The sequence below is a fragment of the Oncorhynchus keta genome, chromosome 24 (genome assembly GCF_023373465.1).
Source record: "Oncorhynchus keta strain PuntledgeMale-10-30-2019 chromosome 24, Oket_V2, whole genome shotgun sequence".
Lineage (NCBI taxonomy): Eukaryota > Metazoa > Chordata > Actinopteri > Salmoniformes > Salmonidae > Oncorhynchus > Oncorhynchus keta.
In genome coordinates, this window is record NC_068444.1 from 35,250,167 (window position 1) to 35,372,062 (window position 121,896).

General features: G+C 42.9%; 4 protein-coding genes and 1 long non-coding RNA gene across 15 annotated transcripts; 2 read left to right on the forward strand and 3 right to left on the reverse strand.

Moving 5' to 3' along the window:
* The first annotated feature begins 39,033 nt into the window (after window positions 1–39,033).
* On the forward strand, window positions 39,034–75,393 carry LOC118357439 (neurotrypsin-like). Its single transcript, XM_052478197.1, has 14 exons — window positions 39,034–39,333; window positions 52,969–53,011; window positions 64,190–64,432; window positions 67,703–67,841; window positions 67,972–68,150; window positions 68,254–68,401; window positions 68,628–68,806; window positions 68,980–69,121; window positions 69,353–69,576; window positions 69,678–69,819; window positions 71,572–71,859; window positions 71,962–72,084; window positions 72,297–72,568; window positions 72,748–75,393. Exons 1-14 carry the CDS (start codon window positions 39,196–39,198, stop codon window positions 73,368–73,370), a joined length of 2,883 nt encoding a protein of 960 aa, XP_052334157.1. The 5' UTR covers window positions 39,034–39,195; the 3' UTR covers window positions 73,371–75,393.
* On the reverse strand, window positions 54,340–57,005 carry LOC118357437 (E3 ubiquitin-protein ligase TRIM21-like). Its single transcript, XM_035734528.2, has 2 exons — window positions 56,849–57,005; window positions 54,340–56,235 (listed from the first exon to the last, which is right to left on the reverse strand). Exon 2 carries the CDS (start codon window positions 56,231–56,233, stop codon window positions 54,581–54,583), a length of 1,653 nt encoding a protein of 550 aa, XP_035590421.1. The 5' UTR covers window positions 56,234–56,235; window positions 56,849–57,005; the 3' UTR covers window positions 54,340–54,580.
* Window positions 57,137–59,536, forward strand: LOC127911451 (uncharacterized). Of its 2 annotated transcripts, none has more exons than XR_008078580.1 (5): window positions 57,137–57,342; window positions 58,153–58,530; window positions 58,693–58,800; window positions 59,233–59,394; window positions 59,449–59,536. It is a non-coding gene; the product is annotated as an uncharacterized LOC127911451 (long non-coding RNA). The 2 variants fall into 2 exon arrangements; XR_008078581.1 differs by lacking the exons at window positions 57,137–57,342; window positions 58,153–58,530; window positions 58,693–58,800 and adding exons at window positions 57,349–57,558; window positions 57,613–57,882; window positions 57,937–58,044.
* LOC118357438 (E3 ubiquitin-protein ligase TRIM39-like) lies at window positions 59,670–61,878 on the reverse strand. Its single transcript, XM_035734529.2, has 2 exons — window positions 61,732–61,878; window positions 59,670–61,548 (listed from the first exon to the last, which is right to left on the reverse strand). The coding sequence occupies exon 2, from the start codon at window positions 61,544–61,546 to the stop codon at window positions 59,906–59,908; it is 1,641 nt and encodes a 546-aa protein (XP_035590422.1). The 5' UTR covers window positions 61,547–61,548; window positions 61,732–61,878; the 3' UTR covers window positions 59,670–59,905.
* A 6,412-nt stretch (window positions 75,394–81,805) lies between the features above and the next one.
* Window positions 81,806–121,170, reverse strand: LOC118357440 (calcium/calmodulin-dependent protein kinase type II subunit gamma-like). Of its 10 annotated transcripts, XM_052478199.1 has the most exons (23): window positions 120,930–121,170; window positions 116,970–117,064; window positions 113,383–113,442; window positions 105,790–105,844; window positions 105,636–105,701; window positions 104,766–104,838; window positions 98,796–98,898; window positions 98,130–98,213; window positions 97,518–97,612; window positions 96,991–97,113; window positions 96,232–96,315; window positions 93,723–93,765; window positions 91,846–91,905; window positions 89,457–89,497; window positions 89,179–89,262; window positions 88,772–88,810; window positions 88,644–88,683; window positions 88,312–88,395; window positions 86,510–86,659; window positions 86,119–86,194; window positions 85,932–86,026; window positions 84,093–84,329; window positions 81,806–84,010 (listed from the first exon to the last, which is right to left on the reverse strand). In XM_052478199.1, exons 1-22 carry the CDS (start codon window positions 120,995–120,997, stop codon window positions 84,097–84,099), a joined length of 1,851 nt encoding a protein of 616 aa, XP_052334159.1. In that variant the 5' UTR covers window positions 120,998–121,170; the 3' UTR covers window positions 81,806–84,010; window positions 84,093–84,096. The 10 variants fall into 10 exon arrangements, with proteins under 10 accessions (XP_052334159.1, XP_052334160.1, XP_035590426.1 ...); XM_052478200.1 differs by lacking the exon at window positions 89,179–89,262; XM_035734533.2 differs by lacking the exon at window positions 91,846–91,905 and having other exon boundaries at window positions 120,930–121,169.
* Between the last annotated feature and the right edge of the window lie 726 nt (window positions 121,171–121,896).

The following is a 121,896-nucleotide window of genomic DNA, read 5'->3' on the forward strand; positions in this document are numbered from 1 at the left end:
AGTGAAAGTCAGTGAGCTCTTCAGTAACGCCATTCTATGGTCAATGTTTGTCTATGGAGATTGCATGGCTGTATGCCCGATTTTATACACCTGTTAGCAAAGGGTGTGGCTGAAATAGCCGAAGCCACTAATTTGTAAGGGTGTCCACTTACTTTTGTATATATAGTGTAGGGGTTTCCATAATCTAAATAGCCTACTGGTAAAAAAGTAGTCACAACGTGCAGGCGTGCTGCTTTCTCTCCATGGTTCAGCTGCAGTCTCTTCCAACCAGTGCTCTCAACATATACACACCCCCTCCGGCCCTTCCCATCAATCACTCACTCACTAACAGCCTGCACACTGCCTGATAGCAGCAGGTCACAGTGAAATATATCTTTTTTGAGAGAAATGCCATTGTGGCCACAGTGCAATTTAGAAGTAGCCCCGATATCATTTTTCAAAGTAGCCCAAGTTGCAGAAAACCACGGGCATGGCAATCCTGAACGAAGAGATATTAGTCATCCTTCTTTGGGATTGTGTTGGCGAATTGCATTCAATTTAAAGTGCATACACCGCCACCTACTGTACTGGAGTGTGAGCCCAACCTTGCTATCTCAAGTGTTTCTCTGCCGCTGCCACCACAACCTCTGTTTTCTGGGACTTTCCATCCATTTCTGCAGTACAATTGACAACCATAGCTATGAATGCCTAGAAAGCCACCTTACTGAAAGCACATATTCTTCCCAACACACTTGATTAGTCTCTACCTACTCACAGGAATCCTCTCAGGATCCCTCACCCTGTACCCATCTTCCTCTACCACTCTCTCAGAGGTGGAAAAAGTACCAAATTGTAATACTTGTGCAAAAGTAAAGATACCTCAATAGAAAATTACTCAAGTAAAAGTCACCCAGTGTCGTGATGTTGTATTGATCCATGTGACGACTGCCGTTCATCGAATGATTAACTGTTTATAATTACTTGATTCAAATAATTAGGCAATTATTAACTCAGCAACCTGGGCACCATGGGAAAGTTTGGTTTTATTGAGTTTCTATTTCCCAAATTAACATCGCATAATCCGGGAATCTGCACAAACCCGAGTCCCACTAAATAAGTCTGTACCACACCAATTGAGTTGATTATTTATTTACGAACAAGCTAAAATGCTCATATAAAAGATACACAAACACACATTCTAGGCTATTGATTAGAACTTAGTACAATGAAACAGGTCCCTAGTGGGCCAACACAATATGACACGTGTTAAACAAAATGGGGATTTAAAAAGAGAGAGAGAGAGAGAGAGAGAGAGAGAGAGAGAGAGAGAGAGAGAGAGAGAGAGAGTGCACAAGAGAATAGCACACTTGGGCACATTTGTAAACTATGCTAAGTTTAACCCTAACCTTGCCCCGAACTGCCACTCTTATGGGTCAGAATATAATGATGTAATTACGTGTCGAAGGTCTCCGATGGGGTATCTCCTTGTGGACCGAGTTCCGACTTCTCCTCCGATGGCAATACTTCTGTTGTTACCGGGTGTAACTCTCTGATAGTCCACACAATGTCGGCGTCCTTTCTCTTAGCGGTCTGTTTCCTCGCCCTTGTTCTGAAAGGGGGTCTTCTGAGTACGGTCAGCTGTGTAGCTCCAGTGTAGGAATGAAAGCAGTGGAGACATACAATTCCTTGGAGAGTGGTAACCGGGTGGTCCTGCTTGAATTCACCCTCTTAGACACAGCTACTCATTTGTAGCATAGATTAAGACATTCCTTTGTCTTCTTCAACCTCATGTTGCATTTTGAGGTTTACAACTAATCGGACGTTGACTGCAGCTGGTGGCCACCTAGTCTGATATGTTAATTCTTAACTCACGTGTTTTATACCCTCGGGTCAGAAATGGGCGTTTCCGCCTTTAGGGCAAGTTCTCTGGGCATAACTAGTTACGAGGCTAGGTCTGGATTTACATATTGTGAAAACTCTTCAAGTTACAATGTTTTTGTTAAAACGTTATCATTTAACTTTTAATAACATAACAAAAACGGCATTCATTTTCATATTTCATCTATTGTCATTACTACCATTTTGGCTGATGAAACATATTGTCCCACAGTCCATTTTAATGCATGTTACTGTTCTGAGGTAGATTCTCCATAGGCCCATCATACATTCCCTTCCTCCACAGTGAGAGGACAAAGGGATTTTGTCTGCTGCCTTAAGATTTACAATGGGTGTGAGGTGTCATAAAAAAAACACCTCCATACCTCTGGATCTCTCCCCTTCTGGCAGGTATGAGAGATGTCTCTTGTAGGAATGTGGTCCACTGTAACCTGACCCGAACAGGCCAGTCATGACACCAGTAAAGTACTGCTTGAGTATAAGCCTCAAAGTATTTGGTTTTAAATATACTTATGAGCCTGCTTGGTGTTAACATCCACTTCCTCATTCCTCTCTACTCCCACATGAGCTGGTATGCAGAGGAACATCACAAATACCCCCCCATCTGTCTCATCCTACACAAGCACTGCGAAACTGCATACAATACATCCTGTCTGCTCCGAGACACAAATTAATTTAAGCTCATCAGCGCTGCACAGGAGTCAGGGCAGATGACTACCCTGTCTAGCCACACCTCCTCCACCCACTCTGCAGCCCAGAGTATGGCCATCAACTCCATTGTGCAAACATAAATGATCCGTTGCTCTTTTTGTCACTGCCAGCTTCGACTCAGGAACACTAAAAGCTGCACCTGTCCTCCCAGTTTTACGGTCCTTAGATCCATCTGTGAATATATTCCAGAAATCTTAGTATTGTGTTCTTAAATGGTCACTTAAAACTGAACCTACTCCTTCCTCAACAGCTCTTATCCTCTCAAGCAACTCCAGATATATCACTGGCTGAGGGAGCAACCAAGGTGGAATAGTGTTGTGGTTTGTTTCCTTGTTCCTTGTCAATCATTGGCTCATTGATGAAATTAGCAGTATGACAATATCTTTAATGAAATCATTCAAAAACCTTTATTAATGTAATTGCAGACAGAAGTTGACAACAGAAATATAACGCATGTTTCCGAGTAAGTTCTGCATCAAAGAAAAGGTCCCAAGTGTTTTTTATTAAACCCCAAGTCCAGCCCTAGTGATGTCACTGCCTACATCATTATATTTTACTCATGATACCAAAACCATGTCTACTCAACACTAAAACTCTTGTTTATATCGCTATCAAAAAGCTTAGCAGTAAATGTCCAAGTTGATTTATAGTGGAATTTCTGACTAATCTCTTATCTCTTACACTCCCCTGCAGAGTTCTGTCTTCACAGTCACACATTTCTCAGAGGGGTCTCTTTATAAGAGCAAAGAGACTAGAAAACAACTGTGGAACAATACTAATCCTCTATAATTAATATATATTGTATATCTGTATATCTGTAGTATAGGACCCTATAAATGTAAGGAGGGCGGGGTCTTATAAACCCTCCCCTCTATTAATACAACATAAGCATAATCAATTATTATAATACATCAAACATTACAGACAGCCCCTATCATGACCCCTAGTTGAACACCTTTCAATAGCAGGAAAAACCATAGAGGGGCTAAACTCCCTCCAAAACAACCCCATCTCTCTCACCATGCCATTGCCTATCCACCCAAAACTACTCTGTTAATATTCTCCACCCATGTCATTCGAGTGTCAAAACAAAACCCCCAGTAACCTAAACCCCTCCCACCCTCTCCAGATTCCTTCCGTACAGTATATTTACTCCCCAACCTTCCTTCTAGAAGAAAAAAAAACATTTCTCAACTGAAAACTTAAAGCCCCACTTGAGGGACCACTGCTCAACTTTACTGATCGCTTCTTGAACTCTCCTGACTGTACGGGTAATATTTCTCCCTCTCTTTCACAGTGCCTCGTCATCTGTAAACAATGACCTCCCAATATCAGGTGATCACCTGGGAGAATACACTGTCAATCATAATGGAGAACAACAAAGGACTAATAACACTTTCCTGTGGGGTACCATTATCTACCTACCTCATAGCTTTCAGACATAGCGCTCCACACCCTCACTTGTATTGATCACCCAAAAAGAAAATCCTTTATCCAGTTAAAAACCCTTCCTCCAACCCCCAATGATATCCAGCCTTCCTTCCACATCATAGGCCTTCTATACATCAAAGACGGCTACCACCACCTCCTTATTTGCCTGTGCCCTCACCCCCCCCGTTACCATAGCCGTACCCAGAACCTTCCTCATGTCTACTACCAGTCTTGTGTTCTCCCCCATTCTGCTCCCTATGATGGGGTAGGTTCCTTGTTCCTTGTTCCTTGTTCCTTGTTCCTTGTTCCTTGTCAATCATTTGCTTATTGGTGAAATCAGCAATCAGACAAGTAAATCAATCAAAAGTCTTTATTAATGCAATTGCAGACGGAAGTTGACAACGGGAACATAGTACACATGTTTCCAAGTAAATTCTGCAAAATAGGAAAGGGTCCAAGTTGCTTTAATATGCTTGCAGTCAACCCCGAGTGATGCAACTGCCTACGTCAACACCTTCTACTCATGACCCCAAGGTGACCCCCCCCCCCATCACCTACATTACGCCAAACCTGCATCCCAACCTGCCTGGAATACCTGCTCTTCCTAGGTGCCCTGCTTGTTTCTGCTTGAACTACCTTCACTGCTTCTGCATACAATATTTTACACTCCCTCACCTGCTGCACTTCCCCCTGTCTTTTCATCACAGCACAACACCCATATGCCACACTATGGGCTCCACATTCCCCATGTGCATGTTTTCCCCCCTAGTTCACACAACTCCTTTTGCCTTTACACAGTGCCACCACACGCCAAAAACTTGGTTGGTTTCGGGAACATAAATGGTTTCGGGAACATAAACTCGCACATAGTAACTCAAAAACTCAATCCTAACATTTTTTCTGGTAGTACCAGATCCTCAATGTTTAGTAGCACTGTCAGGCTATCTGGAGGCGCTTTGCCTCAATAAGAGAGCCTCCTTTCAGGTGGTTCTTTATTTCTTTCATGTTAACAATTTCTCCTGTAATAACTCCCTTCACCCATTGCCGTCCAGCTTGATCCGGCATGCTACTATCCACCACACGTTTACATACCTGCTTGAGTTTGAGCACCTTTAGCAGACACGACCACTCCTACTTTACCCACCAAAACCCTAGTCAACGCGATCATACTCACAGCCATGACTCCACCCTCGTCCTTAAATTTCACCAACACCTTATACTCCACTTCTCTCAGTACAACACTGCGAATCCGAACCTCCCTCATCACTCCTCTCCTCCGACAAGACCTGCAAAGTCTCCTCAGGCTTCCTCCACTTCTTAACTTCTACTCTACCTCCACCTTTTTCCACTCCACCACTACACTCCATGCCGTCCTCCTCAACTCCTAACCCCCCTACCTTTTCATCCATCTCTGCTCCAGTCACAGCCCAGTGTTGCTCAACCACCTCCACTGGATTTCACACTCCAAAACAAAAACCAGGCAGCCTTGTGCATGATTACTCTCATTCGTCTTGCCTGCGCAGTGGGTTCACCTGAACCAATTATTGAATGAGAGACAGAAAGTACATTAGCTAGCTGGCAAAAATGTTACAAATATGCTTTGTTGTTGTTGTTGTTGTTGTTGTTGTTCTTCTTCTTCTTCTTCTTCTTCTTCTTGATGGGGTTGGTGGATCCCATCCAACTTAAAGGTGCATACACTGTCACCTACTGCACTAAAGTGTGAGGCCAGTCACAACCTACCTACACAATATTGTCTTCATTATTCATGTTCCTAAAAGAAGAAAACATGTGCACCACCAACTAACCCTACACCTATATACCACTATTTCATGATAATATAAATCACCACCCCATTAACTCTTCTGTAGTAAAATCTCATACACACAGGTACTTCTCTGCAGTTGCCACCTACAATCAATAAAAACCCACTACCCCATTCCACTACTTTGACCCAATCTGCTCCTGCCCATGCCACCAGCCTGGGAGGACGGGACACCACCCCTCAACACACCCTGTAACTCTTCTTAATAAGTCAAATCTAGTATACCCAAATACTTCTCTGCAGTTGCCACCACAACATCTATTTTCTGTGATTTACTTTCCATTCCTGCGGTTCAATTGATAACCATTGCTCTGAACACTAAGAAGCCAACCTTACTGTAGCATAACTCACTCGTTACCCTATCCCTCTGTACTGGCACAAATCTGCTACTTACTGGGATCCTCTCAACATAAGCACCCCAACAATTGACACACACAACTTTATCCACCAAAACTACACAATCCTCTGTGCCATGCCCTCCTTCAGACTTCCCACATCTGGGAATCTCCCTCCTACACACTGCTGCGTCATTACCATAAACATTGTACCTGAAACACCGTAATGGGTTCGGGACAAAAGCTCTCAAGGTATAACTGACACATCCTAACTTGTCTTTATCTGGTAAAAACTCTGTATCAAAACTTAGCAGTACAGTACTGTTTTACCACACTCTCCACCGGGTCTGTGTGTGTGTGTGTGTGTGTGTGTGTGTGTCTGTGTCGGTTGTTAAAAATAAGAGATTTGGAGCTTTACTGATCAGTTACCATACCAACTGTCTTAGCCGTGGCGATTGGCTCATTTCAATGGGACGGTTTGGGGATGGGGAGCGGGGGGGGGTCATGGGTAGACCTGTGATACACACCCTAACCTCGTAAAAACTTCAGATGTGTGTGTGTGTGTTAATGTGTTCTGTGCTCACTCAGCTTGTGTGTTAAGTGAAGTTAATCTTCAAAGCTCCTCCTATTATTGCCCAGTGACTATATCCATCAGAATATGACAGAAGCCGACTCGTGGCCTGATTCCACCCGCCTAACTCTAATTATTCAGGCTAATTCTAAATTATATTTCTAATGTATTCTACACATGTGATTAACCCTGGTCACATCCTTCCCTGTCTAACAGTATGAGTGTTATTGTTCTGTTGTAGGTTCTCAAATCAATAATAGGAACTGGAGATAGCTCTCTCAACCAGTCAGATATGTAGTAAAGCCCTTGTGTTGCCATGACAACCGGGTGTTGGTAAAATCAGTACTGCACCATGTGGCTCTTGTAAAGCAGGCAAAGGTGAATTACAAGACAGGTATGTAACAACAGGAACATAAAGACATGGACAGGTTCTCTCTGTGTGTGTGTGTGTGTAGGGTTGGGGAATAACAAATTAGCCTACATGTACAGTACCAGTCAAAAGTTTGGACACACCTACACATTCAAGGATTTTTCTTTATTTTTACTATTTTCTACACTGTAGAATAATAGTGAAGGCATCAAAACTATGAAATAACACACATGGAATCATGCAGTAACAAAATAAGTTTTAAACAAATGAAAATATGTTTTATATTTGAGACTCTTCAAAGTAGCCACCCTTAACCTTGATGACAGCTTTGCACACTCTTAGCATTCTCTCAACCAGCTTCACCTGGAATGCTTTTCCAACTGTCTTGAAGGAGTTCCCACATATGCAGAGCACTTGTTGGCTTGATTTTCCTTCGCTCTGCGGTCCAACTCCTCCCGAACCATCTCAATTGGGTTGAGGTCGGGTGATTGTGAAGGCCAGGTCATCTAATGCAGCACTCCATCCCTCCTTTTCTTGGTCAAATAGCCCTTACACAGTCTGTAGGTGTGTTTCGGGTCATTCTCCTGTTGAAAAACAAATGATAGTGCCACAATGCAAACCAGATGGCATGGCGTATCGCTGCAGAATGCTTTGGTAGCCATGCTGGTCAAGTGTTCCTTGAATTATAGATCAATCACAGACAGTGTCACCAGCAAACCCCCCCCACAACACCTCCTCCATGCTTCATGGTGGGAACCACACATCCACCTCCTCTGCATCTCACAAAGACACAACGTTGGAACCAAAAATCTAATATTTGGACAGATTTCCACCAGCCTAATGTCCATTGCTTGTTTCTTCTTGGCCCAAGCAAGTCTCTTCTTCTTATTGGTGTCCGTTACTAGTGGTTTCCTTGCAGCAATTCGACCATGAAGGCCTGATTCACACAGTCTCCTCTGAACAGTTGATGTTGAGATGTGTCTTTTACTTGAACTCTGTGAATAATTTATTTGCGCTGCAATCTGAGGTGCAGTTAACTCTAAGTAATATGTCCTCTGCAGGTAACTATGGGTCTTCCTTTCTTGTGGCGGACTTCATGAGAGCCAGTTTCATCATAGCGCTTGATGGTTTTTGCAACTGCACTTAAAGAAACTTTCAAAGTTCTTGACATTTTCCGGATTGACTGAAACATTTCAGAACAAATACTAGTCGAATAAGACATGGGAGAGATGACGAATTTTGGCAAATAGATTTATTCATAGACTAATACACTTGAAACAAATAGCCAAACCAAAAATCTGCAGACATTACTAGGCTAAACTGACAACAGAGTGAAGAGCAGAAATCTCAACTAGTAAGCAAGTCGCAGCAATGGAGAATTGAGTGTGTCAAACCGCCATAAAAAATCAAATGAAACGCAGCCTGATGTGATCATTGACAGCTGCCTTGAAGGACACAAATAAAAAATGCTTTCTGCAACTTAGATTAGTGACATTTAGGCTAAACTGACAACAGAGTGAAGAGCAGAAATCTCAACTATTCTGGCAGGGGGTAGATTTTTGGCACAACCCCCGGAACAAAAAGTGAGAGCAAGAAGGGGTGACCTGCAGAGCTCTGAGGTACCATGGGAAAATAAAATCACTTTATAATGAAGCATTGCATATCATCGCATTTGCGTAGTGGAATAGAGCAGTAGCCTAGAGTAGAGGCACGTACAGACGTTGCACACATGGGGAACATTTTTAGTAGCCTAGGATCCCGGAAAAAAAATGTGTCCTTTTATCAAAGCAGCACAAATGAGTGACATTGACAAACAGAATCTGAGATCAATGAAAACGATCATCAATAGCCTAGGGCTAGGTGTGTAGAGACACCCATATTATAGGCTACAATATGAGGAGGAAATTACAGTCCTAAAAATGCCTGCCAGTTTCACTGACTCACCACCCAATGATGCACAGCTAACTCATGCATTCGCGCCAAAGGCCCATCTCTCTCATTTATCTTATTTTGGTAGCCTACAGCATAAGGATTAGTCTTCTATTTTCAGCAGGAGCCATTTGCTTTCCAACCTGTGTTTTCCCGTGATTGTAGGCTATTTGAAATATTGCAAATGGCCTTTTTTGTCTGCATGCAGTTCACTGACCGATTTGTCACAAGTTTCCGCCTGTAAGTTATGTCTTGTTATTGGGCTACAGTCAATCCACACCTAGGAACATTTTTAAAAGAAGCTATTGATCCTTTGTGGCTAAATTATAGGCCTTTGTACGGTGTAGTAGGCTATTCTGAATGATTTAATTTCTTTCAGAAGAGACAGCAGTAATCTAGTTCTATAACTTTGACACATTTATCAGGGGTACTGCAGCTCCTCCAGAATACGTTGCCCGGCTATGATTCTATAGGCCTAAGAAAATTAATTATGAAGTTCAACACTGGAGAGATGAGAGTTGCAGGCTCATGTCTATCAGAGCAAAGAGAGGGGGAGCGATCATATAAAGTGAATCTCATTCTAGTTCTGCGAGAGATACAGTTGAACATCTCACACAGCTACGACGACGTGTTGGTCTCAAACATAGGGTTTGTTGTGCAAACCATAAGACCAGGCACAAATTAAGAGAAGAATTAAGAAAGACTCAACTCAAATGAACTCTGATCGCTTTTATTCGTATTTTGACAATACAAAAAGTGAAGAAAAAAAATTCATGCATGAGAGGTACCGGATCCGGCCAATCAAGTTCCGGAAATAAAACAGTCATAAAAGGAGAGGAACAGGATCTGGCTCAAATTAAACACTTTTGATAGGGCCTATCTACATTGGTACGAATCCCACTGCTGCTCTCACATTTAGCTATTTGCACCTTAGGCATTGTGGTTGTTGTGGATGGCTGTTCACAAGCGTATAGCCTATTTGTATTTTAACACAATAATGGTTGAATTCAAGAAGTTTAAGCTGCCTATCAATCATTGTTTTTGCGAACAGTGGACTGCCAGTAAAAAACAGCGCAGTTACAAGTTTGAGGGAGTTCCTACCTTCTAAACTCCTCCATGGTATTGTGCTCCATACTGTCAAAATCAAGTTTATTGCTCAATCTAATTCGCACTGGGGGAAAAAAATCCTTAGGCCTAAAGGACTCGCACACTGTTTATAGACTGTAGTTGCTACATCCATTTTTGGACTGATAAATGAATGATATACCTATATACCCATTGATTCTTGAAGAATATAACTTATAAATGCTTAGTTCAACTGCTCAACTTCGTTCACCCCATGGTAACTGAACATTTAAGCTTGTTTGTCCTCCAATGTTTGTAAACATCGTAAATGTAAACAAATACTGTATAGCCTCAAAACATGGTTATTAAAACAACAATTTTGATATCATTTGATATCCTTGCATCCATGGCTCTGTCTATTAATCTGACAGTGGTTACATTTCTCCGGGCCCTGGAGGTGTCTTCTGTAGACAAAAACAACAAAACACATTTTGCTTCAAAATTCATGAGGAGTCCTATGCCCTGAAGTCTGTGGATGAAACAAAATCGGTAAAAAACACGAGTAGTTTTACTAATCTCTCTCTCTAAAAAAAGTTTCCATACTTTAATTAAAGGGGAGATCAAGCTGATCCTAACTGTTATAGGCCTATTTCTATTTTGCCCTGTTTATCAAAAGTGTTGGATCAACTGACTGGCTTTGTCACGGGCCTGACCTTAGTTCCTTTTTTTAAGTCTCTGTTTTAGTTTGGTCAGGGCGTGAGTTGGGGTGGGCATTCTATGTTTTGTAGTCTAGGTTTTTCTATTTCTGTGTTTGGCCTGGTATGGTTACCAATCAGAGGCAGCTGTCGATCGTTGTCTCTGATTGAGAATCATACTTAGGCAGCCTGTTTTTCCACTATGATTTGTGGGTAGTTGTTTTCTGTCTCTGTATCCTTACTAGACAGAACTGTTTCAGTCTCGGTCATTCGCGTTTGTTGTTTTTGTCAAACACTGCTCAGTTTCTTTATTAAATGTACCATGGACGCTTACCACGCTGCGTTTTGGTCCGATCTTTCATACTCCTCGTCAGAAGAGGAGGAGAACCGTTACAGGCTTTCTTCATGTCTATAGTATTCTCTCTGGTATGGAATCTGGTTTCGGCTCAGGTTATGGATGTGTCACGGCAACCTGAAAGGTCCTAAATGATGTCACCATTGCCCTTGATTCTAAGCAATGTTGTGCTGCTATTTTTATTGACTTGGCCAAAGCTTTTGATATGGTAAATCATTCCATTCTTGTGGACCGGCTAAGGAGTATTGGTGTCTCTGAGGGGTCTTTGGCCTGGTTTTCTATCTACCTCTTTCAAAGAGTGCAGTGTATAAAGTCAGAATCTGTCTCAGCCACTGCCTGTCACCAAAGGAGTACCCCAAGGCTCAATCCTAGGCCAAACTCTCTTCTCAATTTACATCAACAACATAGCTCAGGCAATAGGAAGTTCTCTCATCCATTTATATGCAGATTATACAGTCTTGTACTTAGCTGGCCTCTCCCCAGATGTTTTGTTAAACGCTCTACAACAAAGCTTTCTTAGTGTCCAACAAGCGTTCTCTGCCCTCAATCTTGTTTTGAACACCCCAAAAACAAAGGTCATGTGGTTTGGTGAGAAGAATACCCCTCTCCCCACCGGTGTGATTAATACCTCTGAGGGTTTAGAGCTTGAGGTAGTCACCTCATACAAGTACTTGGGAGTATGGCTAGATGGTACACTGTCCTTCTCTCAACACATATCAAAGCTGCAGGCTAAAGTTAAATCTAGACTTTCTTTCACACCTCTTTCACCCCAGCTGCCAAACTAACCCTGATTCAGATGACCATCCTACCCATGCTAGATTTACATTTACATTTAAGTCATTTAGTGGCAGATGCTCTTTATCCAGAGTCATCATGACTTACAAATTCAAGGTGCATACACCTTATGACATCCAGTGGAACAGCCACTTTACAATAGTGCATCTAAATCTTTTAGGTGGGGGAATGTGAGAACGGCATTCACCACCATAGTACCCTTACCCTAGACCCCTAGGTACTTCTGGACTTGAAGCCCCCAGGTGGTGGGGTTTCCCAGGTGATCCTCAACACAGGGGAAGGTGGTGATTGACTCCTGCTGCCACGCACGCCTCCAACTCAATCATCAAGTTTGCGGACGACACAACAGTGGTAGGCTTGATTACCAACAACGGAGACGGCCTACAGGGAGGAGGTGAGGGCCCTCGGAGTGTGGTGTCAGGAAAATAACCTCACACTCAACGTCAACAAAACTAAGGAGATGATTGTGGACTTTAGGAAACAGCAGAGAACACCCCCTATCCACATCGATGGAACAGTAGTGGAGAGGGTAGCTAGTTTTAAGTTCCTCGGCATACACATCACAGACAAACTGAATTGGTCCACTCACACTGACAGCGTCGTGAAGAAGGCGCAGCAGCGCCTATTCAACCTCAGGAGGCTGAAGAAATTCGGCTTGTCACCAAAAGCACTCACAAACTTCTACAGATGCACAATCGAGAGCATCCTGGCGGGCTGTATCACCGCCTGGTACGGCAACTGCTCCGCCCTCAACCGTAAGGCTCTCCAGAGGGTAGTGAGGACTGCATCGCATCACCGGGGGCAAACTACCTGCCCTCCAGGACACCTACACCACCCGTTGTTACAGGAAGGCCATAAAGATCATCAAGGACATCAACCACCCGAACCACTGCCTGTTCACCCCGCTATCATCCAGAAGGCGAGGTGTACATGCATCAAAGCTGGGACCGAGAGACTGAAAAACAGCTTCTATCTCAAGGCCATCAGACTGTTAAACAGCCACCACTAACAGTGAGTGGCTGCTGCCAACACACTGTCATTGACACTGACCCAACTCCAGCCATTTTAATAATGGGAATTGATGGGAATTATGTAAATATATCACTAGCCACTTTAAACAATGCTACCTTATATAATGTTACTTACCCTACATTATTCATCTCATATGCATATGTATATACTGTACTCTACATCATCGACTGCATCCTTATGTAACACATGTATCACTAGCCACTTTAACTATGCCACTTTGTTTACTTTGTCTACATACTCATCTCATATGTATATACTGTACTCGATACCATCTACTGTATGCTGCTCTGTACCATCACTCATTCATATATCCTTATGTACATGTTCCTTATCCCCTTACACTGTGTATAAGACAGTAGTTTTGGAATTGTTAGTTAGATTACTTGTTGGTTATCACTGCATTGTCGGAACTAGAAGCACAAGCATTTCGCTACACTCGCATTTAACATCTGCTAACCATGTGTATGTGACAAATAAAATTTAATTTGATTTGATTTGATTCGGCCATCAGATTTACCACCAATGCTCCTTATAGGACACATCACTGCACTCTGTACTCCTATGTACACTGGTCATCTCTGTATACCTGTTGCAATACCCACTGGTTGATGCTTATTTATAAAACCCTCTTCAGCCTCACTATCTGAGATACCTACTGCAGCCCTCATCCTCCACATGCAACACTCATTCTGTCAGTCCCATTCTGTTAAAGGTCCCCAAAGCACACACTTCCCTGGGTCACTCGACTTTTCAGTTTGCTGCAGCTAGTGACTGGAACGAGTTGTCATGTTGTGTTGCTACTGTATCATGCTGTGTTGTCATGTGTTGCTGCCATGCAATGTTGTCTTAGGTCTCTCTTTATGTCGTGTTGGGGTGTGTCTCTTGTCGTGATGTGTGCTTTGTCCTATATTTTAATTGTATTTTTAATCCCAGCCACCATCCCCGCAGGAGGCCTTTTACATTTTGGTGTGCCGTCATTGTAACTAAGAATTTGTACTTAATTAACTGACTTGCCTAGTTAAATAAAGTTTCAATAAAATACAAATAAATATATAACCAAAACACAGGAGGCTGGTGGCACCTTAACTGGGGAGAACGGGCTCGTGGTAATGGCTGGAGCGGAATAGGTGGAATGGTATCAAATACATCAAACAGATGGTTTCCATTTGTTTGATGCCATTCCATTCGCACCGTTCCAGTAATTATTATGAGCCGTCCTCCCCTCAGCAGCCTCTACTGACAAAAAGGATTATATTGCTTGTTATCACTTGCTTCATGTGTGGAATCAATGATGTATATAAACCCTAGATGACTTTCAGGGGCGCTGTATTAAAGCCACCACGCAGCCATTTTGGTACTTCTACTCCATTGTAAAAAAAGATTTTGGAAGCTATAAAAATGCATTTATTAATGTCTACATTACTTTTTGCCAAGTACATTCTATTACAGACGCCTTATTAATGCATACTTTTGTGTTTTGTGAACTAAATATATACACTACCGTTCAAAAGTTTGGGGTCACTTAGAAATGTCCTTGTTTTTTAAAGAAAAGCACAATTTTTGTCCATTAAAATAACATCAAATTGATCAGAAATGTGTAGTGTAGACATTGGTAATGTTGTAAATAACTATTGTAGCTGGAAACAGCATATTTTTTTATGGAATATCTACATAGGTGTACAGAGGCCCATTATCAGCAACCATCACTCCTGTGTCCCAATGGCATGCTGTGTTAGCTAATCTAAAGTTATAATTTTAAAAGGAAAGAAAACCCTTTTGCAATTATGTTAGCACAGCTGAAAACTGTTGTCCTGATTAAAAAAGCAATACAACTGGCCTTCTTTAGACTAGTTGAGTATCTGGAGCATCAGCATTTGGTGGTTCGATAACAGGCTCAAAATGGCCAGAAACAAAGAACTTTCTTCTATTCTTGTTCTGAGAAATGAAGGCTATTCCATGCGAGAAATTGCCAAGAAACTGAAGATCTCGTACAACGCAAACTGACTCTAAGCAGAATAGAAAGAGGAGTGGGATTCCCCGGTGCACAACTGAGCAAGAGGACAAGTACATTAGTGTCTAGTTTGAGAAACAGATGCCACACAAGTCTTCAACTGGCAGCTTCATTAATAGTTCCCGCAAAAAAACAGTCTCAACGTCAACAGTGAAGAGGCGACTCTAGGATGCTGGCCTTCTAGGTAGAGTTGCAAAGAAAAAGCCAAATCTCAGACTGGCCAATAAAAATAAATGATTAAGATGGGCAAAAGAAAACAGACACTGGACAGAGGAACTCTGCTAAGAAGGCCAGCCTCCCGGAGTCCTCAACTGGCAGCTTCCTTAAATAGTACCCGCAAAACACCAGTCTCAACGTCAACAGCAAAGAGGCGACTCCGGGATGAGTACTAATGCTAACACTGCACCACTAAACACTTTAATAACGTTTACATATTTTGCAATACTCATCTCATATATATATATATATATATACTGCATCCTATTCTATTCTACTGTATCCTATGCCGCTCTGACATTGCTCATCTACAGTTGAAGTCTGAAGTTTACATACACCTTAGCCAAATACATTTAAACTCAGTTTTTCACAATTCCTAACATTTAATCCTAGTAAAAATTCCCTGTTTTAGGTCAGTTAGGATCACCACTTTATTTTAAGAATGTGAAAAGTCAGAATAATAGTAGAGAGAATGATTTATTTAACATTTGATTTATATCATCACATTCCCAGTGGGTCAGAAATGTACATACACTCAATTAGTATTTGGTAGCATTGCCTTGAAATTGTTTAACTTGGGTCAAACGAGCTGGTGTAACTGAATCAGGTTTCTAGGCCTCCTTGCTTGCACACTCTTTTTCCGTTCTGCCCACACATTTTCTATAGGATTGAGGTCAGGGCTTTGTTGTCCTTAAACCATTTTGTCACAACTTTGGAAGTATGCTTGGGGTCATTGTCCATTTGGAAGACCCATTTGTAACCAAGCTTTAACTTCCTGACTGATGTCTTCCTGACTGATGTCTTGAGATTATTATATCCACATAATTTTTCTTTCTCATGCTGCCATCTATTTTGTGATGTGCACTAGTCCCTCCTGCAGCAAAGCACCCCCACAACATGATGCTGCCACCCCCGTGCTTCATGGTTGGGATGGTGTTCTTCGGCTTGCAAGTCTCCTCCAAACTTAAAGATTGTCATTATGGCCAAACAGTTCTATTTTTGTTTCATCAGATCAGAGGACATTTTTCCAAAAAGGATGATCTTTGTCCCCATGTGCAGTTGCAAACTGTAGTCTGGCTTCTTTATGGCGGTTTAGGAGCAGTGGCTTCTTCCTTGCTGTGCAATATAGGTGTCGGTATAGGACTTGTTTTTTGTGGATATAAATACTTTTGTAACTGTTTCCTCCAGCATCTTCATAAGGTCCTTTGCTGTTGTTCTGGGATTGATTTGCACTTTTCACACCAAAGTATGTTCATCTCTAGGAGACAGAACACATCTCCTTCCTGAGTGGTATGACGGCCGCGTGGTTCCATGGTGTTTATACTTGCATGCTATTGTTTGTGCAGATGAACGTGGCACCTTCAGGCTTTTAGAAATTGCTCCCAAGGATAAACCAGACTTGTGGAGGTCTACAATTTTTTTCTGAGTTCTTGGCTGATTTCTTTTTTTGATTTTCCCATGATGTCAAGCAAAGAGGCACTGAGTTGGAAGGTAGGCCTTGAAATACATCCACAGGTACACCTCAAATTGACTCAAATGATGTCAATTAGCCTAACAGAAGCTTCTAAAGCCATGACATCATTTTATGGAATATTCCAAGCTGTTTAAAGGCACAGTCAACTTAGTGTATGTAAACTTCTAACCCACTGGAATTGTGATACAGTGAATTATAAGTGAAATAATTGTTGGAAAAATGACTTGTGTCATGCACAAAGTAGATGTCCTAACCGACTTGCCAAAACTATAGTTTGTCAACAAGAAATTTGTGGAGTGGTTGAAAAACGAGTTTTAATGACTCCAACCTAAGTGTATGTAAACTTCGGACATCAATTGTATGTTTCCATGAACTTGATCAGTGATTTTTTTCAGACGTTTAGAACATTTGCATAGAAATTATATGTGACATGCAACAATTCCATTGAACTGTCTTGTGTTTATAAAAACAGCTTGACTTTGTCACACCTTAAAAATATATATTTTTTGCAAAAACCTAGAATTTTGAGTAACATTGATGTATTTGAAGTGTTTCCATTATCCTATTAGTCAAATTGTGCATTAATAAAGTGGTGAAACCCTGCCCACCTATCTTTCACGTCTCAGGTAGGCTGTAAAAGCCAGCATGGAAAGAAAGCAAGAATTGACTAATAGCTTATTTGTCATATTCTAATAATTCTCATGTGCCTACTTGTACTCACGTTGACCTAGATCTGAAGCAGTTGGATGAAGAAACTTAAATTCTGAAGCAATTTAGGCATTCTTGAGAGTCTTTGTATTGAAAATAAACATTATTTTATAGTTAAATAAATATATTTTTCAAGCAGTACCCATTTAGAATTAAATGTGGAGTGGAGCTTTATAGTTACGTGAAAATATCACTTGACCCACATTTTTTTTAATTTCACCTTTATTTAACCAGGCATGCCAGTTGAGAGCAAGTTCTCATTTACAACTGCGACCTGGCCAAGATAAAGCAAAGCAGTGTGACAAAAACAACAACACAGAGTTACACATAAACAAACGTACAGTCAATAACACAATAGAAAAATCTATGTACAGTGTGTGCAAATGTAGAAAAGTAAGGCAATAAATAGGCCATAGAGGAGCAATAATTACAATTTAGCATTAACACTGGAGTGATAGATGGGCAGATGATGATGTGCAAGTAGAGATACTGGAGTGCAAAAGAGCAACAAAAAAAGTAACAATATGGGGATGAGGTAGTTGGGTGTGCTATTTACAGATTGACTGTGTACAGGTACAGTGATCGGTGAGCTGCTCTGACAGAAGTTAGAGAGGGAGATATAAGACTCCAGCTTCAGTGATTTAAAAAAAAATAGTTCCAGCCCTTAGCAGCAAGAGAACTGGAAGGACAGGTGGCCAAAGCAGGTGTTGACTTTGGGGATGACCAGTGAGATATACCTGCTGGTGGAGTGCATGCTACGGGTGGGTGTTACTATGGTGACCAGTGAGCTGAGATAAGGCTGGGCTTTACCTAGCAAAGACTTGTAGATGACCTGGAGCCAGTGGGTTTGGCGACGAATATATCGTGAGAACCAGCCAACGAGAGCATACAGGTCGCAGTGGTGGGTAGTATATGGGGTTTTGGTGACAAAACAGATGGCACTGTGATAGACTACATCCAGTTTTCTGAGTAGAGTGTTGGAGGCTATTTTGTAAATGACATCGCCGAAGTCAAGGATCGGTAGAATAGTCCATTTTACGAGGGTATATTTAGCAGATGAGTGAAGGAGGCTTTGTTGCGAAACAGGAAGCCAATTCTAGATTTAATTTTGGATTGGAAATTATTAATGTGAGTCTGGAAGGAGAGTTTACAGTCTAATCAGACACCTAGGTGTTTGTAGTTGTCCACATATTCTAAGTCAGAACCGTCCAGAGTAGTGATGCTAGTCGGGCGGGTGGGTGCGGGCAGCAATCGGTTGAAGAGCATGCATTTAGTTTTACTAGCGTTTAAAAGCAGTTGGAGGCCACGGAAGTTGTGTTGTATGATATTGAAGCTTGTTTGGAGGTTTGTTAACACAGTGTCCAAAGCAGGGCCAGATGTGTACAGAATGGTGTCATCTGCGAAGAGGTGGATCAGAGAATCACCAGCAGCAAGAGCGACATCATTGATATATGCAGAGAAAAGAGTCGGCCCAAGAATTGAACCCTGTGGCGGCGAGGCAAGACTATTGAGTCTGTCGCTAAGAATGCGGTGATTGACAGAGTCGAAAGCCTTGGCCAGGTCATGAAGACAGCTGCACAGTACTGTCTTTTATCGATGGCGATTATTATATCGTTTAGGACCTTGAGCGTGGCTGAGGTGCACACATGACCAGCTCGGAAACCAGATTGCATAGTGGAGACGATACGGTGCAATTCGAAATGGTCGGTGATCTGTTTGTTAACTTTTAGAAAGATTTTAGAAAAGCAGGGCAGGATGGATATTGGTCTATAACAGTTTGGGTCTAGAGTGTCTACCCCTTTGAAGAGGGGGATGACCGCGGCAGCTTTCCAATCTTTGGGGATATTGCCATTAGGAAGAGGCATGTGTAGCCGGGTGATAATAGTGTCCAATGAGTAGCACTAGATGAGTCAGGGAGCCAATTCCGTAGTCGCTGCTAAGCTTGGTGAGCTGGAGACACGGCGATTCAGACAGCTAACATCCGGCGACATGGTAACAGGAAGAGTCTGTTGAGACCACCTCGGACGATAACGTCGGCAGATCAGTCGTGATGGATCCGCGGGGCTCCGTCAGAAGTACAGGGTACAGGCCAATTGGCAAAAGAGGTAATGTAGCCCAAGAATCCGATGATGGATCTCTTTAACTAGCCGGGAGATGGGCCTAGCTCAAGGCTTGCGCAGGGCTAACTGGTGCTTGCTTCGGGACAGAGACGTTATCAAGGAGTAGTGTTGGGGTTTGTTCCTTGTTCTGTGTCAATCATTGACTCATTGATGAAATTAGCATTCAGACAATATCTTTAATTAAATCAATCAAAAACCTTTATTAATGCAATTGCAGACAGAAGTTGACAACAGGAACATAGCACGCATGTTTCCGAGTATGTTCTGCAAAATAGTAAAAGGTCCAAGATATTTTATTAAGCCCGAAGTCCAGCCTTAGTGATGTCACTGCATACGTCATTACCTTCTACTCATGAGACCAAGCCCATGCCTACACAGCTAAACAAACAATAGTTTCAGTGTTATCTAAAGGCTCAGCAGTGAATGTCCACTCCCTAAGTTGATTTATGGTGGAATGTCTGACTAGTCTCTTATCTTTTTCACTCCCCTGCAGCGTTCTTTCTCAGTCACACATCTCTCAGACTGTTTATGAGGCAGAGACTAGAAAATACTGTGGATCAATATTAAACCTTATGATGAATATATATATATATATTGTTAATCTGTAGTCTTGGGCCCTATAAATGTAATTGTCCTGCTGTGTAGGCATGTTTTACTATGAATACAACATAAACATAATCAATTATTATAATACATAAAACATTTGGTACAGCCCCTATCATGACCCCAAGGTGAACCCGACAGTAGCCACTCGGATAGCAGCTAGCTAGCTGCGATAATCCGGTGTAAAGGTTCAGAGCTTGCGGAGATGTGGTAAAGAAAAAGCAGTCCGATATGCTCTGGGTTGATATCGCGCTGTGTAGACTGGCAGGAATTTACCGAGTTGAGGCTGGCTGATGTCCGAGTTAATGGTGAGGACCGCTAGCAGTGGAAAACTGACTACTAGCTAGTAGCTAGTTAGCTGGCTAGAGCCTCTGAAGGGGGTTCCGGTTCTAAAGTATAAAATAGCAGATCCGTACCACATTGGGTGAGGTGGGTTGAAGGAGAGCATATTCAGTCCGTAGATGGAAAGTGAGATTAAGCTAGAATAAAATATATATAAAATATATACGAAGAAAACAATATATACATGGGACAGGACAGGATGGGACAAGACAAAGACACAAGTCTGACTGCTACGCCATCTTGGAACAATTTTTCACATAGGCATACCTTCAAAATTATTTGGCTATCCTAATTTATTTTTTAAAACACTGTTTCCATCATCAATTTTTCACATAGGCATACCTTCAAAATTATTCAGCTATCCTAATAAAAAAATGTAAACTCTGTTTCCATCATCATCATCAATAAATAAAGTTTGACAAAAGACAAATCCACCCCGTAGAACGGATAAAAAAAAGTATTCTATCTCTAGAAAATTTCTCCTACACGGCTGTTTCCATTACACATGTCGCAATTATCTTTTTTTGCAACATTGCTTTTGACAGACGAAACCAGGGTCAATGAAAACCTGCCTGACTTCAAAGTTACAGTCAGGGATGGGCAAGAAACTACAAATTATAAAATACAATTACAAAATAGCATTAAGATCAATATGTCAATATAAAAGAAGTAACTATCTGGCCCAAACAGTAACAATATTCTCAAAGTAACGGTTACCGAAATGTTTTACCGTGATATGTTGTTGTTTATCTACCTTAGTTGAATGCACTGACTGTAAGTCACTCTGGATAAGAGTGTCTGCTAAATGACCAGAATGTACTGTAAATGTATATGTGAAAATGAACATACCAAAATTAACTGCATAGCACACTGGGTATTATTACTGACCGTATTTCAGGGCAGAGCTCATTGGAATAATACTCAGCATGCTTTGCAATTGTTCATTTTTACATTGAACAAAAATATAAATGCAACATGCAACAATTTCAAAGATTTTACTGAGTTACAGTTCATATGAGGAAATAAGTCAATTTAAAATAATTTATTAGGCCCTAATCTATGGACTTCACATGACTGGGCAGGGGTGCATGACTGGGCAGGGGCTTTTGAGAGCATAAACCCACCCACTTGAATGCCAAGCCAAACCAATCAGAATGAGTTTTTCCCCACAACATGGTTTAGGACCTGATCTATGGCTTTCACATTATTAGTATTTTATTGTTCCCAGCACAAGGTGCACCTGTGTAATGATTATGCTGTTTAATCAGCTTCTTAATATGCCACACCTGTCAGGTGGATGGATTATCTTGGCAAAGGAGAAAAGGATCAACACTTTAAATGTTGCATTTGTATTTTTGTTAAGTATATTATACTTTTAGATACAGAGAACAGACTACTGGAATGTGTGTTAGAATAATACTATTGCATCCATGTTTGGTATCTGATATGCACCTTGTTCTCTGGTGATAACTTTGATTCCATCTATATGGATGTGTGATATGTCTTCAGAAAGTATTCATACCCCTTGACCCATTCCACATTTTGTTGTGTTACAGCCTGAATTCAAAATGGATTAAATATATTTGATTCACCCATCTACACACAATACACAATAATGACAGATTGAAAACATGTTTTTCTAAATTTTAGCAAATGTATTGAAAATTAAATACAGAAATATCTAATTTACATAAGTATTCAAACCCCTGAGTCAATACGTATTCAAATAAGTCTCTAAGAGCTTTGCACACCTGTATTGTACAATATTTGCACATTATTATTATTATTTTAAATTCTTCAAGCTCTGTCAAGTTAGATGTTGATCATTGCCAGAATGCCATTTTCAAGTCTTTTCAAGCCACAGATTCTGAAGTAGATTTCAGTCAAAGCTGTAACTAGGCCACTCAGGAACAGTCAATGTTGTCTTGGTAAGCAACTCCAGTGTATATTTAGTGATTTAGGTTACTGTCCCGTTGAAAGGTGAATTTGTCTCCCAGTGTATGTTGGAAAGCAGACTGAACCAAGTTTTCTAGGATTTTGCCTGTGCTTAGCTCTTTTCCATTTCTTATTATCCCCCCAAAAACCTCCCTAGTCGCTGCCAATGACAAGCATACTCATAACATGATGCAGCCACCACCATACTTGAAAATATGAAGTGTGGTACTCAGTGATGTGTCAATGCTTTGTATTCAGGACATAAAGTTTGTTTTCAGGACATAAAGTCATTTTTTTGCCACGATTCTTGTAGTTTTATTTTAGTGCATTATTGCAAACAGCATGCATGTTTTGGAATATTTTTATTCTGTACAAGCTTCCTTCTATTCACTCTATCATTTAGGTTAGTATTGTGGAGTAACTACAATGTTGAAAATCTAACCTCAATTTTTTCCTATCACCGCCATTAAGCTCCTGAACTGTTTCAAAGTTACCATTACCATGGGGAAATCCCTGAGCAGTTTCCTTCTTCTCCGGCAACTGAGTTAGGAAGGACGCCTGTATGTGGGGTACATGGATGAGGTAGTCATTCAAAGATCACTCTGTTATTGCAAACAAAGTGAGTCCATGCAATTTATGTGATTTATTATGCACATTTTTTCTCTTGAACTAATTTAGGCTTGCCATAACAAAGGGGTTGAATACTGATTCAAGAAATTTGAAATTATTGCATGTTGTGTTTATATTATTGTTCAGTATATATATCTACTGTAGTTTATCAAAGTTGGTATATTTATGACATATTGGCCTTACCCAGGCCTCCTTTTAAGCACTCCATAATGTTTAATCTGTAGGTGTTACAAATGAAATATTGCTCATATAATATTTGCTTTGTAGGTCTGTAATTTGTGTACTATTTTGGTTTCAATAAAACATACCTTACATTAATTGATGAATATCTAAACATATAAAAATGAATATCGAAAATATATATTTTTTGATTTGGCTTATTTTTCCATATGTATTTTTTGGACATACACTGCATTTAGAAAATATTTAGACACTTTGACTTTTTCCATATTTTGTTAGGTTATAGCCTTATTCTATAGTGGATTAAATATTTTTTTCCCCTCATCAATCTACACACAATACCCCATAATGACAAAGTGAAAACAGGTATTTAGAAATGTCTGCAAAAACCAGAAATACCTTATTTACATAAGTATTCAGACTCTTTGCTATGAGACCCGAAATTGTAACTCAGGTGCATCCTGTTTCCTTTGATCATCCTTGAGACGTTTCTACAACTTGATTGGAGTCCACCAGTGGTAAATTCAATTGATTGGACATGATTTGGAAAGGCAAACACCTGTCTACTGTCGTGGCCAAAAGTTTTGAGAATGACACAAATATTAATTTTCACAAAGTCTGCTGCTTCAGTGTCTTTAGATAGTTTTGTCAGATGTTACTATGGAGTACTGAAGTATAATTACAAACATGTCATAAGTGTCAAAGGCTTTTATTGACAATTACATGAAGTTGATGCAGAGTCAATATTTGCAGTGTTGACCCTTCTTTTTCAGGACTTCTGCAATCGGCTCTGACATGCTGTCAATTAACTTCTGGGCCACATCCTGACTGATAGTAGCCCATTCTTGCATAATCAATGCTTGGGGTTTGTCAGAACTTGTGGGTTTTTGTTTGTCCACCCGCCTCTTGAGGATTGACCACAAGGCCCCGATCCCACAGCTGAATCAACTTTAGGAGACGGTCCTGGCGCTAGCTGGACTTTCTTGGGCGCCCTGAAGTTTTCTTCACAACAATTGAACCGATCTCCTTGAAGTTCTTGATGATCCAATAAATTGTTGATTTAGGTGCAATATCTTTGCCTGTGAAGCCCTTTTTGTGCAAAGAAATGATGACGGCATGTGTTTCCTTGCAGGTAACCATTGATGACAGAGGAAGAACAATGATTCCAAGCACCACCCTCCTTTTGAAGCTTCCAGTCTGTTATTCGAACTCAATCAGCATGACAGAGTGATCTCCAGCCTTGTCCTCGTCAACACTCACACCTTTGTTAATGAGAGAATCACTGACATGATGTCAGCTGGTCCTTTTGTGGCAGGGCTGAAATGCAGTGGAAATGTTTTGGGGGGGATTCAGTTCATTTGCATGGCAAAGAGAGACTTTGCAATTCATCTGATCACTCTTCATAACATTCTGGAGTATATGCAAATTGCCATCATACAAACTGAGGCACCAGACTTTGTGAAAATGTATATTTGTGTCATTCTCAAAACTTTTCGTCATGACTGTATATAAGGTCCCACAGTTGACAGTGTATGTCAGAGCAAAAATCAAGCCATGAGGTTGAAGGAATTGTCCATAGAGCGTTGAGACATGATTGTGTTGAGGCAGAGCTCTGGGGAAGGGTACCAAAACATTTCTACAGCATTGAAGGTCCCCAAGAAAACAGTGGCTTCCATCATTCCTAAATGGAAGAAGTTTGGAATGGGCAGACCTGGCTGCCCGGCCAAACTGAGCAATCCGGGGAGTAGGACCTTGGTCAGGGAGGTGACCAAGAACCCGATGGTCACTCTGACAGGGCGCTAGAGTTCCTCTGTGGAGATGGAAGAACCTTCCAAAAGGACAACCATCTCTGCAGAACTCCACCAATCAGGCCTTTACGGTAGAGTGGCCAGACAGAAGCCACTCCTCAGTACAAGGCACATGACAGAGTTTTCCAAAAGGCACCTAAAGACTCTCAGTCCATGAGAAACAAGATTCTCTGGTCGGATGAAGCCAAGATTGAACTCTTTGCCCTGAAGTGTCACATCTGGAGGAAACCTGGCACCATCCTTACAGTGAAGCATGGTGGTGGCAGTATCATGCTGTGGGGATGTTTTTCAACAGCAGGGACTGGCAGACTAGCCAACATCAAGGGAAAGATGAACGGAACAAAGTACAGAGAGATCCTTGCTGAAAATCTGCACCAGAGTGCTCAGGACCTCAGATTGGGCTGAAGGTTCTCCTTCAAACAGGACAGCGCAGCCAAGACAACGCAGAAGTGGCTTTGGGACAAGTCTCTGAATGTCCTTGAGTGGCCCAGCCAGAGCCCAGACTTGAACCCAATTGAAAATCTCTGGAGAGACCTGAAAATAGCTGTGCAGCGATGCTCCCCATCCAGCCTGATAGAGCTTGAGAGGATCTGCAGAAAATAATGGGAGAAGCTCCCTAAATACAGGTGTCCCAAGATTGTAGCATCATACCCAAGAATATGCGAGGCTGTAATCTCTGCCAAAGGTGCTTCATTCAACGAAGTACTGAGTAAAAGTTCTGAATACTTATGTAAATGTGATTTTTCAGAATTTTCTTTTCAAAATCGTGTTTTTGCTTTGATGTTATGTGGTATTGTGTATATATTGATGATGATTTTTTTAATCCATTTGAAAATTTGGCTGTAATGTAACAAAATGTGGAAAAAGTCAAGGGATCTGAATACTTTCAAATATACTCTTCAAATATAGCCATATCAAAGTTTCAGAGTGGCATCTTTGTTAGTTTTAGAGTTCTGCCTGTGTCAGGAAAGTGGGGATATTATAGGATGGCAGGCAGCAGCCAGTAATGGGCTGTGTGTGCGTACATGCGTGCCAGTAATGGGTTGTTAAAAATAAGAGATTTGGAGCTTTACCGATCCGTTACCATACCAACTGCTTTATCCGTGGGGATTGTTTCATTTCGATGGTTTGGGGAAGGGGAGTGTGAGCAGGGGAAGGAGGGAGGGGGGATTGGAGCCAGAGCCTCTGGGTAGAACTGTGACACACACCCTATGTGTGTGTGTGTGTGTGTGTGTGTGTGTGTGTGTGTGTGTGTGTGTGTGTGTGTGTGTGTGTGTGTGTGTGTGTGTGTGTGTGTGTGTGTGTGTGTGTGTGTGTGTGTGTGTGTGTGTGTGTGTGTGTGTGTGTGTGTGTGTTAAGTGAAGCTAATCTTCAAAGCTCTTCCTTTTATTACCCGGTAACTATATCCACCAGAATATGAAATAAGCCTACTCGTGGCCTGATTTTACCCACCTAACTTTAATTCTACAGTCTAATTCTAAAATATAAATAAAATGACATATTCTACACAGGTGATTAACCCTGGTCACATCCTTCCCTGTCTAACACTATGAGTGTTATCGTTCGGTTTTATAATCTCAAATTAACAATAGGAACTGGCGATAGATCCGTCAACCACTCAGACATGAAGTAAAGCCTGTGTTGCCGTGACAACCGGGCATTTGTTAAATCAGCACTGCAACTTGTGGCTATTGTGCAGCAGGTACAGTTGAAGTCGGAAGTTGACATTCACCCAAGCCAATTACATTTAAAATCAGTTTTCACAATTGGTCAGGGAGGTGTCCAAGAACCCAAAGGTCACTCTGATACAGCTCCAGAGTTCCTCTGTGGAGATTTGAGAACATTCCAGAAGAACAACCATCTTTGCAGCACTCCACCAATCAGGCCTTCAGGTGTTTGGAAATTGCTCTCAAGGATGAACCAGACTTGTGGAGGTCTACAATTGTTTTCTGAGGTTTTGGCTGATTTCTTTTGATTTTCCCATGATTTCCCAAGAGGCACTGAGTTTGAAGGTAGGCCTTGAAATACATCCACATGTACACCTCCAATTGACTCAAATGATGTCATGCCTATCAGAAGCTTCTAAAGCCATGACATAATTTTCTGGAATTTTCCACATTGTTTAAAGGCTCAGTCAACTTAATGTATGTAAACTTCGGACCCACTGGAATTGTGATACATTGAATTATAAGTGAAATAATCTGTCTGTAAACATTTGTTGTAAAAATGACTTGTGTCATGCACAAAGTAGATGTCCTAACCGACTTGCCAAAACTATAGTTCGTTAATAACAAGAAATTTGTGGAGTGGTTGAAAAACAAGTTTTAATGACTCCAACCTAAGTGTATGTAAACTTCCGACTTCAATTGTATGTAAAAAGAGACAAAGAGACAACGACAGGTTGTGTGTGTGTGTGTTAGTGTGTGGTGTCCCTCTTTTGATGAGTAGCACCAATATTAGACAGGGTACATACTATAGGAACAAGGACATAGGTACACTATAAAAAGAAAATCCTGTAATTGTCACTGTATAATCAACAGTAAAATACTGTATCAACTGAATACAGTAGATTACCGTAAAATACATTGCATTGTGGGAATTTTAAACAGCCATGAAATATTTTATTAATTTTATGTAAAACATAGTAGCAGTTCACTTACTATATTTGTGAATATTCAAAATAGAATGCCACACAAAAGGCACACGGGCAACAAAATCAAAGCACATCCTTTGTAGCAAGATTGATTTTTTTTATTTTGTTGCCCGTGTGCCTGCTACACAAATGTAAATAGCATACATGTTTCAAATTATTATTATAAATTAAACATTTTAACTGGTGCCTGTTTTGCTTTGTTTGTGGCCATGCTGTTTTATATTATAGAAAAAAAATACAATCAGAAAGGCACATCATACAAATAAATGCTTTTCCATTTCTAAACGTAACCACGTACACACGTAATAGGAGCTACATGTAAAACGCCCCTTGTGGACATTAGGTAAATTGCAACATCACTTAGCCTGAATTTAAACAACTCTCCCCGTTCCCTCCCCCACCCCATACAATAGTTTACAGTACCAGTAATTACAGTAATGGCATTGGTACCAGGAAACTCTTTTGTTTAAGGTAGCTTAGTGGCAGCCAATTACCTGTAAGTGAGTGTAAAACAATGGTAATCATGATAATATTTCCCAGCATTCACTCCTTGAGGTTGATTTTTAATATCTGTTATTTTGCATGTACATGGATTAATCTTATGCTACACAAATGTAAATAGCATACATGTTTCAAAACTAATCAAAGCAATTAGACAACATATGGTGGTTTCAGTTGAAATGGCTTAGTCACCTCACAATGTTTCCAACCCTGACAGTCATGTTGAGTGCAGGTCGCAGCTGAATAAAAACATTGAAATGTGAGATATCATAACTCTTTCTGGATTCCAATAGGAACCACACAACACGTTGCAAGCCATCATAATGTGACTTTCAGGTAGGGTTGCAAAATTCTGGTAACTTTACCAAAATTCCAAAGTTTTCCAGAAATCCTGGTTTGAAGTTTATGGAAACAGAAGCAGGCTAAAAGATCTGTTTTTGTTTTATTTTTATGTGTGAGTTTTGGGAAAGTCAACTGAATTTTGCAACCGTACTTGCAGGCCTGGGGCCTCGTTTATAACTGTTGAGTACATTTCACACTAAATATCTGCATGCGCCATTTCTGACAAGACAGTGCATGTTCAAAACTTGGCACAGGCCATACATACGCCTGTTCCAGTTTTAAATCAGACCCATCTTGAAACTGTGCATGCATGAACGAGCAAAATAGCCTGGTTTAAATAATAGCCTAGCTAATAGGCCAAATTAAATGAGAGATCCGCATGGTAATTTGTTGTAGGCTAAAGTTTCTTTGGGAAAATGAAACCATCATGGCCAGAAAAGGTGGTGAGGATTTTTTTTAGTCAAATATCTATAAATATAACATTATACCTGTGGTGTAAAGTGCTTAAATAAAAAAATACTTGAAAGTACTACTTAAGCAGTTTTTTGGGGTATCTGTACCTTTACTTTACTATTTATATTTTTGACAACTTTTATTACATTCCTAAAGAAAATTATTTACTTTTTACTCCGTAGATTTTCCCTGACACCCAAAAGTGCTCGTCACAATTTTGAATGCTTAGCAGATGGAAGACAGGAAAACGGTCCAATTTACACATCAAGATAATATCCCTGGTCATCCCTACTGCCTCTGATCTGGCGGACTCACTAAACACAAATGCTTCGTCTGCTAAATGGCATATATTATTATTATTATTATTATTGCTTCGTTTGTTAATTAGGTTTGAGTAATTGGAGCGTGCTCCTGGCTATACGTAAAAAATTAAAAATAAATGAAATGGTGCCGTCTGGTTTCCTTTATATGGTGAATCTGAAAAGATGTATACTTTTACTTATCATACTTAAGTGCATTTTAGCAATTGCATTTACTTTTGATACTTAAGTATATTTAAAACCAAATACTTTTACTGAAGTAGTATTTTACTGTGTGACTTTCACTTAAGTCATTTTAAGATGTCTTTCTAAGGTATCTTTCCTTTTACCCAAGTTTGACAACTGGGTACTTTGTCCACAACTGCCTTATACTGGCTTGTCAGGTGATGTGTGATTCCTATTAGAATCCAGCCATTGTGGGGATGTCTAACTTTCTGATATTTTTATCACCTGTAACCTGTTTTCAAAATGTCAGGTTAGAAAGAATAAGTTAAACCATGTAAATTGGACCAACCCTTTCACTAGTGGGTGCAAGAAGTCCAAGTAATATACTGTCTTGTTATTTGTACTTGATTAGCATAAGATGAATTCATCAATCAATGTATTTGATTAGCATAGGATTCATTAATCAATCAATCAATGTACATGCAAAAACATAGATGTTGAATCAAACATTTTTTTTTTAAATCGACCTACAATAGAGCAAGCTGGAAAATATGATAATGACGGGTGTGGTTTTGTTTCAAAGTGATGCCTGTGAGTTTCAGGCCCTATATTAGGGTCAAACTAGGCCTTGGAAATAAGGCCTTACAGAAATATGTGTGGTATTGTGTTCAAATATTTTTTATGACATTCATTATCTCTTGTGGCAAGGTCGACAAGACAAATATGGATGACTGCAACAATGACAGAACTAATAAATACAGTCATGGGTAGTAACTCTGCAATTTACTCTAAAGGCAAGGCACCCTGGGAAATATTTGAATAAGGCATTACACTAAGCAGTGTGTTAATTTAACACAGTTCCGGTGTACACAGTATATGAGTCCACAGACTCCACACTTTCAGTGTTGTTTTAAAACTCTGTGTTATACAATTACTTTTCCTTCAATTTATACTCATCTGAAGGTGTGACTTTTTCAAACCAAAACTGACCAATCAGACCATTCCCAGTTACAGTAACATCAAAGTTGCCCAATCTCCACACAGGTCACAGCATCCAGAGGTTTGTATGGGGGTTGAGACCAACGCAGGTGAGGCAGAACTCCTATGGACAATAACACCTCTTGCATACGGTTGTTAGAGCTCACTTTGAACACATTCAAATGACCACAGAGATATATTAAACATAATACATCTGTATAGATGGCATCAAAGTTATCTTCAGATAACAAGGTTCAGATAGATACCAAGCATGGATGCAAGAGTATTACTCTAACACACATTCCAGTAGTCAATTTTCTGGATTAGTGGGAAATGACGAATCAGATGAGGGAGTGTGATGAGGCGTATGCCGACCGGTTTGCAGAGGCAGACGAGAGACCTGCAATTCTTTAATCTAGTGATCCATTAATGATGTGGTTATTTAGTAGCTATAATAAAACTAGGACCGCCACAATAATTCATTGAGTTAATGGCATTAGTTAATCGTGATTTTAGAATTTGTTCAAATTTGCCATTTAAAAAGCAATGCATTGAGACATAGGCATACTATGTTTTGATTGTAAGGGAAGAAAAGCCCTAAATAATCTGTATCAGAATGTTTTTAATGGCATTTTCATCGAAAAACATCGTAAAAAACAACACGCACACAGACACACACACAAGCACACGCACACGCACACGCACACACACACGCACACGCACACACACACACACACACACACACACACACACACACACACACACACACACACACACACACACACACACACACACACACACACACCAGTACGGTTAAAGCTTCAGGCATTCTAAATGAGTGTTCTCCCAGTTTCTGTAAAAAAAAGAGCTGTCTCTATGGATACAAAGAACAAAGAGCTTTTAAACCTGTCCAACAATGTTATGAATTTCACAGACGTCAAAACAACAGATCAGCCAGGTTTGATTTTATGCAAAATGTATGACAGCAATTAGATCTAACCTACATTATGCTACTTATCCATGAACTAGTCACAAGCCGCTACTACTACAATATTGGAATCATTTGCCTAAATCTTTTGACCTGAGAACTACAACAAAAACAGTAGCTAATTTGCAATGGATGTCCTGTTCAGATTCAAATAATTGTGGGAAGTTGAATCATGAGGCATTCAGCCATGGCTTTGTAAACATTATTTTGGTTACTATGCAGTGCATTTTCTGTCCCCAGGAAATATCAGTTCTTATTTAGTGTACAATTTGAATTCCAAAAGGATTTAAATATAAAAGGTCAGGTGTCCTTTACCTTAAAAACACAAAATAAATATGAACAAATTAAATTAGAAAAAAGTAATCAAAATGTTAAAATGTGCTTAGAGAAGTTAAAATCGAGTTCAGGTGTTCACCATTATGCTAGCTCAATCTTGCTCACTCACAGAGCTAATTTAGGCTCAAAATGTCCACATTGTTAGATTCTACCCTGTTAGGATTATGCACCTTGGAAATGTGCCCAAAACATTTACCAATATGTCGGTTGAAAGAAGCTGGTTGAGAGAATGCCAAGAGTGTGCCAAGTTGTCATCAAGGCAAAGGGTGGCTACATTGAAGAATATAAAATATAAAATATATTTTGATTTGTTGAAAACTTTTTAGGTTACTACCTGATTCCATGTGTGTTATTTCATAGTTTTGATGTCTTCACTATTATTATACAATGTAGAAGATAGTAAAAATAAAGAAAAACCCTTGAATGAGTTGGTGTGTCCAAACTTTTGACTGGTACTGTATATACTGTATATATACTTTTTTTTCCCCAAAAGTTTTGAGGTCCAAATGGTAGCTCACTAGTCCTAACTACACGCTAACCAGCTATGCAATACATATAGCTAGTTAGATACAAACAAGTGTTTGTGACTTACCAGGGATGAAGTGCTTTGAACACACAAAAATGTATCGCGTAACCAGAGCCCAAAGCTTTCCATCATCATCGCAGCGTAATAGCCTGAAATTATGTTCGCTTAACCTGATCCTTGGGCAGTTGATAAAACTTAATTTGGTGGTCTTTTTTCCTACTATTGTTTAAACAAAATGGTACTCAACAGCTTTTCAGCATCTTAAAAGCAGGGTAGGTTAGCTAGTTGAAGAAAGTCTATTGGAATCGGCTCTTGATGTACATTCCCTAAGACAGTCTATCTGCTCATGCAAACATTTTTACGCGTTAAATGAAAGTGTTTTTAGGTATGATGTAGTTTGTTGATAAGACGACATGGAAGTATGTAGTACTCGGTATAAACAGTCATACGAAAATGACTCACCTTTTAGCCAGGTAAATTTCTATGGCAAATAATCCATCAAAACTAACCTGCTCAGGGGCAGGCTAACTCCACTTACCCTGAATGTAATGGATGAGCCACTAGTTCAGGACCAATGAAATCAGATTCCCTCCCTCTTGCAAAGGTTGAGTTATCATCCCCTTCATTTGAGGAGACGATTGATTAAATGTTTTATTAATCTAATGTTTTTTGTGTGTTCAAAAATAGTAATGTTAAAATATATCACATTATACATTTAGTAATGACAATGCATCTTAAACTTCACACACAGTAACACTTTTGGATGAGTTAATACAATTATTTAGTTGATGGGAGTGGGGGAAAAAGCACAGCAAAGTCAACATTAACCATTTGTATTTTTATTGTCTGAAGAAATTGCTGTTACAATGTGTTCCTGTTGCCATCTGATGCACATTCAAATGGCATAAAAAAAATCAACACTGCAAAGCGCTCACTGTCCTCTGCCGTGCCCTGATTCTATTACTGCTGATGATACAGTATCTGGAAATGTGCATGTACAACCTGGCCCGTCTACTATTGCTAGTCCCAATTCTGACTTGTGCTCTCGTAACAACCTGGGTTTTCTGCCCATTAACACTAGAAGCTTATTACCTAAAATGTATCAATTGAAAGTGTGGGTTCACAGCTCTAATCCAGATGTGTTGGTCATTACTGAGACATGATTAAGAAAGAGTGTTCTGAACACTGATGTTAACCTTTCTGGTTATAACCTTTTTCGGCAAGACCGATCTTCCAAAGGTGGTGGAGTGGCAATCTTTACGAGGGAACTCCTTCAGTGCAGTTGTCTACACCAATTCTGTCCCCCCAAAATTTTATTAGCTGGTTTTAAGCATTAAGCTTTCAAATAGCTCTGTGTTGACAGATGCATCGTCCACCATCAGCACTGGCCTGTACCCTACCTGCCCTATGTTCTCTCCTGGCCCCTTACACTAAGTCTGAATTTTACTGCTAGGTGACCTAAACTGGGACTCCCTAAATTTCTCTCAGATTATTACCAATCCAAGGTATGACTCGAAATACCCAGAAAAGGCTACTCTCTTTGATGTTATCCTCACAAATAATCCTGACAGGTATCAGTCTGATGTTTTGTGCAATGACCTTAGTGATCACTGTTTTACGGCCTGTGTTCGTAATGGCTGCTCAATTAAACGACCTGTCCTAATTTGTCATAGACACTTGCAGAAAAACGAATGAGCAAGCCTTCCTTCATGACCTGGCCTCTGTAAATTGGTATAGACTCAGCTTGATCCCCTCTGTCGAAGACGCTTGGCTTTTAAAAATATTTTCAGTGGTATTGTTAATAAGCACTCCCCCATAAAGAAAATGACATTTAAAAACAGCCCTTGGTTCGACCGTGATTTGTCAGAGTTACTCCACCTCAAGAACTAACTCACCAATAGATTGATGTTTCAGCAGTGTCTCAATGAAGAGTTTGGCATTCGAATAGCCATGTGTGACATGCACACGTGGTTACAAGCCTGCTAGAGTTAGCGGCAGGCAGACGAGCAATATCTATCAGGGCTCCGGGCAGCCGAGCGGAAATGGAGGAAAACTCGCCTCCCTGCGGACCTGGCATCCTTTCACTCCCTCCTCTCTACATTTTCCTCCTCTGTCTCTGCTGCTAAAGCCACTTTCTACCATTCTAAATTCCAAGCATCTGCCTCTAACCCTAGGAAGCTCTTTGCCACCTTCTCCTCCCTCCTGAATCCTCCCCCCTCCTCCCTCTCTGCAGATGACTTCGTCAACCATTTTGAAAAGAAGGTCGACGACATCCGATCCTCGTTTGCTAAGTCAAACGACACCGCTGGTTCTGCTCACACTGCCCTACCCTATGCTCTGACCTCTTTCTCCCCTCTCTCTCCAGATGAAATCTCGCGTCTTGTGACGGCCGGCCGCCCAACAACCTGCCCGCTTGACCCTATCCCCTCCTCTCTTCTCCAGACCATTTCCGGAGACCTTCTCCCTTACCTCACCTCGCTCATCAACTCATCCCTGACCGCTGGCTACGTCCCTTCCGTCTTCAAGAGAGCGAGAGTTGCACCCCTCCTGAAAAAACCTACACTCGATCCCTCCGATGTCAACAACTACAGACCAGTATCCCTTCTCTCTTTTCTCTCCAAAACTCTTGAGCGTGCCGTCCTTGGCCAGCTCTACCGCTATCTCTCTCAGAATGACCTTCTTGATCCAAATCAGTCAGGTTTCAAGACTAGTCATTCAACTGAGACTGCTCTTCTCTGTATCACGGAGGCGCTCCGCACTGCTAAAGCTAACTCTCTCTCCTCTGCTCTCATCCTTCTAGACCTATCGGCTGCCTTCGATACTGTGAACCATCAGATCCTCCTCTCCACCCTCTCCGAGTTGAGCATCTCCGGCGCGGCCCACGCTTGGATTGCGTCCTACCTGACAGGTCGCTCCTACCAGGTGGCGTGGCGAGAATCTGTCTCCTCACCACGCGCTCTCACCACTGGTGTCCCCCAGGGCTCTGTTCTAGGCCCTCTCTTATTCTCGCTATACACCAAGTCACTTGGCTCTGTCATAACCTCACATGGTCTCTCCTATCATTGCTATGCAGACGACACACAATTAATCTTCTCCTTTCCCCTTCTGATGACCAGGTGGCGAATCGCATCTCTGCATGTCTGGCAGACATATCAGTGTGGATGACGGATCACCACCTCAAGCTGAACCTCAGCAAGACGGAGCTCCTCTTCCTCCCGGGGAAGGACTGCCCGTTCCATGATCTCGCCATCACGGTTGACAACTCCATTGTGTCCTCCTCCCAGAGCGCTAAGAACCTTGGCATGATCCTGGACAACACCCTGTCGTTCTCAACTAACATCAAGGCGGTGTCCCGTTCCTGTAGGTTCATGCTCTACAACATCCGCAGAGTACGACCCTGCCTCACACAGGAAGCGGCGCAGGTCCTAATCCAGGCACTTGTCATCTCCCATCTTGATTACTGCAACTCGCTGTTGGCTGGGCTCCCTGCCTGTGCCATTAAACCCCTACAACTCATCCAGAACGCCGCAGCCCGTCTGGTGTTCAACCTTCCCAAGTTCTCTCACGTCACCCCGCTCCTCCGCTCTCTCCACTGGCTTCCAGTTGAAGCTCGCATCCGCTACAAGACCATGGTGCTTGCCTACGGAGCTGTGAGGGGAACGGCACCTCAGTACCTCCAGGCTCTGATCAGGCCCTACACCCAAACAAGGGCACTGCGTTCATCCACCTCTGGCCTGCTCGCCTCCCTACCACTGAGGAAGTACAGTTCCCGCTCAGCCCAGTCAAAACTGTTCGCTGCTCTGGCCCCCAATGGTGGAACAAACTCCCTCACGACGCCAGGACAGCGGAGTCAATCACCACCTTCCGGAGACACCTGAAACCCCACCTCTTCAAGGAATACCTAGGATAGGGTAAGTAATCCTTCTCACCCCCCCCCCCCTAAAAAGATTTAGATGCACTATTGTAAAGTGGCTGTTCCACTGGATGTCATAAGGTGTATGCACCAATTTGTAAGTCGCTCTGGATAAGAGCGTCTGCTAAATGACTTAAATGTAAATGTAAATCTACAGTCGCAATACGGATTAAGCCTGAGCTGTAATGTGAATCTAACTGAAGCTGTTTAGTTTAATAAAACCCTGAGGAGATATAGCTTGCTTCTTAGAATACCCCTCTGGTCAATGGCAACCTTTATCAAGCAAGACACACTTGGGATTTATCAAGTAAGACACACTTGACATCCTCGCACCGACATCGTGTGTTGTGCTTTGTTTTTTTTGCGGTTACAACCACTCTTACAAACAAACAAATCTAATTTGTACTTATGTGATAACTGCAAGGATTGCCACAACAAGGATTACCACACTACACTAGATCATCACTGGCAAATTGTGAATGAATGTGTGTGTGATCACGATATAAGTGAAAGAACTTGAATTCCATTCCTAACCTCAATATGGCACCGCCCAGTACTCGTAGAAAAAAATCTTTCTGAGGAGAACTATGTTACTGCTGAAACCTTATGAGAGACCCTTGCCCAACAAAATACTATGAAGAAATGATAAACAGACAGGATGTAACGGTCATCGGTGGAAGAAGGTGAGGACCAAAGTGCAGCGTGGTACTTGTTCATGTTATTTATACTGAACATTATCAAACAAAGAAACAAAAACACAACCCAAACAACTCCGTCAGGTGCAAACCACACTAAACAGAACATATAATCACCCACAACTCAAGGGTGAAAACAGGCTGCCTAAGTATGGTTCTCAATCAGGGACAACAATTGACAGCTGCCTCTGATTGAGAACCATACCAGGCCAAACACAGAAATAACAAATCATAGAAAAAAGAACATAGACTGCCCACCCAACTCACACCCTGACCATACTAAAACAAAGACATCACAAAGGAACTAAGGTCAGAACGTGACACAGGAGGCCAACTTCCAATATTTTATGCAGATTGTGTTACATTCTGCAAACAACCAGATTGATGTGCTAGTCAGGGAAGTACAAGACCGTATTAAGACCCGTGTTTGCAAACTCCCAAAAAGCCATTAATGAGCTAAAATCAACGGGGGAAAAGCTCGACACCTAAAAGGTGTTCCCCGAAATGTCTGACTGCCTTGAGAGATGTTACATGGAGAATCAAAGAAGGCACAACAACATTGTAATTGAGTGAATCGTGTCTGATCATGTGGCTGAAACACGAGCTGACACAGAGAGCAAAGTGCGGGAGATGTTAACAAGCAATCTGAAGCTGGACTGAAAAACCATTGAAATTGAACATGAATAGAGGAATGGAAAATTCAGATGGAATGCTGAAAGGCCACTCCTGGTGGTGGTCAAACTGCTGAGGTTCAAGGACAAGCAGATAATCCTCTCCAAGGCCAGAACATTCCTGAAAAACACACCCGTATGCATCAACAAGGACTTCTCTGACAGACTGCATAAAAAGAGAGTAGAGCTGCTGCCTGCTATGAGGGAGGCCAGCTGTCATCAGCGCAGATCCCTTTGTTGTTAGGCCCGGAAAGATGAGGAATCGCAGAGAGTGGAGAGATCATGGATCCCCATCTCAACAGTGGTCATGAAAACATGACTCTGTATTCGGACTGTGTATCTCATTGTCAGTGATTATTATCAGTCACTTAATTTCATCGTAACTGATATCCACAATATTAACTCTTGATCGTGTCTGACAAATCGCTACTCATTGCTTCCCATTAATGATGTGATTTATAATTCATGTTTCTACAATCTATGTGTGTTGAACCATTTTCCATCTTCTCAATGAGGAAGAGTTTGGTATAGCAATGTCTGGAACATCTAGATGGAATATAAATTACACCAAATGCTACACATTCCATTGACCAATTTAAGATTGATTTGATAAGAGAAAATGACTCCCATAGCAATACTTTTTGATCTGGAAGTGACCCTGACATAAATTGTTTTTCTGGAATAAAGAGTATTTTGTCTACCTGTAAGTATTATCTTGAGAAAGATTTAATTGCTGACATCAACAAGAAAAATATATTTTGACAGACTGCCTTATAAATGCCTCCATTTAAAAAATAATCGTATCCTTGAATTATCTAGCATTATTTACAGTTTTTATATTCTTGGAGTTACAGATACATGGTTGGAAAACAGCACTTGCTTCAACACTCCAGAAAACGCGTTTCCACTGCTCAAGAAACCAATGGCGGTGAGCATTACACCACTCCAGCCAACAACTTGGCATTGTGCATGGTGATCTTAGGCTTGTGTGCGGCTGCTTGGCCATGGAAACCCATTTCATGAAGCTCCTCATTCAAATGGTTCTTCTGCTGAAGTTGCTTCCAGAGGCAGTTTGGAACTCGGTAGTGAGTGTTGCAATTGAGGACAGACAATCTTTACGCGCTATGAGCTTCAGCACTCGCCGATCCCGTTCTTTGAGTTTATGTGGCCTACCACTTCACAGCTGAGCCGTTGTTGCTCCTAGATGTTTCCACTTGACAATAACAGCACTTGCAGTTGACCAGGGCAGCTCTAGCATGGCAGAAATTTGAACTGACTTGTTGAAAAGGTGGCATCCTATGACAGTGCCACGTTGAAAATCACTGAGCTCTTCTACTGCCACTGCATGTCTATGGAGATTGCATGGCTGTGGGCTAGATTGTATACACTTGACAGCAACGATTGTGGCTGAAAGCTGAATCCACTCATTTGAAGAGGTGTCCACATACTTTTGTATATATAGTGTAGATGTATGTGTTTGTTTCTGTTCAGTAGAAGAGATGTGTGTGTTCTTCCATCACATCGAGAGAGATAGAAAGCGCGCGAGCGAGAGGGAGAGAGAGATAGAGAGCAAATGAGCCAGAGACAGAGCTCTCTTGGCATCCGTTGTCGAGTCCGTTCGCGGCAGAGAATAGCGGTCTTATGGGACAGAGATGGGAGAGGTGTGCCGTTTCTTTATCAGCCTATGACACTGACACAGCGGCCAGGATGGATCTAACCACCCGGAAAATGATGCTCCTGATCGGTCTCAGCTGCCTCTGGCTCCAAGTGCTTTCAGAGGTAAGCTACTATGATCACTTGCTGTATGTGTTTAGTGGCTATAATTGCGTTCATTTTCAAGGTGCTCCCTATTTTCTCACCATTTCATGGCCAGCATGCAGCCTCTTGCGGTTATCTTGGGCCGGGTCGAACTTACAAAACTGATTTAACCTAGATGAAATTAACCTGGAGAAATAGCTTACGTTAAATAAAACAACAATGCTCCTTTTTCTTTTCAAGGTGCGCCCCATTTTGTCTCCACCGACATAACGGTCATTATAGGCTAGGTGCTACACACTAAAAACAAATGGTTCAATATAGGGCCAAGTAAAGGTCCTTTGCTTATAACCATAGCAATACCCCTTTGGTTCTATATGGCACCTTTTTTTGAAGGTTCTATAAAGCTCTGGAACAGCTGGGTGTCTAATTGAGAACTTCTGACTTAGTCAACCATTCTCAATCGGTCCAAAATGTTCTAATGAGTCACCACGCCTACATGTTAATTATCACTAAAAGGGTAAAGGACCCTTTTTGAACTGCAAATAACCATTGACGGGCTTAAAGGGTTGTTTGGGTCAGTATGGTTCCATATATAACCATCACCGTTCCCAAAGAACCCTTGAGGAATCCTCATTTTTCAGTGTGTAGCCTACATGTCATCATGGTTGGAATCACAGTATTATGGAACATCGTATACGTTCAGTTGCGTTTTTTAATGATTTTCTATTTCAACAATACTTTATTTTAGCCTATAGCTCGGCTACTTCAAGGGGTAGAGACTAATGTGCTGGACAAAGCAGTTTGAATGTAGGTACATTCATTCCTTATTGGCGAGCGCGCACACACACGCGCATACTCTCTCTCTCACACACACACACACACACACACACGGTTCCCTCATAATGGGCTATCACAGGAACTCGCCCCAGTGATGAACGGTAACACCACGCGCTATTGCCCTTTGTCGCAGCAATTCAATCAGCCTCCCTCAGCCTTCCAACAGCGCATCTACACCATTTGCATCTACAATATGTATGATGTTGGGTTTTGGCCTGTTTATATTATAATCATAAAGCCTTATTGAGACGCAATGTAGCCCTATTGCCTATAGGATATGCTTAACTGTTGGGCCATATTCGAGGTTCTCCTTTCATACAGATCATTCAAAGTGGGTATTATATTACTGTCGAATGAATCTCTCAACGTGCATCTTTTAGATAAGGAGATTGGATGGAAATGGGGGGAGTGATGTGAGGTGGATTGTTGTTAGAATGGACACAAAAAGGCTTATTTGGGAAGGGTGGGTGATGGTTCTGACTATTTGAGCCCTTCAATGGTTCTTTGCCGTTAAGAAAAGTGTTCTTTGCCCTTTTAGCGATAATTAAAATGTGTGGGGCGGTGGCTCATTAGAATATTTGGGGGCGTGGTTTTTGTGCAATCGTGGGTGAGTGACATTACAGTTGATATCATGTGTTGAGTTACGGGAATTTACGTTGAAAAAGACTATGGTCATTGACAGTTCCATGTATTGCCTTGTGTCAACTAAGAACAGTTGACTGATTCAGGGGTTCTCAAGTCTCTCCTCAGGGACCCAAAGCTGTTGTACAGTTGGCACGTAGTACTCAATTTGTTAATTTAAACAATAATAACCCTTTAGGAATTTCAACAATATAATATGGCTAACCAGGATTAAAATAAATTATGGTTCTTCAAAATGATTGAAAAATGAATTTTGAGATTAGCAAAACTTCTTTAGAGAATAATTCTCCACAGAGATTAAATAATGAACCATCAAAAAGGGTTCTCTTTATCCCCCAAAAGGGCTGTAACCATAGCAAACCTTTTTTGGGGGTGCTATATATAACCTTTTATTCATGGTTATTTATAGAATCTTAGGAAAGGGTTCTTTATAGCACCATAAATCCTATAGTCCACAGGCTGTCATTGTATACCGGGATAAATAACAGTAAACAAATATTCCATTAAAAACCTAATGATCTTGGTTCTTTATAGACCTTCAAAAAAAGGTTATACATAAAGCACCTGCTTTGCAAAGCATTTTAGCTAACCCTTTACCTTTATTTAACTGGGCAAGCCAGTTAGGAACAAATTCTTATTTACAATGATGGCCTAGGAACAATGGGTTAACAGCCTTTGTTAACTGCAGAACAACAGATTTTTACCTTGTCAGCTCGGGGATTTGATCCAGCAACCTTTCGGTTCGCTAGGCTAACATGCTGACCACTAGGCTACCTGCCACCTCAGGTAGCCTAATTCTCCTAACCTGTGCTGCAAACCTGCCACGAAAGGTCACTTTCGTCCGTAGCTGTGTACCATAGTCAAAACCTGTGTGGTGTGTATAGGCCATGGCTGGTTGTGAGAGGGTCAGGGTCATGGGTGAAGCCATGTTTCATCCAGACCAGGGACATTAGAAGTAGATCACCTCAGAGGCCAGATCAGCTGTGTAAACCATATGTTACAAGACACTGATTATGTGTCAATATTGTAGATTGCAATTCTCTCCAATCATCAATGCTGAGGAATTATAAACCCCTTTGGTCCTATGAGGCATATATCAATTAAATGGTCCATCAATTAATCAGTGAGTTCATCTATTTTAATGTTTTATTTTTGTATTATTTATGAAACCATGTAGATACGTGAGTGTTGAGTGTGGTGTTAATGTAACAGAGCTGGTTTGGTGAATCGTGAATCAAGTGAACACGTCCATGTGAAGAGAAACCTTGCCGTGAGACCTGAAGACTTGTCAATTCCCAGAGCTATTACTTGAGCTCCTTTGGCTTGGCTGACAGTCTTGTGGTGCATATCTCTGTGTGTGTCTGTACCGGTTCTGTGACCCTGTCTCTGTGTGGCTGTGCAGTCACCTGTGCCGTGCAGATTGAAGGCTACCAGTATGTTCCAATACCAACACAATTTTACCGTTCAGAATGCATGCTCGATATACTGATTCATTCAAAGTGGTGTGCTAGTGTGGATATTGGAACAGATCGAGACTGTGGTGCGGTAACATCTGAATGCTTCTCTGTCAGTATGATAACCGTGACATTGATATGAGTGGAGATATCAGCATGTTAGATTTTCATCAGAAACTCCTGTTCACTGTATAGTATGATTAACCAGAGCAATGCCAAAGCACCCAGGACTGACTTTGGGGAAACTGTGCGAAATAACTAAATGCTCAATATAAATCTGTGTGTGTCAGAGGCAAAGCAACGGAAGGGCCTTGCCCATAGGGTTGCCAACTGTCCCGTATTAGCCCGGGATGTCCCTTATATAGGGCTAAATTGGTTTGTCCCATACCTGATCTCCCTTGTCCCGTATATTCATGCAATCACAGTATAGAGTAAACGTGCCAATTCCTGCAAAGTTATTTCTGATGTTGTTCGGTCGGTTTGGCATATCAAGGAAATATGGATAAACCGGCAAAAAACAAAAGACTGCAGCTACAAAAAACAACGGGAAGCAAAAAAGACATGGGTTAAGGCTGTCAGTGGTGACTCAACGAAAGCTTTCTGTACTTTATGCCGTCAGGAATTCTCAATTGGCCATGGAGAGGAGAATGACCAAACTCCGCATGCATCCACAGAAATGCACAAGAAGGCCACGCTAGCTAAAGGTGCTAGCAATATCGGCGCATTCTTCGTGACGTCTACTGCGGAGAATCAAGTTTCTCATGATCTGTGAGTCCTTCAGGTTCCTTTTGGCAAACTCCAAGTAGTCTGTCATGTGCCTTTTACTGAGTGGCTTTACATAAAGGCCTGATTGGTGGAGTGCTGCAAAGATGGTTGTTCTTCTGGAATGTTCTCAAATCTCCACAGAGGAACTCTGGAGCTGTATCAGAGTGACCTTTGGGTTCTTGGACACCTCCCTGACCAAGGTCCTTCTCCCACGATTGCTCAGTTTGCCCGGATGGCTAGCTCTAGGAAGAGTCTGGGTAGTTCCAAACGTCTTCTATTTAAGAATGATGGAGGTGAATGTGTTCTTGTGGACCTTCAAGGCTACAGACATTTTTTGGTACTCTTCCCCAGATCTGTGCCTCAACACAATCATGTCTCAGAGCTCTACGGACAATTCCTTCAACCTCATGGCTTGGTTTTTGCTCGGAAATGCACTGTCAACTGTGGGAACCTATATAGACAGATGTGTGCCTTTCTAAATCATGTCGAATCAATTGAATTTACCACAGGTGGACTCCAATGAAGTTGTAGAAACAGCTCAAGGATTATCAATGAAAACAGGATGTACCAGAGCTCAATTTCAATTCTCATAGCAAAGTTGGAAGTTTACATACACTAAGGTTGGAGTCATTAAAACTCGCTTTTCAACCACTCCACAAATGTCTTGTTAACAATATAATTTTGGCAAGTCGGTTAGGACATCTACTTTGTGCATGACACAAGTAATTTTTCCAACAATTCTTTACAGACAGATTATTTCATTTATAATTCACTGTATCACAATTCCAGTGGGTCAGAAGTTTACATACACTAAGTTGACTGTGCCTTTAAACAGCTTGGAATATTCCAGAAAATTATGTCATGGCATTGCAAGCTTCTGATAGGCTAATGGACATAATGGAGTCAATTGGAAATGTACTTGTGGATGTATTCCAAGGCCTATCTTCAAACTCAGTGCCTCTTTGCTTGACATCATCGGAAAATCAAAAGAAATCAGACAAGACCTCAGAAAATAATTGTAGACCTCCACAAGTCTGGTTCATCCTTGAGAGCAATTTCCAAACACCTGAAGGAACCACATTCATATGTACAAACAATAGTACGCAAGAATAAACACCATGGGACCACGTAGCCATCATACCGCTCAGGAAGGAGGCGCGTTCTGTCTCCTACAGATGAATGTCATTGTTGTGAAAAGTGCAGTGAACAGCATAGAACCTTGTGAAGATTCTGGAGGAAACAGGTACAAAAGTATCTATATCCACAGTAAAACAAATCCTAAATAGACATAACCTGAAAGGCTGCTCAGCAAGGAAGAAGTCACTGCTCCAAAACGGTTTGCAACTGCACATACTTTTTGGAGAAATGTCCTCTGGTCTGATGAAACAAAAACATAATTGTTTGGCCATAATGACCGTCGTTATGTTTGGAGGAAAAAGGGGGAGGCTTGCAAGCCGAAGAACACCATCCCAACTGTGAAGCACGGGGGTGGCAGCATCATGTCGTGGGGGTGCTTTGCTGCAGGAGGGACTGGTGCACTTCACAAAATAGATGGCATCATGAGGTAGGAAAATTATGTGGATATATTGAATCAACATCTCAAGAAGAATCTCAGTCAGGAAGTTAAAGCTTGGTCGCAAATGGGTCTTCCAAATGGAAAATGACCCCAAGCATACTTACAAAGTTGTGGCAAAAGGGCTTAAGGACAACAAAGTCAAGATATTGGAGAGGCCATCACAAAGCCCTGACTTCAATCCTATAGAAAATATGTGGGCTGAACTGAAAAAGCGTGTGCGAGGAGGGAGGCCTACAAACCTGACTCAGTTACTCCAGCTCTGTCAGGAGGAATTGGCCAAAATTCAACCAATTTATTGTGGGAAGCTTGTGGAAGGCTATCCGAAACATTTGACCCAAGTTAAACAATTTAATGGCAATGCTACCAAATACTAATTGAGTGTATGTAAACTTCTGAACCACTGGGAATGTGATGAAAGAAAGAAATGCTGAAATAAATCATTCTCTCTAGTATTATTTAGACATTTCACATTCTTCAAATAAAGTGGTGATCCTAACTGACCTAAGACAGGGAATTTCTACTAGAATTAAATGTCAGGAATTGGGAAAAACTGAGATTAAATGTATTTGGCTAAGGTGTATGTAAACTTCCAACTACAACTGTATATAAATAAGGTATTTCAGTGTTTTTTAGTTGTTGTTTTTCCCCCCCAAAAGAATGACCTTGTCATTATGTGGTGTTGTGTGTATATTGATGAGGGGAAAAATGTGGTTCTGTAGCTCAGTTGGTAGAGCATGGCGCTTGTAACGCCAGGGTAGTGGGTTCGATTCCCGGGACCACCCATACGTAGAATGTATGCACACATGACTGTAAGTCGCTTTGGATAAAAGCATCTGCGAAATGGCATATATATTATTATTATTATTATATTATATTATATTATATATTATATTAAAAATCATTTAATCCATTTTAGAATAAGGCTGTAACGTAACAAAATGTGGAAAAAGGAAAGGAGTCTGAATTATTTCGGAATGCACTGTATATTTAGTTCATTTATCAGCTGCTCTCATCACACCGTAGTACCATTACACTTCTGATACCAATGCAAGGTGAAAGGGGGCCTCAAAATTGTGAACTGTTGTAAAAAAAATGTTTTTATAGAATTAAAAAACAAACATTTTGACAATACATATTACAGTCCTCAAAAGTTTCTCATTACAAAACAATGTAGTTCATCCCAGCGTTATACAAATGACAAAATACTCAGAAGTAATTTAAATATACATTTAAATGCATGTAACAAAAATGCTGCCCATATCTGGCAGCAGCGGCCTGTCTGCCAGGGTCTAGGACTTTTGCACTGAAATAATCACTTCAGGCCCCATGTGATCACTATCATAACTCTGTTATGGATGCTGAATTTACCTTTTTCATTCAGAAACTGCACCGAAAAGGAATTCCCATCCCTTATTGAGGTTTTGGACAGCTGCAGCCCTGACATTTTCCCTAACATCAATAGACTACTAAGGGCCATCATTGCCCTTCTTATGACTGACTTCATGTAGTGTTGAGAGACTCTTCTAAACTACAAACCAGATCAAAACATCCATCAGATCTTGCATGCTGACTGCACATCTCAACAATCTAGCACTGTTGTACTTTGAAAGGGATCACAGTGACTCTTGTTGTTCACTGTCATGAAATAATCTCTATCTTTAACCAAGCCTACACACTACAACACGTGGGTTCCTCAAGGGAAGGGTGATGGTTCTATTTTATTTTTTATTATTTCACCTTTATTTAACCAGGTAGGCTAGTTGAGAACAAGTTCTCATTTACAACTGCGACCTGGCCAAGATAAAGCAAAGCAGTTCAACACATATAACAACACCGAGTTACACATGGAGTAAAACAAACATACAGTCAATAATACAGTAGAAAAATAAGTCTATGTACAATGTGAGCAAGTGAGGTGAGATAAGGGAGGTAAAGGCAAAAAATAGGCCATGGTGGCGAATTAAATACAATATAGCAATTAAAACACTGGAATGGTAGATTTGACAGTAGATGAGTGTGCAAAGTAGAAATACTGGGGTGCAAAGGAGCAAAATAAATAAATCATTACAGTAGAGGTAGAGGTAGTTGTTAGTGTTTCCAGTTTCAGAGATTTTTGTAGTTCGTTCCAGTCATTGGCAGCAGAGAACTGAAAGTAGGAATTGGCTTTGCGGGTGACAAGTGAGATATAAATGCTGGAACGCGTGCTACTGGTGGGTGCAGCTATGGTGACCAGCGAGCAGAGATAAGGCGACTTTACCTAGCAGGGTCTTGTAGATGACCTGGAGCCAGTGGGTTTGGCGACGAGTATGAAGCGAGGGCCAGCCAACGAGAACGTACAGGTCGCAGTGGTGGGTAGTATATGGGGCTTTGGTGACAAAACGGATGGCACCGTGATATACTGCATCCAATTTGTTGAGTAGGGTTTTGGAGGCTATTTTGTAAATGACATCGCCAAAGTCGAGGATCGGTAAGATGGTCAGTTTTACGAGGATATGTTTGGCAGCATGAGTGAAGGAGGCTTTGTTGCAAAATAGGAAGCCAATTCTAGATTTAACTTTGGATTGGAGATGTTTGACGTGAGTCTGGAAGGAGAGTTTACAGCCTAACCAGACACCTAGGTATTTGTAGTTGTCCACATATTCTAAATCAGAACCATCCAGAGTAGTGATGTTGGACGGGCGGGTAGGTGCAGGCAGCGATCGGTTGAAGAGCATGCATTTAGTTTAATTGTATTTAAGAGCAGTTGGAGGCCACGAAAGGAGAGTTGTAATGGCATTGAAGCTCGTCTGGAGGGTTGTTAACACAGTGTCCAAAGAAGGGCCAGATGTATACAGAATGGTGTCGTCTGTGTAGAGGTGGATCAGAGACTCACCAGCAGCAAGAGCGACATCATTGATATATACAGAGAAGCGAGTCTGCCCAAGAATTGAACCCTGTGGCACCCCCATAGAGACTGCCAGAGGCCCGGACAACAGTCACTCAGATTTGACACACTGAACTCTGTCAGATAAGTAGTTGGTGAACCAGGTGAGGCAATCATTTGAGAAACCAAGGCTATTTAGTCTGCCAATGAGGATGTGGTGATTGGCAGAGTCGAAAGCCTTGGCCATGTCAATGAATATGTCTGCACAGTATTCTTTCTTATCGATGGTGGTTAATATATCGTTTTGTACCTTGAGCGTGGCTGAGGTGCACCCATGACCAGCTCGGAAACCGGATTGCATAGCGGAGAAGGTACGGTGGGATTCGAAATGGTCAGTGATCTTTTTTTTTAACTTGGATAGATATAGGTCTGTAGCAGTTTGTGTCAAGAGTATTCCCCCCCTTTAAAGAGGGGGATAACTGCAGCTGCTTTCCAATCTTTGGGAATCTCAAATCACACGAAAGAGAGGTTGAACAGGCTAGTAATAGGGGTGGAACCATACTGATCATAAGAACCAGCCCTTCAATGGTTATTTGCTGTTCAAAAAAGGGTTCTTTCCTCTTATAATGATAGATAATTACACTGGACCTTCTACAAACTGGAAACAACATATCTTGAGGCCGCATTTGTTTTAGCTGGGGACTTTAATGAAGCATTTTTGAGGAAAACGCTGCCAAAGTTCTATCAACACATTGCGCTTCAAAACTCTTGAACATTGTTACTCTCCCTTCCGTGATTGCGACAAGGCCCTCCCCCGCCCTCCCTTTGGCAAATCAGATCAGGACTCCATTCTGCTCCTCCCTTCCTATAGGCAGAAACTCAAACAGGAATTACCCGTGCTAAGGTCTATTTAACGCTGGACTGACCAATCGGAATCCATGCTTTTGTTTTGATTACACGGAATGGGATATGTTCCAGGTTGCCTCTGAGAATAACATTGATGTATACACTGACACAGTGACTGAGTTCATCAGGAAGTGTATAGGGGATGTTGTTCCCACTGTGACTATTAAAACCTACCCAAACCAAAAAACGTGGATAGATGACAGCATTCGCCCAAAACTGAAAGCGCAAACATTTAACCACGGCAAGGTGTCTGGGAATATGGTTGAATACAAACACTGCAGTTATGCCCTCTGTCAGGCAATCAAACAGGCTAAACGTCAGTACAGAGACAAAGTGGATTACAAAGGGAAAACTAGCTACGCCGCGACACCGCCGCCTTGCTTCCAAACAAGCTAAACACCTTCTTCGACTGCTTTGAAAATAACACAGTGGCCCGCTCCCGAGGACTGTGGGCTCTCGTTCTCTGTGACCGATGTGAGTAAGACATTTAAGCTTGTTAATTAACCCTCGCAAGGATACCGACCCAGACGGCATCCCTAGCCGCGTCCTCAGAGCATACGCAGACCAGCTGGCTGGAGCGTTTACTGACATATTCAATCTCTCCCTATCCCAGTCTGCTGTCCCCACTTGCTTCACGATGTCCACCATTGTTCCTGTATCCTATGCCACCTGGACGAGAGGAATACAGTACCTACGTACGAATGCTGTTCATTGACTTCGTTCAGCCTTCAACACCGTAGTACCCTCCAATCTCATCATTAAGTTTTGGGCCCTGGGTCTGAACCCCGCACTGTTCAACTGGGTTCTGGACTTCCTGACGGGCCGCCCCAAGGTGCTGAAGGTAGGAAACAACACCTCTACTACGCTGATCCTCAACACAGGGGCCCCACAAGGGTGCGTGCTCAGACCCATCCTGTACTCCCTGTTCACCCATGACTGTGTGGCCACGCACCTTTCCAACTCAATCATCAAGTTTGAAGACAACACAACAGTAGTAGGCCTGATTACCAACAATGATGAGACAGCCTACAGCGAGGAGGTGAGTTCCCTGGCGGAGTGGTGCCAGGAAAAGAATGTCAACATCAGCAAAATGAAAGAGCTGATAGTGGACTTCAGGAGACAGCAGAGGGAGCACGCCCCCATCCACATCAACGGGACCGCAGTGGAGAAGGTGAAAATCTTAAAGTTCCTTGGCATACACATCACGGACAGTCTGAAATCGTCCACCCACACAGATAGTGTTGTAAAGAAGGCGCAAAAATGCCTCTTCAACCTCAGGAGGCTAAAGAAAATCGGCTTGGCCCCTAAGACCCTCACAAACTCTTACAGATGCACCATTGAGAGCATCCTGTTGGGCTGTATCAACGCCTGGTATGGCAACTGCACTGCCCGTAACCGCAGGGTTCTCCAGAGTGTGGTGCGGTCTGCCCAACACATCACCGGGGGCACACTGCCTGCCCTCCAGGACACCTACAGCACCCGTTGTCACAGGAATGCTAAAAAGATAAACAAGGGCATCAACCACCCGTGCCACGGCATGTTCCCCCTACTATCATCCGGAAGGCAGGGTCAGGTGCATCAAGATGCATCAAAGCTGGGGCCGAGAGACTGAAAAACAGCTTCTATCTCAAGGCCATCAGACTGTTAAATAGCAATCACTAGCCAGCCTCCACCCAGTGCCCTGCCCTGAACTGAGTCACTGTCACTAGCCGGCTACCACCCGGTCACTCAACCCTGCACCTTAAAGACTGCTGCCCTATGTACATAGACATGTAATCACTGGTCACTTAAAAAATGTTTACATACTGTTTTACTAATTTCATATGTATATAATGTATTCTACTGTATTCTAGTTAATGCCACTCCGACATTGCTCATCCTAATATTTATATATTTCTTAATTCCATTGTTTTACTTTTAGATTGTATGAATTGTTGTGAATTGTTAGATACTACTGCACTGTTGGAGCTAGGAACACAAGCATTTAGCTACACCGGCAATAACATCTGCTAAGTAAGTGTATGCAACCAATAAAATAGGGTTTGATTTGATTCAAATGTAGGGGCGGTGGCTAATTAGAATTTTGGGGGGGATGGTTTGTTGTCTGCTCTTTTTGTGCAACTGTGAGTGAGTACCATCCCAGTTGATCGAATCTGCTGTGTTATGATATTACATGTTATATATGACAATGGCTGGTGATGGTGCCTTGTGACAGACTCATGTATGGCCTCGTGACAATTGAGAACAGTTGATTAAGTCAGTAGTTCTTAGTTCTCTCCTTGGGGACCCTTAGTGATGGGTAAATTAAGCTTCCTGAAGCATTGAGGTTTTCCAGCCAATGGGTGTCGAAAATAGGTTAATTACGCGAGGCTTTGAGCGACACAGTGTACACTAGTGGCACATGCTGGTGTTATAGATGATGTCCCACACGCCTTTTTGTCTTCTACCAGAACCAATACCAAACAAATCAGGTGGTTGTTTGACAAAACGAAGCTTCGGACGTCATTGATCACGTGTTTCTGATAAAGTGATACAGGTATCGGCACACTGCTTTGAAGGACACTGCTTAGCAATTTCGACGCATACCTCGGAGCTCTGGCATCAAACATGACATCACTAGGGACCCTCAGCCATTCCAGAGCAACTTGTTAATAAACACAATTATAAAACCTATGGAATTTTAACAATATAATATGGCTATTAAACCAGAACAACAAAACCAGTATGGTTTTACAAAGAACCTATGATATTGAGAATGGTTCTATAAAGAATCTTTCTCCATACAGGTTCTATTAAGAACCATAGAAAACGGTTCTCTATTGCCCCAAAAAGGGTTGTAACCATAGCGGAACCCTTTTTTTGGTTATATATAGATCCTTTTTTTAATGGTTCTTTATCGAACCTTAGGAAAGGGTTCTTCATAGCACCATTCAGGTTTCATTTAGAACCTTATGAGCATGGTTCTTTATAGAACCTTCAAAAAACGGTTCCATATACTGTAGCACCAAAAAGGGTTCTGCTATGGTTAGAAGCCAATTAACCCTTTTTGGAATCACTTGTTTTTAGTGTGTATGTGTCTATGCCTTGTGCTGTAAAACATGAAAAACACAAGAAGAATAAGCCTGTATAATGTTTATTGATGATTTAGCCTAGTGTTGTCATGCCAAACTTGGTAGTCCAGGCCTATATGTGTTTGATTCAAAGTGAGCTACAATGGAAGTCAAGATGAAGAGGGTGAAACATTTCTAGATGTTGAGTCCTCTTTTATTCAGTATCAGCAGAAACAGGGGCCTCCCGAGCCTCGCAGCAGTCTAAGGCACTGCATCGCAGTGCTTGAGGTGTCACTACAGCCCCGGTTTCGATCGTGACCAGGTGTCCTATAGGGTGGTGCACAATTGGCCCAGTGTTGTCCGGTTTAGTGGAGGGTTTGGCCCGGTGGGGGCTTTACTTGGCTCATCGCTCTCTAGCGACTTCTTGTGGCAGGCCGGGCGAATGCAGGCTGACTTCGGTCGTCAGTTGAACGGTGTTTCCTCCGACACATTGGTGCGGCTGGCTTCCGGGTTAAGCTGCAGGTGTTAAAAAAGTGTGGTTTGGCAGGTAATGTTTCGAAGGACGCATGACTCGACCTTCACTTCTCCAGAGCCCGTTGGGGAGCGATGAGACAAGATCGTAATTGGATTGCAATTGGATATCACAAAATTGGGGAGAAAAAGGGTGTAAAATACCATATATATATATATATATAACCGAGTTTTAGACAGTTTCAGATGATATCTGACAGAATGCTGTGTAGTGCAGTCTCTTAGAGTCACAGAAACCAGGTCAGAGTCGAGAGGAGAGAAGGAAATGGAGGAAATTCTCTGACTGTTTCTGATGATACTATACTATTTTTAACCCTTATTTAACTAGGCAAGTCAGTTAAGAACAAATTCTTATTTTCAATGACGGCCTAGGAACAGTGGGTGAACTGCCTGTTCGGGGGCAGAACAACAGTACAACGCTCTAACCACGAGGCTACCCTGCCGTATATAGTATCAGCAGAAACAGTCAGAGAATTTCCTCCATTTCCTTCTCTCCTCTCGACTCTGACCTGGTTTCTGTGACTCTAAGAGACTGCACTACACAGCATTCTGTCAGATATCATCTGAAACTGTCTAAAACACGGTTATTCAGTACCAGAGGAGGCTGGTGGAAGGAGCTATAGGAGGATGGGCTATTGTATCAGCTGGAATGGAATTAATGGAACGATATAAAAAAAAAAACATCAAACATATGGAACATGTGAACATATGGTTCCATTTATTCCATTACAGCAATTACAATACTCCTAAAGCTCCTCACACCAGCCTCCACTGTTCAGTACCCAGGTCTCTGTGTTCTGTATGCTTGTGTGTCTGTAATGTTTGTCTATGTGACTGGTAGGGATTTCACCTGCATCATCGGCACGCCACAAGACATGCCCACTGAGCTAAAGCCTGTAACAGGCTTCGGTTCTTAGGCAAGGTCATGGGGGTCTATATATAATTGATTTGTTCTGTAACAGATATGATGTGAAACATTGACAGAAGGTTGTGTTATCTGAAACTATGTCTGATGTGTTCCTCTTCTCTCAGGTGGTAGCTGATGACAGTTATTTAAACGAGGTGCAAAACACAGGTAGGCTAACAGTCACCTCTCTCCTCTTCTTCCTGTTCCCTGATCTATTTCTTTGTGTTGTATAAAATGTTCCATCCCCTCTTCCCCCACTCATAGTCTCTCCATTCCTACTCTCACTCCTCATGTTCATATAACATATTTTCCCCTCCTCCTATATCCCCCATTTCTATTCTCTCTCTCTCTCTCTGTCTCTCTGTCTCTGTCTCTGTCTCTCTCTCTCTGTCTCTGTCTCTCTGTGTGGCTGGTGGTTGTGATCTGGGTGGGGTTCTCTCTCTCTCTCTCTCTCTCTCTCTCTCTCTCTCTCTCTGTCTCTCTGTCTCTCTGTCTCTGTCTCTGTCTCTGTCTCTGTCTCTGTCTCTGTCTCTCTCTGTCTCTGTCTCTCTGTGTGGCTGGTGGTTGTGATCTGGGTGGGGTTCTCTCTCTCTCTCTCTCTCTCTCTCTCTCTCTCTCTCTCTCTCTCTCTCTCTCTCTCTCTCTCTCTCTCTCTCTCTCTGTCTCTCTGTGTGGTTGTGATCTGGGTGGGGTTCTCTCATTCTCTCTCACTAGCAAAGACCAGCCAATTCATAATTTCTGGCCTCAATCCAAGTGCTCAAAATCCACAGAAGCACACACACACAAGCGCCCAAATCTCTACAGTGCTGCTGATTAATTGAGGCCTTTGAATTTTGTCACATCAAGGAAAAGAAACCCTGCCCCAACATCTGGCCAATCAGACAGCCCTCCTTGGCTTTGTTAGCGTACAGTACATCAGTGTGCTTTATTATTGTGTAGCTGATGTTGTAGGTATGAGTGTGTCTCGTGTTTGTATGCACTGCCGGCATGTGTGTGAGGACAGACACATACCCACCCCCATATGGCTCAGCTCTGCACGTGTGAACCGTGTCAAATACTCATTGTGGCGGGGAAATGGATTATGGGAGCTGAGAGAATGAGTGTTCCTGTGGTGATGGTTCCCATAGCGATGGAGGAGAGTCTGGTTGTCGTAGCAACACAGAGTGTTGGTTGTCCTAGCAATCAGTGTGTGACCAGGATGTTAGGAGTTCATTTGGGTTTAGGTCAAATCTTTTGAGATCTGGCAGGGTCCATCAAACAAGAAGGCAACTAAAAAACATGATTTCCTTCGAAACAGCACATTTTTCCAAATCAAGATTATTCTAAAATGTATTTCACACATGGTCTCACCAAACTTGATAGAAAAAAGGAAAAATTATCAAATAACCAAAATGATCAGGTTAAAACACATCATAAACATCTGATGTAAAAGATAAGGTGAAAGTAAATTACAACTCCTCTGTACTTTCAGTATGTAACAAACACTTAGACACACCTCACGCCACTACAATTTAATACACCATTACATGCAACAACATCATATTATATCAAAGACATTACTCCCATCAACACATTTTACAATTCCATTCATGTATGTATGTTTTCTTTCAAGTGCCTAATTGAATTACACAGTCTGACAAATGACCAAATCATCATTAGGTTATACGGTCACATCTGACTGACAGCATTATGAATACATACGGCACTATAAGCTCTGTGACCTTATTGGATCACTATTTATTCTGTGTGATTGACAGTAGAGATGGCCAATGAGGCAGTGTTTTTACCACCAGCATTACCACCCGAGTTGAAGTATGTATAGAGCTTCTCGGTGAAGTTGCAGCTAGTGAAAGAGTGGATGTGAGATCTGGCCATTACATCATAAAAGGAGACTAGACCCTCCTCATAATCCACAAACACCCCCACTTTTTGGGGTGTCGGGGGCTTGCCGTAGAAGAAGGGCAGGTAGAAGAGGTTATCGTACATGTTTGCACAATACCAATGCCGGTGGTACCCACTCTTCAGACCCAGAGTCCAGAATCCATTCTCAGGGGTCAGTGGAAGCCAGCCCTTCCTGTTGGTGGACTTTCTAGCCACCCCTAACCTCCACCAAGTCTTCCCCTCTACCTGCACCTCATAGTAGAATCTCCCAGAGGAGAATTCATTCTTTCCCAGGATAGAGGGATTATAATCAAACCTCTCAGGGTTGTTAGGAAGTTTCTTTAGTACGTCTCCCAGTGTCACTTGTTTTCCGTCCTCAGACACGTTAAGGTATGGAAATGCTGTATCAGGGTCCAGAGTCACATCCACTGCGTACTGCTGCATCCTCTTCAGCTTGATGTCAGGCAACTTCTCGATCTCATTATGAAGCGTCTCCTCCAGTCGAGACACAACTCTCCTCACATTCTTCACATGTAGGTAGTAGTGAACACTGATCTCAGACCAGTCCTTGGTGAATGTGGGGGTGCACAGGGATGGGGAACTCTGGAGGAGGTGGAGGTGGTCCTCGGTGTGTGAGAGCTGCTCCAGCTCGGTGCGTCTTCTCTTAAGCTCGGTAATTTCTTGCTCCAGCTCGTTAATCAGCCCTTTAGCCCGCCTGCCTTCGGCTTTCTGCTTCTCCTCAATCTCCACAATGAGCTCAGCCTGGCTTTTTTCAATGGAACGCACCAGAGCATTGAAAACCTTCACACTGTCTGCTTTCTCTCTCTCTGCAACTGTCTTGCTGAGCTCTACAGAGTCTTTGATCTCCCTAACCTTCTGCCAGCGGTCATGGATCATCTGCCGCATTTGTGCTATGGAGTTCCGCAGTTGAGCCTTCTTCTTTCCAAACTCTTCCTCTAGAGGCACGGTGTGGTGAGTCTTGTGGTCTGTCTCAGTGCAGAACTGACACACACACGTTTGGTCAGTCCTACAGAACAGCTCCAGGAGTCTGTCGTGCTTCTTACACAACCTGTCTTCCAGGTTCTCCACAGGGTCGATCAGCTTGTGTCTTTTCAGGCCTGTAACTCTCTGATGAGGCTGTAAGTGAATCTCACAGTAAGAGGTCAGACACTCCAGGCAGGACTTCAGGGCTTTAAGCTTTCTCCCAGTGCAGAGATCACAGGCCACTTCTCCGGGCTTGGCAGGGGACAAATCTCTGTCTCTGTCACTCATTCTTTTGAAATGATCTGCAACATTTCTCAGTGTTGTGTTGGTCTTTAACTCTGGTCTTATGTAGAAAGTATGCTTACACAGTGGACACTGGCTCCGGCTAGTGGTATCCCAGTATCCACTAATACAAGCCTTGCAGAAGTTGTGTCCACATGGAATGGAGACTGGCTCAGTGAACACATCCAGACAGATGGAGCACTGGAACTGATCTTCAGACAGGAAACTGCTAGAGGACGCCATTTCTGCAACACAAAGAGCAAGAGCAACCACATAATTATGTTCTGGAAGGAGTACAACCACAATTCAGTCTCCTTTTATCCAGACGAGGAAGACGAAAAGATGATGGATTCAGAAAGAATATACTTTACACTAACCAACAGTATATAATATAATACCGATAAATGAATCAGTCAGATTTACACATTTCCATCAGATATTCCCGGTTTAAAGAAGTGACCCCAGTAGTGATTTATAAACTATATACTGTAGTGGATGTTTGTCAGAACTGTTCTGGTTGTTCTCCTGTTTGTAGACTGTGTTTTGTGGTTGTGAACTAAATAGTTGTCATACTCTGTTGCTGATCGATATGTAATGTTACTGTTGTGACTATCTGTTTTTGCGTGTCTTTCCCTGAGACATGTACAACAAAAGTGACTTCTGTGGTCAATGAAATGTAATTCCAGGAAAATGTAATAAACGGATATAATAAATCATCTTCATAAAATTCCTCTAATATTGTCGACAGAGATCATGGCTTTTAGCCAAGGGCGTGGCACGTGAATATAGCTGAGGAAAACAGGAAGCACAGCGATTCTGGTAGAAATAAACCCTCCCTCCAACTCGATCAGTACTTACTTGAGTTTGCTTGTGCCTTCTATTTCTCCATGAAAGGTGGACTCTGTGCAGGCTGCAGCTGTGTTGCTATCTTCGCGAGCAGGAACGTGCTTGTTACCGTGTGCAGTTTCCTGCTCTCAATTGAACTCTGACTTCATCAAAGTGTCATCTCGTAACTCCTCCCTGCTCCTACTTCCCTATAGAGTGGAAGGCGTGTCATTAGCTTTTATCGTCCATAGTTATTTGCTTGAAAGTATACTGAAAAACAAAAAAAAGGTTCAGAAAATGCGCATTAACTCGTGGAGTACAATGGAACGGGGGATGAAGAAAAAGAAGGAGAGGGAAGTGTAATGAGATGAGCAGAAGGAAGAGACGGTGTGTACAGTAGGAGGAAGTATAGCACAGTAGTTTGTTTCATACAGGCCTCTACTATCGGCTGTGATATTCCCCAGAGATGATAGGTCAGTTTTATATAAGCCTCTACTATCGGCTGTGATATTCCCCAGAGATGATAGGTCAGTTTTATACAGGTCTCTACTATCGGCTGTGATATTCCCCAGACATGATAGGTCAGTTTCATACAGGCCTCTACTATCGGCTGTGATATTCCCCAGAGATGATAGGTCAGTTTTATATAAGCCTCTACTATCGGCTGTGATATTCCCCAGAGATGATAGGTCAGTTTTATATAAGCCTCTACTATCGGCTGTGATATTCCCCAGAGATGATAGGTCAGTTTCATACAGGCCTCTACTATCGGCTGTGATATCCCCCAGAGATGATAGGTCAGTTTTATATAAGCCTCTACTATCGGCTGTGATATTCCCCAGAGATGATAGGTCAGTTTTATATAAGCCTCTACTATCGGCTGTGATCTTCCCCAGAGATGATAGGTCAGTTTTATATAAGCCTCTACTATCGGCTGTGATATTCCCCAGAGATGATAGGTCAGTTTTATATAAGCCTCTACTATCGGCTGTGATCTTCCCCAGAGATGATAGGTCAGTTTTATACAGGCCTCTACTATCGGCTGTGATATTCCCCAGAGATGATAGGTAAGTTTTATATAAGCCTCTACTATCGGCTGTGATCTTCCCCAGAGATGATAGGTCAGTTTTATATAAGCCTCTACTATCGGCTGTGATATTCCCCAGAGATGATAGGTCAGTTTTATATAAGCCTCTACTATCGGCTGTGATATTCCCCAGAGATGATAGGTCAGTTTTATATAAGCCTCTACTATCGGCTGTGATCTTCCCCAGAGATGATAGGTCAGTTTTATACAGGCCTCTACTATCGGCTGTGATATTCCCCAGAGATGATAGGTCAGTTTTATATAAGCCTCTACTATCGGCTGTGATATTCCCCAGAGATGATAGGTCAGTTTTATATAAGCCTCTACTATCGGCTGTGATATTCCCCAGAGATGATAGGTCAGTTTTATATAAGCCTCTACTATCGGCTGTGATATTCCCCAGAGATGATAGGTCAGTTTTATATAAGCCTCTACTATCGGCTGTGATATTCCCCAGAGATGATAGGTCAGTTTTATATAAGCCTCTACTATCGGCTGTGATCTTCCCCAGAGATGATAGGTCAGTTGTATACAGGCCTCTACTATCGGCTGTGATATTCCCCAGAGATGATAGGTCAGTTTTATATAAGCCTCTACTATCGGCTGTGATATTCCCCAGAGATGATAGGTCAGTTTTATACAGGCCTCTACTATCGGCTGTGATATTCCCCAGAGATGATAGGTCAGTTTTATATAAGCCTCTACTATCGGCTGTGATATTCCCCAGATATGATAGGTCAGCTTTATATAAGCCTCTACTATCGGCTGTGATCTTCCCCAGAGATGATAGGTCAGTTTTATATAAGCCTCTACTATCGGCTGTGATATTCCCCAGAGATGATAGGTCAGTTTTATATAAGCCTCTACTATCGGCTGTGATATTCCCCAGAGATGATAGGTCAGTTTTATACAGGCCTCTACTATCGGCTGTGATATTCCCCAGAGATGATAGGTCAGTTTTATATAAGCCTCTAATATCAGCTGTGATATTCCCCAGAGATGATAGGTCAGTTTTATATAAGCCTCTACTATCGGCTGTGATATTCCCCAGAGATGATAGGTCAGTTTTATACAGGCCTCTACTATCGGCTGTGATATTCCCCAGAGATGATAGGTCAGTTTTATACAGGCCTCTACTATCGGCTGTGATATTCCCCAGAGATGATAGGTCAGTTTTATACAGGCCTCTACTATCGGCTGTGATATTCCCCAGAGATGATAGGTCAGTTTTATACAGGTCTCTACTATCGGCTGTGATATTCCCCAGAGGTGATAGGTCAGTTTTATATAAGCCTCTACTATCGGCTGTGATATTCCCCAGAGGTGATAGGTCAGTTTTATATAAGCCTCTACTATCGGCTGTGATATTCCCCAGAGATGATAGGTCAGTTTTATATAAGCCTCTACTATCGGCTGTGATATTCCCCAGAGATGATAGGTCAGTTTTATATAAGCCTCTACTATCGGCTGTGATATTCCCCAGAGATGATAGGTCAGTTTCATACAGGCCTCTACTATCGGCTGTGATATTCCCCAGAGATGATAGGTCAGTTTTATATAAGCCTCTACTATCGGCTGTGATATTCCCCAGAGATGATAGGTCAGTTTCATACAGGCCTCTACTATCGGCTGTGATATTCCCCAGAGATGATAGGTCAGTTTTATAAAAACCTCTTCTATCGGCTGTGATATTCCCCAGAGATGATAGGTCAGTTTCATACAGGCCTCTACTATCGGCTGTGATATTCCCCAGAGATGATAGGTCAGTTTTGGCATTTAGTGGATTTATTGAGTCTTTTAAGGTTGTCTGGCAGTAAGCCAATACAAAAATACAAAAAACAATTCAGTACACCCAATATTCCAACACTGTACACCCCCATTATCTTACACAGCACATACATAACCAACACTATAATACATTAGATTATTTACTCATCATTGCATGATAAAATTATATCAACAAACTAATTGCACATAAAATGTGCTATATTACGACATTTTATTCAGTCTGTGTGATTGACAGGACAGATGACCAATGGGGCTGAGTTTGGACCCTCAGAATTATCACAAGGGTTGAAATACGGATAGAGTTTCTCAGTGAAGGTGTTGCCAGTGAAAGAGTAGATATGAGACCTGGCCTCCACATTGTAGAAGGAGATCTGACCCTCCTCATAGTCCACAAACACCCCCACCTTCTGGAGCTTCTCTCTCAGGGAAATGGGGACACGAGTATAGTTGCAGGCCTGGTACTTATTTTTACCTCTCATATACACACTCCACCGTCCACCCTCAGGGCTCTCAGTTGTAGGTTCTTTTCTCATGATGGACTCTTTGGCCACTCCAAAAATCCACTCAATCTTCCCCTTTACCTGCACCTCATAGTAGAATCCCCCTGAGGAGAAGCCCTCCTTTCCCAGGACAGAGTATAAACAATCAAACCTCTTTGGGTTGTCAGGGAGAAGCTGTGGTCCTTGTTCATATCTCACTTGTTTCCTGTCCTCAGACAGGATGAGACAGCGATGTGCTGTATCAGGGTCTAGAGTCACATCCACTGCACACCTCTGCATCCTCATCAGCTCGGCATCACACAACTTCTCCATCTCTTTGATAACTGTCTCCTCCAGCTGAGACAAAGTTCTCCTCATGATCCCTGCACACAGTGCACTGTGAACACTGATCTCAGACCAGTCCTTGGTGTTGGTGGGGGGGCTCAGGGATAGGGAGCTTTGGAGGAGTTGGAGGTGATCCTCAGTGTGTGAGAGCTGCTTCAGCTCAGTGCTTCTCCTCAGTAGCTCATTCATTTCCTGCTCCAGCTCTTTAATGAACCCTTCATCCCGCATCTCTGCTACTTTCTGCTTCTCCTCAACCACCTCAATGAGCTCAGCCTGGCTTCTCTCAATGGAACGCACCAGATTAGAGAAGATCTGCATGCTGTCCGCTATCTCTCTCTCTGTGTCTCTCTTCCTAAACTGTACTAAGTGTTTGATCTTCCGAACCTTCTGCAGTCGCTCCTGGATCATCTGCTGCACTTGTGCCTCCGTCTTCCCAAGCTGAGCCTTCCTCTCTCCACACTCTTCCTCTAGAGGGACAATGTGGTGAGTCTTGTGGTCTGTCTCATGACAGAACTGACACACGCATGTCTGGTCAGTCCTACAGAACAGCTCCAGGAGTCTGCCGTGCTTCTTACACAACCTGTCTTCCAGGTTCTCCACAGGGTCGATCAGCTTGTGTCTCTTCATGCCTGTAACTCTCTGATGAGGCTGCAGGTGAATTTCACAGAAAGAGGTCAGACACTCCAGGCAGGACTTCAGGGCCTTGAGCTTCGTCCCAGTGCAGACATCACAGGCCACTTCTCCAGACTCTGTAAGACTTTGGTTTGGGCTGCCGGGAGCTTCCACTTGAACTGACCTCCTGAACTGAGCAGCCATCTCAGAAATGAAGGTATTGACGAGAAGCTCAGGTCTCGTGAAGAACTTATACTTACACATTGGACACTGGCACAGGTCAGTGGTATCCCAGTATCTGCTGATACAGACCTTGCAGAAGTTGTGTCCACATGGAGTGGAAACGGGCTCAGTGAACACATCCAGACAAATAGAGCACTGGAACTGATCTTCAGACAGGAAACATCTAGGGGACGCCATTTCTGGAACAACAGAACAAACACATCAAAAGTTGTGCTGGAATGTGTCAGCATTTAGACAGTAAACTTTGTACTTGTCCATTTTCTCACTCTCATAGTGACCTTGGTGTCTGCAGTTCAGTTCTCACTCACAAGGTTTTGCTATCTCCCTATTAAGCATCTTCACCATCTCATCTCGCTACTCACCCGAGTGTTTGTTATTCCCTTTTATTTCTCTATGAAAGGTAGACTTGTCAGCTGCAGTGTTCTTTTTGGGAGTTGCTGGAGAAAGTTTGTTTCTGTGTGCAGATGCCAGCTCTATATTTAACTTTCACTTCAGCAAAGTGACATCATTTAACTCCACCCTGCTCTGCTCTTTGCAAATATTTGCCCTTAAAGGGACAGAGTTGATCTTTTACCAGCCTGTCTAAAGTCTCTTCTGATGTTTTTCCTCACATAATTCTGTATTGTAAATTGTTGATTATTCGAATCAGCTGTGTAGTTCTAGGGCAAAAACCAAAATGTGCTCCCCTTGTGGTCCCGAGGACCGTGTTTGGGAAACCATGCTCTATCGTGTGTGGGACGTCATCTAATATAATCATTTAGCTGCTATAAATTCTTGATTGAATTGTCTGGAAAGCCTCAATGCTTCAGGAAGCTTCATTTCCCCATCACTATTTCATACCAGAACGCAGAGGAATGTGTCAAAATTGTGAAGTAGTTTACTTCAAAGCAGTGTGTCGATGCTTGTATCTGTCAGAGTCGTGTGTATAGGTGGCAGGGAAGTCAGGAGCACGAGAATCAAACTTAGTGGAATGGAGTTGTTTAATGACTTTAAACAAAACATAACTCCAAAACTGTGAATAATATAAAACAAAGTGGCTACGAGGACCCGTCGCGCACCAATACAAACACGAAATCTGAACAACAAAGAATCTCCGACAAAGACATGAGGGGAAACAGAGGGTTAAATACATAACAGGTAATGAATGGAATTGAAACCGTGTGTAGGAAGACAAGACAAACCCAATGGAAAATGAAAAATGGATCAATGATGGCTAGAGAACCGGTGACGTCGACTGCCGAGCACCGCCCGAACAAGGAGAGGCATCGACTTCGGCAGAAGTCGTGACAGTATCACTTTATCAGAACCATGTGATCAATAACATCCAAAGCTTATTTTTGTCAAACAACTACCTGATTGGTTTGGTAGAAGACAAAAAGGCTACCCTGCGCAGGCGCTACGGTGTGTGGACGTCATCTATAATAATTTGGCTACAGTAATGTCCCCAAAAACACTATAGTAATTATTACAGTAAACCAAAACACTACAGTAACTATTACGGTATACTACAGTTTGCAAAAACACTACAGTAAATACTATAGTATATATTTCTGTTTTTTTACTACAGTATTTATGCTATAGTAAACTAGAGAAAACACTACAGTGAATACTATAGTATTCCGACCGTAGTATACACTACAATATTTTTTCATGTGGGTTCCTCTCCTTTTTTCTCTCTTCCTCTTCCAGATTGGAATGAGGTATGATGGGTAAGGGCTACAGACTCTGGAAAGAGAAAGAGAGAGAGAGAGAGAGAGAGAGAGAGAGAGAGAGAGAGAGAGAGAGAGTGTGTGTGTGTGTGGTGTGTGTGCGCGCGTGTGTGCGCGTGCATGGCATGATTAGATGATGTTCAAGGACAGCCAAGCTGTGTGTGAGAGATAACACTGGTCCTGGCTATTGCAGCTCCTCTCTCTGTCCTAGCTATTAATCACAGGGTGTGTGTGTGCGCGTGTGCGTGCGTGCATGTATGTGTGTGTTTGTTTGGGTCTGGCAGAGTGTGAGTTGCTTAGTTACAATGGAGTCTGATCCTGCTACTCAATGGAATGTCTAATACATCTTTCTCTCTCTATCTATCTCTCTCTCTACTAATACTGCTCTAATTACTGCCTGGGAGATTATTGTTGTTGTGTGTGTGTGGGTGGGGGGGTTGGGGTAGCATCATTTTCGTGTCAGCAGCAGTTTTATTTAGCCTTTGTTGTTTATGCCTCTTCCACTAATTCCCCCTCTACAGTACAGAGTGTACACTCCTTAGGGACCCTCAGACTACAGACTCCTTAAGGACCCTCTGCTGTGTGTCCTCCTTCATTTTGAGTAAGAATGGGAGTGGGAGGTGAAGGGATTTTAACATGGTTCAGTTGAGTAACCGTATTACAGAGGTCCCCTGCTGTGTCATCAGAAAGTGGATATTAATACGTCTTGTAACTCTCTGTACATGAATATAGGAGAAGCAAGGCGATTTTCCATTTTGAATCAGGACTCTCCATCTCCCTCTCTCTCTTCAGCTCCTCTTCTCTCCCTCTCTCTCCAGGTCCACTGCCCCGCTATGAAGGGTTTACAGCTCTACTGTAACATTGTCCCTTTTCTCACCTTCCACAACTGTCTTTCTCTATCTCTCCTCCAAGCTCCTTGCTCCTGTTCCAAGGGTTTTTCAAAGCTGGGTTACTAACATTATCCTCCCTCTCTCTCTTCCATTCTCTCTCTCTCTCTCTCTCTCTCTCTCTCTCTCTCTCTCTCTCTCTCTCTCTCTCTCTCTCTCTCTCTCTCTCTCTCTCTCTCTCTCTCTCTCTCTCTCTCTCTCTCTCTCTCTCTCTCACTATTCAGCCCCTCTCTCCTGTTCGGAGGGTTTTACAGAGCTGGGTTACTATAACGGCTCTGTGTCTCAGACGGACTCTGGCGCCCCCTGCCTGCGGTGGACAGAGTTTCCAGACTACGTGCTGCAGTACCCTGGCCGAGGCCTTGGGGAGCACAGCTACTGCCGTAACCCTGACAGAGAGTCCAACCCCTGGTGCTTCTTCAGACAGACCTCTGGGGCCATCGGCTGGTCTTACTGCGACTGCCACCAGGGTAGGTCGACAGCACATATGTGAAATAGGCATATTAAATAAATGCAGTAGTTTGTGTGTATATACAGTACCAGTCAAAAGTTTGGACACACCTACTCATTCCAGGGTTTTTCTTTATTTTTACTATTTTACTATTGTCTACATTGTCAAAACTATGAAATTACACATATGGAATCATGTAGTAACCAAAAAAGTTTTAAACAAATCAAAATATATTTTATATTTGAGATTCTTCAAAGTAGCCACCCTTTGCCTTGATGACAGCTTTGCATAGTTTTGATGTCTTCATTATTGTTCGTCAATGTAGAAAATAATAAGAATAAAGAAAAGAAAAACCCTGGAATGAGTAGGTGTGTCCAAACTTATGTCTGGTACTGTGTGTATATATATATATATATATATATATATATATATATATATATATATATATATATATATATATATATATATATATATATATATATATATATATATATAAAACATTAAGAACACCTTCCTAATATAGAGGCACCCCCCCCCCTTTTGCCCTCAGAACAGTCTCAATTCATCAGGGCATGGACTCTACAAGGTGTCAAAAGCGTTCCACAGGGATGCTGGCCCATATTGACTCCAATGCTTCCCACACTTGGCTGGATGTCCTTTGGGTGGTGGACCATTATTGATACACACGGGAAACTGTTGAGCATGAAAAACTCAGCAGCGTTGCAGTTCTTGACACACTCAAATCAGTGTGCCTGGCACCTACTACGATACCCTGTTCAAAGGGATTTAAACCTTTTGTCTTGCCCATTCACCCTCTGAATGGCACACATCCACAATCCATGTCTCAATTGTCTCACCTAAATTGTTTAACCTGTCTCCTCCCCTTCATCTACATGGATTGGAGTGGATTTAATGTGACATCAATAAGGGATGATAGCTTTCACCTGGATTCACCTGTGCAGTCTATGTCATGGAAAGAGCAGGTGTTTTTGATGTTTTGTACACTCAGTGTATATATATTGTGCATTTGGAAAGTATTCAGACCCCTTCACTTGTTCCACGTTTTGTTACGTTAGAGCCTTATTCTAAAATTGAATCAAATACATTTTTCCTCATCATTTTACACACAATACCACATAATGACAAATCAAAAACAGGATTATGTCAAGGCATGGATCTGGGGTAGGGTACCAAAACATTTCTGCAGCAAGGAAGGTCCCCAAGAACACAGTGGCCTCCACCATTCTTAAATGGAAGAAGTTTGGAACCACCAAGACTCTTCTTAGAGCTGGCTGCCCGGCCAAACTGAGCAATCGGGGGAGAAGGTCTTGGTCAGGGAGATGTTTATATATCTGGCATTACTCATCTAAAATGTAGACACTGTATTCTATACTATTCTACGGTATCTTAGTCACTTAATGTTTACATATCTTGCATTACTCATCCTATATGTATATACTGTATTCTATACTATTCTATGTATCAAATCAAATTTGATTTGTCACATACACATGGTTAGCAGGTGTTAATGCGAGTGTAGCGAAATGCTTGTGCTTCTACTTCCGACAGTGCAGTAATAACCAACGAGTAATCTAACCTAACAATTTCACAACAACTACCGTATACACACAAGTGTAAGGGGATAAAGAATATGTACATAAAGATATATGAATGAGTGATGGTACAGAGCGGCATAGGCAAGATACAGTAGATGGTATCGAGTACAGTATATACATATGAGATGAGTAATGTAGGGTATGTAAACATTATATGAAGTGGCATTGTTTAAAGTGGTTAGTGAATAAAACAAAATCATTAATTTTTACATTGTTAATGTGGCTGGAGTTGAGTCAGTATGTTGGCAGCAGCCACTCAATGTTAGTAGTGGCTGTTTAACAGTCTGATGGCCTTGAGATAGAAGCTGTTTTTCAATCTCTCGGTCCCTGCTTTGATGCACCTGTACTGACCTCGCCTTCTGGATGATAGCGGGGTGAACAGGCAGTGGCTCGGGTGGTTGTTGTCCTTGATGATCTTTATGGCCTTCCTGTGACATCGGGTGGTGTAGGTATCTTGTCCACTCTGAGATCGCTCATCCATAAGTATATAGTCTTAATTCATTCCAACTTAGATTTGTGTGTATTGGGTATATGTTGTGTAATTTGTTAGATATTACTTGTTAGATATTACTGCACTGTCTGAGCTAGAAGAACAAGCATTTCGCTACACCCGCAATAACATCTGCTAGTCGCATGTATGTGACACTCTGACAGAGCTCCAGAGTTCCTCTGTGGAGATGGGAGAACCATCCAGAAGGACAACCATCTCCGCAGCACGCCACCAATCAGGCCTTTATGGTAGAGTGGCCAGATCGAAGCCACTCCTCAGTAAAAGGCACATGACAGCACGCTTGGAGTTTGCCAAAAGTCACCTAAAGGACTCACACACCATGAGAAACAAGATTCTCTGGTCTGATGAATCCAAGATTGAACTCTTTGGCCTGAATGCCAAGCGTCATGTCTGGAGGAAACCAGGCACCGCTCATCACCTGGCCTTCCTACGGTGAAGCATGGTGGTGGCAGCATCATGTTATCAGCGGCAGGGACAGGTTTGAGGGAAAGATGAATGGAGCAAAGTACAGAGAGATCCTTAATTAAATTCTGCTCCAGAAGGCTCAGGACCTCAGACTGGGGCGAAGGTTCACCTTCCAACAGGACAACGACCCTAAGCACACAGTCAAGACAACGCTGGAGTGGCTTAGGGGCGAGTGTCTGAATGTCCTTTAGTGGCCCAGCCTGAGTTCAAACCCAATCTCTGGAGAGAACTGAAAATAGTTGTGCAGCGACGCTCCCCATCCAACCTGACAGAGCTTGAGAGGATCTGCAGAGAAGAATGGGAGAAACTCCCTCAAGAAGACTCACGGTTGTAATCGCTGCCAAAGGTGCTTCAACAAAGTACTGAGTAAAGGGTCTGAATTATGTACACGTGATATTTCAGTTTTTTATTTTTAATAAATTAGTAAATGCTTATAAAAACACATTTTTGCTTTGTCATTATGGGGTACTGTGTGTAAATTGATGAGGGAAAAAACGATTTAATCAAATTTAGAATAAGGCTGTAATGTAACAAAATGTGAAAAAGGTGAAGGGTTTTGAAACATTCCAAATGCTCTATATAGGACAAATAGCAAATAATTTGGACATAATATTTGGATTTGATGAGATTCCTGTCATGTGTCTTTCTTCCAGGTTGTTGATTGGCTGATGTACATGTCCATCTCTCCCTCTCCTAGGTGCAGCTCGGCTGGTGGGCGGGACATCGTCAGGAAGTGGACGTGTGGAGGTGTACCTGAATGGCCAGTGGGGGGCAGTGTGTGACTCTCATTGGACAGACAGAGATGCCAGTGTGATCTGCAGACAGCTGGGACTGGGGTAAGAGAGATGTGTGTGGTAGGAGTGTGTATGTTTGAGCGCCTCCTCATCATGATCGGCATTGTGGTATCGCAGCATTTCCATTTCATCTGTAAGATGAAGATCTGTAAGATTGTGTGTGTGTCCTCAGTGAGATCGGCACAGCGTTGCAGCACTCCCGGTTTGGCTCGGGCTCCGGTCTCTTCCACTATGAGCGGCTGGGTTGCCGTGGTGATGAGAGCTCCATCAGCCAATGCCGGAGCAGGACATTTGTTACCGGGGATTGTAGCCATGGAAACGTGGCAGGAGTGGTGTGTGCTCCACCAGAAGGTCAGTAGAAAGCATCAGGAGCTAGAGAGAAGGGAAGAAAGTGCATATTGTTACGTCTTGACCCTACTTAGCATCCATATTGGGTTATTGTTTCCTCCCCTAGGCAGTGGTCCTCCTCTACGATTGGTTGGAGGAGAGGAAGACTTTGAGGGGCGTGTTGAGGTGTTCCATGGCGGTAGGTGGGGCTCTGTCTGCGATGACCAATGGGACGACAGAGATGCAGAGGTTGTCTGTCGACAGCTGGGCTTCGGGTGAGTGTGTGTGTGTGTGTGTGTGTGTGTGTGTGTGTGTGTGTGTGTGTGTGTGTGTGTGTGTGTGTGTGTGTGTGTGTGTGTGTGTGTGTGTGTGTGTGTGTGTGTGTTTACGTGCGCACAAGAGAGAGAGAGGAGACAGAGGGAATCTGTAGTAGCATTTATACTCAGCTAGAGGAAGAGTCATTATTGTGGTTTTGACACATTGATGTACACATGTGTTTAGGGGTGTGGCGAAGGCCTGGTCATGGGCCCACTTCGGACAGGGCTCAGGTCCCATTCAATTGGACGCCGTAAGGTGTACAGGAAATGAACTCTTCTTGGACCAGTGTCTTCATGGAGACTGGGAACAACACAACTGTGACCATATGGAAGATGCTGGGGTGTCCTGCAGCCCCTACACAGGTACACACACACACACACACACACACACACACACACACACACACACACACACACACACACACACACACACACACACACACACACACACACACACACACACACACACACACACACACACACACCCTGAAAACAGATATAACATGCACACAAATGACTGTGTGTGTGTGTTCCAGACGGTGTGGTCCGGTTGGTAGGAGGAGACAGTCCATGGGAGGGTCGTGTGGAGGTGTTCCACTCTGGGGACTGGGGTACGGTGTGCGACGACCACTGGACTCAACAACACGCTCAGGTGGTCTGTCGACAGCTCGGATACAGGTGTGTGGGTGTGTACTTTCCTTTGCAGCCATGGCCACACTTGGAAGAGACAATCGTGCCCGTGTTGAATTTCATTGTTATTGATTCCTGTAACTAGGGAGTCTCCACACTGTTCATGTTTTAAAGGTAGACTCAGTGATATGGCATCATCATAAATGTCGGAGCTTTATGGTAATCAACAACTTCCAAGTTGTACCTTTAAGTTGAAGTAATTTCGTGGTCCACCACTAGGGGCCATGCTGACGTCATGGCTGACAGAACGTTTGGGGAGGGTTCCGGGCTCATCCTATTGGACGACGTTCGTTGTGAGGGGACGGAGTCATCCCTGCTGGACTGTCACCATGGCATATGGGGCCGTAGCGACTGTTCCCATGGAGAGGACGTGGGCATCCGTTGCAGAGCCGGAGCTAAAGAAGAAGAGACCAATGAGGTCCCGGCTGTTGCACCTGCCACAGGTGAGCCTGACAATATGGCCAAACTTCCATCCAGCCCTTTTTTTCTGGGGCCCAGTGACTACAAAGAAATATGTGATTTGTATCATGTCTGTGTGTTGCAGGTCCCCTGGTGCGTCTGGTAGGGGGTGGTAGCCATAAAGAAGGTCGTGTGGAGGTGTATCTCCATGGAGACTGGGGAAGTATCTGTGACTCAGGCTGGAGCAACCTGAACGCCGCCGTAGTCTGCAGACAGCTGGGCCACAGGTGAGTGTGTGTGTCTGTGTGCTATACTGTGCACAGACCTACAGTTGAAGTCGGAAGTTTACATACACCTTAGTGAAATACATTTCAACTCAGTTTTTCACTATTCCTGACATTTAATAATAGTAAAAATTCCCTGTATTAGGTCAGTTAGGATCACCACTTTATTTTAAGAATGTGAAATGTCAGAATAATAGTAGAGAGAGTGATTTATTTCAGTTTTTATTTATTTCATCACATTCCCAGTGGGTCAGAAGTTTACATACTGTACCCTCAATTAGCATTTGGTATTATTGCCTTTAAATTGTTTAACTTCCACAAGCTTCCCACAATAAGTTGGATGAATTCTGGCCCATTCCTTCTGACAGAGCTGGTGTAACTGAGTCAGGCCTCCTTGCTCGCACACGCTTTTTCAGTTCTGCCCACACATTTTCTATAGGATTGAGGTCAGGGCTTTGTGATGGCCTCTCCAATACCTTGACTTTGTTGTCCTTAAGCCCTTTTGCCACAACTTTGGAAGTATGCTTGGGGTCGTTGTCCATTTCGTAGACCCATTTGCGACCAATCTTTAACTTCCTGACTGATGTCTTGAGATGTTGCTTCGATATATCAACATAATTTTCCTACCTCATGATGCCATCTATTTTGTGAGTGCACCAATCCCTCCTGCAGCAAAGCACCACCACAACATGATGCTGCCACCTCTGTGCTTCACGTTTGGGATGCACACCTCTTTTTCCTACAAACATAACGATGGTCATTATGGCCAAACAGTTCTATTTTTGTTTCATCAGACCAGAGGATATTTCTCCAAAAAGTAACATCTTTGTCCCCATGTACAGTTGCAAACCTTAGTCTGGCTTTTTTAATGGCGGTTTTGGAGCAGTGGCTTCTTCCTTGCTGAGCGGCCTTTCATCTTATGTCGATATAGGACTCGTTTTACTGTGGATATAGATACTTTTGTACCTGTTTCCTCCAATATCTTCACAAGGTCCTTTGCTGTTGTTTTGGGATTGATTTGCACTTTTTGCACCAAAGTACGTTCATTTCTAGGAGACAGAATGTGTCTCCTTCCTGAGCGGTATGATGGCTGCGTGGTCCCATGGTGTTTACACTTGCGTACTATTGTTTGTACAGATGAAAGTGGTACCTTCAGGCGTTTGGAAATTGCTCCCAAGGATGAGCCAGACTTGTGGAGGTATACAAAAAAAAAATTCTGAGGACTTGGCTGATTTCTTTTGATTTTCCATTGATGTCAAGCAAAGAGGCCCTGAGTTTGAAGGTAGGCCTTGAAATACATCCACAGGTACACCTCCAATTGACTCAAATGATGTCAATTAGCCTAACAGAAGCTTCTAAAGCCATGACATAATTATCTGGAATTTCCCAAGCTGTTTAAAGGCACAGTCAACTTAGTGTATGTAAACTTCTGACCCACTGGAATTGTGATACAGTGAATTATAAGTGAAATAATCTGTCTGTAAAGAATTGTTGGAAAAATTACTTGTGTCATGCACAAAGTAGATGTCCTAACCTACTTGTCAAAACTATAGTTTGTTAACAAGTAATTTGTGGAGTGGTTGAAAAACAAGTTTTAATTACGACGACATAAGTGTATGTAAACTTCTGACTACAACTGTATGTGTGTTGAAGTAATTGTGTATTCAGTCTATCCAGCATTTTCAATGTTTCTTATCAATTATCTCAGTCTATCATCCTCACACTCCCACTCTTTCTCGTCCCCCTCTCCCTCAGTGGTCATGCGGTAGTGGTGGGTGGTTTCGGTCGGGGAAAGGGTCCCGTCCACCTGGACCAGGTGAGGTGTAGGGGGAAGGAGGACTTCCTGGGGGAGTGTCCATCTCTGGGCCGGAGCCCTGAGGGCTGCAGACAGAGAGAGGATGCAGCGGTGAGCTGTGACCCCGCCCCCCAGGCAACAGAGGGCCAAGTCAGGCCAAGTGAGCGCACCTGTGGAGTGAGGAAGGTTGTGGAGGAAGGGAACGAGAGGAAGAGTGGAGTGGGAGGAGGAGGAGAGAATATACTCGGGTAAGAGAAGCTTTACCTACTGTTCAGATGTGTAGTACAGTATATCATACATGAGAACACATATATAATATATATATATACACATCTCCCCCTCTCCTCTAGCACGTCGTGGCCGTGGCAGGTGTCAGTGTGGTTGGGTTCTGAGGGGAAAGATGGCCATCCTATTTGCAGCGGAACTCTGATCACTCCCTGCTGGGCCCTCGCCTCCGCTCACTGCTTCACCAGGTGAGAGCACTTCTCCTTGGTCTTTTCTCCGCTCTTTTCCGGACATTTGTTTTCTCACTAGTTTTTGTTGCTCACGTCTTCTTTCTCTGCCTACATTTCTCCCCATCCAATTATCTGTCCCCCTTTTCAAAACCCTTACTCCCCCTATCTCTCCTTTGTCTCTCGCTCTCTCTCCATCTCTCTCACTCCATCTCTCTCACTCCATCCTCTAGGTTTGGTATTGACCCGTCCCACTACGTTGTGCGCTTGGGGGGTTCTGACCTAACTCTGACCCTGGAGAAAGTGGTGGTCCACAGGAAGTTCAGGTCAGATCAGGGCCCTGGGGGTCATGACCTGGCCCTGCTGAGGGTGCCCAGCCCCAAGGGTCACTGTTTGACTTTTGACCCCCACACCAATGCTGCCTGCCTCCCCACCCCGGAAACTGCGGGTGGCAAGACCCCCTCCTCCTGCATCGCTGCGGTTACCGCAGGCTGGGACGGCCCAGGTACGCCTCACCTTCCACTCCCTCAACTCTGATCTCTCAACTACATCCTCGGAGGACATTGATTTGTGGTTTAGCAGTGCCAACTTTTTTCTCTCTCTCCTTCCTACTGTACATCCAATCTCCCCATTCGCTCACAATCTCTTACTCTTCCTCTAACCACTCCCCTTGTCCCTTCACAGATGCTGTGCTACAGTCCTGGGTACCCCTCCTGTCGTCATGGCAGTGTAAGAAGCGTTATGGGGATGGTTACTCTTCCCACGGCACGCTATGTGCCGGCAGCCCCCCTGACACACGCCGTCTCCACAAGAACAACGGTTGCCAAGGCAACTGGGGTGGCGGGCTGGTGTGCCAGGGAGATGAGGGGCGGTGGGTGTTGACCGGGATTGTCTCCGGGGGTTACGGTTGCAGTGACCCCTCAACCCCGGCCCTCTACACACGGGTCGGCCGGTTCCGGCGCTGGATCGAGGAGGTCACACAGCGGGAGCAGAACACACACAGTCAGGAGCACGAGGAGCTCACACACACGGAGGAGCGGAGCATACTCACATACGTTTATGACGAGCTGCAACACACACACTCCCAAGAGCAGAGCACACACACTGATGATCAATTCATACACACACAGCACAACAATATCCATACACACGATCACAATGAGCATAAACACACTCACACTCACAATCTGCAAAGCAACACTCACAATGAGCTCAAACACACACACAATCAGCATGCACATACACACACTCACGATAAACACTCCCAGACCCGCGAAGCTGTCACTCACACACACGCCCTGGTCTGATCTATGACACGCCATTGGCTCACCGGCCGTGCCATGTGACTTTCCGAGGAAGAGGAGGAAGAATGGATGATAAAGGAGGAAAAGAAGGAGGGGAGAAAGAGGAAAAGACTTCAGAGATCAGAGATCCTCCTCTCCCTCTCCCTCTCCCTCTCCCTCTGCCTCCTGACCCAGACGATGTAAACCTCTAATATTCATGTCAACTCTGTCTGATTATTATCATAACTTAGCTGTGGTGTGTGTGTTACGCCAGCTGTGGGGTGTGTATGTTACGCTATCTCTGGTGTGTGTGTGAAACGCTAGCTGTGATGTGTGTGTGTGTTACACTAGCTGTGGGGTGTGTGTGTGTTACGCTAGCTGTAGGCTGTGTGTTACACTAGCTGTTGTGTGTGTGTGTGTGTGTGTGTGTTACGCTAGCTGTGGGGTGTGTGTGTTGCGCTAGCTGTGGGGTGTGTGCGCGTATGGGTGCCATATGTGTGTGTGTGGAGGGGAGGTGGGATCCTATATTGATCATGTTTAGACAACATGTCTTTTCTCTGACAGTGGGGTTGGCTTTTTTATGATTGGTCTTATGATGCCCTATTTAAATGTAAAGTCCATCCAGACTGATTGGTTATTCCTTAACCAGTGGTTTAAAAAAAATGCTGTTCTTCAAAAGCTGTTCTGGACCATCTAATACCACAGTTGTATTTCTGAAGATGCTATTTAATTTACATGGGAAATGGACTGGACTTTCTTTTCTTTCGAATGTGAACTGGACAACTCTTCTTCTCTCCTTTCAAATAAACTGGACATTCTTGGGGGCTTAAAGCCGGACTCTTTGGGGGACAGCAGTTAAGCCTTGAAGTGTGGGCCAGTAACCTGAGCTTAATGGTTCCAGTTCCCAGATTGCATCTGCCGCTGTACCCTTGAGCAAGACACTTTACTGTTAGATCAAATTGCTCCAGGGATCCTGCACTGTGGCATACCCTGTGCCTCTCAACCGCACTGCAACATCACAAAAAAAGGACAATACAATTGTATGCTACTTTACTCTACTCTGTTCTATTCCTAATGTACTATGCTCTTCTCTCTCCTGTCAAAGCCATAGAGCCAAGGGATAGATGGATCATATTCATTATTTTCTACTGATCTCCCTGAACTGTTCTAGTTGTTAACATTGTCTGTAAATAGTTCTGATTGTTTGTGTGTTGCATTAATTATTGTCTCATTCCGATGGCCAAACAGTTAGACTTCCTGTAGTTGAATGTTCCCGTCTCTGTTCTCTGAGCGAATGTGTGTGATCTAACCAGTAGACGGCTATGTTGTCGTATATTCAGAGCCATGATTTATCGTACGCTTGAGGGAGAAGTTGTCCCTAACCACCGATCTAGGATCAGATTAGCCAACTCCAAAACTTAGCCATTGCGGAGGATACAAAAAGAAATGACCCAGGAGCAGTGGTTAGGGACAATGGCTCCCAACCTCAGACAGTATATGACCATGATTGTTTTCTGTTCTTGTTTTGTTACTGGATGGACTTCCTCATTCCTGTGCTGTGCCCTGGTGTTGTGTAGCATATTGTATTCTATAACTAATTGTTTCTCTCAAACAGGAAATGCTCCTTGCCTCTTTTTTGAATCCTCTACAGACGCCTACCTATCCAGTAACATGATGTGGTATATACTATATAATCGTTTCATGAGACTCCTCCCTGATGCTTGAATAAAACACTGTCCAGAGAATCATATTAAGTCCATGTAAATACAGTATTTCCATAGCTGGACATATTCCACCAAACCCACATTGCATACTGTACACAGTGTCTGTGCGCACATAGGCAGCAGTATTTTAAACGCAGGCACTGGGTAAACAATGCTTTTGCGGGTTTGATTGAATCCCGGCCAGTGGATTCATGTCTCTGTTTAACGCTGTGAAGAGTCTGGCTCAGTAGAAATGTTAAAACGGTCTTACCATCTGTGTGTTCCTCTGACGGGTCTGTCTCTGTACTGAAACATGGTGGACTATTAAAAGAGAGCAGGTCCTGTGTTGGTCTCGATGTGGACTTTTCTTTAATAAAACAGCTGCTTGATGGGTAGGTCCTGTGGTGAGGTGTATGTGGCTGTACTGGTCCTTACCTCATAGTAACACCTGGGGGGGGGAACTGTCCCTTTAAGAGCAGGAGTTGAGGGACACCGATTAGCTAAAAGTGTGAATGAGTGGGTTACGGTGGCGAAAAAGAAAGGAAACGAGGAGTAAAGTTGTGGTGGAAAACAGGAAACCTCTAGACTCGTTTTTAGTCGGAGTGATAGTTTTGGACCAATGGAACCTGGGAGATCCTTTTGAAGTCAAGTTAAATGTCATCGATGCGTTGGGTGACGTGGCGTCAGTGAGGGTCACAAGAAGTGGGCTCATTTGGATTTCATGTGTGTCTGCGGAGCAGAAGAATCATACATTGGGCCTAAAGAAGATATATGAGTGGAATGCTTTGTGTATGGCTCTTCAAAGCAGAGCGCCTATAAAGGCGGTTCTCTCTGGGCCGGCCTATAAAGTGTGAAGATGTAACACCTAAGGAAGTAGGTGGAGTAGTTGGCACATGCTGACTGACCCGTATGGTAGATCAAATGAATTTATTCACTCTATCCATGTACAGATGAAGTCAGAAGTTTACATACACCTTCGCCAAATACATTTAAACTCAGTTTTTCACAATTCCTGACATTTAATCCTAGTAAGAATTCCCTGCTTTAGGTCAGTTAGGATCACCACTTTATTTTAAGAATGTGAAATGTCAGAATAATAGTAGAGAGAGTGATTTATTTCAGTATTTATTTGATCACATTCCCAGTGGATCAGAAGTTTACATACACTCAATTAGTATTTGGTAGCATTGCCATTAAATTGTTTAACTTGGGTCAAACGTTTTGGGTAGCGTTCCACAAGCTTCCCACAATAAGTTGAGTGAATTTTGGCCCATTATTCCTGACAGAGCTGGTGTAACTGAATCAGGATTGTAGGTCTTCTGCCCACAAAATGTCTATTTGATTGAGGTCAGGGCTTTGTGATGACCACTCCAATACCTTTTGTTGTCTTAAGCCATTTTGCCACAACTTTGGAAGTATGCTTTGGGTCGTTGTCCATTTGGAAGACCCATTTGTGACCGAGCTAACTTCCTGACTGATGACTTGAGATGTTGCTTCAATATATCCACATAATTGTCCTACCTCATGAAGCTATCTATTTTGTGAAGTGCACTAGTCCCTCCTGCAGCAAAGCATCCCCACAGCATGATGTTTGGGAAGGTGTTCTTCAGCTTGCAAGCCTCACCCTTTTTCCTCCAAACATAACAATGGTCATTATGGCCAAACAGTTATATTTTTTGTTTCATCAGACCAGAGGACATTTCTCCAAAAAGTACAATCTGTGTCCCCATGTACAGTTACAAACCTTAGTCTGTCTTTTTTTTAATGGCGGATTTGGAGCAGTGGCTTCTTCCTTGTCGATATAGGACTCGTTTTACTGTGGATATAGATACTTTTGTACCTGTTTCCTCCAGCATCTTCACAGGGTCCTGTGCAGCTGTTCTGGGATTGATTGCACTTTTCACACCAAAGTATGTTCATCTCTAGGAGACAGAACGCATCTCCTCCCTGTGCGGTATGACGGCTGCGTGGTCCCATGGTGTTTATACTTGCGTACTATTGTTTGTACAGATGAATGTGGTACCTTCAGGCATTTGGAAATTGCTCCCAAGGATGAACCAGACTTGTGGAGGTCTACAACTTTTTTTTCTGAGGTCTTGTCTGATTTCTTTTGATTTCCCCATTTACCCACTGAGTTTGAAGGAAAGCCTTGAAATAGATCCAGAGGTACAATTGACTCAAATGATGTCAATTAGCCTATCAGAAGCTTCTAAAGCCATGACATCATTTTCTGGAATTTTCCAAGCTGTTTTAAGGCACAGTCAACTTCGTGTATGTAAACTTCTGACCCACTGGAATTGTGATACAGTGAATTATAAGTGAAATAATGTGTAAAGAATTGTTGGAAAAATGACTTGTGTCATGCACAAAGTAGATGTCCTAACCAACTTGCCAAAACTATAGTTTGTTAACAAGAAATTTGTGGAGTGGTTGAAAAACGAGTTTTAATGACTCCAACCTGTGTATGTAAACTTCCGACTTCAACTGTGTGAAGAGTCTCTCCCTTCTCATGTTGGGCTATACTGTATGAGTTGGGCTATATGAGATAGCCTGTAAGAGCCTCCGTGCACAAACCCCTTCAGTGCCATATATGCAAAAGATTTGGACACGTGTCAAGTGTATGCAGACAGGAAGAGAGTCCAGTGGAGGAGGTGAAAAGAGTGGAAGGAGCGAGCAGAGCTGAAGACGCAATGGTAGGAGAGCCTACACCAGTGACTGTTTCTCAGCAACCGAGGGATCCTGATATATTGCATGTTAAAAAGGTGGACTACGTAACATTTATTGCAATGGTCTTAACCTGCACAGCAGAAATGGCATCCTCCAGCAGTTTCCTGTCTGAAGATCAGTTCCAGTGCTCCAACTGTCTGGATGTGTTCACTGAGCCAGTCACCACATGTGGACACACCTTCTGCAAGGCCCATTTTAGTGGATACTGACTTGTGCCAGTCTCCACTGTGCAAGTGGCCTTCAAACAAGAGACCATGGGCCCTGTTTCCCAAAAGCATCTTAAAACTAAGTTTGTCGTTAAAACCATCCTTTGGTTCGAAGACGAACATAGACTTGATATGATTTTGGGAAACCGGGCCCTGGTCTCAGTGTAAATACTTGCTTTGCTGAGATTGCTAATCAGTTCAAGAAGAGAACCTGGTAGAACCTGGTAGACAGGATGTGTAAGAAGCATGACAGACTTCCGGAGCTGTTCTGCAGGACCCGACTAGACGTGTGCGTTTCAGTTCTGTACTGAGACAGACCACAAGACCACACTGTCCTTCTAGAGGAGGTTTGGTGAGAGGAAAGCTGAACTGGGTAAGACAGAGGCACAAGTACAGCAGATGATCCAGGAGTGAATCCAGATGATTCAGGAGCGTCTCCAGATGAATCAGGACATTCAATAGTGCTCAGTGCTCAGCAAGAGAGATGCAGAGAGAGAGAGAGAGAGAGAGGACAGATAGCATGCAGGTCTTCACCGATCGGATGCACTCTATTGAGAAATGCCAGGCTAGATTCACTGAAGAGAAGCAGCTCTCACACACTAAGGACCACCTTCTCCAAAGTTCCCCATCCCAGTGTACCCTTCCAAACACCAAGGACTGGTCTGAGATCAGTAATCACAGTGAGCTGTGTGTGGTGAATGTGAGGAGAGTTTTGAGGAGCTCTGTGTCTGAGCTGGAGGAGAAGGCGAGGAGAGCATTTCTTGCGCTTGGGGAGACTCTGGACCCTGATACAGCAAATACCAGGCTCATCCCATCTAAGGACAAGAAACAAGTGAGAACTGGAGCAGAATAAATAATCTCCCTGACAACCCAGAAAGGTTTGTTTGGAATCGCTCTGCCCTGGGAATGGAGGGCTTCTCGGGGAGATGCTACTATGAGGTGCAGGTGGAGGAGGATACTTGGTGGAGGTTAGGGGTGGCCAGAGAGTCCATTGACAGGAAGATGTATACACAGAGAACTAAGAATGGATACTGGAATGTGGGACTGAGGGATGAGTATGAGGCCTTCAGCTCTTCCCGTGTCACTTTCTTCTTGGCGAAGCCCCAGAAGGTGGGGCTGTTTGTGGATTATGAGGAGGGTCAGATCTCCTTCTGGGTCGGCAGCGTAGCCTAGTGGTTAGAGCGTTGGACTAGTAACCGGAAGGTTGCGAGTTCAAACCCCCGAGCTGACAAGGTACAAATCTGTCGTTCTGCCCCTGAACAGGCAGTTAACCCACTGTTCCCAGGCCGTCATTGAAAATAAGAATATGTTCTTAACTGACTTGCCTGGTTAAATAAAGGTAAATAATGTGGAGGCCAGGTCTCATATCTACTCTTTCATTGGCTACACCTTCACTGAGAAACTATCCATTATTTGAAATTGGGTTAACTGATGATGAAAACTAATTGGTCAGTCACATGGCCTAGTAAACTTGTTGAGAGGAGAACTGAAAATGTTCATCCTACATCATGTTCTGTTTGCCTAGCTTTGTACACTGAGAGTACAAAACATTAGGGACATGACATAGACTGACCTGGTGAATACAGGTGAAAGATGATGTCACTTGTTAAATCCACTTTAAACAGAGAAGATGGAGAGGACAGGTTAAAGAATCATTTTTAAGCCTTGAGACAATTGAGACAATGGGCCACACAAAAAAATGAAATGCCTTTGAACGGGGTATGGTTGTAGGTGCCAGGCACCAGTTTGTGTGTCCAGAACTGCAACGCTGCTGGGTTTTTCACACTCAACAGTTTCCCATGTGCATCAAGAATGGTCCACCACCCAAAGGACATCCAGCCAACTTGACACAGCTGTGGGAAGCATTGGATTTAACATGGGCCAGCATCCCTGTGGACTGCCTTCGACACCTTGTGGAGTCCATGCCCGGCAAATTGAGGCTGCTCTGAGGGCAAAGGGGAGCGCAACTCAATATTAGGAAGGTGTTCCTAATGTTTTGTATTCTCAATGTATATCAAGATGTCAAACGTTCATGGTATACTGTTTAATCTAATGTGAAGGTTAAACAGAATACATACTTGACTAAGCTCTAAGAAGGAATGAGTGACTGGTATCGAGTTCTCTCTCTAAATATGTTATCTAATTCCACAGAATCATGCACTATTCATCTGACAGAAAGGGCAGGTTTTCCGCATTTATTGACACTAATCTGTTCCCTGTTCTTCTAAGTATATGAAGCGCTAACGCCCCCTTTTGGCCTCCGATAGTACTGTTCTTCAGTGACTGACCTTGAGAGCTGCATCTTAGCCCAGGGCACCAGGTCAGATTGAACAATGACAATATGACTAAAGTTCCCTGTGGAGACCAGGGGTAATTCTCAATAGTCTTTCCTCTTCTGCTTGGACATTCAAGTGCTACTTGGACATTCATCCTTTGTGTATTGTCAGTTTTCATAGAGAGACGGTGTGTTTCTGCACTGTGATGGAGTATAATAGAGTAAAGTAGAGCAGGGAGTGGAATGAAGGGACATGTACTTTAATATCACGATCTAGTCAGTGAACAAGGAGAGTAATTCAAGCTAAGTGTCAAGACTGGTGGAGGAGGACCCTCGGACCTTCTCTTTTCCCTCTGACATTTGGAGGAGGCGGGAAGACGACGAGATGAGAGACATGAGGAATTGAGAATGAGCGCCGGCTTTCTATTCCCAGCTCATCTCTACATGTCTGTGACCTTTGAGAAGACAGAAAAGGTAGAGAACAAGAGTGATAGAGGCAGATGGCCAGAGAAATAAATAGCATGCTGGAAAGGTGATGGTAGGTTGGTTGATAAACCTGTGTGTCAGTACTAGTATACACGTCTGTGTTCATGCACTTGTCTATTTGATGGTGGTGGTGTGTGTGTTGGAAGCTGACCTGCAGCAGTGTCCTCATTAATCACTGAGAAAGACAGGGGCCAAGAGACTTGTCCTACATCTCAGACACACACAGGAATACACAGTCCGCCTTAAATAAGGTTCCAATACTGCCCTAAATAGGCATAGGCTAGAGTCACCTCCATGAGAACAGGACAGGAAAGCTTTAAATAAGACTTAAAAAGGCCAGACAGACACACTATCAATAGCTTTAGGGCACATGTCAAACTCATTCCACAGAAGGCCAAGTGTCTGCTGGGTTTCGCTCTTCCCTTGTACTTGATTGATGAATGACGGTCACTAATTATTGTCTCGGTTTTAATTGAAAGGAAAAACCAGCAGACACAACGCCCTCCCTAGCACACCACTTTGAGGCAATCTACTGGGCATGCATTCTTAGGGTTCGCAGGACATTGGAACACCTAGGCCTCGATTTAATCAGATCAAGCCTTAAAAATCGTTAGCAGACATCCACATAGTGGATGTTTTGGAAGTGTAACTGCGGTGAGCGGTATGACCCACTCCCTTATTATCCCTACAGTTAGAAGTTCAAAACAGAGATAGAAATTGGAGACATGTGCATGCTTTCATGTATATTTGGATGTGGATGTATAACCTATCAGTCTAATCGAGGTGTAGACAACAGAACATCATACAATTCCGTTTTTGAACTTGTAATGCAGCTGCACAAATTAAGGCCACTGCATAGGATTTTGTCAGATTATAAAATTGGGTGGTTTCGTTTAATCCAATGGCAGTTTCCGCAAAAAGACAATGCTAGGAGCCGCTTGTGGATTTCACAGCTCAAACGCAGTTCCACCTCCAAAATATCTGCTGTGTGGGTGGCGGCGAACGCAGGCCTGATATCATCTAGCCCCTAGTTTTACGTTAAAAGAGACACGGAGACAAAACTGTGCTGAAATAGTATTTTTATTAAATACTTTCAAGATCCAAGTTTTGAAGAATAACAAAGCTATGATAAAGGACCTACTAACAATTAGACAAACATTTGATCGTCCTCAATTCATGATTTTAATTTACCGTACATCATGATCATGCAAAAAAACTCCAGCATCCAACGACTGCTGGGGAAAGAAAGCGCAGCCAGACAGGTTAACATCACAACGCAGGGAGAGTACTGACAATGAGCTTCATAACAAGCCAAGGCTCCTCAATCCTTTCTGTAATTAAATAGTATTTTTTTGTTTATTTTATTATCTGTCACCTATTTTAATATGCTGGACGGAGGCAGAGTTTTTTTTTATTCATTTCAAAATATGCAAATATGATAGTTAATATATACCCTTATCCTCTGTCCTAGTTCAGGTAGGTGCACGGTGGAGATGCTGAAACTGAAACATGCATACATTGCTCTCTGGTTTAACTCCATAAATACTTCTCTGATCTCTGAACACTTCTCTCCACCTGAATGGGCAATATAAGGACTAAAATCCACTGTCTGGGTGAAATAAAATTAATTTACTGGTAATCAATAAAAATTCAGTTGTCTCCTCATTTACCCTCCATTCCTCCTGTGTGTGTGTAACAGATTTATATCCTCAACAACTGATCTGAATTCAGTCCCTTCCATCCCTGTTATATTCGAACCAGCTAGTCTGATCAGTTTAATAGTTGGCCTAACTTTAGTGTGTGCGCGTGTATAGAATGCAGAACTTTCCAAAAAGCAGAGTAACATTTTTTTTTTTCAAGAAAACCCAAACCAACAAACAGAGACGCACACACATATATATATATATATAAACACACACACACACACGGAGAGACAGTTACTAATGATGGGACAAAAACACGAACAGTGCCAGGGTTTCACCGTGGGCACTGCAGTGGTGTAGATAGGTTACAAAACCTGACGCCACAGTGTGTATTTACACAGGATATTATGAGACTGACAGCTCAGGACATCAGGTTGAAATAAGAATTTGGGAGGTGTATGTGTTGATATCCGTGTGTGTGTGTGTGGTCAGAGGTTGTCAAAATGGTGTCAGTAACATGGACATGGGACTAGAGCCAGTTAGTGTGTGTTTCCACCCCTTTGTCATGCACTCTGAGTGACTCCTAGACACACGTACATGCAATGTACAATCACACACACACACACACACACACACAGAGCCAGGGGGTGGGAGTGAGAAACAGAGAATGGAGGGACAAAAAAAAAAAAAAATAGGACAAGAAAAGGGGAGAGGAAGAAGGAAAACATTTAAAATGCAGATGCCGTTTCCCCCAAATTTGCCATCTCCCACTGCAGAATGATAAAACAGACAGCAGGTACATACTGCAAGTTCACTTTCACAAACCTTTTTTTTTTTACTCAGTCGCTTAAAATTGACTACATCAGACTCAGTCCACAGAAACGCAACATAAACACAAGGCTAAAAACACAACAGAAACAGTGCTCTCGAATGCATCACTACCTTCTCTTTAAAAAAAACACAAAAAAAACAAACTCGTACAAAGCCTAAAGTTCTACACTTTGGTGCTTCACCTTTTGATATCAAGTTTCTCACATCAGGTTCTTACATATTTCTGATTGAAACAACTGTCCTTCCATATAGAATTCTGCTTGGGATTTCTCCATTTACATTCTCTGGGAAAGAGAGCAATTCCTGCTCCGGAGATAATTTTTTTCCAACATGTCATCTACTACCATCACACACACTCTCCTCTCATCGTATATATAAATGCTTGTTAGGGTTGGGTGTTATCTTGTACTAGTCATATATTACACTGTATACTCATTCTCATAACTGTCATCACAAGTTCATGAACCCGTTCCTCTCCGCTCCTCTCATCTCAAAATGGCGGCCATGGACGGGAGACAAAATGGCTGCCGGGTGGGAGGGGTCAGAGGTCAAAGGACGAGCCCTCCTATTGGCTGTCAGATGCATGCATCATCCCACAGGGGCGGAATCCACACTTGGCCGGCCCCCAGCGGATCAAAGGATAGACTGGATTGGTTGGTGTTGTGGAGAGGGTGCAGTCTTGCCCGGCCGGGCTCCTGGCATTGGTCAACCCACAAAGAGGACACGCCCCCAAAACACACGCCAAAAACACGCCCCAAAACTCACACTCCAATAGCCTGGAGCGTTTGGACACCTGAGAGAAAGCGAGAGAGCCAGAACTTTTAACCCTTTGAATATTCTAAAGTAAGTGTAAGTGTAAGTAAGTGTGTGTGTACCAGTTCACTGCAGCGGTGCGGCCGGAGCCCCAGAGCAGTGGAAGTGGACATTGAGCCACTTGCTGTCACGGCGATGCCACACCCTGGTCTCCTCCGATTGGCTGGAGCGGGGGCGTCCCTGACCGTCGACGAATTGCGTGAGGCGGATGTAGGCGATGCAGGCAGCCTCCTCTCCAATCAGGTGAACGTGGGGGTTCAGCAGGGTGGTGTGGACCGGCTTACTGTTCTTACTCAGCACTGTAGGAACACAAAGATAAAACATGTTTGGATCTTTCTGCTAAACTCATTTGTTGTATGGAAGTGTGTTTGCATGTACAGTGCATACGGAAATTATTCAGACCCCTTGACTTTCACATTTTGTCAGGTTACAGCCTTATTCTAAAATTGGTTAAATAATTTCTTACCCCTCAATCCACACACAATACCCCATAACGACAAAGCAAAACAAGGTTTGTGTACATTTTTTGCAAATGTATTAAAAATACAAGACTGAAATATCATATTTACATAAATACTTTGAAGCACATTTGGCAGTGATTACAGCCTAGAGTCTTCTTGGGTATGACGCTACAAGTTTGGGACACCTGTATTTGGGAAGTTTCTGACATTCTTCTCTGCAGATCCTCTCAAGCTGTCAGGTTGGATGAGGCGTCGCTATACAGCTATTTTCTGGTCTCTCCGGAGATGTATGATGGGTTTTAAGTCCGGGCTTTGGCTGGGCCACTCAAGGAAATTCAGAGACTTGTCCCGAAGCCACTCCAGCGTCGTCTTGACTGTGTGCTTAGAGTCGTTGTCCTGTTTGAAGGTGAACCTTACGCCCCAGTCAGGTCCTGAGCGCTCTGGAGCAGGTTTTCATCAAGGATCTCTGGACTTTGCTCCGTTCATCTTTCCCTCGATCCTGACTCGTCTCCCAGTCCCTGCCGCTGAAAAACATCCCCACAGCATGATGCTGCCACCACGCTTCACTGTAGATTGTGCCAGGTTTCCTCCAGACAAGCTTAGCATTCAGGCCAAATAGTTCAATGTTGGTTTCATCAGACCAGAGAATCTTGTTTCTCATGGTCAGAGTCCTTTGCCTTTGGGCATCTCCAAGAAGGCTATCATGTGCATTTTACTGAGGAGTGCTATAGAGATTGTTGTCCTTCTGGAAGGTTCTCCTATCTCCACACAGGAATTCTCAATCTCTGTCAGAGTGACCATCGGGTTCTTGGTCAGCTCCCGGACCAAGGTCTGCTCAGTCTTGGTGGTTCCAAACGTCTTCCTTTTAAGAATGGAGGCCACTGTGTTCTTGGGGACCTTTAATACTGCAGAAATAGTTTTTACCCTTCCCTAGATCTGTACCCCAACCCAATTCTGTCTCAGAGCTCTACTGACAATTATTTCGACATCATGGCTTGGTTTTTGCTCTGACATGCACTGTCAACTGTGGGACCTTATAGAGACAGGTGTGTGCGTTTCCAAATCATGTCAAATTAATTGAATTGACCACAGGTGGACACCAATCAAGTTGTAGAAACATACCAGGATGATCAATGGAAACAGGATGCACCTGAGCTCAATTTCAAGTCTAATAGCAAAGGGTCTGAATACTCATGTAAATAAGGCATCCATTCAATAAAAAAATTCTATACATTTGCAAACATTTCTAAAAACCTGTTTCCGACTTTTTCATTATGAGGTATTGTGCGTAGATTGATGAGGGGAAAAAATGATTTAATACGTTTTAGAATAAGGCTGTAACGTAACAGAATGAGGAAGAAGTCAAAGGGTCTGAAAACTTTCCGAATGCACTGTGTACGACAGAACAAAAGAGAGAGAGAGAGAGAGAGAGAGACTCACAGTTTTCAAAGTAGAACTTGTGGAAGTCCATGCCCTCCACCAGGTTCCCCAGAGCTTCAGGCTCAAAGGAGGTCAGACCTGGATCACAGATCCTCCTGATGGGGGAGGAGAAGAGCGAGCGAGAGAGAAAGAGACTAACGCTAGTAATTCAGTAGTCAGACGTGTGAAACAACGTAGCTGTACTCACGTGTAGGCCTCAAAGTCTCCATTGTTCACAGCTTCAATCAGCTGTTCAGTTATCTTGATGATCTCCTGCTTACGAGCTAGAGGGAGAGAGAGGGAGAGAAGGGGGGGTGGGACCAAAAATGGGAGAAGAGAGATGGAAGTTCAGCGATTTAGCTAAATAGGAGCAACTTCACTACTCATCCTCCACTATAGCTGTATGGTCTTCCCTCACTCTTTCTATGTATTCCACACTCTCCCTTTTCTCTCTCTGACAGCTAACAATGGACAACTCCATACCAGTGGGTGCTCCAACTCTGTCATGGGTTTGTGTGTCTGTTCTATGTGGTGTGCATACAGTACCTTCCTTGTATGAGCGCATGTAACTGTGTCTCTCCCTTGGTGTGTATTCTTACTGTGCTGTGTGGTGGTATTGACTGTGACAGGGACAGTGTTGCTCCCTAGCAGAGCAGCAGGGGAAGCAGATTGAGCGTGCCCCGACTCGGGGTTGGAGCCTTGATCGGAGCTGTTCCATGCCATGCGCTTTACATCATGCAGAGGAACAGCTGGAACACACAACGCACGGTCAACACACACACGTACGCAGTCAGACGCGTGCACATCACTCACACACAACATGAACAGTAATGAATGATGTTAGTTCGCTAAGACATTGAAACAGACAGACTGTTAGGGGGGTGGGGGGCTCTGAGAAGCTCAGCTGATTAAGACATTTACTGACTAGATCGTGATATTAAACTACATGTCCCTTCATTCTACTCAACTTCACTCTTATATTCTATCACAGTGCAGAAACACACTTCGCTCTATGAAAACTGACAATACACAAAGGACGAATGTCCAAGCAGCACTTTGAGAAGCAGAACTGATGCCTGCCATTGGTTCAGCGCTTGCACGAGCACTGGCCAATAGGAGAGCAGCGTTGTGAGGGGGGGAGGAAGATGAAAAGAGAGAAGGATAACACTAGAACACCGGAGGATGACGAGAGAGGAGAAGATGAGAGAAATAAGAGTAGGAGACTCCTCTCCTTCACCATCCCCTGACAGAGACACACAAACACAACTGTAGAAGGGGTGTGGATGGGGGGGGGGGTCATCCCGAGAGACCTCGCCCCAACCAACTCGCTCAGAGGGCCCTAGGGCAGTCCGGGATTATTTTTGTTGAACGACAGATGGTTACTTCAGCCGGAAAAAAATAAAAAATAAATAAAATAAAAAAAGAATCTACTCCAAAATGCATAAATGTAATTGTTATTTTCATTTGAAACTCATCTGAAAATCGAGTTTAATTTTAATCTGTTCATCTCAATGACATCAGCCAATTCCATTTTAACCCCAAACATTTTTATGCTAACGTTACAGTTTCTTAGCTGACAACCAGGGCTGGGAATTGCCAGGGACCTCACGATACAATATTATCAAGTGACTTCGGTGCCAATATGATATGTATTACGATTCGATACTGCGATTTCATTTTAGCGATTTGACGTTCTAGATATAATGCTCACTATATGGCTGCTGCAGAGAGACAAGAGAGCCATGAGAAAACCAGTTATGATCAGTCAGAGAAATAAGTGCTGAAAACATGTTGGCCCACTATTAAAACAGATTTTTTTTAAAGAAAACAAGCTATAGGATGAAAAACACCGAATTCAAACATCAATATATCATGCAAAAATAATATTGCGATATGTAACTGTACTGATCCTCCCCATCACTACTAACAATTATTATCATAGGGCTGGCTACACTTCCAGGATTACAAGCTAGCTAGGTAGTTACCAATGGAGTTCTTTCTGACAATCTGGTGAAAATCTACGGAAGATATGTCACTTGTTGTAACTTGGCACGCTTTTTAAGATAAGAGTGACTCGGCAGGTTTTTTATTTGCTAAATGACTATAGTGGAAAAACTACTCAGCTTTGGAGCACTTGTGCATGTGGTGTAGGCAAGTGTGAATATGCAAATGAAAGGCAGAGGGGTGAGAGGAAGGGGAAGGGAATGGTTTGGGATTCAGCAAAAAAAACACAAAAAAGGGGGTACAGGAGAGATTCCCAATGTTGAAGGCTCAGAAAGAAAGAGGGACACACACAGGTTAGAAGACGCACAGCGAAAAAGAGGCACAAAGGTCAGGAAGAGTGGGGTCTTTGCCAGGGACATCCCCGAAAAGTTGTGGGGTTGCCGTGAAAAACACTTACTGGCAGGCGAGTTGTCAGACGAGGTCAGAAGGGAGGGCATCTCCTCTGTAGCACTGCCCTGACTCATCATCACAACGCTGTCCCCTAGATTAGAACCCACACACGCAAATAATGCACACACACACAAACACGTAGGCACACACATACACACATGTACACGGGTGAGTCACACACACACACACACACACACACACACACACACACACACTGCTAGCTATAGAGCACAGGAAGATCTATCAGAAACTATGGTTAGATCACAGAGAGAGAACAAAGCAAAAGGAGAAAGAGAAGAGCAAGCAAGCGGAGAAGATAGATAAGTGTAATTTCCCTACCTTTCATATCCTCATCTGTGTTGCAACTCTCTGTAGAACCCTAGAGAGAGAGGGGGGGGGGGGTTAATAACACATAGTGAGCCTTATTCATATGTTGTTAACCTAACTCTGCACACAAACACCCTCACCTTGATCCCATCAGTAGCAACCACTGTATTTTGAGATTCCTGGTAGAAGAGGAGCATAGAGTTACTAATCTAATCTGGTTACACACAAGTGCCTGGGGGTTAGGGTTCGAGTTGATATTAAGATGTAGGCCGGTGTGGGAAGGGGTTAGAGGTTTGTGAAGGGTCAAACATGAAACAATCTTAGACTCCAGCCAACAGAGACAAAAGACCACTGGGAAGAGAATGGAGGTTAGGGGGCCGATTTAGGGGTCTAGGAAGGGAGTATGGACTTTAAGGTGCTAGGAGGTTAGGGTGCTAGGAAGAAATACAATGAGGGTAATGGAGGGAGGAGAGCAGGCTAGGGTGCTAGAAGGTTAGGGAACTAGGAGGAGGGGAACATGGGATGAGAGGTGGTTAAGGTTCTGTACCATCTGTGAGGCAGCCATGCTGTTGTCCTTCATGGCATTTATAGCGCTCACGATGCTGTTCTTACTGTTGTTGTTGGTCGTGGGCTGAGACACACAAAATTAACAAACTGAAGAGAGTAATATCTTTCTTCATTTCCCTCTATAAATACAACATCCTTTAATTGTCCACTAAATCAAGAAATCAAACAATCTCTTCACTAGCCCTGTCAGCCAAAGGGAGAGAGAGAGGAAGAGGGAGTGTGTGTGACAGCTACATGACATCAGATTTCACCCATTACCTTAGCAGCGTCCGCCTTCTTGTTCAGTAAACTTTTGCATGCTGTAAAGAGGGGAATACAGCATAAGAGAGTTACACTGGACTTCAAACATCTCTCCTATTCCCATCCAACCTGGTCCAAGTCAAGCATCAACCACTCCTAGACCGCAGTCTGATTCTCTACGCCTTCTGCCGGCAGTGTGCACTTAACTACCCTTTCAGGGATTTAAAAGCATTGGATTGGTGTGAACATGGACTAAAGGGAGCATCCCCACCATATTCCAGACACCAGAGGCATCTATTCCACGAAGGGGAGGGAACAAGCACACACTTCAGGGAGAATGAGCGTGCTATAGAAGAGGCGGATGTTTAGTCACGTTACTGTAAACTATTGATTTCCTTTAGGAGGCTCCAGTCAGTCATCTCACTCTGGTCTCATCTAAAGCATTACACTTTGCTGCTGTCCCAACTGCTTTTTAAGTATTACTGACACATACGCACGCAATTCTGGGATGCATGCAATCTCTTGAGGTTCCTTACCTTCCGTTAACAAGTGGGAGAGAGGGCGAAGAAAAGAGATGGAAAGAGAAGTCTCAGTGGTGCATTAACAGAGTGAGAGAAACAAGGAGAGGGAGGGAGGGTGGGAGACATGTTTTAGGCAGCAGGCATCAGTTGTCGGTGGTGGTTCGTGCACTGCTGGTGTGTGTGTTCTTACTGTGTGGCAGTATCGACAGGGAACAGTCTTGCGCCCTATCGGAGCGGCGGGCGGAGCAGACAGCTGCTCCGACTTGGGGTTGCAGCCTTGATCAGAGCTGTTCCATGCCATGCACTTTATATCACACAGCGGAACGGCTGGAACACGCAGTGGACCAGCCATGCAGCATCCACATCAACAACCGTTCCAAAGGTGCATAGCTTCCATTCAGCAAACAGCAGATCAGAGCTGGGCCTTGATTGGTTAACCTTTGACACCTGCCACGTCTTCTACCCAGCTACCCACAGGGCGGGCAAGCATGGTCCCCGTTCCAACATCTTCGTCGGACATATCGGTCACGTCACAGGCCAACTACATTGCAATGGTGCATTGCATCAACCAATGGCTGCATGCCAAATCCTCACAGTCGGGCATCAGATCTGGCAGACAGCCATTTGCAATGCAATTAACTAGAATGGGGCCATTGTCTAACATCTTCCCTTTCCTCTGTCCAGTCACCTCAGATCAGTGGCTATTTCAAGGAAGACAGGAAGTAAATTGTAAGTGTCCAAGTGTGCACTCATACCAATCCTTTTACCTCTGAGAGGGAAAGTGAACGAGTGCACACTTCAGGGAGTAGAGAATGGAAGGGAAACGGATTGTATAGGGAATACAAGTCCACATGCAGCAAGGCAACATTGTTCACACTGTAATTAATCTGGGCTACAGTGTGACGATGTGACTGGGTAAGACGGAGGGTCATAAGCAGAGAGCAAAGTCTGCCTCAGCCATACACAGTGGAGGGGAAAGCAGTGAAATCGCAGGGAGGCTAAGTTGCAGATGCCTTTCATAGGGCGATGATGTCATCTGTCTTCAGGACTTACTGGCAGGCGATTGGTCCACTCTCAGAGGAGAGGCCTGTGATTGGAGGGTTCTAGCGTATAGCTCTGTCAACCATCCTCATGCAGAACCAGAGAATCAATCGCACGCTCAGGGGAGACCAACTCCCCCACCCTTGTTATTGGGTCAATACTACTATTAGCCTACTTCCCAGAGACACTTGTGTAGATCTGAAAGGATCTGATAGGTGTAAATAATATGGTAGTAGCTCCAATTTGCCCTATGATCGGCTGGGTGGAATTTTCTATGTTGCTTGCACCTATCCAACCCTTCCAGAAACATTATACCGTTTCCTAGTCCGCATGGGATCGCTGACCTTAGTGCACCCACTCTCCCCCCTCTTTACCCAGGTCAGACGATGGCAGCATGCCTCCCCTGCTCCTGTCCATCCCCCAGTCAGTCAGTCGCCACAGATACACGCCCCCCATCCCGCCTCCCTCAACCCCCTCATGGCCGTAACCAAAGGAGGAGGATGGGGAGGGGGGTTGATATGGTAAGGCTAATGAATTTGATGATTTCTGATGTTGACATGAGGCTAAGTGGTATTGTTGACAGAATGTGTAGAGTTAGATGTGTTTAGCCTGTGTGTCCATGGTATTAGCGCCATCCTTAAAAACATCCATATGGTCTCACATGAGTGTGTATGTGTTTCAGGCTAACGTGAGCTGCATTCAGGAAAGAAAGGGGCCAGATAACCTGGTGCTCCTCTTTAGAAGTAAAAAAAAAGCACATGATGCTCCCTTATAGAATGAAGTGGGAGGGACTTAGACAGGAAGCGTGTGTAGAGGAAGTAAGAGGGCGTGTCTCTGTGACGTACCTTCCTGGGCCAGCGAGGCGGTGGAGGACACAGCAGCAGGGTTGGCATGCTGCCGGCCCACTATTGGACAGAAATACTCAGGTTGGGAGGAGCTATTCAAATCTGGGCTGGCCTAACCCAATACAGTGACCAATCTCAAATGACACCCTATTGTCCATATAGTAGCCAAAAGTACTGCACTATATGAGGAGTAGGATGCCATTTAGGACACAAAAATCCTATTCCCTTAAGGCCAGGTCTTCACCCTAGGGATGAGCATCTTTCCATTTCAAGACAATTCGATAAGCATCGACAAATCGATGCAGTAACATTTGTTGCATAAACACGGTCTTTTTCCATTCTAAATTAAAATCTGATGCGGATGAAGCTCCTCAGCTGGGCCTCTCTGACCTGGATCTGTCTGTATGCGTGTGTAGATTCTGTATGTCTCTGGTGTATGTATATGTAGGCGCCTGAGATGAGACATAAGGGAGACTGGGCATCTAGAACCCCACTATCAGATTAAGGGGGGCAACATAGCCTACATTTTGTGCCCCCCCCCTCTCTGGTTCTGAAATAACCATCACCCTCTAATTAAACGTCATTTTTGCAGATTAAGTGTTTGAGCGAGTAATGCATCAATATTAGTTTACGAATGAGCTATCACTATATAGTCATCTTTGGATTCCACCCTCATCTCAAAATCAAATGCTTTTGACCATTTGAAGTCTAGTGAGCTGCTTTTCGCCTCCCGCTTTTGCCGTGCAGCGCCTCGAAGTGATTGCGGACTTGTTATCGAAATCATCACCTTCACCCTGTATATCTAAAAACGACCAGAAACACTGATTGTTTAAACCAAACTACCAAAACTATTGCTGATGATGAACCTGAACAATCAAAATAAAATCTATTGTAAGCCCTGTTCAGCAGGTAGCCTATAGCCAGATGAGTCTCCGGTAGCTTACTTTTAACAGCGCACAGGTAAATTGCAAAAGGTTGTCACATAACTAATAAAGCCTAATATCAGGCAAGACATTTCAGCATTTCAATGCTGAAGGTGCCGCGTAGATGTGCAAGATCAGGAACAGGCCGCCTACCGTGCGAAGCTGGGCACAGTTTGACTAGGTCACTGATATTGCCTGGGCTTGTTCGGCACGCAAAATGACTTGTAAAATCAATGACTGTCAATGCAGTTACATGCTTAGTTCCACAGAAGGAGAGGACTCATCAGTTGTCATAAAATAGGAGGTATTTTCAGAAGGCAGAAAGAAACTAATGAGAAAGAAATGCGTAACACTTAAATCGTTTTTTTTCTGACTGGTGCATGCTTCATTTGGATCGGTTTGGAGTCCGCGGAACGATGCAGTCTTATCTTAAACGTTTGAATCGGGGACCGATGGCCTATATTCCTAATCATCTTAAGTAGCAGAAGAGTGAAAGTAGAGCCCTTTAAAATAGTGCCCTTTGTGACACCACACAGACATCCACCACTCCTGAGTAAACCGCACACGCACACACTCCAGAGCCGACAAGGGGAGAGAGGTGCGTTAGAGACAGATACAGAACACAGAATCTAAAACTCAGTACTGCTGGAATTCTAGAATCTAGAAAACAGTCTGCAATTCTAGAATCAATGACCTCCTTCTAGCACCTCTGTGCACTGGCACCTTATGACATCCTGCTCAGAACTTGCAGAGGAGCTCCTTTCATCTCCTCCTCTCCTTCAGAACATGTGTCCTGAACACACACTTCTTTGAGTACTCACTCACACACACACATACTCGGCCTAAAAACCTACATTAGGTGGACTCCACCGAGGAGGAGAGGGAAGGAGGGAGTAGAGCTCCATCTGTCCTCCCCCCTCACTCTAACTGGAGCGAGGGAGGAGACACACCCACCTGAGAAGGTTCTGGACACCAGCATGGTGGTGAGGATCGCTCCCTAGGAGAGAAAGACCGAGAGAAAGGAGAGATGAGTATTAAAGACAGATGATATGTAAAGGGCAGTTAAAAAGAGGGGGTTAATGAGAAGAAGAGGAGAAAGGAGGATGTGGTCTAGGGGGGAGGGGGTAATGAGGAGAAAGAAGGATGTGGTCTAGGGGGGGTAATGAGGCGAAAGGAGGATGTGGTCTAGGGGGTAATGAGGCGAAAGGAGGATGTGGTCTAGGGGGTAATGAGGAGAAAGGAGGATGTGGTATAGGGGGTAATCAGGAGAAAGGAGGATGTGGTATAGGGGGGGTAATGAGGAGAAAGGAGGATGTGGTCTATGGGGGGTAATGAGGAGAAAAAGGATGTGGTCTGCGGGGGCAATGAGGAGAAAGGAGGATGTGGTCTAGGGGGGGTAATGAGGAGAAAAAGGATGTGGTCTAGGGGTGCAATGAGGAGAAAAGGGATGTGGTCTAGGGGTGCAATGAGGAGAAAGGAGGATGTGGTCTGCGGGGGGTAATGAGGAGAAAAAGGATGTGGTCTGCGGGGGCAATGAGGAGAAAAGGGATGTGGTCTAGGGGGGCAATGAGGAGAAAAGGGATGTGGTCAGGGGGGGAATGAGGAGAAAAGGGATGTGGTCAGGGGGGTAATGAGGAGAAAAGGGATGTGGTCTAGGGGGGGTAATGAGGAGAAAAGGGATGTGGTCTAGGGGGTGTAATGAGGAGAAAGGGGATGTGGTCTAGGGGGTGTAATGAGGAGAAAGGGGATGTGGTCTAGGGGGTGTAATAAGGAGAAAAGTATGTGGTCTAGGGGGTGTAATAAGGAGAAAAGTATGTGGTCTAGGGGGTGTAATAAGGAGAAAGGAGGATGTGGTCTAGGGGGTGATGAGGAGAAAGAAGGATGTGGTCTAGGGGGGGGTAATGAGGAGAAAGGAGGATGTGGTCTAGGGGGGGGGCGTAATGAGGAGAAAGGAGGATGTGGTCTAGGGGGGGTAATGAGGAGAAAGGAGGATGTGGTCTAGGGGGGGTAATGAGGCGAAAGGAGGATGTGGTCTAGGGGGTAATGAGGAGAAAGGAGGATGTGGTCTAGGGGGGGTAATGAGGAGAAAGGAGGATGTGGTCTAGGGGGGGTAATGAGGAGAAAAAGGATGTGGTCTGCGGGGGCAATGAGGAGAAAGGAGGATGTGGTCTCGGGGGGGGTAATGAGGAGAAAAAGGATGTGGTCTAGGGGTGCAATGAGGAGAAAAGGGATGTGGTCTAGGGGTGCAATGAGGAGAAAAGGATGTGGTCTGCGGGGGCAATGAGGAGAAAGGAGGATGTGGTCTCGGGGGGTAATGAGGAGAAAAAGGATGTGGTCTAGGGGTGCAATGAGGAGAAAAGGGATGTGGTCTAGGGGTGCAATGAGGAGAAAAGGGATGTGGTCTAGGGGGGGGAATGAGGAGAAAAAGGATGTGGTCTGCGGGGGCAATGAGGAGAAAGGAGGATGTGGTCTCGGGGGTAATGAGGAGAAAAAGGACGTGGTCTAGGGGTGCAATGAGGAGAACAGGGATGTGGTCTAGGGGTGCAATGAGGAGAAAAAGGATGTGGTCTGCAGGGGCAATGAGGGAGAAAGGAGGATGTGGTCTCAGGGGGTAATGAGGAGAAAAAGGATGTGGTCTAGGGGTGCAATGAGGAGAAAAGGGATGTGGTCTAGGGGTGCAATGAGGAGAAAAGGGATGTGGTCTAGGGGTGCAATGAGGAGAAAAGGGATGTGGTCTAGGGGGGGTAATGAGGAGAAAAGGGATGTGGTCTAGGGGGTAATGAGGAGAAAAGGGATGTGGTCTAGGGGGTAATGAGGAGAAAAGGGATGTGGTCTAGGGGGGTAATGAGGAGAAAAGGGATGTGGTCTAGGGGGGGTAATGAGGAGAAAGGGGATGTGGTCTAGGGGGTGTAATAAGGAAAAAATTATGTGGTCTAGGGGGTGTAATAAGGAGAAAATTACGTGGTCTAGGGGGTGTAATAAGGAGAAAATTATGTGGTCTAGGGGGTGTAATAAGGAGAAAATTACGTGGTCTAGGGGGTGTAATAAGGAGAAAATTACGTGGTCTAGGGGGTGTAATAAGGAGAAAATTACGTGGTCTAGGGGGTGTAATAAGGAGAAAATTACGTGGTCTAGGGGGTGTAATAAGGAGAAAATTACGTGGTCTAGGGGGTGTAATAAGGAGAAAATTACGTGGTCTAGGGGGTGTAATAAGGAGAAAATTACGTGGTCTAGGGGGTGTAATAAGGAGAAAATGATGTGGTCTAGGGGGAGAGGTATATAGGGAGCAGGAGGGTGAGTGTGAATAAAGAAGGAATAGAGATGAGAAAAGGAGGTGGAGAGGTATAGTGAGCCAGAGGAGAAGGAGAGGTGTAGGGAAGAAGAGGAGGAACAGTATAAGGGGTGAAGGTAGCGAAGGAAAGCAGGAAGAAGAGACGTGTAGGGGTCAGTAGCAGTAGTGTACCTTGAGCTTCCTCCGAGCGTTGAACTTGCGCAGACATTCCACTGTCTCCTGTCTGTGGATCATAGACGCCACGGTGGAACGTTGCTATAGGAGGTGAGAGAGAAGTATTACACAATTAGGGTTGCAAGACTACCGGTAATTTACCAAAGTTAGCAGAATTTATAATAGTCTATGACAATTTTGGAACTGTATAGCTGAATATTTATGAAAAATTTATTAACATATAGTATTAGGTTTTTATATCTGTGCCCATATTTTCCATGGTTTTCTAATAGGCCATATGGTTCAAGAGAAAATAACCTAATTACTGAAGAAAAAAAAGCATCTAATCAACAACGACATTATTTTCAATTAACTCTGCAGCTACTGACTTTGACAACTGCCACCAGTTTGAAGCCAAATAATTTACAAAAGACAGACATGGTACAATAAAGGACATTTCATGCTGACACATTTACATCTTCATCATTCCGTTTAATTTCTAAAAGCATCTTATTTGATTATTTTAAATGTGATGAGGCCACAGAGTGCCAGACATAATTACAGACACCTGTGATAATCTGAAGTACCCAAAAAAGGGCACTAGACATCATGTGATAAAACTCCATAAAAGTTTAAACAATATTGGTAGTACAGGTGAACTTTGAAAGTTAACTACAATAAAACCGTCCCATTGCAACCCTATACACAATACACAAATGTGTATGTGAGGCGAATGTGATTTTGTGTTGCCATATACAGGTTTGTGTGTGTACTTACACAGATCCATGGGTGTTTGAGAGCCTGATCTGCAGTGATTCTCTTGGAAGGGTTAATAGTTAACATCTGGTTAATCAGGTTCTTAGCCTCTGGCGTAACAGTGTCCCATTCGGGAGAGGGAAACTAGAGATAGGCAGGAAAATGAACAGAAATACAGAGACCAGCATTTGCATTATGTACGCAACACAAATGTACTTCTTCATGTTTCATATCACGTAAACAATGTCTTCCTATAATCCAGAACGCTAAGATGCATGAAATGTGTGTGTATATGAATGTCTGCCATGTTAAATCTCAGTACCAGTCTTCATTAACTGTGTAACCGGAATACTAGAGACAAGGAGAGGATAACCCCTTGCACACACACACACACACACACACACACACACACACACACACACACCTCTGCAATGCGTCAGGAGGCTGACGGGATCAATAGCTGAGGAGCAGCTCTCAATCGGACACTATTAAAAATTCACCAGCTGTGCAGCCAACCTCCACACTGTACCCTACACAAACCGACTCACATCATAGGCCCCAGCCTTGATCTGCTGGTAGAGTTTGTGTTGGTCTTCATCCCAGAATGGAGGATAGCCAACCAACAAGATATACAGAATAACACCTGGAGAGGTTGAGAGAGACCGAGAGAAAGAGAGCAGTTAGATTGTCTGTGAAAACTGGTGTAAGATGTATGATCTCTGCACCATAGCCCAGCTTTAGATGCGTGCGTAACTATGGGTCAAAACAGACAGGGATGGCTTAGACTGTTAACATGCAACTTCTATTTTGTCTCCAAATGTTTATTGAAAACATAGTTGCACAACGAGCACTTGTCGCAAATACACCATTAGTTGTTGGATAGCTAGCGATTTTTTTGTTGCCACATTAGTATTGACATGAAAATCAGTCAAAAACACCTAAAAACAAGACATTGTATCAATAACATGATAAAGCTAGCTTAAACGAGCCACCTACGATTCCCCCCATGGCAGATTGTCATTGTTGCTAGCTAAAGTATCTGACTGTTCAGAATCAAAAAGCAGGCTTCAGGCCCCATCGATGTGCGCCTCATCATTTGTGACGTTGTCAGCCAACACGTCTATTTGTTCTTCACCTACAGTTAGAGGTTAAAGGCTCACCACAGGCCCATATGTCCACAGGCTTGCCATAGGGGTCCTTCCTCAGGACCTCAGGGGACAGGTAGCCAGGGGTACCCGCAAAACCTGCCAGGCAGAAGAAAAAATAAGATTTAGGTTACTCAAAATGTACCCACCCCTCCCTTTGCCTTCTGAACAGCCTCAATTCGTCAGGGCATGGACTCTATAAGGTGTTGAAAGTGTTCCACGGGGATGCTTGCACATATTGACTCCAAAGCTTCCCACAGTTGTGTCAAGTTGGCTGGATGTCCTTTGGGTGGTGGACCATTCTTGATGCACACGGGGAAACTGTTGAGCATGAAAAAAAACACAAAAAAAAACAGCAGCAGTTCTTGACACAAACCGGTGGGCCTGGCACCTACTACCATACCCCGTTCAAAGGCACTTCAATCTTTTGTCTTGCCCATTCACCCTCTGAATGGCACACATACACAATCCAGGTCTCAATCGTCTCAAGGCTTAAAAATCTTTCTTTAACCCGTCTCCTCCCCTACATTTATTGAAGTAGATTTAAAAAAGTGAAATCAATAAGGGATCATAGCTTTCACCTGGTCAGTCTGTCGTGGAGAGAGTTCATAATGTTTGGTACACTCAGTGTGTGTTTATGACAAAACACTGTCCATAAAGAGTGTGTGTGTGCGGTCTTACCGAACCATGCCTGTTGGTCTCCCTGCACCTCGATGGCCAGGCCAAAGTCTGCCAACTTCACCGCTGCGCCCTTCATCTTACTGGCCAGGAGCAGGTTCTCAGGCTGAAGGAGTGGAGAGAACGTGTGTTTGTTTGTGTGTAAAGGGGGGATATGGAGAGGGACAGAGATGCATTGGTCTATATGTAAACCCTAAAATGTGCTTCGAACTCTTTGGCTTTGCCAACATTTATACATCCATATCCTGTCAATAAAAGATTATTATTCAATTCAGTTGGGAGAGAAGAAAAAAAAGGAGAGTAAAGAGAGAAATGAAGGAGGGAGAGGAGTATTAAGTTTTTGATTCTCTTATGTAGCTACCTAAACAATGCCTTACATTGTACTAGGTCAGGGGTCAAACTTTAATGACTGGAAGCGACAAGTGTTGAGGTTGCCACACAATACATTTTTGTCTTCAATATTTATTATACTGCTTTAACTACACTGAACAAAAATAAAATGCAACTTGTCCCATGTTTCACATGCTGAAATTAAAGATACCAAAAACATTCCATATGAACTAAGCGCTTCACAAATTTTGTGCACAAATTTGTTTACATCTTCTTTAGTGAGCATTTATCCTTTGGCTGGCATGGTTACGTGTGGTCTGCGGTTGTGAGGCCGGTAGAGCGTACTGCCAAATTCTCTATGGTAGAGCTTACGGTAGAGAAATTAACATTCAATTCCCTGGCAACAGCACACTCCCCAAAAACTTGAGACATCTGTGGCATTGTGTTGTGTGACAAAACTGCTAATTTCAGAGTGGCCTTTTATTGTCCTCAGCACAAGGTGCATCTGTATAATGATCATGCTGTTTAATCAAATTCTTGATATGCCACACCTGTCAAGTGGATAGATTATCTTGGCAAATGAGAAAAGTTCACTAACAGGGATGTAAACAAATTTGCATACAAACTTGAGAGAAATTACGCTTGTGTTCGTATGGTACCTTTTGGGGATATTGGGACCAACACTTTACATGTTGCGTTTATATTTTATGTTCAGTAAATAAATAGCCAGGGAGTCGCAATGGGGATGTTGAAGAGCCGCGGCTTGCTGACCCCTGTATTTTACATCATGAGGCCGGTGACACTTTGCTTCTTGAAAGTCCAATATTTTTTTTAAACTTCCCTGCCGACATGCAAAACATTTTTTGGGCTAATGAACAAAATACCAAGATAAGTTTGTTAAATAGAGCCCCAAAACTAACGCAATGGTACTTCAGCACAGGCGGTAGCACTGTAGGTTCAGGGGTGTGTAAGAAATATGTGCCATTCACTACCACAATTAAATCAGCACACTTGCCAGTGGTGTAAAGTACTTAAGTAGTACTTTAGGGTATTTTTACTGAAGGTGGGTTTTTGACTAATTTTACTTCACTACATTCTTAAAGAAAATAAAGTACTTTTTACTCCATACATTTTCCTTGACACCCAAAAGTACTTGTTACATTCTGAATGCATAGCAGGACAGAAAAATGGTCCAATTCACACACTTACCAAGAGAACATCCCCTTTCATCACTACTGCATCTGATCTGGCAGACTCAATAAACACAAATGCATTTGTAAATGATGTCAGTGTTGGAGTGCCCCTGCCTATCCGGAAATGTTTTAAACAATAACATGGTGCAGTCTGCTTTGCTTGATAAAAGGAATTTGAAGTGATTTATACTTTTGAGATATATATGAGAGATTTTTTTAACATTTATTTCACCTTTATTTAACCAGGTAAGCTAGTTGAGAACCATCATTTACAACTGCGACCTGGCCAAGATAAAGCAAAGCAGTGCGACACAAACAACAGAGTTACATGGAACAAAACAAGCGTAATCAATTACACAATAGAGCAAAAAGTCTATATACAGTGGCATGAGATTCTCTACTCACTCCAAATACTTTTACTCAAGTAGTATTTTACTGGGTGACTTTCTATTATGGGATCTATACTTTTACTCAAGTATCACAATTGGGTACTTTTTTCCACCACTGGCACTTGCTAGTATTAGCGTGAAAGGGCTGGGTTTTCATGAACAAACAAGTCGAGGCTTAGCCCTCACTTGCCAATCAGAACGTGCTTCACGGCGAAATATGTTTGCTTCAAATTGTATATTTACGGTATTTTATGCATTGCCTTAGAATCAACTCCAATGTTAGTCTAAGTTTGTGAAATGGCTTACAGAAACAAAATAAAATGTAGACCTATCCTTGCTAAATACGTTAACTTGAATGTTTGTAGTCCACATAACCACATCTGCCGCCCCAGGTTTCAAATGATTTGTTCAGCCATGATGCAATTTACAGTAGGCCCGTATATCAGTGTGAATGCAATTGAAGCCATGCAATTACTTAGAACCTTGGGCCAGTAACCAAAATGTTGCTGGATCAAATCCCTGAGCTAACAGGGTAAAAATCTGTCATTCTGCCCCTGATGTCACGAATATTACCGAAGGTGACTCCCCTTCTTGTTCGGGTGGCGCTCGGCGGTCGTCGTCACCGGTCTACTAGCTATCACCGATCCGTTGTTCTGTGTTCCTTTGGTTTTGTCTGATTGGTATCACCTGTTTGTTTGGTTGTAAGGGTGGGGTTATATAAGTTTGTTCAGCCCGCTTCTGTTTCGTGCGGGCTTGTTCGTCTGTTCAGTGTTTGAGTGTATTTTGTTTGCTTTTGGGTTTCGCGCTGTCCGTTTATATTTCTGTTCACTTGTTTTCCTACTTTTGTTCATGTTATATTTCCTGGACATTAAAGCGTGTTTTTCCCACATCTTTTGCTCTCTGCGCCTGACACCTCTTCACTCATTTAGCGTAACACCTGAACAAGGCAGTAAACCATCTGTTGCCCTGTAGTCCATCATTGTAAATAAGAATTTGTTCTTAACTGACTTGCCTAGTTAAATAAAAGGTTCAATGTAAAAACAACTTGTTTTTTTTAAAGCCTGTGTCACACTTACAGGCACCATCATTTCTCCCCGTGGGCATATAATATTAAAACAGACTATGAAGGGTTTTACACACATCCACACTTTTCACAGGAGCTGGACAAAAGATCCAATATGTTGAGAAAGGGAGAATGTCCACTCACCTTTACATTTCCCAAATAGGCCTATGTTTTATGAACATAAATCAGAACCATTTCACAGATCAGATCACATTCACACAATCTCCAGCAGTGGCATTGCAAGCGTGCCACGGACATTGTCGCCATGAAGGTGAATCATTGGATTTGAATAAAAATGTAATGAAAAACAAGCAATACATTTTTTTTTAAACAAACAATGTTAGAAAGACACATTGCTGTTGAACCAGCCTTTGCCATAGCAGGCCTAGGGCAGGTCTTGGGTGTTTAACATATGAAAACAAGCCATTTTCTTTTCTTTTTTATTTCTTTTTTTTTTTTTTACAGGTAACTTCTAAAATACGAGGTTCACCGGTATTCAGGTTCTCATCTCTCGTTTCACAGTGCATGGACACGTAGTCTACATCATGGAGAGGGTGTAATGCACGTCAAAATGTTTAACCTGGATGCCTAAAATAAATGTGGGCCTGCCTACAATACATAGATTTAAAAAAAGGGAATGTCAGCTCACCGTTGTACTCCTCTCAAACTTGATATTTTAATAAAGCTTTGGTGATGATCTATTTCCAAGCGGTCTCAGGAGTCAAACTGTTTATGGACAGTCTTGACTACTTGGCATTCGGCAGACAAATAAAGAAGCCTTCATTGAGGAGGCCATGCTTGGTTTTAGAATTAAATAAAAAGTGGGAAAACATTTGTTTTTATGTTTCTAAATACGAAGTATACATGCACCAAAAGCACTTTAGGCTACTCGTTTCATGCACATATGGGCAGTATGTGTCACGGCTGGATAGGCTGCTTTTCCGTTGTCAAAATCCATGCCATAACCAGCTGAGTTATCACAAAAAAATATTCTTAAATATTGCTATCAGTGCTGCCTGAAATTATCACTTGAGATCATGTTTTTGCAGCTGAGCTGAAGCGGGCGGATGTAAAATTGCCAAACCTGGCGTTAGGGCTGGAAAATTTGACATGATGAAATTGTAAACTGAACAAAAATAAATTGTAAACTAACGTGCGTTTTGACACCAGCGCCCCTTTAACGCCAACCAAATATAGAGCCCTTTGAGTGGAGTTTTCCTATAAGCCGTTTTGGAATTGTCCACATTTGACAGTGTGTGGGTCTACATCTCTCCTACAATTATCTCTGCAGCCATATATTGACATATGGTGGTAGCCATGGAAACCACTTGAGTCATTTAGACAGCACTGCAGACTGCATGCGCATGCGTGTGTGTGTGTGTGTGTGGTGTGTGTAAAGGACTGCAGTAAAAGCCCACTCAGGAAAAAAGGCCAACGAAGCACACAGCACACAATAGGTAATACAGCTAACCTCAGTAGTGATACAAGCGATGTCATATATATACACACACACAAATACACACTGAACAAAAATATAAAGGCAACATGCAACAATTTAATTGATTTTACTGAGTTAAAGTTCAGATGAGGAAATCAATCAAGTGAAATTAATTAATTAGGCTCATATCTTTGGATTTCACAACTGGGAATACAGATACCTGTGCTTCACAATATGCCTCAGAATCTCATGGTATTTCTGTGCATTGTGTTGGTTACCCATAGCTTATGCCTGCCCATACCATAACACCACCATGGGGCACTCTAATCACAACTCTGACAGTAGCAAACTGCTCGCCTACATATGGTCTGCGGTTGCGAGGCCAGTTGTTTACATCTTTGTTAGTGAGCATTTATCCTTTTGCCAAGAAGCTGATTAACCAGATGTGGAAGTCTTGGGCTGGCGTGGTTACGTGTGGTCTGCAGTTGAACGTACTGCCAAATGGCAGAAAGGGGGGAGGGGGAGGATTTAAAAATAAATAAAAAAAACTCACAATTGGAGAGAGTACACCACAAGGTTGCACTCACTCTCCCAGCACAGTGAATTCACAATGCAGATGGTTTCTATCACCCTTCACGCAGAGAGAGAACATTATAATTTATGCTGCTGCGCTTTCTTTTCACAAGTGCCGCTTTCTATCATCCAATCACAAGTCATTAACCCAGCACTAGGCTACAGTCAGAGCTAGTGCCTCGGTGTGGCAAGTTATTAGGCGATATCTAGGCTAATAAATGGAAGATGGAATTGTAATGACAGAACTAAAAAAGTTAACTAAAAGAGAAGGACAAGCTACAACACCAAGAGCCAACAGGTAGGCTGCTACTTAATAATCTGAATGGAGTGGTTGATATTAACAGTAGGTCGGAAGCTAACGTTAGCTAGCTTCTCTCAGTTTAATGTAGTCAAGACGGGCACTATGTAACAAGATGAGATAAATAACTAGCAATAAGTTAGTCTACCGGTGCGAGTGGACTTGGTTGCCATCTCCCTGCTCCCCTTGTCCTTCAGATACACACTGCCCCTTACCCCGCTCCCTGCATGAGTTGCTTCTCTCCCTGCAGTAGAGCTCCAGTTAATAAAGTAGCAAAGAAATACAAATAACATCACAGCATTGTTGCATTACGTATTTGTTACCTTCTTATTTCCCTTTATGATGATGGGAACCTGTTAGTGGGAGTTGTGATAACTGCACTGTGAATGTCATTTTGTTAAGGATTTTTTGTTAATGTTAACCAAATCTCATTTTAAACGTTCATACCCCTAGTGCAGAAGAGAGAGTGAAAAAAAAGAGGCAGTGAGAAAAGACGAGGGCTAAAGAGGTCAACAGAGAGAGAGAGCGGGCCTTTGTGAAAGGGAGGGGAGCGAGTGGAGAGAGAGGGAGAGAGGGGGATAAAGAGGGAGATGAGAGCAGTGCGTTGCCATGGCCACAAACAGAGGTGTGTGTGTGTGTGGTAGTTAAAGCAACACACACGCACACCACAGAAACACACACACACACACCTTGAGGTCCCTGTGGACGATGTCATGCTGGTGGATATGTTGGACACTCTCCAAGATCTGGTTGATACACTGACTGGAGAGGAAAGGGAGAGAAGGGGGTTGAGCGTGAGAAAAGGAGAAAACAATCAGTCATCTTTTCATCACTAAACACATGCCTGGTTTGTACAGAAAGCTCAACAGGTCTGACAAAGAAAGAGACAAAGTAGTGAGACAGATTTATTACAAGAGTTGCTTTAAACTTTTCATAACTGTACCCATATCACATTTTGCTGTGCCTGGAGTACCCCCTCATAAGCATTTGACCAACTTGGCCTATGTTCTTTTGAGACTTCCCAAGTACCCCAAATGGATAAGCCAGCTAGCAAAAATACTGTTAAGACGGTCTGCTGGTTGTGAGGCTCAGAGGTGAAAGGTCAAATCAGTCTTGGGAAGGGCGTGTTGCTGACCCCATGTGGCTTGTAGAGTGTGTGTGTGTGTGTGTGTGTGTGTCTAAAGCTCTAGTCAGCACTAATCAAATTATTTCATGGACACTTCCCTTAATGCAACAAAGAGCATCACCTAACAGCAAGATTGAGGAGAAGAGAGTGAGAGGGAGAGAGGGAAGAGAGAGGGAAGAGAGATAGGAAGGAAACAAAAAGGGAAAGAGGGAGAGATGAGAGGGGAAGAAGAGAATGGGTTATAGGATATATAGGAAGAGGGAGGAGAGAGGGATAATAAGACATGACAATGCAGCAGACATGAATACAAGGAAACCCATAGTCAGCCTGTGTGTGTGTGCGCGCGCCACGTGAAATCACACCACTCTCCCACGGTTTTGACCCGCGCTGTGCGGCACAGTAACCATGGTAACAGTAAATAGGGATTGCCCACCTGGCATCAGCCTCGCTGTAGTACTCCCTAGCAACGATGTCCTCAAACAACTCTCCTCCCGTCACCCTGAGAGAGAGAGAGAGAGAACATAACTGTTATCATACATTATAAAGCTCATTCACAAGCTTGAAATGTGCACGTGTGTTATACTTACAGATCAAAGACAAGGTAGTGAAAGCCTTCCTCTGAGATACTGTCATGTAGCCTCACTAGAGAAAAGAAAGGGAGAGAGGGTGGAGAAGAGGGAGAGAAAGAGAATTGAGAGATTTTAAAAAGTGGAATATTACAGGCTAGTGGCTAGGGCTCAGTTTTGTGATTCTAAATCTGACCTACTGTATGGTTTGTTTAAGGGTTCAGGTTTCAAGGTTAAAGGTGATGTAAAAAGGTGCAATAAGCAGCAGGTCGGCCCTGCAGCAAGTACAGTACATGTGCTCATATCACTATCCCCTCAGTCTCTCCCCTCTATCTGTCCCACTCTCTTTATCCAAAGTTTATAGGCCAAATGAGAGAAGGGGGTGAGAGAGGGAGAAGTACAAAAAAAAAAAGGAGAACGAAAAGGGAGAGTGTGAGAAAACAAGGGGACCATGCTTGAGGGGCAGAGCAATCTGGGACACTGGAGAAAAAATATATAATAATAATAATAATAAATGAGGCAGAAAGAAGGTAGAGGGAGACATGATAGAGGGATACAAATGAAGGAGACAGCACAAAATTGTCATTGACTCATTGGTATGGCCTCATCCCGCTCTCATATTTTCTCTTCCTCTACCTCCTTTGTTCTCTCCTCCTGGTCATCTTTTTTTTAACCCCGAACTGATTTTAACAATAATTATTGTCCTCAAATCGATTACTTTTTCTAATCCTCAATTTGAAAACAAAACCAGTAGACAAACGAATACAGAGGCTGACATCCAGACAGAGAGATATACACTCAAACATACAGATTGACAGAAACACTTAGAAAAAAAGGGTTCCAACGGGTTCTTTTCAGAGGGATAAGGTTCTGCAGTGTATGTAATAGCATAACAGATTAGTTTAGCTCTTGCCCAAGAAGAGTTGTGCACAAAGTACGGCCCAAAATATTCTGAGTCACCGCCCCTACATTTTAATTACCACTAAAAGAAGAGAGAACCCTTTTTTCAACTGCAAAGAAGTAAAATAGTGTCATTTGCTCAGCAGCCTGATTAACTTGTGTTTGTACTCTCAATTTCTAAACCGTATAATCAAAAACGAAGTCTCCATCCTCGCAAAAGGAAACTCACACAGGTGAAAATGGCGGCTGTCAGTCGCCCACTGGCGGGGTGGTCCCTAAAACACACCGTGTCGTCAGCAAGCGAATGAACGTCAGACTGTCAAATCGGTGCGATGTGTTTTCTACATAACGAAAAGCCCTTCAACGATTCTTCGCAGTTAGAAAAAAAAAGCTACTTTATTGATAATTCAAATGTAGGGGCGCTGACTCAGAATATATTGGCCCGTGGTTTGTGCACAGCTTTTTTTGTGCAACAGTGAGAGAGAGTCATTCCAGTATAACTAATCTGTTATGCTATTACATACAGTGCTTTCGAAAATACCTTTACTATTTCCATATTTTTTTAACGTTACAGCCTTTTCTATGACATTTACATAAGTATTCAGACACTTTACTCAGTACTTTGTTGAAGCCTCTTTGACAGCGATTACAGCCTCAAGGCTTCTTGGGTATGACGCTACATGCTTGGCAGACCAGTATTTGGGGAGTTTCTCCCATTATTCTCTGCTGATCCTCTCAAGCTCTATCAGGTTGGATGGGGAGTGTCACTGCACAGCTATTTTCAGGTTCGATGGGGTTCAAGTCCGGGCTCTGGCTGGGCCACTCAGGACAATTAGAGACTTGTCCCAAAGCCACTCCTGCATTGTCTTGGCTGTGTGCTTAGGGTCATTGTCCTCTTAGGAGGTGAACCTTCGCCCAGTCTGAGGTCCTGAGCGCTCTGGAGCAGGTTTTTTTGCTCTGTTCATCTTTCACTCGATCCTGACTAGTCCCCCAATCCCTGCCGCTGAAAAACATCCCCACAGCATGATTCTTCACCATGCTTCATCGTAGGGATGGTATTGGCCAGGTGATGAACGGTGCCTGGATTCCTCCAGACATGACTTTCGGCATTCAGGCCAAAGATTTCGATCTTGGTTTCATCAGACCAGAAAATCTTGTTTCTCATGGTCAGAGTCCTTTAGATGCCTTTTGGCAAAAATCCAAGCGGGCTAAAGAGTGGCTTACGTGTTGGTCACCCTACCATAAAGGGCTGATTGACGGAGTTCTTGAGATGGATGTCCTTCTGGAAGGTTCTCCCATCGCCAGAGGAACTCTGGAGCTCTGTCAGAGTGGCCATCGGGTTCTTGGTCAGCTCCCTGACCAAGGCCCTTCTACCCCAGATTGTTCAGTTTGGCCAGACAGCCAGCTCTAGGCAGGAGAGTCTTGGTGGTTACAAACTTCTTCCATTTAAGAATGTTGGAGGCCACGGTGTTCAACCTGCAGAATTTATTTTGGTACCCTTCCCCAGATCTATGCAGACAGAATCCTGTCTCGGAGCTCTACGGACAATTCCGTCGACCTCATGGCTTGATTTTTACTTTGTCATGCACTGTCAACTAGAAGTCAACCGATTAATTAGGGACGATTTCAAGTTCATAACAATCGGAAATCTGTATTTTTGGGCGCCGATTTGTAATTTTTTTTATACCTTTATTTAACTAGGCAAGTCAGTTAAGAACACATTCTTATTTTCAATGACTGCCTAGGAACGGTGGGTTAACTGCCTTGTTCAGGGGCAGAACTACAGATTTTCACCTTGTCAATCTTGCAACCTTACAGTTAACTAGTCCAACGCAATAACGACCTGCCTCTCTCTCGTTGCACTCCACAAGGAGACTGCCTGTTACGTGAATGCAGTAAGCCAAGGTAAGTTGCTAGCTAGCATTAAACTTATCTTATAAAAAACAATCAATCACTAGTTATAACTACTAATCCAGGTTAGCAGGCAATATTATCCAGGTGAAATTGTGTCATTTCTCTTGCGTTCATTGCACGCAGAGTCAGGGTATATGCAACAGTTTGGTCAGCCTGGCTCATTGCGAACTAATTTGCCAGAATTTTACGTAATTATGACATAACATTGAAGGTTGTGCAATGTAACAAGAATATTTAGACTTAGGGATGCCACCCGTTAGATAAAATACCGAACGGTTCCATATGTCACTGAAATAATAAACGTTTTGTTTTCGAAATTATAGTTTCCGGATTTGACCATATTAATGACCAAAGGCTCGTATTTCTGTATGTTATAATTAAGTCTGATTTGATAGAGCAGTCTGACTGAGCAGCAGCAGGCTCGTAATCATTCATTCAAACAGCACTTTCTTATAAGTGCATCCAATAGTCAAAGGTATATGAAATACAAATGGTATAGAGAGAAATAGTCCTATAAATACTATAATAACTACAACCTAAAACCTCTTACCTTGGAATATTGATGTCTCATGTTAAAAGGAACCACCAATTTTCATATGTTCTCATGTTCTGAGCAAGGAACTTAAACATTAGCTTTCTTACATGGCACATATTGCACTTTAACTTTCTTCTCCAACACTGTTTGTGCATTATTTAGACCAAATTGAACATGTTTCATTATTTATTTGAGGCTACATTTATTTTATTGATGTATTATATTAAGTTAAAAGTGTTTATTCTGTATTGTTGTAATTGTCATTATTACCACACAAAAAAAAGGCCAATTAATCGGTATCGGCTTTTTGGGTCGTCCAATAATCGGTATCGGTGTTGAAAAATCGGTCGACCTCTACTGTCAACAGTGGCCTACTGACAAGTGTGTGCCTTTCCAAATCATGTCCAATCAATTGAATTTACCACAGGTGGACTTCAATCAAGTTGTAGAATCAAGGATGATCAATGGAAACAGGATACACCTGAGCTCAATTTCGAGTCTCCGAGCAAAGGGTCTGAATACTTATGTAAATAAGGTATTTCTGTTAAATACACTTGCAAATATTTCTAAAAACCTGGTTTTCGCTTTGTCATTATGGGTTGTGTATATAAAAATACAATTTAAATACATTTTAGAATGAGGCTGTAACGTAACAAAATGTGGAAAAGGGGAAGGGGTCTGAATACTTTACGAATGCATTGTATAGGACTATGTGATGGTGTCTTGTGAAAGACTCACGTATGGCCTTGGGTCAATTGAGGTCGTTTGACTAAGTATGGGTTGTAACTATAGCGGAACCCTTTTTTGGTGCCATATAGAACCTTTTTTTTTAGTGGTTATTTATAGCACCATACAGGTTCCATTTAGAACTTTATGAGCATGGTTATTTATAGAACCTTTAAAATAAAATCCATATAGCATCAAAAAGGGTTCTGCTAAGAACCCTTATTTGGCACTATATAGAACCATTTGTTTTTAGTTTGTACCAAGACCCTTTTTCATCCTAAGAACAGTTTTTGGAAGAAAGGGTTATTTGATGATTCTTGGAAAGGCAAGAAGGATTATTTGGAAGGCAAGAAAGGGTTCTACATAACCTTTGGAATCAGTTTTTTTTTAAATTGTAGATATTTTTTTATAGTGCTTAAGCATTAGTGTTAAACTCTTGATATTAAAGTTTAAACATTGAGGCAAAGTATTCTGATAAGTTTAAAATTATAGGTAGTTTAAAAACATTCACACATCCATGTTATGGGTATATATCTGGTATTATGTTAATAATTTTACAGTACTGGCATAGTTGATATCTTTGTCATGATGTCTGTCTTTAAATATTTACTGTAATTTTATTGAGCAGAGAGTAGGAGAATAGGAGTCAGTGAAGTGACCCAGCAGTGTAATAATTTAGCACAAACAACTACCTCTCCCCCTACTGTATTTATTTAGCTCCTTTGCAAGAAATGATTTCTCTCTACTTTGCACATTCTTCCACTGCAAATCTACCATTCCAGTGTTTTACTTCCTATATTGTATTTATTTCTCCACCATGGCCTTTGCCTTTACCTCCCTTATCTCACCTCACCTGTTCACATTGTATATAGACTTATTTTTCTACTGTATTATTGACTGTATGTTTGTTTTACTCCATGTGTAACTCTGTGTTGTGTCGAACTGCTTTGCTTTATATTGGCCAGGTCGCAATTGTAAATGAGAACTTGTTCTCAACTTGCCTACCTGGTTAAATAAAGGTGAAATAAATAAGTGTATTTTTTGGTAGACAACAAATTGGCCAGTGTTACCAACAGTTTATGAGTGTAACATGTCTAGTGTTGTTTCAGGAGTTAATTTAACACTCAGGTGACTGCGTGGTGTTAGAGAACCCCAGTGTTGGTGTAAATAACCAGAGTTGAGTGTAACACATTTTTACTCTGAATTAGGCATGTAAATTCTGGTACATTTTGCTGCAGTCTAACTGACACTTATTAACCGGTCAACAAACAAAGTTTTCCAAACAGTAAAATGACGTGATCAACAGAGATCTGTATATGATGACGAGATGCTAATGTTTCCACACTAACAATGGGAGTCGTCACAAGGCGAAGGCAGGCGACAAGTTTAGGCCCAAAATAAGCCCATAGAAACGCATTGGTCTTATTTTGGCGGGAATGAAACCTCTTGCTTTGCCTCTTCCTCTCTGATACTATGCATGCATACAAGGAACAGACATTTTTCCATTAAGAGCTTATTGGAAACATGCAACAATCTTACTCAAAAGGCTATAGCCTATTATTGAACATGCAACTCCTGTAATGAAGCAGCAATTTAAAACGCACTTTAACCATTTGCGAAAATGCAATTCGAGTTATACACGGTTCTAAACAGCACACCTAATGCGAGCAGTTGTGAGAGAAAAATCTCTGTTAGAAACTTCTAAAGACGGGGAATCGAAGAGCAGCAACTAGGATGTGTTGCTGATATGACAAGGATTGTGCCTTTGGCTTCTGGACAACGAAAGAAAGTTGATATGAAAACCAATAGAAAAGGAGAGAAATGCTGGTTAATGGCTGGAGGAAGTCTTGATAAAATAATTGCCTCCACATTTCTATGGTTGGATTTTGGCAAGGCTACTCTGAAGCAAAGACATGCACCATTATTTGAAGTAAAGTCAACTGTTCACGTTTCAAACAATTATACTGCCTCTAGCTCACATTGTAAAGTGGTGGTTGACTCGCTGATAGTAAACAGTAGGCAGACTATAGCCTACACACCCATATGGCGAATGGGAGGCGCGCCTTAATTACGAGCGAAGAATGAGAAATAAAAATAGCTCCTTTTAAAAATGGTGGCCACCAACGTTAACGCACGATTGCATTTAGAATTGTTACTGGTTGCGCAATGACTAGGCTTATAAAAGCCGGTTTCAAAAATACACAAGCAGCAATTTTATTCCACAAAATTATGCAAATGAACCTATAGACTGATAAGCATGACAGGTCAAATGTGTTTTAAGCGACTAATGGATTAACGGGTAACATCCAAACTCTGAATTGAGTAATACACTCAAAACCACATGCATTATCATATTACCCAGCATGCTCTATTGCAGGTTGATCTTTTTTTGTTTGCATGTACATTGATTGGTTGGTTGAGTCATCTTATGAAACACAAAGATCAATAACAGATTTTTTTAAATCCAATCTTTTAGCAGTTTTATTTATTAAACCCGTTACTGAGACAGTTGTTCCAGTTTAGATGATTTAGGTAGTCTCAGTAATCAATCTGCCCTCTCTGGCAGTCATTCTGAATGCAGGTTGCGGGTGATTAAAGGTAGTCAGCAAAACATTATCGCGATGTGCAAGATGCAAGACTTCGCTCTCACAGTCAAACACAGTATCTGAGCAAGTGGAGAAGATTAGCATCGCGCTCCAACGCTTTCAGTCGTTGCAGAAATTGGCCCACAATGTTGGCTTACTTTGTGCATCTACATCATATCGCTGACTCTACATTTAAAAAGTTCCACATGTTGGATATCCTTACTTTGGCTGGATTCCAATTTGGAATTACACATCACTTTGCAAGCCAGCATGACGTGACTTGCAGGTCTGATGTGGCCTATAAACCAGGAGCTTCAGACCACTGTGTTAGGGTATAACTAGGCCTTCAAAGAACAGTCTTATATTATATGTAATGTCATAAAGACTTTACCAAGTACCAAAAATATGTTATCTTATGAGGAAGTCAAAGAACCCTATATGGTTATACTTTTAGCACCTTTAAGAGTGTAGAGGGGCCTCCCGGGTGGCGCAGTGGTTGTGCCACCAGAGACTCTGGGTTCGCGCCCAGGCTCTGTCGTAACCTGCCGCGACCGGGAGGTCCGTGGGGCAACGCACAATTGGCCTGGCGTCGTCCGGGAGGGTTTGGCCGGTAGGGATATCCTTGGCTCATCGCGCACCAGCGACTCCTGTGGCGGGCCGGGCGCAGTGCGCGCCAACCAAGGTTGCCAGGTGCACAGTGTTTCCTCCGACACATTGGTGCGGCTGGCTTTCGGGTTGGATGCGCGCTGTGTTAAGAAGAAGTGCGGCTTGGTTGGGTTGTGTATCGGAGGACGCATGACTTTAAACCTTCGTCTCTCCCGAGCCCGTACGGGAGTTGTAGCGATGAGACAAGATAGTAGCTACTGAAACAATTGGATACCACGAAATTGGGGAGAAAAAGGGGTCAAATTCAAAAATAAAATAAAAAGAGTAGAGAGATAGACGACGACAAACCTATGTTGGAGTGTTTGAGAAGACGGCAGATGCGAGCCTCTCGATCCAGCTTCTGGTGATCTGAGGAGAAGACCAAAAAATTAAAAGTTAGGGAATCTTATTTGGAGACTATTTCAGTTCTACTATTTACTCAATCGTCCAATCAAAATTAATTTAAGAACATTTGTGTTTGAAAAAAACATCATGTACATTTGCAATTAACAAAAATTACAAAGGGAATCATATTGATCGTGTTACTTTTCTTTTCTATATATATCATTACACACACGACTGTATAAGGTGTGAATGTTTGTGGAGGTGACTCGCAGCTCCAGCTGTGGAACATTGCTATGCCAGCACTTTGTCTAGCAGGGGACACATGATGAAATTGTAACACACACACACACACACACACACCCGCCCCTCGTCGTCACTGTTAGCAAGGAGGTTGCGAGAGGTTAGAGGTGAATCTGGGGTAAACCTAGCAACGGCATAGAGAGTGAGTCAGAAGTGTGACTGCTACAGGGCTCCAAAACAGAGGGAGAGCATGCACACAGACAGCACTTATTTGCATTAATTAAATCTGAGTATTTGATACTGCAACACTGAATATCTTAAACTCAAGAACTGGCAATTTCCTCTAAAACCCTGTCTAACAAACAAACACACATTAGACCCACGCACAGACACTGCAATGCACACCCATCCTTCCTTCTCTTCACATTATACATTTCAGCCAAACAAATGCGGCACTCGTATACTGCTGCTAACCAGCCTTACAGCCGAACACACAGTTCCCCCACCCCCCCATGCCTCCCTCTACTATTCCTTAAGACTTCCACCTCCCCCATCACGGCTCTGCCTTCTTCCATTCCTGATTGCCTCTCTCCCCTTCCATCTTTCCCACTACCCCTCTCCTTTTTCTCCTCCCCATGTAGGCTCTGCAAAGGGAAAAGTACAGAAACTTGTCTCATTTCACTACTGGTGCATAGAGAGCGAGAAATAATTATATGAACTTACCATTTGTGAAAAGAGGTAGGGCTGAGCGTAATTGCCAAAATATCATCACTGAGTTTCTCATTTTTTACGGTATTTGGCGTTTCTGAATAATAACAGTTCAAATATGCTTTATGGGTAGTGCATGGTAACAAATTCATTCTAAGTGGTTAATGGGCTTTCTCCATTCTGACTTCATTATACTGTTCAACCAAAAACAAATAGGACAAAACTGACAGTGAAGTACTCCTATTTGTAGAACAATGCATAGGAATCAAAATCCTCTTTTGTAGACAACTTAAACTCTGGTACAAACTCGGGTACTGAACCAATGGTTTTTTAGTTTGTTCAATTCCAGCATTCACTTCAAGCATTTCAATAAATGTCTTAATTTGCTGCACTAATTTGGTAACATTTACACACCGTCAGGTTCTTCTTTTGTCTTTGTATGCCTCTATTTGACAGAATAAATATTCTCCTCAGAAGGCATTTTTGCTTCAACTTCACTTCTTACTTACGCCACTAGGGGTAGTCAGACAATTTTCTGGGATCCATTTGGCAAGCTTGCCCTCCAGAAGTTGTTAACTTGTGTTAGCTAGCAGCCCTCAGTTGTAAGCAGTTTTTTTTATTTTATTCTAACTGGCGACAATCTTCTGTCCTCTTTTAGTCATTAGTGAATTATTTAATGTAACATATGAAACATTAAAAAACTATTGTAGACAGTAAAGTAAAACTCCAATCTGGTCTGTGAATGAATGAATAGCGGGATATAGTTTACAGTTTACCACCCAGCCCTAGAAAAAAGGATCACAACTTCCCATTGCATGTGTGGTGCGTGTTCAGCATGGCATACTACAGCTTTTGCTGATTCTTTCGATTATTTCTTGATGTGTGCATGTCTGTGTATGGGCGTGCACAATGCATGTGTGTATGGCGGTAGTAGATGGGACAGAGAGTGCTGCAGGGTTAACTCATTACTGGCACTTCCTGCTGTTCTCTAATTGGCCATCTGCTCCACCGGGAGGCGGGCCTATAGCCATATTACATCAGGGAGAGAAGGAGAGGCAAAACACACACAACTAGCCCGCCTCAGATTATGATGGTGTTTAGCGGAGCTTTAAGAGACTTATTACCCATGGGGCAGCGCGCTAGGTCAAACAGGCCCAATGGTGCTAAAAACGACACTTAAATCCTTAAATCCTACCAGGCACACTGCCACCGGTGTACACACATTACGTATAGACGGGTTGCCTGACGTCACAAAAACGATGTACGCGCAACACAAAGGCACTAGGCTGTGTGTTATGAATCTGGACGGTCAGATAGCTAGCAACGATGGCAAGAAGCTGACGTGGTGAATCTTGGGTAGCTCGACGTATCTTGTTATTGATGACATGTCTTGTTTTGACTCATGTCACATCTACGCTAATATGGCTCATATTCACTAGCTAGCTGACCAAGAACTGTAATGATGTATTTGAGAGACAAGGGCTCATTGTGAAAGTGTATTCACGTTTCCAATATTCAATGAGAGGAAATAGTTGACATGTTGTCAACAATCCTTTGATTCTAAGCCTACCCCATCTGTTTTCCCCCAAGGGTTGCGCACGCATCGTTTTGTTGCTAAACAACCCACCCATCTATGGCTATTCCTCTAATCTCTCAAATTTTCCCCTTCTCACTATTCCTCCTCCTCCCTACACTCTCTGTCTGCATCTCCCTCCACCTTTCCTCTCCGTCTCTAGACATAGATCACTGCAAGACAGTCTGAGTCCCTTCCATCCTGACACACACACACACATTTAAATTCTGTACAAAGCTTATCATTTGACTGCTACCATGACAAGATTGTTTCAGAATACCAAATACCTTCCCTAATGTGACACTATTAACACACACGCAGGCACAGAGAACGAAGGGGCTAACAGGGAGGTGTGTATGATCCGTGGGGTTCTTAGACTAAATATATATCTCATCAGGGGCTAACTGGATTAGCCTCGATACTGACCAATCCGCTAGCTACTGACGGGTGGGAGGAAGTGAGAGAGAGCAGGAGGGGTATCGAGCAAAAAGCCAGGACTGCTCAAACTGAACAGAAAAAAAAAGAACGGGCGAGCGAGCAAGAATGCGTGCTGACTGCAGAGGAGGGCAGCTCTGAGCTGAGGCAGCACACAGTCCCCAGACACACTGTCTGTGTGAGTGAGTGAGTGAGTGAGTGAGTGAGTGAGTGAGTGAGTGAGTGAGTGTGAGTGAGTGAGGTCTGTATGCTTAGAAAAGTCGTGACCCCGTATGCCTACAGCCCACAGTGGAGCTCGGCCTCCTTGGTAAACATAGTTCCCACATAACCTACCACCCCCTCCCTCCCCCCACACAATCTCAGAAGCAAAATCTTGAGTATGCAGAATATTTTATCAAAGTTAGAATGTATGATAACATTTGTCACAAGAGATTACACAAACATGACACATTAGCTACTCATGGTCAACTGAAGACATCTGACAGTCACCAATTTGTACAGCAGATCACTGACAGCTCACAGGGATGAACATCGCACCCCTCCCCACAAATCTACCACTGACCGCTGTTTGTATGTGTGTGTGTGTGTGTGTTACCTCTGGCTGAGAGTTTCTTGGTGTTGATAATTTTGGCAGCAAACTCCTGACCTGATGACTTCTTCACACATCTGCGGACCACTGAAAACGCTCCCCTGAAAACAAGGCAAGCAATGATCAGTTCTGGGTCGGGGGGGGTTGACATTTAGTATACTAACGCCCAGGCAAACACACAAACAAACACACAGGGGGGTTGGCCATCAACACTGATACACAGCATGGGGCCATAAAAATGAAGTTGACAGTGTACTGCAGGGCTCTCCAACCATGTTCCTGGAGAGCTACCATTCTGTATTTTCACACCAATCCTAATCTAGCACAACAGATTCTAATAATTAGCTAGTTCATAAGCTGAACCAGGTTAGTTACAACTGGGGTTGGAACGAAAACATACAGGAAGGTAGCTCTCCAGGAACAGGTTTGGACACCGATTGCAGAGCTCTCTCTCAAATACAGGTCTACAACACTGCTGGTTGTTCCTTCCCCTCTAATCAGGTACTGATCCAGATCTACGACACAGAGGTCACGTTCAGTCGGCACAAGAACATTTTCCAAAAATAGATTGAACTGAAAAGGTAGGCTACTATCGGATCTACTCCAATAAGAAAATACATTTGTTTCCCATTGCAAAAAGTTTGATACTTTGTTCCCTAATGAACACGTCCCTGGTGATTAATGGAATTAGATTGGTCAATTAATCAACTAACTACTAGGTAGGCCTAGTAGTAGTGCAGACCAGGATGAGATTGGCTGTAGTGTACACTAAAGTCTAGACACCAGTACTAGCGTATGTACAGTACCAGTCAAAGGTTTGGACACCTACTCATTCAAGTTTTTTTTTTTTAAATGTACAATTTTCTACATTGTAGAATAATAGAAGCCATCAACTATGAAATTGCACATTAGGAATCATGTAGTTACCAAAAAAAAAAGTGTTAAATCCAATCATATTTTATAATGGAAATTCATCAAAAGTAGCCACCCTTTGCACACTCTTGGCATTCTCTCAACCAGCTTTTATTTTTTATTTTTTCACCTTTATTTAACCAGGTAGGCCAGTTGAGAACAACTGCGAACTGGCCAAGATAAAGTAAAGCAGTGCGACATAAACAACAGAGTTACACATGGAATAAACAAATGTACAGTCAATAACTCAATAGAAAGGTCTACATACAGTGTGTGCAAATTAAGTAAGATTAGGGCGGTAAGGCAATAGGCCGAAGTGGCGAAATAATTACAATTTAGCAATTAAAACACTGGAGTGATAGATGTGCAGAAGATGAATGTGCACGAGGTAGTCACCTGGAATGCATTTCAATTAACAGGTGTACCTTGTTAAGTCCATATTATGGCAAGAACAGCTCAAATAAGCAAAGAGAAATGAACAGTCCATCATTACTTTAAGATATGAAGTTCAATCAAGACGGAAAATTAAAAACTTTGAAACTTTCTTCAAGTGCAGTCGCAAAAACCATCAAGCGCTATGATGAAACTGGCTCTCATGAGGACCACCAAAGGAAAGGAAGAACCTGAGGTACCTCTGCTGCAGAGGATAAGTTCATTAGTTAACCGTACCTCAGAAATTTCAGCCCAAATAAATGCTTCAGAGTTCAAGTAACAGACATCTCAATATCAACTGTTCAGAGGAGACTGCGTGAATCAGGTCTTCATGGTCGAATTGCTACAAAGAAACCACTACTAAAGGACATCAATAAGAAGAAGAGACTTGCTTGGGTCAAGGCCAAGAAACATGAGCAATGAACATTACACCGATGGAAATCTGTCTTCAGATTTTTGGTTCCAACCACAATGTCTGTGAGACGCAGAGTCGGTGAACGGATGATCTCTGCATGCGTGGTTCCCACCGTGAAGCACATGATGGTGTGGGGGTGCTTTGCTGGTGACACTGTCAGTGATTTTTTTTAAATTCAAGGCACACTTAACCAGCATGTCTACAGCAATACGCCAACCCATCTGGTTTGCACTTAGTGTGACCATCACTTGTTTTTCAACAGGATAATGACACCTCCAGGCTATGTAAGGGATATATAACCAAGAAAGAGTGAAGATGATGTTTCAGATGACCTGTCCTCCACAACGACCTGACCTCAACCCAATTGAGATGGTTTGGGATGAGTTGGACCACAGAGGGAAGGAGAAGCATTTGTGGGAACACCTTCAAGACGGTTGGAAAAGCATTCCTCATTAAGCTGTTTGAGAGAATGCCAAGAGCGTGCAAAGCTGTCATCGAAGGGTACTTTGAAGAATCTCAAATATAAAATATTTTGATTTGTTTAACACTTTTGGTTACCACATGAGTCATGGGTTATTTCATAGTTGACATCTTTACTATTACTCTACAATGTAGAGAATCATTTAAATAATGTTTTTTTAACTTGAAAGAGTAGGTGTCTCCTAACTTGACTGGTACTGTACAACAGAGCAAGGATGGCCAACTTTCTCCTGGAGTGCTACTGGGTGAGCATGCTTTTGCTCCAACCCTGCTCTATTACACAGCAGCTCAGTCTTTAGGATTAGGATACAAGCTAGTTAAAAATGTAGCAGGTGTTTTGAGCAGAGCTGGAACCAGGTTAAACCCTGCAGACCCAAACCAGTAGCCCTCCAGGAGGGTTGGCCACACCTAAATTAGAGGACAAACAGAAGCAGGTTTAACTACTCTCCCAGCTCTCACTTGAAACAGCCACTCTGTAGCCCAACATCTACCTGTGTTAGTGCTACAGTATATGGGTAGCTCAGTTAGTACAGCATGATGAACATAACACCAGATGTGGGTTTGATTCCCACTAGGGACACCGATAAGAAATGTATATGCGCAGTACCTGTAGATCAAATCTATTAAGTGGCATATGTTTATAGCTATATTATAATAGTATGTACCAAGAGGTCTGGGGCTTTATGGCAGTGTGGCCAACTATGGTTGTTCTTCCTAGATGACTAGACTGTTTATGTTGATCATGATAAGAGTAGCAACTGTTCTACATACACTGCTATCTGAACGTTCCACAACGTTGAACTACTCAACGCGGCCCAGGTGTGTGAACTGATAAACCAATCATGGATCAATAGAATACCAGAGAGACGCCCAGACACTGCGACTATAGCCAGGGACTGGGGCTAAAGAGATAGGAATACAAAACAACCATCATCAGAGTCGAGAGGATCGAGCCACCGACAGATGCCCATAATAATAATAATAATAATAATAATAATAATAATAAAACGTCCCGGTTCTCTCAGAAAAAAAGCCATCGAGATTCAGAGAAACCGCATCACGCTCACCCTTGCACTTTTAAACCACAGCGACAGAGTGTGTTAGGAGGCTTATAATGCTACTTATGGCATTTATATTTACGGCTGCTGTATGAAGGGGTGCAGGGTTTTACATAATGTGCCAACAATATCGCTTTCGGAGGAGTCCGTGTGGGTTATAACTATAGATCTATGTTCGACACATCAGCTGCAGACTTATACACAGCTAGTTAAAACCGCAGTTTAGACAAATCACCTAATATTGTACAGCCAGACAGCTTGTAATCATACATGTTAACATTCAGCACAGTCAAACAGGCTGCTAATGCAACGTGCCGTGCCAGCAAATGTCAGTGTTTTCGCTCAAACGCTTCCTGCCTGGCAATTTTCAGCAGACCAAAAGACAAGGCGTTGACACACCAACGTTACATTGTTAGCTAGCTGTGCTATCGCATATACACACAAAGTGCATTAAATACATACATTGTAAACTCTGTCCCTAACCTACGACACGCAAGCTAGCTGCCTTCTGTCAACAACCAGCAAAACACAATAGGGTCAAGCTATCGCAGCTAGCTTGCTGGCTAAAGAAGGAGAAAGTTAGCATACGGGGGTGAGGAGAAGGAAAGCCAGAGAGCAAGGCACTGTGCATTAGCAAGCTAACGTTAGCAAACGGCGACAGTCGCTTACTTCCCAAGCTCCTCGTAGAGTTGGTATTCATCTGTAAAGCGTGTGGATGTAACGATAGTAGTAGCCATGGCTGAGCGGGGGGGAAGGGTCTCCAAGCCTCGGTCAGGGTACGGCAGGCTGGGTCTAGGGGAGGACTGTCACCCTCCTGTACTAGCTACCGCACTGACAGGCTGGAAGAGAGAGAGCGAGAAGGGAGGGGTTGCCAGAGACAGAACCACGCGAGATGTGAGCAGGGTTTTTGAGCGGAGTCATGTAAATCAGAGTGGGGCAGTATTCGGTGATTCAGCGGTTCGCGAGCTCTAACAAAACGCTTGAAGACTTAACAACCCCTCCCCTCCCGCCTTGATTTGGGTGCAACCCAATATATGGAAGGTGTTCTTAATATTTCGTACACTCAGTACAACATTTGAAGGATTCAAATGTTTAAAAAATCTATACATCCTTAAAAATGAACACAAAACATCACAAACCGATAAACACAAAAATACAGTTTTACATTCAAAGAACCAACATTTGAAAAGTTTAAGAGTATCAACAACATTATCTTTCTTACTGACCTTATTATTCAATGTGGCAAAGTAATTGAATTCAAACCTTTAAAAATATTGACTGGTAGTGTTCTTAATTTTATTTTATAGATGTAATATTTAGCAAGAAGTAAACAAATGAATTACATGCTGTTCGTTAGTGAAGAATCTTGGATTATCAAACATAAAAAGAACATCATAAACTTGCAGATGGATGTCTTTACCAAATATTTTTCCCAAGTCCAGGTGAATGTCTACCCATAAAATAACATGCACTGTAAATCCTTTCCTGTTCTTGTTACAGTAACTTATAGGCAGCCAGTTGCCTGTAAATTACTGTGAAATAGGTACAGTATGTTAGGTACTCTATTTTATGGTGTCCAATACTCACTAATATTTTGTATTGTTGTTTTCACAGTAACTTACAGGCAGGCAACTGG

Excerpts from the sequence above, each read along its gene's own strand:
- LOC118357439 (XM_052478197.1), top strand. The coding sequence starts at position 39,196 with ATGGGACAGAGATGGGAGAGGTGTGCCGTTTCTTTATCAGCCTATGAC. Across the intron at positions 69,820-71,571 it reads TGCAGACAGCTGGGCCACAG|TGGTCATGCGGTAGTGGTGG; the intron begins GTGAGTGTGTGT and ends CCTCTCCCTCAG. Across the intron at positions 72,085-72,296 it reads TCCGCTCACTGCTTCACCAG|GTTTGGTATTGACCCGTCCC; the intron begins GTGAGAGCACTT and ends TCCATCCTCTAG.
- LOC118357437 (XM_035734528.2), bottom strand. The coding sequence starts at position 56,233 with ATGGCGTCCTCTAGCAGTTTCCTGTCTGAAGATCAGTTCCAGTGCTCC.
- LOC118357438 (XM_035734529.2), bottom strand. The coding sequence starts at position 61,546 with ATGGCGTCCCCTAGATGTTTCCTGTCTGAAGATCAGTTCCAGTGCTCT.
- LOC118357440 (XM_052478199.1), bottom strand. The coding sequence starts at position 120,997 with ATGGCTACTACTATCGTTACATCCACACGCTTTACAGATGAATACCAA. Across the intron at positions 113,443-116,969 it reads CAAGAAACTCTCAGCCAGAG|ATCACCAGAAGCTGGATCGA; the intron begins GTAACACACACA and ends TCTTCTCCTCAG. Across the intron at positions 88,396-88,643 it reads CACAGATGAGGATATGAAAG|GGGACAGCGTTGTGATGATG; the intron begins GTAGGGAAATTA and ends GTTCTAATCTAG.